Source organism: Dipodomys merriami, unplaced genomic scaffold (assembly GCF_024711535.1).
Source record: "Dipodomys merriami isolate MVZ:Mamm:240054 unplaced genomic scaffold, mDipMer1.0.p SCAF_19, whole genome shotgun sequence".
Lineage (NCBI taxonomy): Eukaryota > Metazoa > Chordata > Mammalia > Rodentia > Heteromyidae > Dipodomys > Dipodomys merriami.
Window position 1 is genome coordinate 24,540,281 of NW_027203270.1, and position 143,792 is coordinate 24,684,072.

The window sequence follows — 143,792 nt, forward strand, 5'->3', positions numbered from 1 at the left end:
TTCATTTTTCAACAGCACTTCTGAGAACACTGATCTTTACTATTTTATGAAAACAAGCAGTTATGAGTACTCAACTCAAGTTTAAGATGTGGGGAGAATCTAGGTTTATGGACAGAATACATCAGTATCAAGACAGTAGGAAATATAGACACTACACAAATCCTTCTTGAAAGGCTGACAATGAGAAAGGAAACTAACCTATTGCTGAAAACCTATGACAGCTTCCCATGCTAAACTTTCACTGTGATTTCCTGATGTGGATGAGAAGGACTTTTATTGTTTCAGTAACAATGGAGCTTATTTCCTTATGCCATGTAGAGGCAGGCTCTCCAACACTGTAGTGGAACTAAAGGGTTGAGGATAATATTCAAGCCTCGTTACACAGACTTCACCCGGAGGTTAAATGCCTCTTGCAATCCCAATGACTTTAAACTAATCCAAAAATCTCAAAACTTAAAGCTGGAGATTTTGAATCAAGTTAGTGAACACTTACATGCTATATATTCTACTATATACCTTATTGATCCAAAAAAGACAAATGTAAGAAAATCCTGTGGCAAAGACGGAGTGGAAATAATATCATTTCAAGTCATCTAATGGAGACCAAGAAAAAATTGACTAGTCTTTCCCACAACCATCTTTCCCTTCTCCTTGGGGCCTGAGCTTCAAAAAACATAATCCCAAACATCTCAATCTGGTTTATAAGCAGCATCTATTCCTTGGCCACTTCTAACAAGATGTTACTTGTAACACACAACTCCAATCTTTCCCAACTTGAGTGGATAGGGCATCAATCACGACAGACTCTGCTAAGTTTCCACAAATCATTGGTTTATTAGAAAGTTCCTTTCCCTCATTTTACAGCATATATATCTCTATCATACGTGATAAAGTTAAATACAATCTGTTATGCTTGTAAGTAAGGATAGGTTATCTTGTTTTTTGTTTTGTTTTTTCTAAGTTTTAAAATTACTGTTTTGGAAGTTGAAGAAAACTGCCCCCGGGAAGGCAGAGAGGCAGCGAGAGTATGGCTCAATCTACAAGCTAATGGGAAGCAGCACAAAAATGTTAATACTGTGTTCTTTTAATATTTACATGGGCTGAAAGCAAAGAAAAATGAATCCCTTCACTTTATACAGATGATTTCATTTTTCCAGTGCTAGTCATTACTTCTAGTCAGACGAGCACTGAACAGGTTAAGAGGGGGACTTAGCCAAGAGCTTTTCCAGAACTTGCTTCTCATGAACTCAACCCCTTTTTCTTTTGGAAATTTGAGAAGGCATGAAAACAAAACCTTGGCCCAGCTTAGTAATGGGGTTTCCTGTCAGTTGACAACCAATTTTAGCCGTAAGAACAGGTAGGCATGTGCCAAAGACAAAACCACTAACTACAAGAAGGAGATGGGTCCTGCAATACAGCACCTTTGGGTCAGTATGTTAACTAGGACAGAGAGCCTGGGTGAAAGATGAACAGGAGAAAGAGGGGCTGGGGGTGGTAATTTCTCTGGTCAGTGTCATGCAAGGAAAAAGGAACCTCTACTGCTGAAACTGAACTGGATAGATAGCATGGACCAATGAAACAAGAGAATTTGAAGTATCTATAAATATGCTCACCTCCCAACAGGAGGAGGAAAAAACTGTACCAACTCTATTTTCCTCTGGTTTACTTCTACTTCAGTTTCTAGCTGACCCAAAAGGCACATTAAAAAAAATTGTCAGAGGGGACTGAATACTAGGAAGGCAAATCAATGCCTGGAACAAAGTACCCAGGGAACCTGGGGATCTCCCCTGCAGACAATCACTGAATCTTACTGCTTCCAGAGAATAAAGATGTTGAATCTCTCCCTCCTTTGTGGAATTTACTTGTTTCTCTATATAAAACAACAAAGCATGCAAGGGAGATGGTCACAACTGAGCATTCCTCTGACACCTGCAGCAGACTGCTGCCCATTTTCTCAAAAATCCCAGTGCTGGGGCACTAATTACTGCAAATTACTTAACATTTTGTCCCAGAGGAAAAAAAAGTTTTTAAAAAACATTTTTATAGTTCATAACTTCAAAAAATACATGAGCTTGATAAAATATACATGCGAAGTCATTTTTGCATCTAGCAGAAAACAAATACTTTTATTTTTTTTTGTTTTCATTTTATAACCTTTAAAGTTTCTTAATTCAACTAGGGCAAACATATTTACACAAAGCCACCAGAACAAGGATCACTTAAAGAGCTGGATGTAAAAAATATTATTGCAGTATACTACAAATATGGAACCTTTTTATTATGAGCTACAAAAAGCAGCATTTATGTTTATAGAGTTCAGTGCAATTTTTACATTAAAAAATCCTATAAATTAAGAAGGAAACATAACACAACAGAAGAAAATATACCCTTCAGACACATGAGCTCCTCTCTGGGGAAGCACATGGGAGACTATGTTCCACATAGCTTCTATTCATGATAGGATCTTCTTTTCTGGGATATACGCAGGTGTCTCTTCTGGGATGAGGGATCTTGAGGACAACAGTACCAAATGTGTGACTCTGTTTCTATGGGAAATGGACAAATTGCAGCCTGAGTTGCTCTGGTTCCAGGTCAAGACTCCCTTTCTACCTCACCTAGGATAACATGTCACCAAGGGATGGTCAAGGACACTGCCCAAAAGCGGTGGAGTTTTTGCCACTGGAAAGAGAGCTTGGGCTTCCATGTGGCACTGAGAAGGCAGGACCAGACTGGGTCCATGGCAAATGCTTTGGTGACAATTAGGCCAGAGAGGAGGAAAATGTTTAAATTTATAGATGGGAAGAGCAGAGGTCAAAAAGTAGAAGAAGAGAGGAACTATCTAAATTTGACAGTTTGGAGATGTTGCTGCAGAGGGGTGGGTAGCACTTACTGGTGTTCTCCTAGCTTAGGAACACAGGACTGGAAAGACAAATAGAGGGGGGAAAATCCCTGATAGTAAACCCAAAGCAAACCTCAAAAAACCATTTCTGTAAGCCAAAACACAATTCTTTGGCTGTCAGACACTGCCCATCCCAGCTTTTACTTGCTGGTATTAAAGGCTCAACACCCCAAGGAAAGACTTATGGATTCTCTTCCCTGACCCTATCTAGGTTCCATCCCCCAACTCATGTGCCATGGCTGGGGGGGTGCTGCAGGTCCTGACCTGAGAAGATGGGGTGAAGTAATGGGTGAAGGTGGAGGGCAGTGGCAGCTGCTGCAGCAGGCCGTGGAGCAAGAAGGGTAGGGTAAAGGGCAGCATGTGGGACAGGGTGGAAAGTGAAAGGCCCAGGATGGATGGCTGAAGCAGGAATTATGTGGATGGGATGGCTGGCAAGGAAGGTGGCAGGGTGGCCAGGGATGATAGAATGAGTGAGGTGGGACAAAGAAATGGGTGTTAGATGGGGCTGGGGAATATGATGCACTTGTGCAAGAGGCTGGGGATGAGGATGGGGGTGAATGCCAATGGCAGCAGCAGCAGCTGCAGCATGATGTTGTAGGATAGCATGCTGAACAGTTGTGATGGAGGTGGCAGAGGCTGTGGCTGGCTGCTGAATGTGGATGGGCTGCAGGGCTGGTGTGGCTGGGGCTAGGGCTGCTGAAGCTGGAAAGGCCTTTACTTGCTTGGCCAGAAGCTGCTGCTGGATGTGTTGCTGCGCGGCCTGCTGGAGCTTGCTATACTTCTCCATCTCCTCAGGGGTGAATGTAATGGGTTGACTCTCCAGGGGAGCCAGTGAAGCATCCTCAGCCCCATCTGTTGATTCAATACTAGGTTCCCCACTAGGAGGCGCATAACCAGGGAAGTGCTCGAGATCTGGTGCGATAGGAAGCAAGCTGGACTCCACAGGGCCTGGGTGACTGCTGCTATCCAGGGATTCTAGGGTGTCCCCATCACTGGGGTCAGGGAGGTAGTTATGGGAGATGGTTGGATCCCCAGGGTAGCAGTCAGTATGTGCCGGGGTACCTAGTGGAGCCACAGAGTGATCAGCAGTAGCTTCTTCAGACTTTGGATCTTCTGGGGGTGGATCTGATAAGGGGCCAGCTGTTTCCTCTGAAGGGAACTGGTGCCCAAATGGGGCATCACTACTCCCTGGGGGCCCTTCTTCTGTCTCTGACTGTTCTTGCTCTTCCCCCCTTTCCAAGCCAGACTCTTCACATTTTTTGTTGTTGGGCTTTCGGGTAGCTGGGAGCTTCCCTATCAGTGGAAGCACAGGCTTATTGCCAAGAGAGGGAGGCAGCTTGGGCCCAAAATAACCTTGGGGAGGGTCCTTGAGCTTGAGCCCAGCTTTATTAGGGGTGACCAGCACCTCTTCACTCATACTGGGTTTCCTCTCCACTTTTCTGGCCTGGATTTTCTCTAGTAGCAGTCTGGCAGTAACAGAGTTCTTGTCTTCAGGGCTGCAGTCACTTTCTGACCCCCTCCCTGTGCCAGTGCTGCTGTTCTGGGAGGGTGGGCCTATCTCCTTACAGTCATCTCTACCATCATTTTTCTTCCCAGGACCTTCGCCTCGGCCTGCTCGAAAATAGTGTGGGGACTGAGAGCGATAGATCTTTGAACGAATAAAATCTCGACGGCCAGAACGCCTCTCCTCAGGGCTCTCATGACCCCATGATCCCTTCCTAGAGCCTGATCTCTGGGAAGGACTCCTGGTGCTGCGGCTGCGATCACGGCTATAGCTCCTGCTTCGCTGCCAGCTGTGAGCTGTGGTACTACGGCTTCTCCTCTTGCTCCGACTGCGACTACAACTGCTGCTTCGGCTCCGGCCTCGGGATCTTGAGCGCTCCCTGGTATGACTCCTAGATCGGCTTCGGGACTGGCTGCAACTGAGGCTATAGTCATCATCAGATGATGAGTATTTGTGTCGTTTAGATCGGTGCTTGGAGCTGGCATAGTCTGAATCATCTGAGTCATGTGAGCGCTTAGAGTGCCTTCTTGATCGGTCACTATAGTCACTATAGCTGTCATCAGAGTAACTATGCTTTCTACTGTAGCAGCTTTGGTCTGAAGAACCATCTGAGCTACTTGAGTAAGAACGCCGGGAAGAGCGATGTGAGGAATGGCGCCGGCCAGACCGGGAGCGGCTTCGGGAATGCTCACTGCCAGTGTCTTCCTCCTCCTCCTCCTCTTCTTCCTCCTCCTCCTCTTCACTGTACTGGGATGGAGACTTCTGGTGGAGCCGACGTGATGAAGCATCATCACTATCCTCCTCTCCACTACTGGGTCGGCTCCGATGGCTAGACCGGCTATTCTGTTTGGTGCCAGCCCTTCGTTGACAGGATGAAATCGGAGGTTCACCTTTGTGTTTCCTTCCACCATGGTCTTGGGAACTGCTACCACCTCCACCTTCTTCCTTCTTGCCACTGCTCCCTTCTTCAGCAGGGAGGGATTTCCGCTGGGAGTCATCTTGGGCTCGTCGTCTTCTTCTGGGTGGTGCAGGACTGCCACTCCCAGGGGGTTCTGGTTTGGGTCCTCGTTCAGAATCTGCTGGGGCTGATGACTTATTCTTCTTTCGCTTCCGTTTCTTGCGCTTCTTAGACTTCTCCCCAGACTCTGCCTTACAGCTTTTCTCTTCTGTATCAGCCTTGTGTTTTCGTTTGTGTTTGCTGGACTTTTTGTGTTTCTTTTTCTTCTTGTGTCGGTGGGACTTCCCAGATCGTTCTTTCTTGCTAGGAAGGCTTCGCCCTGTGTCTTCAGTCTCTGACCCATGACTACCTCCAGCCTCTTGCTTGTTACAGGCAGACCCTGAAGCGGGTGCATCCATTCTGCCTTCTGAGGAATGTAGTACATTCTCTTCCTCTTCGTGGCTTTTATTAGGCTCACTATGATCAAGGAGATAATCCTTTGAGGAACTTCCTTTATCTTTTGGTTTTTCTGTCCCTTTAGCTCTGGCATCCTTGTTCCTTGAAAGTTTAAAGTCAAAGTATAAAGGGTTACAACTGTACGAAATGGAGGGCTCTGCCTTGGTGAAAACTAAGAGTTCTGATGGCCACTGGAGGGCAGTGCTCTCATCTTTGCTCAAAACTGGGAAGAAGGGGCCAGTAGGATGTTTGGGACCTTCCTGGTTTGCTTTTCCTGCTGAGGTGGGCTGAGAGGTTTCTTTAGAAAGATGAGACTCACACATTTGGATTTCTGAAGTCTTCTGACACTGACTTTCTAAACTGGGCTCAGTTACATCCCTTCCCGAGGCCTTCTTTATCTCAGTTTTGTTTCCAGGTTCTGAGGGCTCAGACACAGTGTTTTCCTTCTGCTGCTCAGAAACTTCACTAACTGTCTTTTCTGCTCCTTGGCTTGCTGCTGCCTTAGCACAGCCTTTAGGCTTAGGAGAACTGCTTTTTTTGCTCTCTGGGGCATTCTTAGTATGTGCACAATTATCACCTTCCATTTGTTCACTGGCTCTCATAAAAAGTAAAAAGGGGAAATTAGGTTTTACTTTACAATGTGCTGGGGGGATGTAGTGGTAATACTCTGGCTCTGTAACTCCAGTTGCTTCTTCTCGCTTCATCCTTTTTAACTTAGATAATGTTGAGGCAAGGGATCCTCCATCCTGAGGCTCTTCATCTTCTTTTTTACCATCAAGATTACCACTACCATCACCATCTCCCACCTTCTGCAGTCCTTGTTCAGAACTTTTGTCATCAGGTTTTGTTCCATCTTCAGAGGTCCCCTCCTCTGCATGATCTTTGAAAACTGATGCTATTGATTCAAGTTTGACAGGAGCCTTCTTGGCAAAGGAAAATGATACTCCCAATTTTTGCAGTGGGGTCCCCAGATTATTCTTAATGCCAAAGCTGATGCCTTGGGAGGCTAACCCAGAAGCCTGTGCCGGTCCAGTAGTGTTAGTGATTTGTACTGCAGTGAAGGGGCCTCCTTTATCTGTTGAGAATTCAGATCCAAGGCCACAAGTGGTAGTGGCACCCGTGCCACTGTTTGTAGTTGATTCATCCTTATCCTCATCTCCACCTTCTTCATCTACTGCCACTGTGGTTGGTCTGAACATGGGACCACTTCCAGGTGCACTACATAATGGTTTAGAAAAGTAAAACAAACAAAAAACAGGTTTAGGGGTACATTTCACCTATCTTATTAAATACTCATTATTCAGCAGTGGAATGCTCCCTCCCATCCCCCAGTGCTTAAAACTGAATCCTGGGCCTTGGCCATGCTAGACAATTGCTTTGACATTAGCTACACTCTCAAGTAAAGAACCCAACTTTATGTCCTATCATTCCTCATGGGTAGGTGTCAGGCATTGAATGGTGGCCCTTCCCAAGCCCTATACTAACAAACAAAACTTGCTCAGTGGAAGTTAGGCAATGTTTCATTTAATTAACCTACCAAGCTAAATTCCTAGGGTCCACAGGTTAATGTTGTTACTTGCTTGCTTTTTCTTTTCTTTTCTTTCTTTCTTTCCCTCCCTTTCTTCGTTCCTTCCTTCTCCTGCCTCCCTCCCCCCTTCCTGTCTGTCTGTGTCAGTCTGTCTGTCCTAGGGCTTGAATTCAGGGCCTGGGAACTGTCCCTGAGCTCTTTTGCTCAAGGCTAGTGCTCTACCACTTGAGCCACAGCCCCACTTCCAGTTTTTGAATTGTTAATTGAAGATAAAGAGTCTCAGAGACTTTTCTGCCTGGGTTGGCCTTGAACCACAATCCTCAGATCTCAGCCTCCTGAGTAGTTAGGATTACAGGCATAAGCCACCACCCTGTTATTGCTCCTTAAGCTGCTTTTTAAGTTGCCTAAACGACTTTAGCAAGGCTTAGCTCACAAATCAAACATTTTCCATTGCCACCATCTCATATAGTCTACTTCCACTTGTTAAGTTTCATTTTATACTGTATCATTCTTCCATTGGTATGCTATCAGATATATGTCTATATAGTCACATCTATATAATCTTCACAAAGACTATTTCATTTAGCTAAATTAAAACATCTAATTTTCCTCTATGTATTACTTTTTTTTTTTTTTTTTTTTTTGTCGGTCGTGGGGCTTGAACTCTGGGCCTGGGCGCTGTCCCTCAGCTCTTCAGCTCAAGGCGAGCACTCTACCACTTGAGCTACAGCGCCACTTCCGGTTTTCTGGTTATTTATTGGAGATAGGAGTCTCATGGTCTCTCCTGCCCGGGCTGGCTTTGAACCGCAATCCTCAGATCTCAGCCTCCTGAGTAGCTAGGATTACAGGCGTGAGCCACCAGCGCCCGGCACATTTTAATTTCTTTAAAAAGTATACATTCTAAATTAAACATAATCCAGAAACCTCTATTAAGCTACTCTATGGCAGTTTGTAACTAATAAAACTGTTTTAGAAACCAGACTGTTGCCTATCTCTTGGGCACTATGTCAAAACATTTGCTTTGTTTTTGTGATAGAGTCCTTTTCCCTGAGCCATACGAGATGTTTCTGACCTCCATCAACAACTACACCATTAAAAAAAAAAAAAAATCAACAACGAAACAAAACTAAACACTTTTATATATTCATATATGGTGTTTATACTTAAAACTCCCTCTCTGTCTTCCACTATCCGCTAAAGTTTAACTTGTAGAGTAGGTAGAGTTTAACAACAACAACAAAAAAGATCATTTGTAACAATACAAAGTACTCTTTCTCCAATGGGCAGTAACATGGATATACTGGACAAAGGGATGATTCATGTAAGACAACTCAAGATTTCATTATGCTACTTAGAATGGCACACAATTCAAAACTAGTAAATTCTTTTTTTTTTTTTTTTGGGGGGAGGTGGTCTGGTCGTGGGGCCTGAACTCTGGGCCTGGGCGCTGTCCCTCAGCTCTTCAGCTCAAGGCTAGCGCTCTACCACTTGAGCCACAGCGCTACTTCCGGCTTTTTTCTTTTTTGCTTATGTGGTGCTGAGGAATCGAACCCAGAGCCTCAGGCATGCAAGGCAAGCACTCTACCACTGAGCCACCTTCCCAGCCCACTTGTAAATTCTTTATTTCTGGAATTTTCCTTTTAATATTTTTAGACTAATGGTTAAACTGAAACAGAAACCACAGGGACTATTAGTTTCTGGAAAGGCAGAACAATGACCATAATCCTTTCAGCTTTGACACTGGGAACACTGAAGAGCCTTAATGCCAGTTATAAACTGCCTATCTTGCCTGAAAATTTCAGTGTGTATGGGTATCCCTTGAGTATCAAACTCAAGAATGAAATAAATGTAGATACTCATTTGAATAAAGCTTCTGTTAATTGACTCTTATCTCCTAACTCTTCTTAATTCTGAAACCCAAATCATTCCAATCTATATCTTGCTATATGAGCTGCTGCGTTTGGCAAATGGGCACTCAACAGACTGGATAGATGTTTACAGTATGTTATGAAACCTACCCCAAAGAAACGAATAAGTAAAACTCCTAAACACAAAACTCTTAAATTGAACAAAAAGGAGATTCATTTTGATCTTTTACTTTATTTTTGTCTTGTTACGGTAGTATCGTGGACTCACACACTAGTTCTAAGATGAAGAAATACTGGATGATGGATCTAAACCTTTTATTTGAGATTAAAGTAGTCATTTTTTTTTTTTTTCAGTGCTAGGTATAGAACTCCAGAAACTAAGCAAGTCGTCTACTACCACTAAGCCTACACCCTTAGCCCTACTTGGTAATCTTTTAATTATTCACTTATAAAACTGAGAACTGAAACTTACCAGTGAAGAAAAACACTTATTAGAATATGAACTAGAAAAATGGCCTAGTCTTGCTCAAACTAGGGCCTCGGGGTTGTCCTTGCTCAATGCTGGCATTCTACCACTTAAGCCACAGCTCTACGTGTATGTGTGTGTGTGTCCTTGCTCAATATTGGCATTCTACCACTTAAGCCACAGCTGTGTGTGTGTGTGTGTGTGTTCGTTCTGGCAGAGGCTGGTTTCTAACTATGCTCCTCAGATCTCAGCCTCCTGAGTAGCTAGGATAACAAATATGACACACCAGTTCCTGACACCTCAGAAGAAAAAATTTTTTTTGACCAGTCTTGGGGGCTTGAACTCAAGACATGAACACTGTCCCTGAGCTTCTTTTGCTCAAGGCTAGCACTCTACCACTTGAGCCATTGTGCCACTTCCAGCTTTTTCTATTTATGTGGTAATGAGGAATTGAACCCAGGGCTTCATGCATACTAGGCAAGCACTCGACCACTAAGCCACATTCCCAGCCCTTAGCAATTTTTTTTAAAGCCACAATCATAGTCTTTCTGTCTAGTCTCTCCCTCTTCACCTCTATCCCCCGCCCCCCCTCCTTTCCTTTCTCTCTTTCTCTCAGATAGGGCCTAGCTATGTAGCCTAGGCTGGCTTTGAAGTCTCCATCCTCCTGAGTGCTGAGATTACAGGTATGCCACTTATACATGTCTTCATAGTTTCTCTTTGTACTAAATCTAGTGTCCTCTTGGGTCTTGGTGGCCACTGAAAAACCAGGAACCTCACTTTTTTTTTTCCTTTCTGATTGAAGCACATATCACATAAAACTTGTAGTGAGCTTCAAAGGCGCAAAGATTTAGTGCCTTAGGTTAGGTAAATTTGTCTAAGACTAAATATCAGTTAAAAATGTGGTAATCAGAGCCGGGCGCTGGTGGCTCACGCCTGTAATCCTAGCTACTCAGGAGGCTGAGATCTGAGGATCGCGGTTCAAAGCCAGCCCGGGCAGGAGAGACTGTGAGACTCCTATCTCCAATAAACCACCAGAAAACCGGAAGTGGCGCTGTAGCTCAAGTGGTAGAGCGCTCGTCTTGAGCTGAAGAGCTGAGGGACAGCACCCAGGCCCAGAGTTCAAGCCCCACGACCGACAAAAAAAAAAAAAAAAAAAAAAAAGTGGTAATCAGTAATAACTATGAAAGAACATTAAGAACATTCAAGAAGGCAGGAAACTATGAGAAATAAATGGATAGAATTTGGTTTTAGAGTATTTAGTACTAAGTGTATAGTGTATAACCCAGAACTTTCTGGATAGAATACTGCACTTTTCTACAAATGAAGTGTTAGAGAGTAGTGACATAACATCTTTCTTGCTTTTTTTTTTTTTTTAAATGCCAGGCTTTAACTGAGAGCCTTTGAATCTCAACTCAGTTTTTTTTTCTGTTCATTTTTGGCACTTTACCAACTGAGCCATGCCTCAACTTCTAGTTTTTTTGTTAACTGGAGATAAAGAGCTTCTCAGATTTATCTGCCTGGACTGGTTGGAACTATGATTCTCAAATAGACATCAACTTCTTGAGAAGCTAGTAGTATAGGTAAACACTGGCAGGCCAGTTGTGATATGATTTTTTAATCTTGTCTGATATACTAGGTATTCTTTTTTTTTTTTTTTGGGTCCGGTCGTGGGGCTTAAACTCTGGGCCTGGGCTCTATCCCTTAGCTCTTCAACTCAAGGCTAGCGCTCTACCACTTGAGCCACAGCGCCACTTCTGGCTTTTTTCTTTTTGGTTATGTGGTGCTGAGGAATCGAACCCAGGGCCTCATGCATGCAAGGCAAGCGCTCTACCACTGAGCCACCTTCCTAGCCCCTATGCTAGGTATTCTTTTGAATACTTTTTTTTTTGTTGGTTGTGGGGCTTGAACTCAGGGCCTGGGCTTTTTTGCTCAAAGCTAGCATTCTACCACTTGAGCCATAGCTCCATTTCTGGTTTCTAGTGGCTAATGAAAGATAAGGAGTTTTATGGACTTTTCTATCCAGCCTGGTTCTGAATCATGACCCCTAGATCTGTTTCCAGATTAGCTAGGATTATATGCATGAGCCACCAATGCCCAGCTTTGAGTACTTCTGATATAATAACTCAGTCACTTTTTATGACAACTATAAGTAAATCTTTATTAGTCTTTTTTTTTTCCCTGTTGATTGTGAGACTTGAACTATGGGCTGTATACTGTCCCTCAGCAGTTCAGCTCAAGGCAAGGGCTCTACCACTTGAGCCACAGCGCCACTTTCAGTTTCCTGGTGTTTTATTGGAAATAAGAGTCTCACGGGCTTTCCTGCTTAGGCTGGCTTTGAACTGTGATCCTCAGATTAGCATCCTGAGCAGCTAGGATTACAGGCCTGAGCCACCGGCGCCTGGCCCTTATTAGTCTTTTTTTTTTTTAAATCAGTCATGAGACCTGAACTCTGGGCCTGGGCACTGTCCCTCAGCTCTTCAGCTCAAGGCTAGCACTCTACCACTTGAGCTACAGCACCACTTCTGGCTTTTTCTGTTTATGTGGTGCTGAGGAATCAAACCCAGGGCCTCATGCATGTGATGCAAGTACTCTACCACTGAGCCACCTTCCCAGATCCTCTTACTATTCTTATAGATAAGGAAACTAAGGTAGAGGCTTACCTGTAATTTGACCATGTCACCTAGACATGTCCTCAAAGGGCACACAACAGTATCTTATATTCCAAATATGAATATACTTTTAGTTTGAAAGAAGAATCTACTAAAAGACTGAATGGTAGGTCTTATACTAACAAATCATGCCTCTAGACCTTGTGCATTCTAAGTTAAGGTCTTGCTAAGTTTGTGTAGGCTGACCTACAATTCAAAATTCTCAATGCCTCTGCTTCCTGAATAGCTAGAATTACAGGTGAGTGTTACCACATGCAGCTTAAAAATTTTAAGGCTTAAAAATATATTAAGACTTATGTTTTTAAACCTCAATTTAAATGTTAAATCATCATCTTAAATCTAAGCATTATAATTATCTTTAGAACACCCTAGAAGAAACTTTCCTTACCATTCAGCTTGTTTTCTCTGCTCTGCCAACTCATGGAGCCGCCGAAGGGCTTTTTCTTGTTTCTTTTCATCTTTGCGAGATCTTGAAGAAACATTTCGGGCAAACTCCCTCTGCTTGAGATCTTTTAATCTCTGGGTAACGGAAAGAAAGGAAAACAGGGTAGGTGATTTAGATTATCTTGGGGATTTTAAAGACAAAGCCTTTAAACTATTTACTCTCAACCAATGGTTATGGTACTAGTGTAGAACACATTATCATACTCTCTTATGGTAACTGAAAACACAATGGCTAATTACTCTGGGTACACACGTGTAATATCTGCATTTCTAATTAGGACAGAAGTCATCTGCCTTATTGGACAAAATAAAATGTTTTCAGAAGCAAAAAGCAAATTTTAGAACATTGGGAAGAAAGAAAAGGGACTATTTAATCACCTGTTCTTCCAAGATGCAAAACTAGACAAACAGAGCATGAGATAAATTGTAGTAACACAGGCCAAAGAGAACAGAAAGGGGTTAGGCTAGCACAGAAAATTATTTGCAATGTAAGATCTTAAAAAGCAATGTACAGCTTTCATGGGGGAGGTTATATAAATCAAAACAAGTAGACAACATACTTTCATTTTACCATAAAAGGTGTTGTTTCTTTTCAGCATGTTTCCTGTCATATTTAACAAACCCTAGAGGTCTTCCAATACTAGCACATTCAGAGTTCATCAGTTTGACCACTTTCATCTGGTCAGTCTACCGAAATTAGAGTACAATATTAATAGCTTTTATTCCTTCATGGTTCTGAGAGAAATACCCAGAGGATAAAGAGGGAAAATAGAGATAAAGCTGAAGATTTGAAAATTCAGATAATAGGTCTTTTATTCTCAAAAGCTACTGTATACGTTTCCTTAAGATAAAAGAAACAATCAAAAAAAGAACAGTGCCAGAATACACTGGTGACAAAGTCCAGACATACCTATCTGCAATGAAGACAGGATTAAAATTATTTAACACAATAGGTAATATTAAAAAAAAACACACACACATTAGTTTATGTTTTTACATCAGCTTGGGAAAAGGACTTTGACCCAATATAAAGTGGACATTGCTTTGTAAAAAGGTATGATGTTCAACAGACAGAGGAATTTTTGTACCTAATATTTATGAAGCCTGTTTTGAAACTCTTTTGAATTGGGAAGGGGAAAGAAAGGGTAGAAAGACACACGCACGCACACACAAAAAAAAGAGATACAGCTAAAGACACTAGTAGAAAAACTCACTCTTGTGATCAGGGCTTCCAAATTAGAAGGATTTGCTTTCAATACATCAGCTGAAAATGTCATATCACAAAGGAAAAAAAGTAAAAAATAAAACAAGAATGGAAGAGAAAAAAAATAAAGCAAGCATTACTACATAAGCTCTCTTAGTGAATCTGCAAACTATTATACTGAACAATCAAGGACAAAGCCATCAACTTTAAAAGTGCTGGGAGAAGGGAAGCACATCTGTGTACACACAGACTGACACACTGCTACCTAGGTATGTGAAACCATTCCTATTGCTTATTAATAAAAATGACTACATAAGTTTGGAAAGGACTGCTGCTGTCTAAAAGCAGTTAGCCTTGTATTCACTTATCTTTGTTTTAGGGAAATTCAAGTAACCAACAGCTGGTTAAATTGTTACTGAGACAGGCTGCTCTCACAGTAGACTATAAAAAGACTTCAAACAGAGAACTATTCTAAGTAAATATGATCTATTTTTCTTCTTCCAAAAGAAATAGGGGAGAAAGAGTCTCCATCGTGCCTATATTATTACTTTAAGGCTATCAACCTAGATTTTTCTTCTCTTTACAATAAGCTCTTTACTCAAAATTTAAATAGAATGTGTTTTTCTTATATATGCCATCTTCTTTCTAGTCCTTCATTAGTTTCCCCACGCTTAATCATCTCCTTCCTTTTTATAAATATTTCATCTTATTTAGGAAGCAGTTATGTTTTATATATATTTTGTATGCTAGCACTGGGGCTTGAACTCAGGGTATGGGCACTGTCTCTGAGCTTTTTTTCTCAAAGCTGCCACTGTACCACTTGAGCCACAGCTCCATTTCTGGCCTTTTTGTCTGGAAGAGGACTCTCTGACATTCCTGCCCAAGCTGGATTTGAACCATGATCCTCAGATCTCAGTTTCCTGAGTAGCTAGGTTATAGATATGAGCCACTGGCACCTGTATAAGGAGGCATTTATTGAACAATAGGACATTTTGTCCCAAAGAATGTTCTTCCACCAATGTCTAGAGCCTCCAGAATGATTTCCAATCATTTAGCAGCTACTTGAAAGAATCCTTGAAGTAGAACTGTGTTCAACTTATTTTGAAAGATACCCTACCACTTCAGGCTAGCATATATGTGCGCACACATGTGTATGTAATGTAGAGGGATAGAAGACAAATGAGATGATGCTAATACACCGAAATTATAAATCTTGGTACTTTATGAAGTATAGCACATGCTCTCTCTCCCTCTCCCTTTCTCTCCCTTTTTCTCCCTCCTCCCGCCCCCCCACTCTGTCTCACACACACACACTTTGTTTTGCTTGACTGAGCTTGAACCCAGGGCTAGCTATGTTCTTGATAGGCAGGTGCTTTAAAAAAATTTTTTTTTAGGTGCTTTAATGTTTGGGCCACAGTTTTCTGCTCTGTGTTTTTTGTTGTTGTTTTATTTTTTGAGAGTCCTGAGAACTTTTTTGTCTAAGCTGTTCTGGATCACAACCCCCTATTTATGCTTCCTGACATATCTAGGATGACAGGAGTGTATCACTGTATCTGGACTTGCCTGGACTATTATATTCCCAATGTCAGACTCCCACACAGCTGGTACGATAGACATATACCACTATGCACAGCGTTTTTTTTGTTTTTGTTTTGTTGGTCATGGGGCTTGAACTCTGGGCCTGGACACTATTCTCAGGTCTTCAGTTCAAGGCAAGCACTCTACCACTTGAGCCACAGCGCCACTTCCAGTTTTCTGAGTGGTTGATTAGAGATAAAGAGTCTCATGGACTTTCCTGCCTGGGCTAGCTTTGAACTGTGATCCTCAGATCTCAGCCTCCTGAATAGCTAGGATTAGAGGTGTGAGCCACCGGCTCCCGGCTATGCACAGCTTTTTATTGGCTGAGGTGAGATTTCTTCAAATTTTTGCCTGAGCTGGCTTCCTTGGCCCCTAGGAGCTAGAATTATAGGAGTGAGCCATCACTGCCTGGCTCCATATCATCTTTACAAACTTGAGTCAAACCTATACTCTCAAAGGTAGAAACGAGAAACTCAAAATTTTAGCTTCAACTTGAGACAGGGCTCAGCAAACTCTCAAACCACTATGTACATTTGTGGTCTTGCTCATGTGATAGCATTCTGGTAATAAAAATGGCAAGACATGATTTAGCTTCTATTTTTCCTTTACCTAACTTAAAGACTTTCCTTCCAATTCAAAAGCAAACTAAATCCTCCTCACAAAATCTCTCCTGATCCTTCGTAAGGCATATCTTTTTCTGAACTGCCAGTACTTTTGCCATAGTTCTTATCTAGCAGCAGTCATATTCTGTTCTCTGATTACAGTTAGTAATCAATTTTGTCTTTCAGAAAGGCAGTATGTATAAGCTTCATAGTCTAAAGGACCTATGTTTAAATCACAGTTAAATCACTATGTGATTTTTATCCATCACAGCTTCAGTTCCCTCAGTGTAAAAACAGGGCTATTAGTGGATTTATGATACTAATGTCAAAATAAATGTAAATCACTTAGTAAGTCACAACTGTTCAATACTCTTTTCCTTTAAGTTTATCTTTATAATCAAACCCCCAAAACATGAAATAGAGCAAAGTCTACAGAAGAGATCTACTTAATAATTTGGTTTAAATAGTAGATCTTTTGGGCTGGGAAGGTGGCTCAGTGGTAGAGCGCTTGCCTTGCATGCCTGAGGCCCTGGGTTCGATTCCTCAGCACCACATAAGCAAAAAATAAAAAGCCGGAAGTGGCACTGTGGCTCAAGTGGTAGAGTGCTAGCCTTGAGCTGAAGAGCTGAGGGACAGTGCCCAGGCCCAGAGTTCAGACCCCACGACCGGACCCAAAAAAAAAAAAAAAAAAAAAAAATAGTAGATCTTTTGATTTTTTTCCCCAAATAAAAATTTCTAATATTTGTAGGAAAGGCTAATACAAAATATTTGCACATCTCTAATAGGGACATATTTTAAGCAATATGTATGTATTCCAGCTATTATTCAGAGAGCAAAAGAGCCTCTTATTTGCAGAAACAACAAGTCTAAAAATGTATACCCCGGGGCTGGGGGTTTAGCCCAGCGGAAGGGCACCTGCCCAGCGCGCGCCAGGCCCTGGGTTCAGTCCTTACCCCGGGGGGGAAAAATGTATATCCCGTGTTCCTAGATAAAACTAAGTAAAATGACAAGATAGATACTGATCAGAAACTTAATTCCCTATATGCAAAAAGTAATTTTTTTGGGAGATGATAGGGATTGAACTCAGGGCCTGGAGCAAATTGAGCACGACCTCTACTACTATCTGAGCTACATTCCCAACCTAAAAACTAATTTTTATAAAGGTACAAGGACCTAGCCAGTATTTCAAAACTGCCTATTTCATTCAACAGGTAGCAGTCCTGGCTCATTTGCCACTGGAATGTTCATATGAAATTCTGTACACTGTATTCAATTCGTTCTCTGAAACTCTTAGAAAAGGACAGCTTCAGATAACTTCTTTAAGTAAAAATAAAAGGCCAGCATGATTGTTTATCAGAGAAGAATCAGAAAACAGAAAAAGGAAAGAAGAGGGTAAAAAGATGCCAAAAACTAGCCAGGCATTGGTGCCTCATGTCTGTAGTCCTAGATACTCAGGAGACAGATCTGAGGCTCACAGTTCAAAGCCAGCCAGGGCAGGAAAGTCCGTTAGACTCTTATCTCCAATTAACCACTAGAAAACTGGAAGTGGAGCTGTGGCTCAAAGTGGTAGAGTGCTAGCCTAGCACTGAAGGAGTTCAAGGATAGTACCTAGGCTCTGAGTTCAAGTCCCACAACCACCATCACCAACAACAAAAAGTATACATTTGTGGTATAAGAATGACACTTTCTACTGCTCCTCAAGGTAGCTAAGTTCTTCCTTAAACTTTCTAAATGTCTAACAGAGAGGAAAAACCTTAACAAATGATGAAGTACTTGAAGAATCAACCAAATTAATTGGGGCTCCTCTGGGTTGGTTAAAGATAACACAGCTTAGCAGAGAGAGAGAGAGTGGCTCACTCCTGTAATCCTAGCTACTCAAGAAGGTGAGATCTGAGGATCGTCACTCTAAGCCAGCCTGGCCAGAAAAGTCCCCCAGAGACTCTTATCTCCAATTAACCACCCCAAAACCGGAAGTGTACTGTGACTCAAGTTGCAGAGTGCTAGCCTTGAGCACAAAGAAGCTCAAGGTCAAGTGCCCAGGCCCTTGAGTTCAAGCTCTACAACCAACCAAAAAAAAAAAAAAAGAAGAAGAAAAGAAAAGAAAAGAGAAGGAAAAGAAACACAGCTTAAGGGCTGATGCTGTAGCTTAACAGAAAAGTGTTTGCCCATAAAAACAGAACAAAAATTCCACAGCTTACAGAGAGTTATCAGGCTGGCAGACAAATATCTTAACTCTGGACACTAATTTCTACTTGACTAGCTGAACAAATTATGCTAAAAAAATAGAAAATGGAAAATCTTAATGTAGCAATAGCAAACATGTAGAAAAGGATCACCAAGCAGTCATGTATTCTTGTTTAATTGCGGACTTCATGAGCACAAGCATGCTGTCTCCTAAAATGTCTACCTTAGTAGTTACTAAAGTTACTAAAGTAACTTTCTACTGTCTACTAAATGTAATGTCTATGTAAATTCTAATGTCTACTAAAGTTAACATTCAGGCTCTGTAGCAGATAATTAAATTTATTTTTTATGCTGGTCTGAGCATTAAACTCAGGGCTTGGGCACTGTCCCTGAGTTTTTGTGCTCAATGTGTTCTACTACTTTGAGCCACAGCTCCATTCTGGCTTTTTAGTGGTTAATTGGTGATAAGAGTCCCATTATTGGACTTTCCTGCCTGGGCTGGCTTTGAACTTTGATTCTCAGATCTCAGCTTCCTGAATACCTTGGGTTATAGGCGTGAGCCATCAGTGCCTAGCACAGATTAAATTACTTTACACTATATGGCTTTTTTTTTGACAATGTTAGTGGATTAATAACAAGTAGAACCATTATTACAGTATTATTATGTTTAAGCTGGGAATTAAAGTGTAAGAATACTCTGTCCATAGTTTTTTCTTTTCTTCTTCTTCTTTTGTTGGTTTATGGGGCTTGAACCCTGGGCCTGGGCACTGTCCCTCAACTCTTCAGCTAACTTGAGCCACAGTGCCACTTCCGGTTTTCTGGTGGCTTATTGGAGATAAGAGTCTCACAGACTTTCCTGCCCGGGCTGGCTTTGAACCTTTATTCTCAGATCTCAGCCTCCTGAGTAGCTAGGATTACAGGCTTGAGCTACCGGCACCTGGCTTTCAAATTTATTTTCTAATGGAAAAAACAAAAAACAAAAAACGATTCCCATGCAAAGGAAATTTTAGACATCAAAAAACAAGTACTTACTACCACTAAGACAATTTTCATTCCTTAACAATACACATTACTAAAAGAATTTCATCTTCTACTAACTTAGATTTCCTTCACTATTATCATCTTGACTATAATCTTCCTTCCTTGAATAGTTAAATGTGAGGTTTTCTTCAGTTTCCTAGCCTTTTCTTTCAATCACCAAGTGGTGATGTGTGAGACGATCTTATCTCACTAAACTGATACCTATTACCACTAAAATAATTATGTTCTATATTTACTCAGTTCTCAAGAAAAACACCTGATTTTATCTTCTTAGACTCAAAGTAGTTCTCTTTTTCTAATCAGATTAATGACAGCACTCATCCAGAACCAAGACTGAATTTCCCTAATATGCAATGTTCATACATGGCATAAACAGATGCTCAATAAACATTTACTACACTGGTTTTATTTTTTTAAATGAGATGTAGGGAGAACACATGCACTTTTACATAGTACTTCTTGTTTATGAAGACACAGGATGAATAAAGAAAGGGTTGTTGGCCTCTTTTTCTGCTTACACATCATCTGCCCTTCTTCAAACTGCAATCTCATCTTTCATATCAACAATCCTAAATACCCCAAAATCCATGGCCTCTTCAGCCCAGTTTTTTCTTTGTTTTGTGCCTTTCCTGGGATTTGAGCTCAGGACATGGATGGGGTCCCAGAGCAAAAGCTGGTATTTGACCACAGCTCCACCTCTGGATCTTTTTTGGGTTGCTAAATAGAGATTAAGTGTTTCACAGACTTTCTTCCCAAGGTGGCTTCAAACCTTGATCCCCAGTCTCCTAAGTAGCTAGGAATTCAGATGTGAGCCACCAGCATCCAACAGCTTATGGGTTTTTGCTCTCTTTTTCTCTCTCAGTAATCTCTCAGAAGTAATCACATTGTAGCTATTGCTTGGACACCTGATTCAAGTCCGCAATGTCTGATGCTAATCTTGCACATCACCACTTGGTGATTGGGAGAAAAGGCCAGAAAGGAATGCAGAAAGTATCACATTTAACTACTCAGGGAAGGAAGATTATAGTCAAGATTATAATAGTGAAGGAAATCTTAGTAGACAAAAGATAAAATTCTTTTAGTAATGTGTATCAATAAGGAATGAAAATTTCATTTGGAAAGAGTACCTAGAATAATACTAATACCAATTACTATGGAACAATGAGAAAGAAAGAAAAACAAATTCTTTATGGTAAGAACAATATTAATTACAGTCATGCAGGAAAATACTTACCATCTATTATTACCTTTTACTTTGCAACAGACTATTAATGTAATTAGGTAGATATTAAGTAAGTTTGTCACATAATTACTGTGTAATATTTGTTTTGCTATGTTGACAAATTCAGCAAAATGTCTTAGAAATATGGTATTTAAAAAAATAGCTGCCTATTTTAAGGTATTTTCATATATATGTTTAAAAATATCCAAACACACACACATGCACGCACACACACGTGTGCTCATTCATATACATACATGTATATATTCATTCATATATATTCATTTCTACTACCATAAAAATTTAACATGGACAAGTTTTAAGATAACTTGAGATAATTTTATATTGTAACATCCATTTAAAGTGTCCAGCTTAGGGGATTTTGAAGCAATCATCCACCAACTTTTATTTAGACTGCTTTATCCTTTCAGACTAAAATAGAACATAGGGCCTAATCTTAGAATCTCTGTAGTACATCACTGTGATAAATTTAAGTTTATGGGGCAGAGAACAAGTTTAAATGGAAGAATGTGAATAAAGTAAAATAATTTTTATTTATGTTAGGATTACATGCTGAATTGAAAAACAATTCAAATTACATAAAAGAATTTCTGGTGTACTTGCAACATTCTCCTCAAGGGTCTATTTAAACATACAACTCCTCCATGGAAACACAAGTTTTTCCAAGGTATAGATTATAAGTGCTAGATCTAAGCTGCTCTTCCCAAGACAAGACAGGAATGAACACATAAGGCTAAGCAGCTAACAAGGCTCCAAAGATGTTCAAGTTTTAGAGACTGACTAAATGATTTAATTCTCTATTAAATAGTTCCAATAGTTATTGTACCCATAGAAACAGAAAGAAAATACTACTAAATTTGAAGTTTCCCTTCTGCTACACTTTATTAAACTACAAGCCAGGCACTGATACCACACGCCTATAATCCTAGCTACTCGAGGCTGAGATCTGAGGATAATGGTTCAAAGCCTACCAGGGCAAGAAAGTCCTTGAATGACATTTTTTTTTTTTGGTCAGTCATGGGGCTTGAACTCTGGGCCTGGACACTATCCTTAGCTCTTCAGCTCAAGGCAAGCGCTCTACCACTTGAGCCACAGTGCCAGTTCTGGCTTTCTGAGTGGTTTATTGGAGATGAAAGTCTCAAGGAGTTTCCTGCCTGGGCTGGCTTGGGTAGCTAGGATTATAGGCATGAGCCACTGAGAGCCCCTTGAGACTCTTACATCCAATTAACCACCAAAAAGCTAGAAACAGAGCAGTGGCTCAAATGGTAGAGCACTACCCTTGAGCAAAAAAGCTCAAGGACAGCACCCAGGCCCTTGGTAAAGGTCCTTAGGACCAGTGTATAAGCATGTGTGTGCCTATACATATGTGCACAGGTGCCTGCGTGCACGCACACACACACATTCTATTTTAAGCAGAGTGCGGGTGATTTCATGTCTGAAACCCTATCTAATCAAGGGGCTGAGATAACAAGATCCAGATTTGAAGCCAGCCTGAGCAAGAAAGTCATCAACACTCTTATCTCCAATTAGCCTCCATAAAGGCACTTGAGTTCCTTAGCAAAAAAGCTAAGGAACATGTTTGTGCCCAGGCTTAGGTTCAAGTTCCAATACTGCAACCAAAAAATAAAAAATCTATTCCGTACAATTTAGTGCTCACTGCTTTGGGTTCATCCATTTTTTTTTGGGGGGGGGGGTCCCGTCGTGGGGCCTGAACTCTGGGTCTGAGCGCTGTCCCTCAGCTCTTCAGCTCAAGGCTAGCGCTCTACCACTTGAGCCACAGCGCCACTTTCAGCTTTTTTCTTTTTGCTTATGTGGTGCTGAGGAATCCAACCCAGGGCCTCAGGCATGCAAGGCAAGCGCTCTACCACTGAGCCAACTTCCCAGCCCTATTTTAGTTATTTCAAATAAAAGAAACTAAAGCTGGGTTTTGTAGGCATGCCTGTAATACCAGCTACGTAGGAGGTAGAGACAAGAGGATCTTGAGTTTGAGTCTGGAAAAGCAAAATCATGGACAAGTCTAACTTACAAATAACCAAGGGTCACTCCCCCTCTCTTCTCTCAGTGTCTTGCTTGCAGGTTTCTAGACTGTCTAGGTGATGTTCAGTGGATGAAGTAGAGGCAGCTGTATTATCAAATCCAAAATTCTGGAATGATTATGTCCTCCACACTAAGGATCTGGAAGGGGTGAATGGTAATAATTGGGAGTAGAAGCCCAGCTGTACTGGTACTTGGTGGTAACATGTAGAGATCTCTTTTTAATGAACCAAGTCATAACTTCCATATGGGTGGGGAATTTGTGTTTGGAAAGGAGAGATCCTTATAGCTCATCAAGTTCTGAAGATTCGTAAAAAAGCAATTTATCATTCTGACTGAAGGAGATAATAATGCTGCTGACGATCAAGGCCTCTATAAATAAGGACCACATTGGCTAGAGAAAAAAGATGTAGAAAGTTCCTTATGTTGGAACTGTTGACAACCCTTATGAACGACTACCTTAAAGTAGGTAGTAATGTATTTTCTGGGTTTGTGTTGGTCCAAGTCAGCCTCAATATTCTGGCAAGATGTGTATTTTTGTTACTGAATGTCCCGAGTAGATGTTGGTTTGAGTTGGTGGCGTGCAGAACACACACTGAGGGCCATTCCTGGGAGCATGGGTGTACATACTTGTAAGCATTAGTTTATGTTCCCACACCAGAACTATGCATGAATGGATGTGTGTGCACCAAGGAGTCCACTTCATGGGACTCCCAATCACAAGATTTCATACTTTGTGATGGTCACCCTTTCACATTTTGATATATCAGTGAATTTTTTTATATTAAAAGTTTAAGAAGAGCTAGGAATGTGGTTTAATGGTAGATTGCTTCCTAGCATGCATGAGGCCCTAGGTTCAATTCCTCAGTACCACATAAACAGAAAAAAACAGAAATGGTGCTGTGGCTCAAGTGGTAGAGTGCTAGCCTTGAGCAAAAGTTCAGGGACAGTGCCCAGATCCTGAGTTCAAGCCCAAGGACTGGCCAAAAGAAAAAAAAAAAAAAAAGGTTAAGAAAAAAAAATTCAAGGGAAGGCTAGCACTTGTGGTTCACATCTACAATCCTACCTACTCAGAAACTTGCGATCTGGAGGACCGATGTCAGTCTGAGCATAAAAGTTTACCAAATGCAGGCCTGGAAAATTGCTCAGGTTCTGGAGTGCTAGGGTAGTAAATAGTAAGGCCAAAACTCCAGTACCAAAATACAAAACAAATAAAAGACAATTGAGGAAACTACTTTTATTATCTGCTATTTATCACCAAGTAAGATTAGTCTTGTGATTTATGTTAAAGAAAAAAAAAAAGCGAAGAGGTTTTTATATTAAAGTTATTTTTTCAGAAAAAGAGGGAGACTAGAGCAAATTTCAGAAGCTGATTTACAGTGCCAGATTTTGACAAATGGATTGATGTACTGAAATTCTAAGTAAGCTGATAAGGAGGCAGACTTCAATTTTCTATTTTCCCAATATCAGTCAGAACTCACAGAAACTTGTGAGGAGAGGAAGGAGAGGAACAGCCCTGGGTCACAAACAAACACAAGTGTTTTTAGAAGACTAGTAACATTAAATCACATAGCTGTTAAGAGAAAAGAGATGCAAAAGGTAAGTTGAAATCAAAACTAGAACTGACTACACAGAAGTAAAGAGGTAATAATGACTCAGCTCTATTCAAGGGTTATATCAAAATGTAGGCCCAATATCACTGGATATTTATTAATTTTTCAAGGTAAGTCAAAGCTGAATTATATAAAAGTGAATCTGCTGTTCCTCAGCTCTTCAGCTCAAAGCTAGTACTCTACCACTTGAGCCGTAGCGCCACTTCCAGCTTTTTCTGATGTGATGCTGAGGAATCGAACCAAGGCCACATGCATGCAAGGCAAGCACTCTACCACTGAGCCATCTTCCCAGCCCTGCTCTTCTTGTTTAAGAGATGGGCATGCCTTTAATTTCAGCAGTTGGGAGACTGAGGTAGGAAGACAGAATTCAAGGCTAGTTTGTGCTACATAGAGCTACAAGGTCTTGCTGCATAGCAACAGAAAGTAACAACAAAAAAAATCAAGAACAGTAACACCAATAAAACAAAAATCAGGAAGTGGTGCTGTGGCTCAAGCCATAGAGCGCTGGCCTTGAGCTGAAGAGGGCAGGGATAGCGCCCAGGCCCAGAGTTCAAGCCCCACGACCGACCAAAAACAAAAACAAAAACAAAAACAAAACAAAAATCAAGAACAGTAAAACAGTAACAACAATAACAAATAAGAGATGGATTCTCAAGACTGGCCCTGAAACCCTGGTCTCTCAAATAATTCCACCTTGGAATCCAGAGTATCTGAAATTATATATGTGCACCATTAGGTTCAGCTTTCATTTTTTAACAAGTTCGAATAAATGAAAATTAAAAGTAGAATGGTTAACACCATGAAGACCAGACTAAATATATCTGCTAAGACAATTTGTGATCTCTGGCTCATAATTAGAAGTTCTTAGTAGCATAAACACAAGAGAAAAAGACTGGAAGAATCTTGAGTGAGTTTTGAAATTGCTAGGGCACTGACTATTATTATCCCCATTATTATTATTTATTTACTTTTTGTATGTACATTGCTGGGGATTGTACCCTGGACTTTGCACATTCAAGGCAAATACTATACCACAGAACTATTCCTTTAGCCTTTCTATTATTCTAATACTACTAACAGTGTGCTGCTACATTTGTTTTGGGAAAAAGAATATTATGCCAGACCTATAATCCCATCCTTGGAAGGTAAAGCAGGAAGATGGAGAATTCAAGGCTATCTGGGACAAAGCTAATGAAACCCTATCTCAAAAACAAAATAAGAAGCTGGGCACCAGTGACTCACACTTGTAATCCTAGCTACTCAGGGAGCTGAGTTCTAAGGATCATGGTTTGAAGCCAACTGTAGCAGCAAAGTCCATGAAACTCTTATCTACAATTAACCACCAGAAGGCTAGAAGTGGAGCTATGGCTCAAATAGTAGAGTGCTACCTAACCTTGAGCACAAAAGCTCAGGGGCAGCACACAGGCCCAGAGTTCAAGCTCCAGAACAGGCACTAAATAAATATTAAATAAATAAAAATTAAATTAAAAGGGCTGGAAGCATAGCCTGAGAGCTTGCCTAGCAAGTGTGAAACTCTAGGTCTAATCCCCAGTACTGCCAAGTAACAATAATAGTATCATTTGAAGTTTGAATTTTAAGGCTTTCTATAAAATTAAAGAAATATCCATTTAGCTGATGAGCATTTTCAGATATCTGAGATAAACTTTAGTTTCAGCTAGGTGCCAGTGGTTCACGCCTGTAATCTTAGCTACTTAGGAGGCTGATATCTGAGGACTGAGGTTTGAAGCCAGCCAGAGCAAAGGAATCCAAAGGGCAATCATTTCCAATTAACCACTAAAAAGTCAGAAGTGGAGGTGTGGCTGAAGTAACAGCATTAGCTTTGAGCAAAAAAAAAGCCAAATGAGAGCAAAATGATGAGTTCAACCAGTACTGACAGATACACACACAGACACACACAAAACCAACAAATACTAGTTTTCAATTTAAGTGTAGGTTACAACTAAGTCAACAAAAGTAGGAGATGATTAGTATTAGTGTTTATGGAGCACTCAGAAACCTCAGAACATATAGAATCAAATAACAGATTTTTATATTTACTGAGGAATGATATGGCTTATCTTTTGGAGATTCCAAAATATAATAAAACTAGTGTGTGTGTGTGTGTGTGTGTGTGCGCGCGCGCGCACATGTGCATGCACTTGCACATGTGCTGGTTCTTGAGCTTGAACTCAGGGCCTGCACACTGTCCCTGAGCTCTTTTGTTCAAGGATAGTGCTCTACCACTTGAACCACAGCTCCACTTCTGGCTTTTTTGGTGATTAATCGGAGATAAAGAGTCATGAAATTTGAATAGTAGTTCTCAGTTCTCAGGTTCCTGAGTAGCTAGGATTATAGGTATGAACAACTATATATAAACCAAAGCTTATATATAGCCACAGTATTATTATGTCTTGTAGTAAGGTCTTCACAAAATCTTTTTTTTTTTTTTTGGTCAGTCATGGGGCTTGAACTCTGGGCCTGGGTGCTGTCCCTCAGCTCTTCAGCTCAAGGCTAGTGCTCTACCACTTGAGCCACAGTGCCACTTACAGTTTTCTAGTGGTTTACTGGAGATCTGGAGGTAAAGAGTCTCATGGACTTTCCTGCCTGAACTGGCTTTGAACTGTGATCCTAAGATCTCAGCCTCCTCAGTAGTTAGGATTACAAGCGTGAGCCACCAGCGCCCAGCTTTACAAAAACTTATAAAACTGGAAGAAAACTAGTAAATAGGGAAAGACATGAAACACCCTTCTTCATATACAGAAAAAAAAAATCATTTACGAGTTACCACACAGCTCTTTGGGGTGGGGGGGGGGGGAGAGGGGGGAGTGAGGAATCTGTCCTTTAAATAAAGGTAAGGGTATGTTTAAGATCCTGTGTATATTAGTAGTTTACTATTAACAAATTGTTTTTCTGACAATTTTTAATGGTGAAAACTTGATGGGAAGATGCAAACTAGGGATTACTAACACAGAGTAAAGTACTTACCTATAGTCTCAGATTCATAATAATCCTGTGTGCCTTCCTGGAAGACAAGACGGGTGTCTTTATGATTTTAGAGCACCAATTTGGAAAAATGGTAGGCCCATTTGTATGGTCAGTTCATGTCCATTGAAGAGGAATAAAAAATATACTCAATCTCCTCTTAGGGGTTATTTAGCTGTGTTGTACCAAGGACAACTAAATGGTCTTTAGAAATTCTAAGTGCAGGCTGAAGACATGGCTTAAGTGGTAGAGCACCTGCCTAACAAGCGAATCCTTATCCTACCAAATAAATAACCAAATAAACAAAATATAATTCTAAGTGCAGAGAAGAGTTAAACTATAAAACTTAGCACTTTTATTTTGGTTGACATGTAACATGCTGATTTGAGATTCTAACACAATAAGACAAAAGTAACAGGAAGGGGCTGGGAAGGTGGCTCAGTGGTAGAGTGCTTGCCTTGCATGCATGAGGCCCTGGGTTCGATTCCTCAGCACCACATAAGCAAAAAGCAAAAGGCCGGAAGTGGCACTGTGGCTCAAGTGGTAGAGCACTACCTTGAGCTGAAGACCTGAGGGACAGCACCCAGACCCAGAGTTCAGGCCCCACGACCGGACCCCATAAACAAACAAACAAAACAAAACAAAAGTAACAGGAAAAGTAAGAAGGTTTACTTTTCAATCAATAAGAACAGAAGACAAACTCACCCTACATCTGTTTTGTGATTGTATTGCTGATACTGAGGCTCGAATTCAGAGTCTCATGCTTGGCATTTTCACTTGAGCCCTGTCTCCACTTCAGGATTTTGCTGGTTAACTGTTCCTCAGAGATCAGCCTCCAAAGAAGCTAAGATTATATGCTTGAGCTGGTATGACATCATTTCTTAAACATCTCTGATGTGCTAGACATTCTTTTAAGTACTTTTAATATAAAACTCAATCACTTCTCACAACAACTATTATCTATAACTTTATTTTATACATAAATTGCGGAAGAGAGCTTTACATCTGGTCTTTTTTTTTTTTTTTTTTGGGGGGGGGGGTCCAGTCGTGGGCCTGAACTCTGGGCCTGGGCACTGTCTCTCAGCTCTTCAGCTCAAGGCTAGTGCTCTACCAGTTGAGCCACAGCGCCACTTCTGGCTTTTTTTCTTTTTGCTTACATGGTGCTGGGGAATCGAACCCAGGGCCTCAGGCATGCAAGACAAGCACTCTACGACACTGAGCCACCTTCCCAGCCCCAAATCTGATTTCTTTTAAATTTCTCTTTAAACAGAATAAATTCATTCATTAAACATTTTCCCCAGACACACATATAGTCCATATTAGTAGCTCATGAGCTCTCTGTGAGAAATTTTTAATTTTGTATTTTAATTTAAAAATTATTTAAAAATAAGTGAATATATTAGATCATATAGACAAGTACTTTACAAATGTTTATAGCTAGTAAAGTAAAATAATTCATTTGTCTGTACTAAGCAAAGGCCATGATTTCATAATGCCATATATATTTAAAGGTTTTCAGTAGTTCTAATACTATAAAGGTTTTCAACCTCAGCTCTATGCACCTTTTGTCATTTTGGGCCAAGAATTTCCTTTTCAGAGGCTTTCCTACATTGTAGGATGTTTAGCAGCATCTTTGACCTCTACCCACTGATGGTTCTTGGTTCAACAACCAAAAACGTCTCCTGATATTGATTGGTAAGTCTCTCTTGAGGGAAAAGTCCCTCTAAAGTAAGAACTTTGAGGCAACATAAGCCGTGTAGGAGTATAAACATGTCAAATTTAATAAAGCAAAAGTGACATTTCTACTTTATACAGGTTGAGAGCAATATCACTAAAACAGTATCATACACAATAACTAATGTCAATATGAATTTCATATTGACAAATATGTTCAGAGTTTGCTTTGATAGAATTTTTACCCCTTAAAATATCCTTTTTCCCCATACTACTCAAGTTTGAATTAAATTTTGCTTGGTTTACTCTTTTCTAGAAGAAACTTCTAATCTTAAGTAGACTTACTAACTGAAACTGTTGATTCTTACATGTCTTTTTTTTTTTTTCCGTCTGAAGTATCTCCTGGGGAATTACAAAATGGTCAATGTGTGTGTACTAGTTCCGGGGCTTGAATTCAGGGCCTGTACAATGTCTCTGAGATTTTGTGACCAACGCTAGTACTCTATAACTTCAGCCACAGTTCCATTTCCCTCTTTCTGGTGGAGTTAAGAGTCTCACAGACTTTCCTGTCTAGGCTGGCTTCAAACTATGATCCTCAGCTCTCAGCCTCCTTAATAGCTAGGATTACAGACACCCAGGTAGGTTTTTTTGGGGGATGGGGGCAATCCTGGGGTTTTAACTCAGGGCCTGGGCACTGTCCCTGAGCTTCTTTTGCTCAAGGCTAGCACTCTACCATTTGAGCCACAGTGCCACTTCTGGCTTTTTCTGTTTATGTGGTACTGAGGAACAAAACCCAGTGCTTTATGCATGGTAGTGCTAGGCAAGCAGTCTACCACTAAGCCACATTCCCAATCCCTAGATGGGATCAATGTCATCACTACCATTGTTTTCTCTTCTGAGGAATTTTGATGTGTTCACTTCTTTTTGTCTTTTTTTATAAACATTTTTCCCCAATTAGCTTATATTAGTTATATGTGCATTTCACTGTTACATTTCTACATGTTTACAGTGTATTCCAGTCAATTTCATTCCTTCTTTCATTCTTCTTGTCCCTTTTTTTTTACTTTTGGGACAAAGGTTCTCTAGTACCCCACGTAGGCCATGAATTTGTTTGTATAATCCAGACTAGCCTTGAACTTTCAATCTTCCTGGCTAGGTCTTCCAAGTGCTGGGATTAAGTGTATGCCATTATGCTTAGCTCCATAAACACAACATTCTCAAGAGCCTAAAAGGATGAGTAAGTATTTAGATGCCGTCTTTGTTAATTCCATTAAAAAGAGAAAAAACTTTGCCGATGCTGGTGGCTCATACCTGTAATCCTAGCTACTCAGGAGGCTGAGATCTGAGGATCTGCTGAAATCTGAGGATTGGTGGTTCGGGCATGTGGCAGGAAAGTCTGTGAGACTCTTATCCCTAATTAACCCCTAGAAAACCAGAAGTAACACTATGGCTTAAAGTGGTGGAGCACTAACATTGAGAAATAAAGCTCAGGCACAGCAGCCAGGCCCTGACTGAGGTCAAGCCCCACAACTGGGAAGGGGGAGAGGATGGGGGAGCAGATGGGGGGCAGGGGGAGAGGGCTTGAAAACTGGAAAAATTTTAAAAGTGGAAAAGTTATGAGATAAACAGCACTCACTATAACATTTTCTTTCCTGAAAGCTGATTTTTGTTGTTTTGATGGCAGTACTGGAGTTTGAATGGGTGTTGCACTTGCTAAGCAAGGGTACATCACAAGCCCCTTTGAGCATTATTCATTCTGGAGATGAGTTCTTACTTTATGCCTAGGCTTCAATCCTTCTATTTGTGCTTTCCTTTGTCACTGGAATGATAGAGGAGTGTCAGTGTGCCCAGTCATTGGTTGAGATGGAGTCTCAACAATTTTCAGGTCTGGACTCGCCTTAAATGTTGTGAAATCCAGATTGCTGCCTTCTAAGTAGCTAAGACCTCAGCTTGAGCCATTCCTGGATGGAAGATGTTTCTTTTGGTGCCAATATGGGGTTCAGTTTGAACAAGAGCTTCAAGTTCTCATTCAGCTTTTGCACTCACGGCTAGCATTCTACTATCTGAGCCATGCCTCTACTTCCATCTTATTGCTGATTAGTTGGATAAGAGTTGCTCAGATTTGTCTGCCTGGGCTGGCTTCAAACCATGATCCTCAGATCCCAGCCTCCTGAGTAACATGAGCTACTGGTGCCCAGCTGAAAAAAAAAAAGATTCTCTGCAGAAGTAACTAACAATGTACTTTGCCTATCTATATGCTTTTTAAATTTCTCTTATTTGAATCAAGCAGGGTATAAAATATATTAAAACAGGGGCTGGGAAGGTGGCTCAGTGGTAGAGCACTTGCCTTGCATGCTCAAGGCCCTGGGTTCAATTCCTCAGTACCACATAAGAAAAAAGCCGGAAGTGGTGTTGTGGCTCAAGTGGTAGAGTGCTAGCCTTGAGCTGAAGAGCTAAGGGACAACGCCCAGGCCCTGAGTTCAGGCCCCATGACCGGACCCCCCCCCCCAAAAAAAAAAGAATATATTAAAACAATTTTCATGGGGCTGAGAAGGTGGCTCAGTGGTAGAGTGCTTGCCTTGCATGCATGAGGCCCTGAGTTCTATTCCTCAGCACCACATAAGCAGAAAAAAAAGAAGCCGGAAGTGGTGCTATGGCTTAAGTGGTAGCATGCTAGCCGTGAGCTGAAGAGCTGAGGGACAGCGCCCAGGCCCACAGTTCAGGCCCCACGATCGGACCCCCCCAAAAAAAAAAAAAACAATTTTCAAAGGTATGTAGTAAGTAAAAAAGCTGTCTTGAATGTGTAACAATCCGCAGTAACAATCAGCAGAAGAATTTAACTTGGTTATGTGTAGATAAATGTGGAAGGTATTGTTGCAAAGAAGTGTAGTATCACAACTACATATAAAACTTCATACAAAGACGAGATGGAAAATAATGCTTTAAGAACAAGATACTGCCAGGTTCAACAAGTCCAGCTTAACAGAGAAGTTAGAGCAATACAACTTTATAAGTCTAACAAATACAACTACTACACCCTAGATAGACTCTTTTTTTGTGTATGTGTGCATGTGGTACTAGACATTTGAACTCAAGGTCTCAGTCTTACTAGGCAAGAAGCATTCTACCATTTGAGTTCTTTACCATAGCCCTTTTTCCTCCCCATTCTGCAGCTTGAAGTAAGGGCCTGGTCACCGTTAGTAAGCTTTTTGCTCATGGCTAGTTATCTACCACTTTAGCCACAGCTTTTTGGGTTTTTTTGGTGGTTTTTGGTGGTTAACTGAAGATAAAGGGTTCTTTGGACTTTCCTGCCTGGAGTGGCTTGGAACAGTGGACCCTCAGATCTCAGCCTCCTGAGTAGCTAGGATTATAGGCATGAGCCACTGGTGCCTGGCTTTAGTCATTTTTTCAGAGAGGGTTTCATGGTTTCACTTAGGGCAGACTACAGACTGGGATTTACTACCCATGGCCTGCCAGGAAGCTGGAATTTCAGAAGTGGACTAGCAAACCTGGCTTACACAGGGTCTCAATAACTTTTTGCCTATGCTGGCTTTTGAGCTGTGATTCTCTCAATTTCTTCTTCCCAAGTTGCAGAGATGAAAGACATGAGCTATAGAATCTAGCCTTGGAATTTCTTAACAAGCTAAAACTGTCCAATTTATCCTAAATATTCATTTCTCTGTGGGCAATCAATGTGATAAACTAGCTGCATATGAGTTTCTTTTCCAACTCAACAAAAAGAAAAATTTCTCAGTTCTTGAATATTCAGCATAACAGTTTTTTGTTAGTAAGATAGCATTTAATTTTATTTTGTTTTCAAGATTTATCTACCTTCCAAGGTATACTGAATAGCAAAATGATTTACTGATCAAACAAAACTGCAACCAAGAATATGTGAACTATGAAATTCAGGGGTTAAAAAGACAATAGTCTAGGATAACTGTTTAAAGTCTAACATATTCAGAAAAAGGGAGAAATGGAAACAAAGTTCCAAGCAGTCCACAGCTTAATTTCCAAATTAAGTAAAATTCAGAAACTTTTCAGAGCCACAAGTATTATATAAGGTTTATAAAACAATCCATTTTATAAAAATATTGGGAGAGTGGAAAAGAAAATAAATGTCAGAGGAGTTTTACCACAGGAAAATAAACCAAGTGAGAAGACCTTAAAGATTGGCGCATGCGCGCACGCATATACACGCACACACACACCAGTCAAATTATTTGTCATACTCATAAAATTCAACAGTTGTAACAATAGCTAAACTATATTTTTCTTTCTTAGCAAATAATGAATCCTCACCTGCTTGTGTGCATGATCATAGGAGTTGATATGATTATCAAATTCCTGATGCTTCTGGTACTGTTTATCACAGAGTTCACAATAAAAGTTGGCTCTGAGGTCTTCCAACGCTTTGGCAATTGCCTTTTCTTTATCAACATAATCCTATAAGAATCATAAAATAAAAACAAATGAACAAACATTTTAAAATGTAATTGTTAAAGTTGGGTACAGGTAACTTATGCCTGTAATCCTAGCCACACAACAAGCTGAGGTCTGGAGGATTCAGTTCAAAACCAGCTCAGGGAGAAAAGTCTGCAAGATAACATCACCATAATTTTAACCAGCAAAAAGCTTAGCTAAAGTTATGGCTCATGTGGTGGAACATCAGTAAAGATTTTAAAACCCAAGAGAAAACGAGGTCCTACTACTGTCAAAGCCCTACTACTGTCAAAAAAAAAAAAAAAAAGGAAAAAACAAGGGAGGTGCAGAAATGGATGGACAAAGGGTAAACAAATGTAGCAATGGTACTCACTGGACACTATGTTGAAAATGAATCATACAATTTGCAGGTAGGGATGGGAGGGAAAAATTAGAAGAGAGCTAGAGAAGGGTAACATTGTCCAAAAAGAAACATACTCTTTACCTGACTTATGAAACTGTAACCCCTCTGTACATCAACTTTATAATAACAGCAGAAAAAAATTTAAAGACAAAACAAAAAGGGAAGTGGAGGTATGTCTCAAGTGCCAGCTTTGACTGAAAAAGCCAATCAAGAGGGTGAGACCCTGAGTTCAAGCTCCACCGTCACACAAATTATTCCCTCTCCTTTGACAATATGATAGACAAGATACAAAGGCATCCTTTCTCCTAAAAAAATAACCAAATTCAATATAAAATGCAGTATTTATTGCATTGTTGGATCCATAGGAAGAAAAATATTTCCCCAAGAAGGCAAGATAAAAAAAAACAAAACTCAAGCCGGGTGCTGGTGGCTCACGCCTGTACTACTCAGGAGGCTGAGATCTGAGGATCGCGGTTCAAAGCCAGCCCGGGCAGGAAAGACCGTGAGACTCCTATCTCCAATAAACCACCAGAAAACCGGAAGTGGCGCTGTAGCTCAAGTGGTAGAGCGCTCGCCTTGAGCTGAAGAGCTGAGGGACAGCGCCCAGGCCCAGAGTTCAAGCCCCACGGCCGACAAAAAAAAAAAAACAAAAAAACTCAAAGACTGAAAACAGAGCTAAGAAGAGCAATATACAAAAATCAGTTGTAGTTTCTTTGTGTGTGTGTGCCAGTCCAGGGCTTGAATTCAGTCCTGGGAGCTGTCCTTAAGCTTTTTGTTTTTGTTTTTGTTTTTTACTTCAAGGTTAGTGTTCCACTACTTGAGCCGTGGTACTACTTTCCAGCTTTTTGATGGTTAGCTGTAGATAAGGAATTATGGACTTTCCTGCTTGGGCTTGCTTCAAACCATGATCCTCAAGTTTCAGCCTACTGAGCAGCTAAGATTACAGCTGTGAGCCACTCATGTCAGCCAGTTGTATTTTTTACATACTAATAATGAGCAATTAGGGGAAAAAAGTTAATAAAAACATTTCTATTCATACACAGAAAAACACTGAAGACAAAACTCCGAAGACAACAAAGCATTATTGAATAAAATTAAAAATCCAAATGAATAGTGAAACATGAAGCTCATCGACTGTAAGATTTTATATTAAAACAAATATTTCCCAAACTAATTTACAAATCCATTGTAATCATAGTCAGAATCTCAGTGGACAGTCTTAACATCTTTGTGATGATGAGGTATTTTAACAGTATTTTCAACAAATGGTGCTGGGACAGCTGGAAAGCAACATGTATAAGAATCTTATAACAGGGCTGGGAAGGTGGCTCAGTGGTAGAGCGCTTGCCTTGCATGCTCAAGGCCCTGGGTTCGATTCCTCAGCACCACATAAGCAAAAAGAAAAAAGCCGGAAGTGGCGCTGTGGCTCAAGTGGTAGAGCGCTAGCCTTGAGCTGAAGAGTTGAGGGACAGCGCTCAGGCCCAGAGTTCAGGCCCCACGTCCGGACCCAAAAAAAAAAAAAAAAAAAAAAGAATCTTATAACATTAAAAACTAACTCAAAATGAATCAAAATTCTAAAACTAAGAGCCAAGCTATGAAACTCTTAGGAGAAAACAGGTGCAGATCTCCATGTTCTTGGGCTGGGAAGTTGGCTCAGTGGTTAGAGCACATGCCTTATATGCCTGAGGCCCTGGGTTCATTCCTCAGCACCACATAAACAAAAAGAAAAAAAGCCAGAAGTGGCGCTGTGGCTCAAGTGGTAGAGCACTAGCCTTGAGCTGAAGAGTTGAGGGACAGCGCTCAGGCCCAGAGTTCAGGCCCCACGACCGGACCAAAAAAAAAAAAAAAAAAAAGATCTCCATGTTCTTGAAACAACAAGTTCTTAAATAGGCCATCAAAAACACAAGCAGCAACTCAGGTTCCAGTGGTTTACACCTATAATCACAGATATTCAGGAGGCTGAGATCTGAGAATCAGAGTTTAAAACCAGCCAGGAAGGAAAGTCCAAGACATTCTTATCTTCAATAAACTACTCAGAGAAAGCTGGAAGTGGTGGCTCAAGTGGTAGAGTGCTGTTCTTGAACAAAAGAAACTCAGTGACAGTGCCCAGGCCTGAGTTCAAGCCCTAGGACTGGCATAAAAAATTTAAAAATTTTTGGGCTGGGAAGATGGCTCAGTGGTAGAGCGCTTGCCTTGAATGCCTGAGGCCCTGGGTTTGATTCCTTAGCACCACATAAGCAAAATGAAAAAAGCAGGAAGTGGCGCTGTGGCTCAAGTGGTAGAGCTCTAGCCTTGAGCTGAAAAGCTGAGGGACAGTGCCCAGGCCCAGAGTTCAGGCCCCACAACTGGACCCCAAAAAAAAATTTAAAAATTTTAATTAAGTTAAAATTAAAGAACAGAGCTAAAGGTACTTCTTCTAATCCTAGTACTTGGGAGATGGAAAGACTGAGTTTGAGGCCAGCCTAAAGTTCATGCTAAGGTTCTGACACACCCCCACACACCCCCAGGAAGAAAAAAAAAGAAAAGAAATGTTATCTATAGGATCAATGAGAGAACGTCAATAGAGCTTGGTTCTGTGTTGCTTCCCTCCCTCAAAAAATGTTCAGTGGGCTGGTGGTGTAGCATAAGTGGTAGAGCACCATTTGAGCAAGCAAGTTGAGCATGAGGCCCTAAGAACAAACCCCAGTACCACAAAAAGTATTCAAACATGTTTACTTGTTACAGAAAAAGAAAAAATAAAGAGAAGGTGATAATATAGGAAAGAAATGGAAGGTCCTAGTTAAGAAAGGGAGGGGTAGCAAGGCACCAGTGGCGCCTAGCTACTCAGTACACTGAGATCTGAGGACCATAGTTTGAAGCCAGCCCAGGCAGAAAAGTCCCTGGTAAGACTCTTATCTCCAATAAAATACTCAGGAAAAAAAAAAAGTAGTGGAGCTGTGGCTCAAGTGGCAGAGTGTTAGGCTTTAGCTCGGGGACAGCACTCAGGCCTTGAGTTCATGCCCTAGGATTAGCACAAAAGACAAAACAAGAATTACTTGACAGTTCTGAAGGCCCACACCATAAAATTGGCATAAAATATTTAAAAATTATTGCAAGTACTGTATTTTGTACTGATTGAGGATAGGCTTTTGATGAGTAGGTATGACAGAAGGATTGGAAGGGGAACCAAAATGCCTTGATAGGTAAAAATGAGCATCCTGTGCTACTAAGGAAAGGAAGTACAAATTAAGGAGGGATTGTGTTAGTAATAATGTTTAGGTTGCAAAGTTTCATGAAACTGAAGAAAAAAATACAGTCAGAAAAGGCTGAAGGTGTAACTTAGTGGTAGAGCACTCAACTAATATGTTCAAGGCTCTGGTTTCCATCCTCAGCACCAGAAAAAAAAAAATGTTTGCCTAGCGTGCTGCTCAACCCTGAGCATGATCTTCAGCACAGAAATAAAAGAAAAAGGAAAAAAAAGCCGACTTATAACATCTGCTCTTGCTTAAGGATGGTGTTAATTTTTTTTCTACTAGTCCTTCTGCAGGAAAATGGAAGTGGGGTATATTAGCTTGTGGACATGCTTATTAGCAATGACAAGAAAATTGTCAATTCCATTCTGAGAAAAAAAACAGGGAAGCCTCTAAGGACTCTTAACCATTTATTTTTTGCTGTTACTATTACTTGGCTACCTGTATACTAGACTGTGTTTTCAAATACTAATACAATCTTTCCAACAGATTTATGTAATAGGCATTATTTTGTTTTTACAAAGGAAATAGGAAAGTAATTAAAACAATAAATGAGATCTACTACTATTAAACACCAAATTTAAACCAATGGTATCATTTAAGAGATCCTTTTCACCAAAAGGATCATCTCTTTTTCAATGTGCAAATCCTCCACAGAAGAATGAGTTTATGTACCTTGTACTTTTGTCTCAACTCTTCTGTATCTTCTTTTTCTACTTCTAGGACACGGCGTCGTTCGGTAGCATCTTCAGCATAATCAAGCTTGGTTAAAAACAGATAATTTAGTTTATTTCCTAGAGTACCCAAAATTAACAATGTAAAAGTCATTTGCATGAATGCAATATTATTTTAAAACAAAAAACTTAGCTGGGCACCAGTGGCTCACACCTGTAATCCTAGCTCCTCAGGAGGCTGAGATCTGAGGATCATGGTTTGAAGCCAGCCTGGGCAAGAAAGTCTGAGACTCTTATCTCCAAAAAAACCACCAGAAAAACAGAAGTAGCGCTGTGGCTCAAGTGGTAGAGCAGTAGCCTTAAGCAGATGAACTCAGGGGCAGCGCCCAGACCCAGAGATCAAGCCCTATAACCAAAAAACAAAAAACAAAAAAACAAAAAAACACTTGCATTTTGCTCAGCTACTTCTTGCTTTATCTTCATCTCAGAAGATAACAGCAAATAAAATAGTTTCTAATCCTTTCTTGCTGATAGTTCAGAAAAGGACTCATTTTTTGACAATAGACTTCAGTTGAAGGTTCAATATCAAAAGAATTAAGAATGAAGTATTATAAGTAATAAAAAATAGGTATTAGAGATGATGCTACACAACTTTACACGAACAAAGCTTCTACCACAGAAAGCATTTTAAGCATTGAACAACACTGCCTGCTTTACTGTATAACCCTAGGCAAACCATTCAACTTTGTGTCATTTAAAACAGGGCCATTATTTACATCCTAAATGAAAATGTAGTCTATGTGGATACAGCACACATTTGTAGTATGTGGGGGTTTCATTTTATTTCCATACATACACACAGTGCATTTAGAACAAAATCACCTCTTCTATTTTATCATTCCTTCCCTTTGTTTCAAACAGCATTTGATGGGTTTACTCTGTTGTTGGAAAATACATTTTTAACTAAAAATACTTAAATTCTATCTCATAAGTGTATTCTTGTATTGACATCTGAATTTCAAGTTAATATTTTAAAAGAGTCCATAAAATGAGTTACTAGATCCATTTACCTCCATTTCCATGCGACCCATGCCCATGACATCATACTTGACAACAATTGGAATGGGATCTGTTCTCCCTGTAATAGGAACACAGATTCAAGGTAAGACACAAAGCTAAGCCAACAGCTCACTTTATACATTAGGTTTGGGTGGTTAGAGATCTTGCCTTGGAGTGCAGAGACCAGAAAGCTACAGTGAACCAAACACAAGCCATTCTCACAGCTTACATCCAATCCTTCCTTTCCTAGGTTAAACCCAGCTAGCCACTTTGACCTTCTAGTTGGAGAGAACTTCACAAAATTAAATAAGTAATAAGAAGCATTCTAAGGAATGGCACCAGGAGTATGAAATTAAAAATTTTAGAAGTTCTTTTTTAAAAGGATAGTCAAATAACTTCCCACCAAGAATTACTTATCTGTCCACTGATAACCTCCCTCCCTCAAACACTTAAAATATAGGAAATATCTCAGCCGACACGATTAAAAAGTATACTGTTAAATATGAGTAGGAAAACTATAATTACAAATTAGTCAATTTTTTTTTCAAAAGATGCTTCATAATTAAATGGATCTAAGAACTTTTAAAATAAAAGGCTAGTTAGTTGCCCTCAGGGACAAGTAGTTTTAATTTGGTGCCACGGTCTCATGTAACAGAGTGGATTTAACATGGGCAGTAGTAATCGGTAAGCTGTGAAAAGGACTAGTTGCGAAGAAAATTGACTTTAAACTAATTGATCTATGCTGGAGATTTTTTAAATAAATATATTTTTATCCACTCATAACCAGCCAAACAAAGCAAAATGGGGCAGACAAGCACTTTACTACCACAGCTGTTTTACATCACAACTTGCGCTGTTCATTGTGATGTAAGCCCACTGAAAAGAGGACTTACCTTATCTGCTGTACACCTTTAGTGAAAAAGCACAATGTTTACTTCCCTCATCATTTCACTCAGGCTGGTGTAAACAATTGTTTTTGTTGTTGTTGTTATACACACATATATATTATACCTTTGGGCTAAAACTGAGCTTTATCTGGCTAATTCCCAAATCTGAGAAAGTTTTTTGATGGTTCTAGGGTTTTAATTCAGGGTCTTGTGCATTCTATGCAGATGCTTGACCACTTAAGACAAGCCCTGACATTCCCCCACAGTTGAAATTTTAAAGATAACAAATGCCAGGATTTTGACTTGTATGAGCCCTGCATGAAAAAAGAAACCCTTTTCAAAATGATCAGCAACCACTTATATCCAGTTGCCTTATATTTGTGAGATTAATTCTTGTCTTTAAAATATAATGACAAACAAATTCAAAAGTTTATCATCAATACCCCTTATTGCTTTCATATAGTAGAGGGGTAGGAATTATCATACTTTTTTTGAAAAAAAAAAAAAAACTTTAATACACAATATCTTAGGCCAGAAAGAAAAGGGGGTAAAAACTTTTAGAATACAGCCTTCTTTTAGACACTATCAAAGACCGCTAGCAAAACAAACACAATGCATTTCTACTTTATGCCCAATGGTATAATAAATAAGCAGTGACTGCAATCTTTAGCAAAAGGACCAAATTAAAGACAAGTTATAAAAATGACTTCCTAAGTGCAATATCACTTTCATAACGTCTCAATCAGGGATTTACTGGCAAAAAAACAAATAGTCTAATGAAAGAATTGAAAAGAAACATCAAAACAATTTTTTGGAATCTTTTTTATCTGTGAGAATTTATTTTGTAAGAATTAAGAACGTTTTGGCACAATTTCATTACCTCTGTAAACCCCTGTTTATAAACTCTGCATTAGTACTTTTGCCTTCTAAGGCAGTCAAAGTTTGTTTTAATTTACTTATAAATTGCAGTAGCAAGTGCTAGTGCCCATTACATTGGGGAGGGAAAATCAAGTTTTGACAGTATTAGAATATTTAACTGATTTTTTGGCAGTTTTAACATGAACAGATATGTCCCTTCTTAACATTATCCTTTAATGAACAAGGATCAGACAAGTTGCATAAGGAAAGGAAAGGAAAATGAAAAAGACCAAGCAGAAGGATGAAGGCTACAACAGAGAAAGTAAGCCTAACATATTGGTGCACTGATGACAAAAGGAGTAATTCAGTCTGAAAATAAAAATTACCACTGCTAAGTTTACCATCACCACAACAAGTCCAGGATCATAATGCTGTAAAAAAGAAACACCATTTGTTAGGCAGAAACCATCAGGGTAGGAAATAGGCCTTCTAGCAGGCAGACAGGATAGTGTAAAGTATCAATTGGGCTTTGCCCCTCCCCCAATTTCAGCTGAGGACACAGAAAGGACATTTTGTTCTGCAACAGCTGTTTTCATACTGGTCAGACCAGGGTGTGAGATTTTTCTACTGCTACTTGAGAACATGACCAATCTCTCCAATAATGCAGGGGTTGTGGTGTCAATTTAAAGGGAGCAAACTATCCTAGCTTATCAGAATATTAGAATTATGTAATATTCATTCTAGTAAATTAGTATTCAAAAGGCCCAAGATGGGACTTTCCCTTAAAGAAATCACATCAAAGATTGGATAGAATCAATTGGAAATTTGAATCACTGAAAGAACTACAGGGGGATTGGGAGGATAAGGTTTCAAAGACCTCTCTAAAAATATCTAACAATTAAAAGATCTAGAAAACAACCTTAGATTCAATGCTTAAAGAATGTGCATTTGACTTCTGTCAGGAATAAATAAAACTTGTTAAGCTGTTCTCCTCAGATCTTTCTTTTAAGTTGCTCCCTACTAAATGATGATTACTCAGGCCCATCTACATCTAACTTTCTGCATATTAACAAAGCCAATCTTCAAAGGAGCGCTCCAGAAAAATTCCAGGGAAAAAATGAAATCAAAAGAACTATCACAGAAGAGCTCTGGTGGCTCACCCCTATAACCCCAGCTACTCCGGAGGCTGAGATCTGAGGATCACAGTTCAAAGCCAACTGGGGCATCTTATCTCCAATAAACCACTCAGAAAAAGCCAGAAGTGGCACTGTAGCTCAAGTGGTAGAGCACTAGTCTTGAGCACAAAGAGGTTCAGTGACAGTGTCCCAGCCCTGAGTTCAAGCCCCAAGACTACCACTTAAAAAAAAAAAAAAAAAGAAAGAAAAAACAAAGAACTATCACATTAGTGAGTTCTCCACTTAAGAATTAACTCATGGCCAGGTACTGGAGGCTCCTGCCTATAATCCTAACTACTCAGAGGGCCTAAGATCTAAGGCCTCCAGTTCAAAACCAGCTTAGGCAGACAAATCCAAGAGACTCTTATTGTCAATTAGCCAGCAAAAAGCCAGAGTGGAAGTAAAAATGGGACTCAAGTGGTAGAGTACCAAGGTAAAGGAGAAGTCAAGTCTCAGTACTAGCGCCAAATAAATTTAACCCCCCAAAATCCCCAAGGCCCCCCCAATTTAAAAATTTAGCTTTCAAGGCAATATGAAGTTGACAAGTAATTTTTTAACATTATTAAAGGAGCTTCACTGTGTACACCACCTTTATAATCCCAATTAAAATATGATTGGGAGGAAAAATATGGGGCTACAGAACAAGGAAAAAAATCAGACACCAGACAACTCATACATGAAGTAGTTGCATCACGCTTTTTAAAAATCTTAATTATTTGTTTACAATGAATGATAAATTCTATCATAAAGAACATTATTTAGAATATTAAGTGGCAGTGGCTCATGCCTGTTATCCTTGCTACTTGGGAAGCTGAAATTGGGTGGATCACATCTGAGACTACTAGGGACACAAAAGTTCAAGAGATCCTTTTTCAACAGAGATTAGATAATGCACGCATATTATCTGCAATGATGGGAAGCCTAAAATGGGTGGACTGAGGCCAAGCATAGACACGTGTCAGGAAGGTAATGAGACTGTCTTGAATATAGCACGAAAAAGGGCAAGGTATGGCTCAGTAGTAAGATCATCTTCCTGACAAGCGAGAGGCCCTGAGTTCAAACCCCAGTACTACTAAAATAAATAATAACCAATTTGGAGCAATGAGGTTTTTTTTTTTAAGCAAAGTAGAAACAGAGTATTTTACAATATGAATTCTCTAGAAAATTCTCTTAAATAATGAACTAAATCCAGATTCTTTCTATATTTCTTGGTTTAAAGTGATAGATATCATTTAAAATATTACATTATTAAGAACATTTTTATTTTCATTTTACCACAGAAGCAACTTCAAAACACAAAATTCTTCTTAAAAGAGATTAGACTTCTTAGCAAAAGAGCTATACATGCTATGACTATACTCTAGCCAATAGAGGAAGGAAAAGTTTTTTAAAAAGAACCAGAAAGAACACATACAAAAATCAAGAATATGCCTGATATATTCATCTAATTGAAAAAACTGTATTTCCTAAATCAAAACTAAATGCTACAATTTAACTGGAATTTGGTAGTTTCTATTTTAACATTTATTTATTTGTTTGTTTGTTTTTGCAGTGCTAAGGACTGAACCCAGGACCTCTGCCATTGAGCTATAACCCTTAGCTATAATATAATTGTATTTTAACAAGTAGTTTATTTTTACTATGATCATAGTTCTTAAAAGCTCTAATGTTACCAGAGTCTTGCTTAAATACAAAGGAATGACTTGTAATAAATGTTAAGTGCCCTTTGATCATCTGTAGCCAGGTGCCAGTGGCTCTTGTCTGTAATCCTAGCTATTCAGGAGGCTGAGATCTAAGGATCTCAGTTCTAAGCCACCCCAGGCAAGAAAGTCCATGAGACTCTTATCTCCAATGAATGGTAAAAAGACTGAAAGTGGAGTTGTGGCTCAAATGCTAGTGCCAGCCTTAGGCAAAAAATCTGAGGGACAGCACCAATTAAAAATCACACACACATATATGTACATATACATATATGTATATATAATTGATACCTAAGGAGATAAAACTGGCCCAAAATTGCCTCTATTTTCCTTTCTGTAAAAACACTGTATTGGGGCTGGGAAGGTGGCTCAGTGGTATAGTGCTTGCCTTGCATGTATGAGGCCCTGGGTTCGATTCCTCAGCACCATGTAAGCAGGAGAAGAAAAAAGCTGGAAGTGGTGCTGTGGCTCAAGTGGTAGAGCACTAGCCTTGAGCTGAAGAGCTGAGGGACAGTGCCCAGGCCCAGAGTTCAGGCCCCACGACCAGCAAAACAAACAAATAAATAAATAAATACACTGTACTTGAAGAAATAGGAAATATAATTTAGTAATCAGCCAAAGAATCTTCTAAAGAGATTACAACACTGACTGAATGGTTAAAACAGGTAGAAGAATGCATGCTATAATTTATCTCTGGTGGGGGAGGGGGGAGGCGGGGAAGGGAGGTGAAGGGTAAACAAAGGAGGAGGCTGCAATGCTTGGTAAGAAATGTATGCATTATCCTGCCCATGTAATTGTAGCCCCTCTGTACAGTATGTTCTCAAATAAAATAAAATAAAATTAAAAAAAAAATTTATCTCTGGTGCTTTCCCCTACAGAGATTCATTCAACACAAATGTACATTAGAAATACTTACTAGTTCCTAACACACACCAGGCACTCTTCTAGAAACTGAACATAGCAGGGATAAGGGAAAAGTGTTGTACCTTCTGAATTACATATAATTCAGGAAAGTAATCTAATCATCTTGAACTTCTGCTATGACAAGGGAAGTAAGCAGTTAAAAAAAACTTTAGCCGGGCGCTGGTGGCTCACGCCTGTAATCCTAGCTACTCAGGAGGCTGAGATCTGAGGATCGCGGTTCAAAGCCAGCCCGGGCAGGAGAGACCGTGAGACTCCTATCTCCAATAAACCACCAGAAAACCGGAAGTGGCGCTGTAGTTCAAGTGGTAGAGCGCTCGCTTTGAGCTGAAGAGCTGAGGGACAGCGCCCAGGCCCAGAGTTCAAGCCCCACGACCGACAAAAAAAAAAAAACTTTAAAATACCTTAAGTTGTTTCTAAAGATCAACCCTAATACAGCAGGAGTGAATATAAAAGCCACCAAAAAATACAAAACCTACTGCTAAAAGACCTAAACTCATAAAGACTAAGATCTTGGCTCAACATATTTCTTATTTTAAGGAATTCAAATACATATGTGAAAATGAAAAATACTACAAAATCAAGAAGGCAAAGAATTCAAAATATAACTTTAAAGTAAGCTATATTTGTGCATTTATATCTAATTTCCTTTATTTCATGCAAACTAGGAAACACCAAAAAGAAACACATCTCTTTCTAAACCAAAGTTTCACTTCTCAACTATTTCCTGAAAATTAATCTTCAGTGAAATAAAAACAATCAGAACCAGTTTTCTTATTAACTATTAGCATATGATATATTCTACTCAGTAAACACTAACTAGATACATAGAATACATGAATTAGTCCCTTTAGAGAATAATTAGGTCTAAAGAAATACTTTATATAGTTGGGCACTGGTGGCTCAGGCATGTAATTCTATCTATTCAGAAGGCTGAGATCAGAGGATGGAGGCTGGAAGCCAGCCTGGGCAGGAAAGTCCTTGGGACTCATATTCAGTTAACCACCAAAAAGTTCGATGTGGAAATATAGCTCAAGCATTAAAGCATCAACTTTGAGTGAAAAAGCTAAAACCCAGGCCTTGAGTTCAACCATCATACATACACAAAAATAGTTGCAGGGTTCAGGTCCCCTCCTTTACTTCATGAACAGAGGGATATCAGGATCATCTCTTTCATGCAGAATTACATGAGTCATCAAACTGTCTATGTTTTCTTCCAGCCGTGTATGGCACAATGTACCGTGCCTCCTATGCAAATGGACCTGGCTTCACTTCAGGGACCCAGGCAGCTGTCACTTAGGGCTATAGCTGCAAGTATGGGGGGCATGCTGGATGTCAGCCTGCCCTGGACTTGTGCTATGGAGGCCTCCACATAGACTACTTTGAACAGGACATGGAACTTGGTAACCTAAGATGAAGGCCTAGATGAAGCAGGCCAACCAAAATCTGAGTAAGCAGCAGGGCCAAGAAGATTGGCTGAGCACTGGATGGCACAGTCCTAAGAACTAGGACATTAAAATCTGAACCTCTGCAGACACCAGCAGCTCACGCCTGTAATCTGAGCTACTCAGGAGGCTGAGATCTGAGGATCACAGTTCAAAGCCAGCTGGGGCAGGAAAGTCCATGAAACTATTGTCTCCAATAAAACACTTAGAAAACCAGAAATGGTGCTGTGGCTCAAGTGGCAGGGTGCTAGCCTTGAGCTAAAGAGCTCAGAGTTCAAGCCCCATGACCAAAAAAAAAAATCTGAACCTTTGCCCACTCCAAACAAAAACAAAAACAAAAGCTCTAAGTAAAAATTGCTTCCTGGTACATGTAGTACATTCATATGCACAATCTGTGTGTGAATGTACATGTACATCTCTCCCTCCCCCTCTTTTTCTCTCCATATTGGTGTTTGAAATCAGGAACTCATGTTTACTAGGCAGGAGCTCTTCTACTGAGCCATGCCTCCAGCCCTGTTTTGTACTGGTAGGGTCTTTTGATAGGGTCTTGCCTTTTGTCCGGGTCCTTGCCTCAATAGCAATCCACACATTTTAGCTTTCCACAGCAACTTTAGCAAATACTACTTTCTTACCTTGGGTGGCTTAGAACTGTGATTCCTTCAACCTCAGTCTGCCATATAGCTAGGATACAGGTACATACCACTGTGTCCAGCTATGGGTTCAGAATTGTCCTGCAAAATTTTTTTACCCAAGCTGGCCTAAAACCTTGATCCTTCCATTCTCAGCCTCTCAAGTAGCTAGGATTATAGGAGTAAAACTACAGGCACCTGGTATGGATCTCTCTCTTTTGTCTGTGTTTGTATGTATGTGTGTACAAATGTATGCATGAATATCTTCAAATTACAGCATTCCAAAAGAAAATGTAGTGACAATCTGGAACTCAATTTATCATTAACTGAGCATGTGACAAATTAGTAGCTATATTAGTTTCATGATCCAAAAATGAAAGAACAAGATAGGCTTAGTTGATAATCTATAATTTTCTTCAAGTTTGAAGTATGAAGGATAGAAAACACTCTTGTTCTCTGCATGCTGGCCAGTCCTGTGGCATTATAATAATCCAATATTCCAGCGTCTTTCTAAAAGTTGTATGTATTAGTAGTAAGTGTTCTGTAACTACATTTAGAATTTACTATTTCAAGATCACTCTAACTCCAAAAGACTTTTCCAGCTTCATTTTAACTGCTCCATTTTAACATAATACAGTAACCTTTACGTACTTCTCTTTGATTAGTTCCATTCTACATTTTTCTAGGACTGTCCATAAAACAATTGGCTACAAAATCTTAGTTCTCCAATACATATAATAACTAAATATCTATGTGACTTTTTAACCAGAGTGTGAGTCTTAGCTCTGTTAAGTGAAGATATCCCTATTTTCAGGATTGTCATACAGATAACAAATGAATTAACAAATATAAATCCTTATTCAAAATACTAGTGAATAATAGTAATTCCAAGATTACAGACTTTTTACTTTTAATTTTTAGGTGGTACTGGGTTTTGAACTCAAATCTTCATGCTTGATAGGTATACTACTGTTTGAGCCAGGCCTTTAGCCTAAAATTTTCTTTAAAGCCATCCTTTTATGTCCAATTTGGGCATTAAAAATAAATACCATAAAATGAAACACAGTTGTAACAAATTTTAATGTTTTATGTACCATTTGCTATTAATAAAACCCATTTCCAGATGGAGATTATCTAAGATCAGTAAAAGTATTATCCAAAAGTTCTTCTCATGTATCATCATCCATCAATCAAATTGACAATATAAACCAAAAGAATGAATTTAAAGTAAAATTTTTAGCAAGACCTTCTTCAAATTAAACATATGGTACAGATTATCTAACAAAAATAAAAGACTGAAGCAGAAGAATCACTTGTTAAAGATGTTCAAGGCCAGCACAACTGGACATGGTTCTTCCATTATTTAAGATACTGCTAGAGAAGTTGTACAAATGATGAAGAGGCTGAGATCTGAGGATTGTGGTTCCAAGCCAGCCTGAGCAGGAAAGTCTGTGAGACTCATCTCCAATTAAGCACCAAAAAACCACTAGTAAAGCTGTGGCTCAGGAATAGCAACTGGACCTGAGTTCAAGCCCCCAATACTAGCAATAACAAATAAGTATAATTTATTCCCACAGAAAGTACTATGCCTCTGTTGTAACACCTGAACTATAAGGAATATTCTTTTGACACATTTATTTAGCCAATAGTTTTATACAGTAAAGTCTGTTGTTGCTTTTTTGTTGTTGTTGTTTCAAGGGCTAGAGGTATGCCTCATAACTATGCCCTGCAATCACAGGACAAACTCCAGTACTGGCCCCCCAAAAAACAAAAACTCTTTTGTTTCAAACAGGTGTGTGTGTGTGTGTGTGTGTGTGTGTGTGTGTGTGCGCGCGCGCGCGCGTCCATCATGGGGCTGCCTGGGCACTAGCCCTGAGCTCTTTAGTTCAAGGCTAGTGCTCTACCACTTGAGCCACAGCACCATTTCTAGTTTTCTGGTGGTTAATTGGAGATAAGAGTCTCACAGACTTTCCTGCCCAGGCTGGCTATGAATCACAATCCTCAGATCTCAGCCTCTTGAGTAGCTAGGATTACAGGTGAGAGCCATGGGCACCTGGCTTCAAAACAATATTGTTAACAAAACTACATGAGAAGTCAGGCAAAACATTCCAAATAAAATACACAAAATATTACTACACAGTAATCAACTGTGGCCAGGTACTGATGACTCATGCCTGTAATCCTAGTTACTCAGGAGGCTGAAATCTGAGGATCATAGTTCAAAGCTAGCCAGAGTAGGAAGACTTTTTTTTGTTTTGTTTTTTGTTTTTGTCAGTCATTGGGGCTTGAACTCTGGGCCTGGGCGCTGTCCCTCAGCAATTCAGCTCAAGGCAAGCGCTCTACCAGTTGAGCCACTGTGCCACTTTTGGTTTTCTGAGTGGTTTATTAGAGATAAGAGTCTCATGGACTTTCCTGCCAGGACTGGCTTTGAACTGCAATCCTTAGATCTCAGCCTCCTGAGCAGCTAGGTTTACAGGTGTAAGCCACCAGCACCTGGCTGGAAGACCCCCCCCCCACCCCCCTAAAAAAAAGGAAGTAGAGCTGTGTCTCAAAGTGTCACAGTACTAGCTGTGAATGAAAAATTTCAGGGACAGCATCCAGGCCCAGGATTTAGGTCCCATGACAAAGTAAAGAAAGGAAAGAAGGGGAAAGAAGGAGGGGAGGAGGGGAAGGAGAAGGGAAGAGAGGGGAGGGGAGGGAGAAAGATCAATTGTGTATTTAATGCCATCGTGGAACAATAAAGCTAAGGGATAGTGATCAGGCTCTGAATTCTAGCCTCACTACTAGCACAGAACACACATACACACACAAACACACATACAGGCAACTACATGCACACATACACAAATATGTACGAATGTAACCCCCAAATTTAAGAGGCAGAGGCAGGAAGATCATCAGTTTGACAAGCTAAACTGGGCTAGATAGTGACACCCTATTTAAAGTAATTTTTAAAAATTATTTAGTAATCAGGAAAAAATACTGAAGCCTAAGCTACCAATTTTTTTTCTACTTTTTAAACTTTTACCTTTTTTTTTTGTCAGTCGTGGGGCTTCAACTCTGGGTCTGGGCACTGACCCTGAGCTCTTCAGTTCAAGGTGAGCCTATACCACTGGAGCCACAGTACCACTTCAAATAAAGAGCTTTTTTCTTTTCTTTTCTTTCTTTTTTTTTAACCCTCTTTTTAGAGATGAGGTCCACAATGTTGAACTTAAGCTGGGTTCAAGTAATCCCCTTCCTCAACTTCCCAAATAACTATAGGTAAATATCATAAACCTTGCTGGGTGTTTTGTTGTTTTATTTATTTTTTGATTGTTGGTCGTGGGGCTTGAACTCAGGACCTGGATGCTGTCCCTCAGCTCTTTGTTCAAGGATAGTACTCTACCACTTTGAGCCAGTAGCTTCACTATCAGTTTTTCAGTGGTTAATTGGAGATAGGAGTCTCACAGGGAATGATCCTCAAATCTCAGCCACCTGCGTAGCTAGGATTACAAGTGTGAGCCACTGGAACCCAGTTCCTTGCTAGGTTTTAAACCCAATTCTCTTTTCTAGTTAGTGCTAGGCTAAAAACTTGATTTGCTGAACACTGGGCCTGGGCTCTGTCCCTTTTTTCTCAAAGCCTAGTGCTTTACAACTTTGAGCCACAGTACCATTTATGGTTTTCTGGTGATTAACTGGAGGTAAGGGCCTCACAGACTTTCCTGCTTACCAAATCAGGAGGCTGAGATCTGAGCAGCATAACCATAGTTCAAAGGCAGCCCAGGCATGAAAAGTCTGTGAGGCTAGCATCTCCAATTAAAGACCAAAAAATCAGAAGTGGAGCTGTAGATCAAGTGGTAACCTTAGGCAAAAATAAGCTCCAGGAGCCTAATTCTGATCACTCACACCTGTAATCCTAGCTACTCAGGAGTCTGAGATCTGGGATTGCAATTTGAAGCCAGCCTGAGCAGGAAAAATCTAAGAGACTCTGATCTTCAATTAGCCACCAAAAGCCAGAAGGGAAACTGTGGGTCTAAGTGGTAAAATGCTAGCCTTGAGCACTAAATCTTGGGGACAATACCCAGGACCAGTACAAAATAAATACAAAACAATACAATAATGGGTAATCAATTCCCACATAAGTTTTCACACAGAAAGCCTGATTTCTCTATTTTAGAAAAGGAAGTACAGGGCTGGGAATGTGGCTCAGTGTTAGAGCGCTTGCCTTGCACGCATGAAGCCCTGGGTTCAATTCCTCAGCACCACATAAGCAAAAAGAAAAAAGCCGGAAGTGGCACTGTGGCTCAAGTGGTAGAGCACTGGCCTTGAGCTGAAGAGCTAAGGGACAGCGCCCAGGCCCAGAGTTCAGGCCCCACGACCTGAACACCCCCCCCCCCAAAAAAAAGGTATCTTGGTTTTAGTTTTATTAAAATATGAAAACTCTAAATGAGCCGGGTGCCGGTGGCTTACGCCTGTAATCCTAGCTACTCAGGAGGCTGAGATCTGAGAATTGCGGTTCAAAGCCAGCCCGGGCAGGAAAGACCGTGAGACTCCTATCTCCAATAAACCACTAGAAAACCGGAAGTGACGCTGTAGCTCAAGTGGTAGAGCGCTCGCCTTGAGCTGAAGAGCTGAGGGACAGCGCCCAGGCCCAGAGTTCAAGCCCCATGACCGACAAAAAAAAAAAAAAAAAGAAAACTCTAAATGAAATATAATTCCCAATTTATTGCTACAAATAGTGATAAAATAAATTAACATAAATCATACATTATTTTGCAAAATACAAGAGGTAAGTTCAGGATAATTATAAATAGAATTACTAAAAAAAGTTGTTTTGGTTTTTTTCTTTCTTTTTCTGCTAGTCATGAGGCTGAAACTCAGGGCCTCGGTACTGAGCATTTTGTTTTTTGGGTGTTTTTTTTTTTTTGCTGGTCCTGCGGTTTGAACTCAGTATTAGTATTAAGCTCACCTTTAAGTCCTCCACCCAGACCTAAGCCCCTCCCATCCCTGGAGTTCCCACCATACAGATGGTCCCTCTCTCTCTCCACCCAGATACACCTGGGCTTCCATCCACCTCAGACCCCCTCCTGCTACCTGGATGGTGATGGAGGCCATGTGCTCCCTCTTGGGGGAAATATGGCTCCCCTAATAAACCTTATAATAATCTTTCTTCTCTGCCTGCCTGCCTGCCTGCCTCTGGGTGGACCCCTGGGTTAGATGTGTGAGACCCTTCACTCAGGACCTGGTGCTGTCCCTGAGCCTCTCTGTGCTCAAGGCTAGTGTTCTACCACTTGCGCCACGGCACTATTTCCAACTTCTTCAAAGTAGTTTATTGGATATAAGAGTCTCACAGTCTTTCCTGCCTGAGCTGGCTTCAAACCCAATCCTCAAATCTCAGCCTTCTAAGTAACTAGGATTACAAGTCACCAGAACCAGGCAATCACTGAGCATATTTGCTCAAGGCTAGAGCTTTACCACCTAGTTTACAGCTCCACTTTAGGCTTTTGGGGGGGTTAACTGGAGATGAGGGTTGTCACAGACTTTCTTATCTAGGCTGGCTTTGAACCAAGATCCTCAGATCTTAGCCTCCTGAGTAGCTAGGATTACAGGTACAAGTCACAGGCACTGGGCAAGAAATAGGCTTAAGCCGGGCGCTGGTGGCTCACGCCTGTAATCCTAGCTACTCAGGAGGCTGAGATCTGAGGATCGCGGTTCAAAGCCAGCCCGGGCAGGAGAGACCATGAGACTCCTATCTCCAATAAACCACCAGAAAACCGGAAGTGGCGCTGTAGCTCAAGTGGTAGAGCGCTCGCCTTGAGCTGAAGAGCTGAGGGACAGCGCCCAGGCCCAGAGTTCAAGCCCCACGACCGACAAAAAAAAAAAGAAAAAGAAAAAGAAATAGGCTTAAAACAAAAACAAAAACATCAACAAAAACTCATATACTACTTTACAAGGGAGATTTCATTGTTATTTTTCTACCCTTGTTTACAATGTATTCCAATTAACAAAAATATATACATTTTAATCTCCAAGCAATTTTCTCAGTGTAGTGTTTTTCCCTACTTATATATTCTCACTGTTTTGATGTAAGTAACTGTTTATCTATATGTATGTGGTAGTGCTGGGGCTGGAACTCAGGGGCTTGCACTTTCTGACTCTACTATTTGAGACATGCCTCCATCCTGGCTTTCTGCTGGGGCTTGTACTCAGGGCCTCATTCTCTCACTAGGCTTTCTTTGCTTATAGCTGGTGTTTGTTCACTTGATCTACAACTTCACTTCTGATTTTTTTGGGGGGAGGGGAGGCTAATTGGAGACAAAAGTCTTGGTTAGTCTGACTGGACTGGCTTCAAACATCAGTCCTCAAGATCTCAACCTAAGTAGCTTGGATTAGAAGAATGAGCCAAAAGCCCCTGACTTTTTGCTGGTTATTTTGGAGATGGGAATCTAGCAGATTTTTCTTCTTGGGCTGGCTTCAAACAATAATCCTCTTGCTCTTAGCCACCTGAGTAATTAGAACTATAGGTGTGGATTATCAACATCTGACTAATTACTTTTTAACATTTCCCAATCCAAGTCAAAAGTGGCATCTCATAGTTTAACAGCCACAGCTCTTATTATGACAGGGTTAAGAATATTTTCATAGACGGAAGTGGAGTGTGGCTGAAGTGGTAGAGTGCGAGTCTTTGAGCACCAAGAGGCTCAGGGACAGTGCCCAGAACCAGAGTTCAAGCCCCACAACCAACTAATAATAATAATAATAATCTTTTAAGCTAGAGATGTAGCTCAAAGGTAGAATAGCAAAGTAGCAAGGTATAGTGCTTGTATAAGTACCTAGATTTAATCCTTGGCCCTAGAAAAAAATAATAATTCTCCTATTGTTCAGTCTAATAATTTATGACTTCATTTTTTCCATTTAGTCTATTTTATGTATTTATTTATTTTTGTCACTCTTCAGCTCAAGGCTAGTGCTCTACCACTTGAGCCACAGCACCACTTCCAGCTTTCTCTGTTTATGTGGTGCTAAGGAATCGAACCCAGGACCTCATGCATGCAAGGCAAGCACTCTACCACTGAGCCACCTTCCCAGCCCCTCCATTTAGTCTTTTATTCTTCTGGCTCTTTTAAGGGATCAAATTCCTTTTATCCACAGGTTGTTACCCAGTTGTCATCAACAGCATTGTTGCCGTACTGAGGCTCTCCTCCCACCCTCAGTCTTAAAAGGAGTGAACTCTGAACCTCATGCTTGTTATGCAAGCTCTCTACCACTTCTTTTTCACTTTTTAGTTTGTTTCCCAGATATGGTCTCACTAACATTGGCCTGAGTTGGCTTAGAACTTTAATCTTACTCTCCACCTCAGCTTTCAAAGTAGCTGGAATTTCAGGCATATACAACCAATCTGGCTCTTATTGAGGTTCTTTTTAAACACTGAAAGACTCAGAAGTAGATATAACTCAGTATGTTCACAAAAAAATAAAATAAAATAAAATGAAAAAAAAAAGTAGATATAACTAATGAGCTCAAAACTGGTGTAACTGACACCAAAATTGGAGATTTAGAAGCCCCAAAACAGAAGCCAGATGTGATGGTTCATGTCTATAATCCCAGTTATTCAATATGTGGAAGCAGGAAGATCCTGAGTTTGAAGCCAAACTAGACAAAGGTATCAAGATTTTGTCTCAAAAATAAAAAGTTGGGTGCCAGTGACTTAAGCCTGCAATCCTAGCTCTTCAGGAGCTGAGATCTAAGGATCACAGTTCAAAGCCAGCCTGGGCAGGAAAGTCTATGAGAGTCTTTTTTTTGGGGGGGGGGGGGAGGTGGGGGGTCCAGTCGTGGGGCCTGAACTTTGGGCCTGGGCACTGTCCCTCAGCTCTTCAGCTCAAGGCTAGTGCTCTACCACTTGAGCTATAGCGCCACTTCTGGCTTTTTTTCTTATGTGGTGCTGGGGAATCGAACCCAGGAACTCATGCATGGAAGGCAAGCGCTTTACCACTGAGCCATCTTCCCAGACCCTATGAGACTCTTATAATAAACCACTAGAAAACCATAAGTGGTGCTGAGGCTCAAGTGGTAAGAGCTCTAGCCTTGAGATGAAGAGCTGAGGGACAGCACCCAGGCCCAGAGTTCAAGCCCCATGACCGATGATGATGATAATAACAATAATAATAATAAATAAAAATAAAAACAGGATGACTGGCTAGGGGCATATTGTAAGTGGTAGAGCATCTGACTAGATGTAAAAGACTCTGAGTTGAATCTCCCAACGTGGGAAACAAACACAAAAACTAAAAATACATAAAATATTAACAGCATAAATCTTAACATCCACAATCTAAAACATGTAACATGTATTAGCTACTACTGTTGTCAATTCTGAGAAATAAGACAGTAATAAGAAAGAAGCGCCGGGCACTGGTGGCTCACGCCTGTAATCCTAGCTCCTCAGGAGGCTGAGATCTGAGGATCATGGTTCAAAGCCAGCCCGGGCAGGAAAGTTCGTGAGATTCTTATCTCCAATAAACCACTAGAAAATCAGAAGTGGCGCTGTGGCTCAAGCAGTAGAGTGCTCGCCTTGAGCTGAAGAGCTGAGGGACAGCGCCCAGACCCAGAGTTCAGGCCCCACGTCCGGACCCCCCCCAAAAAAAAAAAAAAAAAGCCGGACTCAGCACCACATAACAAAAAGAAAAAAGCCGGAGTGGCGCTGTGGCTCAAGTGGTAGAGTGCTAGCCTTCAGCTGAAGAGCTGAGGGACAGCGCCCAGGCCCAGAGTTCAGGCCCCATGACCGGACCCCAAAAACCAACCCAGGAGAGAAAATCCTTTAGACTCTTACCTCTAATTAACCACTAAAAAGCCCAAAGTAGAGCTGTGGCTCAACTGATAGAGCCTTGAGCAAATAAAGCTCAGGGACATCACCAAGGCCTTGTGTTGAAGCCCCAGGACCAGCACCAAGAAAATAAATAAAAATAAACAGAAGCATTCCTGTTTATGGTTTTTACAACACAGAGACCTAAAAATGGGGAGGGAAGGGGAAGAGAGGGGGGAGGGGGAGGGAGAAGGGGGAAGAGGGATGGGGGAGAGGGGAGAGGGGAGGAGAGGGAAATCTTCATTCTAGAATCTACATGCCCTATTCACCAACTTATCCAATGACAAGAAATCTGCATTAAGCCTGGTGCCTGTGGCTCATATGCCTGTAATTCTAGCTACTCAGAAGACTGAGATCTGAGAATTACAGTTCAAAACCAGCCTGGGCAGGAAAGTCCACGAGACTCATATTCCCAATTAACCACCAGAAAACCAGAAGTAGCATGTGGCTCACATGATAGAGTGCTTGCCTTGAGCTGAAGAGCTCAGTGACAGTGTCCAGGCCCAGAGTTCAAGCCCCACAACCCAACAAAAACAAACAAAAACTTATGTGATTTGGGGGGGAAAAATGTTTTTTTGAGATACATTTTCACTGCATAGTTTATGCTGGCCTGGACCATCGAAGCAAGCCCAAACTGGCCTGGTCACAATTCTTCCTACCTCCATAGGGAGTGTTGGGATATAGGTAGGCTAAAAAAAAAAAAATTTAATGTTTGGGGCTGGGAAGGTGGCTCAGTGATAGAACGCTTGCCTTGCATGCATGAGACCCTGGGTTCAATTCCTCAGCACCACATAAGCAAAAAGAAAAAAGCCGGAAGTGGCGCTATGGCTCAAGTGGTAGAGCACTAGCCTTGAGCTGAAGAGTTGAGGGACAGCGCCCAGGCCCAGAGTTCAGGCCCCACGACCGGACCCAAAAAAAAAAAAAATTTTTTTTTTTAATGTTTACAAAAATACCTGAAGAGACTAGAATTAAATATTAGTGAAATGTTAAAAAAAAAAAAAAGAATAACTGAGGGGCTGGGAAGGTGGCTCAGTGGTAGAGAGCTTGCCTTGCATGCATGAGGCCCTGGGTTCGATTCCTCAGCACCACATAAGCAAAAAGAAAAAAGCCGGAAGTGGCGCTGTGGCTCAAGTGGTAGAGCGCTAGCCTTGAGCTGAAGAGCTGAGGGACAGCGCCCAGGCCCAGAGTTCAGGCCCCATGAACGGACCCAAAAAAAAAAAAAAAAAAGATAACTGAAAATTGACAAAAAACTAGTAAAAGTATATACAAACATACAAAGTATAAGACTAGTAATTACATCCAATAGCCAATCAGTCTATAAACACAGATGAGGCCTTATCATTTTCCCTAGAATAACAATGTTTATAGCAAAGGTTTGGTGCTGTGAAAAATATGTTACAAATAATTTCATTGTGCCTTAAATATAGTTACATTCTAGATCAAATCAGGTCTGATTACAGAAATAGCTATGTGTTTGGGGCTGGGAAGGTGGCTCAGTGGTAGAGCACTTGCCTTGCATGTCTGAGGCCCTGGGTTTGATTCCTAAGCACCACATAAGCAAAAAGAAAAAAGCCAGAAGTGGCGCTGTGGCTCAAGTGATAGAGCTGAAGAGCTGAGGGACAGCGCCCAAGCCCAGAGTTCAGGCCCCATGACCAGACCCAAAAAAAAAAATTTTTTTTTTTGGTCGGTCATTTTTTTTTGGGGTCCGGTCATGGGGCCTGAACTCTGGGCTTGGGCGCTGTCCCTCAGCTCTTCAGTTCAAGGCAAACACTCTACCACTTGAGCTACAGTGCCACTTCCGGTTTTCTGGTGGTTTATTGGAGATAGGAGTCTCACGGTCTCTCCTGCCCGGGCTGGCTTTGAACCGCGATCCTCAGATCTCAGCCTCCTGAGTAGCTAGGCCAAAAAAAATTTTTTTTTAATTAAAAAAAAATAGCTATGTGAGAGAGACCAGCAAAATATCTGCACAATATTGAGTCTGACACATCAAAAAAAAATATTAATTTTTTTTCATGGGGCTTTAACTCAGGTCCTGTATGCTGTCCCTGAGCTCTTTTTGCTCAAGGCACTCAACCATTTTGAGCCACAGCTCCACTTCTAGTTTTCTGTTGGTTAATTGGAGATAAGAGTCTCACAAACTTTCCTGCCCCGGCTGGCTTTGAACTATGATCCTCAGATCTCAGCCTCCTAAGTAATTAGGATTACAGGTGTGAGCCCTCAGTGCCCAGCAGATAAAATTACTTACAAAGGAAACTTTATCATTAATGTGTTTTTGAAAATACATCTTTTAATGAGGGAAAAAGGCACTGTAGTATTTAAAACAGGACAACAAATTGGTGGCTCATGCCTGTAATCTTAGCTATTCATAAGGCTGAGATCCAGAGGATGGCTCAAAGTTCAAAGTCAACAATATAAAAAGCAAAGGTTTGTTGTTTGTTTGTTGAAACAGGTCTTGCCAAGTAGTCCAGGCTAGCTTTTTTTGTTGTTGTTAGCCATGGGGCTTGAATTCTGGGCCTGAGCGCTGTCCCTCAGTTCTTCAGCTCAAGACGAGCACTATACTGCTTGAGCCACTGCACCGCTTCTGGTTTTCTGGTGGTTTTTATTAGAAAGAAGAGTCTCATGGCCTTTCTGGCCTGGACTGGCTTTGACTTGCTATCCTCAGATCTCACCCTCCTGAGTAGCTAGGATTACAGGTGTGATCCACCGGTGCCCAACCGGGCTAGCTTGAAATTCACAATCTTCTACCTCCCAAGTGCTGAGATTATAGACATACACCACCATGACTGGCAAAAATAAAACTTTTTTTTTTTCGATTGTGGGGCTTAAACTCTGGGCCTGGTGCTGTCCCTCAGCTCTTCAGTTCAAGGCTAGTGCTCTACTACTTGAGCCACAGCACCACTTCCAGTTTTTCTGATGGTTTATTGGAGATTAGAGTCTCACGGACTTTCTTGCCTGGCCTGGCTTTGCACTGAAATCCTCAGATCTCAGCCTCTTGAGTAGCATGAGCCACTGGCGGCCAGCAAAAATAAAACTATTAATGATTGAAACATCTATTTCATTTCCTATCATCTTGTTCTTCTTAATACTTGATTAGACTTTTACATTAAAACCGAAAATCTATTTCCAAAATTAAAATAATTGGGCTGGGAAGGTGGCTCAGTGGTAAAGTGCTTGCCTTGCATGCATAAGCTCCTGTGTTCGATTCCTCAGCACCACATAAGCAGAAAAAGCTGGAAGTGGCACTGTGGCTCAAGTGGTAGAGCACTAGCCTTGAGCTAAAGAGCTGAGGGAGAGTGCCCAGGCCCAGAGTTCCAGGTCCCACGACTGACAAAAAAAAAAAAGAAGAAGAAATTAAAAGAATTGTTCAGGGGCTGGGAAGGTGGCTTAGTGGTAGAGTGCTTGCCTTGCAAGCATGAGGCCCTGGGTTCGATTCCTCAGCACCATATAAGCAAAAAGAAAAAAGCCAGGGCTGGGAAGGTGGCTCAGTGGTAGAGCGCTTGCCTTGCATGCCTGAGGCCCTGGGTTCAATTCCTCAGCACCACATAAGCAACAAGAAAAAAGCTGGAAGTGGCGCTGTGGCTCAAGTGGTAGAGCTGAAGAGCTGAGGGACAGCTGAGGGACAGGCCCAGAGTTCAGGCCCCACGACCGGACCCAAAAAGAAAAAGAAAAAGAAAAAAGGCAGAAGTGGTGCTGTGGCTCAAGCAGTAGAGCGCTAGCCTTGAGCTGAAGAGCTGAGGGAGAGAGCCCACGCCCAGAGTTCAGGCCCCACAACCAGACCAAAAAAAAAAAAAAAGAATTGGTCAAGATTAGCACATCTATCTCTAACATCCCTTTATATAGGGAGCACCTACATAAAGTACAACGACTCCCTTCGTTTCTGAGATAGGATTTGCATTATTTCTACAACAAATAGTTCTTGAATTTGATGTCTAAAAAGTAAATGCCATTTATTGGTTTCTAGGAACTCAGAATCAAGACACAATGTCATAGTGTACACCTCCAATCCCAGCTACTTGGGAAGGAAATATAGGGAGAATCTTAGTTCTAGGCTAGCCAGGGTAAAGTTGGCAAGACCCCCATTCTCAACACCCAGGCATGGTGGTTCATAAACTGTAAGTCTTGCTATGTAAGAGGCATAGGTAGGAGGATCATTGTCTGATGCTGTCCCAGGCAAAAAGCACAAGATCTTACCTAAAAAATAACTAAAACAGGCTGGGAAGGTGGCTCAGTGGTAGAGTGCTTGCCTTGCATGCATGGGGCCATGGGTTCGATTCCTCAGCACCACATAAGCAGAAAAGGCCAGAAGTGGCGCTGTGGTTCAAATGGTAGAGCACTAGCCTTGAGCTGAAGACCTGAGGGACAGTGCTCAGGCCCAGAGTTCAGGTCTCACAACTGACAAAAACAAAACAAAACTAAAGCTAGAAGAGTAAGGGGTTGTGACTCAGTAGTAGAACACTTGACTAGCAAAGTGCAAGGCCCCAAGTACAAATCACAGTACCACAAGAAACAAAAAACAACAACAACAAACCCAAAAGTGTTAGTATTTTGCTTTTATCCAAATAGTTTAAGTAAAAGAAAAAAAAACAGAAGTTGGGTGTCCTTGGTTCACTCCTGTAATACTAGTCACCCAGGAGGCTGAGATCAGAGGAGATTCTTGTCTCCAATTAACCACCCAAAACCCAGAAGTAGAAATGTGGCTCAAGTAGTAGAGTGCTTGAGGTCAAGTCTCAGGGCAAGCACAAAATAAAGATTGGTCCTGGGAGAAAATTTGTGAGACTGCCCTTCTCAACCCATAGATGAGCACACCTATCATCCAGCTATGTGAGAAGCTGAGATTGGTAAGATCTCTTCCAGACCAGACTGGGCAAAAAAAGGAAGGGGAAGGGAAAAGTGAAAGGAGAAAGGGAAAGGGGGAAAGGGGGAAGGGGAAAGGGGGAAAGGGAAAGGGGAAAAGGGGGAAGTGGGGAAAGGGGGAAGGGAAAAGGGAGAAGGAGGAAGGGAAAAGAGAAGGGGAAAGGGAAAAGGGGAAGGGGAAAGGGGGAAGGGGAAAAGGGGAAAGGGGAAAGGGAAAAGGGAAAAGGGAAGGAAAGTAAAAAGGAAAAGGGTAAGAGAGAGAAAGAATGAGAGGAGGGAAGGAAGGGAGGGGAAGGGAGGGAGGGAGGGAGGGAGGGAGGGGAAAAGGAAAAGAGAAAAATAAAATGAGTACAATATAAAGTTTAAGTCATGGAAGTGGCACTATGGCTTAAGTGGTAGAGCACTAGTCTTGAGGCAAAAGGAGCTCAGGGACAATGCTCAGACCCAGAGTTCAAGACCCAGGCCTGGCCCAAAAAGGAAGGAAGGAAGGAAGGAAGGAAGGAGGAGAGAGAGGGAGAGAGGGAGGGAGGGAGGGAGGGAGGGAATTTAGAGATGAGATTATCCTGGATGATATTGGGTCCTAAATTACCCACCAGCTTTTTTTCCTGGGTCAGCATAGTTTAAAATCATCACCAACAAAATAACTACTCTAAAAGTCTGAAAGTGGTGCTGTAACTCAAGCGGTAGAGTGCTCGCTCGCCTTGAGCTGAAGAGCTGAGGGACAGCGCTTAGGCCTAGAGTTCAAGCCCCACAACTGACCAAAAAAAAAAAAAAGTATACTAGTATTTGGGCTGGGAAGGTTGCTCAGTGGTAGAGCGCTTGCCTTGCATGCATGAGGCCCTGGGTTTAATTCCTCAGCCCCACATAAGCAACAAGAAAAAAGCTGGAAGTGGTGCTGTGGCTCAAGTGGTAGAGCGCTAGCCTTGAGCTGAAGAGCTGAGGGACAGCACCCAGGCCCAGAGTTCAGGCCCCATGACTGGACCCAAAAAAAAAAAAAAAAAAGTCTGGAATATTACTCCAGGGGAAGATGCTAGGCACCAGTGGATCAGACCTGTAATCCTAGCTACTCAGGAAGCTGAGATCTGAGGATCACAGTTCAAAGCCAGCCTGGGGAAGAAAAGTCTGTGAGACTCTTGTCTCTAATAAACAACCAGAAAACTGGAAGTGGCACTGTAGCTCAAGTGGTACAGCGCTAGCCTTGAGCTGAAGAGCTGAGGGACAGCACCCAGGCCCAGAGTTCAAGCCCCACGACCAACCAACAACAACAACAAAAAAAGATGGTTTCACAAACTTTTACACCTAAGCTAGTCTTGAACCACAATCCACACTCTTCACTTCCCCAGTAGGTAGGAAATACAAGATTGCCACTGTCCCTGACTTTTATAAATAACACGTCACAATGCATAAAGAATATACCCTGATAATGCACTTAACTTTACTCAATCATCACTCACTACAGCACACACAAATTCAAACAAGTAGAGCTACACACAGTATGTTGACCTGCAGGTTTTAATGACACAGCAGCTTACGGTTGCAAATTATTGGCAAATATGGAGGCTAAACAGCAATCTAAAACTGTTACAAGTAGAAGGGGGGGAGGGAGAAGAGGGATAAACCCAAATAATTTTTATAAACAAAACAAATTCATGTACAAGATTTACATCAGAAACATTTTCTTTTCTTTTCTTTTTTTGGTAAATTTAAAAAACTTACCCTGAAGAGATTTTCCCAATCCCTGGCCCAGCTTCCACCCATGTTTCTGGAGTAACCGGTGTCCAATATTATCCTGACAGACAGAACAGAGAGACAAACCAAAAATATTCCAATAATATATTCTTCCCTTCCTAGTGACATTTAAACAGGTGATGAGCAAGAGATAATTCTACGTATATGCATGCAAAGAGTGCTAATAATAGGGTAAATGTGCCCCCAATAAAAAGGCCATTAATGTAAAAAGAAATGCTAGTATTTTATATGAGAAGAACATATGGGATAAGGGTCCTTTCTGATAGTGTGCTGGGCAACTTTTCTATATAACACTTTAAAAAGGAGCAAATTAGGATAGGAAAAGGGGGAAGAATACATTCATGAAATTTAACACTAACATTAAAAAGCATAAAATCAAGGTACTTATACAATCATATCCACCACCTAGACAGCACCACTTTAAGTTTAAAAAAAAAAAAAAAGGAAAATCTACATTGTGTTTTGTTATTTTATGTGTCAGGCTTTCAGGATACAAAGTAGTAAGTGCAAGACTGCCCCACCACTAGAAATGAGAAAACAATCAGCAAAATCCAGGCTAGACTTGATTGGGTTTTTAAATAAATAAATATATATGTAATATAAATATTTAACTAGCATGCAGCCAATATTAAACTGAAAAAACAGTGAGGTTAGTAAACAAGAAATTAAATTGATTAAACATAAAAATAAAATGAGCTCAAGCACAGACTGAGTGATGCATTTCAACATGTAGTCTAACAAAAATGCTAAGATGTTAGAATGAAACAGGCCTAGCAATAAGTTAACAGTAAAGAACCATTAGTGCATGTAGGGGGGAAAATCAACATACATAATGTCTCATCTTCCTAGAAGCATACTAAAAAAGTTATATCAATGTAGAACAACACCAGAAATAACAATTAAATGTCAGCTTTTGTATAAAGGATCAAGAAATTTAAAAAATTTCTGCAGCCCTTTGTTCAATTCTCTACTTTTTACAATTATTGTGAAGTAGCAAGTCAAAGCTAAAATAACCATTAAATGTACAAAAAAAAAAATTAAGTACTAGCGTAACACCCATGACTTAAGCCTATAATCCTAGCTACTCAGGAAGCTAAGATCTGAGGATCCTGATTTGAAGCCAGCCAGGGCAGAAAAAGCCTGAGAAACTCATCTTCAATTAGCCAGTAAAAAGCCAGCAGTGGAGATAGGACTCAAGGGGTAGAGTGTCAGCCTTGAGCAAAAAAAAGCATGCAAGAGTTTTAAGTCCTTGAGTTCATGCTCCAGTACTGGTAATAAATTATTAATTCATTTAAAAATGATACTAATCCAAAGAAAAACACTGAAGGCTGAGTGGTAAATGCTTAGTATGTACAAGGCCTTATCTACAACTGTAGCATTAATCTAGTATCACCATCTGGAAATAACCTCATATCTAAAATCAATTTATAAAGCTAAAAACACCATAAATGTCCCATTGAAACCAAGTATCTCAGATTAAAATAATTTTCATTCAGCTTCATAGTTGATGATAAAATGTTCATAGAAGTGGTAGACAAAAAATAATTACTGTTATCTTCTATGACAGCAAATGAAATGCTCTGTTTATTTTGTTTTGTTAAGGGACAATTTCCTTCTTCAAGTGTAAGATGGTGTGTAAACTATAAAACTGAGCTGAGTCTCATGCTTATAATCTTACTCAGGAGGCTGAGGATCACAGTTTAAACCTGGCCAATCCAAACAAATTGAGACTCTTAATTCCAATTAACTACCAAAAAAGCAAATATGGAGCTATGGTAAGTGGTAAGATGCCACCCTTGATCAAAAAAGCTGAGAGAGGGCTGGGAAGATGGATCAGTGGTAGCGTACTTGCCTCACATGCTGAGGCCCTGGGTTCCATTCCTCAGCACCACACAAACAGAAAAAGCTCGAAGTGGCGCTGTGTCTCAAGTGGTAGAGTGCTAACCTTGAGCTGAAGAGCTGAGGGACAGTGCTCAGGCCCAGAGTTCAAGCCCATGACTGACAAAAAAAAGGCTGAGAGAACATAAAGCCCTGAGTTCAAGCCCCAGTACTGGCACAAAAAATGAATAAAAAAGTAATAAAAACTGGGCTGAATAACTGGCTGTATAGTCAATAAAAGAGGAAGATACTCCATTTTTTTTGGAGACAGAGTTCAGGCTGGCTTGAAACATTCTATCCTCTTGCCTTCAGTTCTTTATGCTTCTTGTTTATTTATTTACCAGGTCTTGTTATCTTGCTCAGATTGGGTGGAGCTACTATTATAGGTCAGTACCACCATATCTGGCTCTCAGAATACCTTTTAAAAACAAAAAGTAGAGGCAAGCCAGATACATATGGCTCACACTTATATTCCTAGTTACTTCAAGACTTAGAGGTTGGGAATATGACTTAGTGGAAAGTGCTTATCTAGCCTGCATGATGCCCTGGCTCAATTCCTCACTACTACATAAAACAGAAAAAGCTGCAGCTCAAGTGGTAGAGTACTAGCCTTGAGCAAAAGATGCTCAGGCCTCAGAACTGGCAAAAAAAAAAAAAAAAAAGTTAAATTAGGAGCACCAAATTCAAGGCCAATCAGGGCAGAAAAAGTCTGTAAACTTAATCTCAATGAAACAAGCTGGAGGTACAGCTAGGACAAAAGCCTAAATTAGATGGATATGGTCTGGGCACCAACTGGGCAGAAAGCAAGACCCTATCTCAAAAACAGCCAGCTCATTTTACTTAAGGCTAGTGCTCTACCACTTGAACCATTCCTCCACTCAGCTTGTTGGTAGTTAATTGGAGATAAAAGTCTCACAGATTTCCCTACCTTGGCTTGGCTTTGAACTGTGATCCTCAGATTTCAGCCTCCTGAGTAGCTACAATTACAGACATGAGCCACTGAAGCCCAGCTATTTTATCATTTCAAGTTTATTTTGTATATGCCCAATTTCTAACTGACAGGAACATTCTGTACTTTGTCTATGTATGTGTTATATCAGTGCCATACTGTATTGGTTATTATAGCTTTGCAGTAACATTGTAAATCAAGAAGTAAAATATATGTGATTTTTTTTCTTTCTCAAAATTACTTTGGTTATTTGGAGGATTTGGTGGATCTCTATAAATTTTACCATTGTATTTTTCAATTTATGTAAAAAAATTCCATGGGGGCTTTGATACTGTGTTGAGTCTGTCTATACTCTTGAATAATGTGCATATTTTAACAATATGAAAAAAAAAACAGCCAGCTCAAAAACAGGCTGCCTAGCAAGTAGGTGGCCCTGAGTTCAGATCTCAGTACTACTGGATGAAGGCAGAAGAGAGGCAAATGATAATAAAAATTTTATTTCTAAAACAAAAATGCCACATGAAGTGGCTTATTCCTTTAATCCTAGCTACTTAGGAGGGCTCTGCCTCCCAAGGAATGTTGGTAGTTTGACACTGGCCAAGACAAAAGTTAGCAAGACCCAATTTCAACAAAACAAGTATGGTGGCATTATCCTAGCTACATGGGGTGTATAACTAGAAGGATCATTCTGATGTCAGGTTTGCTCAAGTAAATAGCTAGAGAGTCTGTCTGAAAAATAACAAAAAGCAAAAAGGGCTGGAGGAGTATATCAAATTGTAGAGTGCCTGGCACTGAGTTCAAACCACAGTGCCACATATAAACAAAAGATACTACTATATTACCATATAATGCACAAAAGATCACTAGAAATTAATTTTTCTAATAATTGAAACAACTATAAAACACTAGGCTATGTGCAATCCATCAAAAATTTAATTCAGCAGTACTGTTGATTCCCTTCTTCCCTGTATTGCCAGGGAAAATATCTTTTAAACTAGTATTAACATGTCTATTTTTTTTTTTTGTCGGTCGTGGGGCTTGAACTCTGGGCCTGGGAGCTGTCCCTCAGCTCTTCAGCTCAAGGCGAGCGCTCTACCACTTGAGCTACAGCGCCACTTCCGGTTTTCTGGTGGTTTATTGGAGATAGGAGTCTCACGGTCTCTCCTGCCCGGGCTGGCTTTGAACCGCGATCCTCAGATCTCAGCCTCCTGAGTAGCTAGGATTACAGGCGTGAGCCACCAGCGCCGGGCTTTAACATGTCTATTTATAAATACCTATTAAAAAAAAAAAAAAAAGCCAGGCACTGGTGGCTCACACCTGTAATCTTAGGTACTCAGGAGGCTGAGAGCTAAGGAGCACAGTCTGAAGCTAGCCAGGGTAGTAAAGTCCATAAGACTCTTACACTTCAATAAACTACTCAAAAAAAAAAAAAACAAAAAAACGGAAGTGGTGCTGTGACTCAAGTGGTAGGGCACTAGCATTGAGCAAAAGAAGCACAGGAACAACACTCAGGCCCTGAGTTTGAGCCCCAGGACCAGTACAAAAGAAAAAAAAAGGCGGAGGGAGGTGTCAGAGGGTGGGTACTAGCAGAACACTAACAAGAAGGATGTAAGTGGATGAATATGGTGGAAATAAGATTATCTGCAGCTATGGCAATGAAACCTGATGAAATTTATCTAGGAAGAAGGGAGAGGAAAGGGAGAATAATTAGAAGAGGTAAGATTGATTGGAATATGCTATAAACATGTGTGGAAATGTAACAATGAAAGCTCCCCCTCAATAACTAATGTAAGAATTAAAAAAAAGACTTTTAGCCGGGTGCTGGTAGCTCATACCTAATTCTACCTCTACTCAGGAGGCTGAGCTCTGAGGATCGAAGTTCAAATCTAGCTCAGGGCAGAAAAGTCCATGAAACTCTTATCTCCAATTAATTACCAGAAAACAACAAGTGGTGCTGTGGCTCAAAGTGGTAGAGCACTAACTTTGAGCCAAAGAGCTCAGGGACAGTGCACAGTCCCTAAGTTCAAGCCCATGACCTTCATAAAACAACAACAACAAAAAAAAAAAAAAAACACCTTAGTCAGGTGCTGGTGGCTTGTGCCTGCAATCCCAGTTACTCAGAAAGTGAGATCTGAGAATCTCAGTTCCAAGTCAGCCTGGGCTGCAAAGTTGATGAGACTCTTTTCCCTAATTAAACACCAAAAAAAAAAAAAAAAAGAAGTGGAGCTATGGCTCAAGAGGTAGAGAGCGAGCCTTAAGAGCAAAAACTCAGGGACAGTGCCAAGGCCTTGAGTTCAAGACCCAGGACCAGCACAAAAATAAACAACAAATACTTCTTAAAGGCTGGCTCAGTGATAAAACACTTCCCTTAGTATGGCAAGACCTTGGGTTTGATCCTTAGCACTGTAAAATAAAATACAATAAAACATATTAAGTCTTAATATAAGTAATGTTAGCAGAAAATGTAAAAGAACCTATTATTTTCTTACTATGAAAACAAACTTATTCATATATAAAATCATTATTTTGAATCATAATTTCTACAGCTAAACATACCTCTAGAAAAGACAAGGATAACTTCTAAAGAGTATGTAGCTGATTAGTGTTTAATCTTACTATATGCTAGTGCTGTCAATTATCTGGCACAAAGTTTTAGATATTAAGCAATGCTGACAAAAATTGTTCCCACCCTCCCCTCATTTTGTTATGGTTTTTCTTTTTTAAAGAAAACTCAATCTTTAGCTAAGTGGAGATGAGACATTATGCTGACTGTGTTATATTATGAATGCACTAAAATAAACAGACAGATGAAGCAGTATGCTATTTCCAAAAGCAGTGCAAGTGGAGTGAAAGCATTTCCATACGAACCTGGCTTTAAAAACTGGGCTGTCAAAAGAACAGTTAAATGTAACACAAAGTAAGAAACTGTCCAATCACTAATGGTTGTTTATTTATTTTTTGGTTTTTTTGTCTTGTTTTCAATTCACTGCTTGCAAGTAATGTACTTATTAAAGAAGAGTAAAAGCATAAGTAAATTCACAAGTCAAGACCAGCTGAGAGATTCAAGAGCAGCGTGTTGTGACTGACAACAGTGAAAGGAAAAGCAAATGTTAAAGGAAGAAAAAAGAAAAATTTAGGGTATACACATTAGCACCACTTTTACAAAACCACTCAAGAGAATGACTGTCACCTCAGTGAGGAAAAAGCTATGAAACAAAATTACAGTGGCATATCTCTTCTAAAATTTCAGATTTAAACATTTTAAGAAATCAAATTTACTTCCTCTAATACAAACAAGAAATGAAATATTGGAGGTGCTATTAGAATATTTAATATACTTTTTTATTTTTGTTAGTTGTGGGGCTTGAACTTGGGGCCTAGGCGCTGTCCCTGAGCTCTTTTGCTCAAAGATGGTGCCTACCAGGCTATCACTTTGAGCTTAAGGTTTTCTGGTGGATAACTGGAGATAAGAGTCTCACAGACTTTCTTGCTTGGGCTGGCTTTAAACTGTGATCCTCATGGCAGCCTCCTAAGTAGCTAGAATTACAGACGTGAGCCACCAGCGCTCAGCCTAATACTCTTTTAACTCCTCTTTCTGAATAAAACAAATACAACAGAAACAATAGACAAATCTCCTAGAATATGCTCTCCTCACCAAAAGAAAATCTGGACCTCTCTTATCATTTCAAACTACCTGTTTCTGTAGAAAAGAGCTCCTCAGAAAGGTCTAATGTTCTTCTATAAAGGAAAAAAAACAAGGTTTGATAAACTCCTATCAAAAACACAATGGGCGGGGTTGGGAAGGTGGCTCAGTGGTAGAGCATTTGCCTTGCATGCATGAGGCCCTGGGTTCGATTCCTCAGCACCACATAAGCAAAAAGAAAAAAGCCGGAAGTGGCGCTGTGGCTCAAGTGGTAGAGCGCTAGCCTTGAGCTGAAGAGCTGAGGGACAGCGCCCAGGCCCAGAGTTCAGGCCCCACGACTGGACAAAAAAAAAACAAAAAAACAAAAAAAAACAATGGGCAGCCAGGCATCAGTGTCTCACCCCTATAATCCCAGCTACTTGGGAGGCTGAGATCTGAGGATCACGAGTTCAAAGCCAGCTTGGGCAATAAAGTCTATGAGACTTTTTTTTTGGGGGTGGGGGGAGTCAGTCATGGGACTTGGACACTGACCCTGAGCTCTTTTGCTCAAGGTGAGTGCACTACCACTTGAATCACAACGCTACTTCCGGTTTTCTGGTGGTTAACTGGAGATAAAGAGTCTCACAGGCTTTCCTGCCTGGACTGGCTTTGAATGGGGATCCTCAGATCTCAACATCCTTAGTAGCTAGAATTACAGGTGTGAGGCACCAGCCCTTGGCCTGTGAGACTCTTATCTCCAATTAACCACCAAAAAGCCAGAAGTGGAACTATGGTTCAAATGGTAGAGTATCAGCTTTGAGCAAAAAAACCTCAGGGACAGCATGCAGGCTCTAATTTCAAACCCAGGACTATATACAAACAACAACAACAAATGGGCAAAACATGATAAATAGTAACAAAAGGAAGACAAACCAAAATATCTTACAATAAAAGGCAGTCATGTCTACCTCTTGAAAAGACCAAAACTTTGTCAAAAACAAGAGGGTGCCAGTGGCTCATGCCTGCAATCCTAGCTACTCAGGAGGCTGAGATTTGAGGACTGCGGTTCAAAGCCAGCCCAGGCAAGAAAATCTATGAGACCAATATTTCCAATTAACTACCAAAAAAGCTGGAAGTGAAGCTGTGGCTCAAGTGTTAAGAGCATTAGCCCTCAGCAAAAAACTCAGGGACAGTGCCCAAGCCCTGAGTTCAAGTCCTAGGACAGGCATAAAATAAAATAAAGTAATAAATAAATAAAATACACAAGGGATTAGCAGGGTGCCAGGGGCTCATGTTTATTGAATCTTAGCTACTCAAGAGGCTGAGATTTGAGGACAATGGTCCAAAGCCCTCCCCAAGCAAGAAAGTTCATGAGATTATCTACAATTAACTACCAAAAAGCTGGAATTGGAGCTGTGCTCAAGTGGTGAGCATAAAAGCAGAGTGAGGGCTGGGAAGGTGGCTCAGTGGTAGAGTGCTTGCGTCACATGCATGAGGCCCTGGGTTCAATTCCTCAGCACCACATAAGCAGAAAAAGCAGGAAGTGATGCTATGGCTCAAGTAGTAGAGTGCTAGCCTTGAGCTGAGGAGCTCAGGGACAGTGTCCAAGCCCAGAGTTCAGGCCCCACGACTGACAAAAAAAAAAAAGAAAAAGAAATTAAAAGAATTGTTCAAAATTAGCACATCTATCTCTAACATCCCTTTACATAGTGAGCACCTACATAAAGTATATAAATCCTCATTTCTGAGATAGGATTTGCACCATTTCTACAACAAATAGTTCTTGAATTTGATATCTAAAAAGTAAATGCAGTTGACTGGTTTCTAGGAACTCAGAATCAGGACAGACACACACACACCAAAAAAAAAAAAAAAAAAAGCAGGTTGAGACCCAGTGTTCAAGTCCCAGTATAAGCAAAAAAGGGAGTGGGGAACTTGGTTACCAGTTTTTCAGAATTTTGATTTTGCCAATAATTCCTATGGATGTTATTTGTAACAGTAAATTGGCACAAGTAACTTACAGCTCCAATTAGTAAATTTTTCTGTCATAGAAAAGAGCAATAAGCACTAAAAGTAATTCTAAATTTTTAACTATTAGGAAAAAAAAAATAATCCAGGCACCAGTAGCTCATGCCTATAATCCGACTTAAAGCAGTTTCTTTGGAGGCTGAGAACTAAGGATAAAGGTTCCAAGTCAGACCAGACAGAAAAATCCCAGAAAGTCTACCTCCATTAAAAAGTAAAAACGCAGGGCTAGAAAGGTAGCTCAGTCAGTGGTAGAGTGCTTGCCTTGCATGCATGAGGCCCTGGGTTCAATTCCTCAGCACCACATAAGCAGAAAAAGCCAGAAGTCGCATTGTGGCTCAAGTGGTAGAGCACTAGCCTTGAGCTGAAGAGCTGAGGGACAGTGTCCAGGTCCAGAGTAAATGGCCCCATGACCAGCACAAAAAAAAGAAAGAAAGGAAGAAAGGAAGGAAGAAAGAAAGAAAGAAAGAAAGAAAGAAGGAAGGAAGGAAGGAAGGAAGGAAGGAAGGAAGGAAGGAAGGAAAGAAAGAAAAAGAAAAGAAAAAGAAAAGAAAAAGAAAAGAAAAAGAAAAGAAAAAAGCTAGAGGTGTGGCTCGAGTGATAAAAAAAAAGTAGGTCATAAATAAGCCAGGAGAGAGTACAAGGCCTAGAGTTCAAGTCCTGGTACCAGTGTGCACAAATACAATATATAAACACACCAAGAAAAAATATGTTTTTAATAAAACAGTAACTACTTACTATTTTAGTCACTATAACAGAAAGTAAAAATCTGTTTTTTTTCTAGAGTAAAATATATAGTTGGGATTTGAGTTTTTAAAGTATAACCTCACAACAAAAATACATTTTTCTCTTTTAAAAGTCTACAATTAACAAAATTGTGATAGTGGTAAGCTGTTTATAATTTAAATGTACAAGTAAAAATTGCAAGAAAAATTTAACTTTAACCAATGAGTAAGATAAATGAGTTTCACTCAATGAAGTTATTCATACATGCAACAATTAACTTATTTTCCACATTTATAGGATTTCAACAAACTACTCAAATGTTAGGCTTTGTGCATAAGATTCAAAATGGTCACTAGCATTTTGTTTGAAAATAAAATTCTTACCAGGTGCTGGTGACTCACATCTATAATCCTAGCTACTTAGGAGGCTGAGATACATGAGTCACTATTCACAACCAGGTAGGGCAAGGAAAGTCTGTGAGATTCCTATCTCCCATTAACCACTAAAAAAGATGGAAATGGAGCTGTGACCTCTCATAGTAGAGCACTATTCTTGGGCACAGAAGCTCAGGGACAGTGCCCAGGCCCTGAGTTCAAGCCCCACAGCACAGGAAAGGAAATGGAAAAGGGAAGGGGAAGGGGAAAGGAAAAAGAAAGGAGAAGAAGAAGGGAAAGGAAAGGAGGGAGAGAGGGGGAGGGAGGGAGGAAAAAAATTCTTAAACTTGGGTTAATCCATGAAGCTAAAAAAAAATGTAATTTGTTTTTACTAATCACCTCAGTTGGCCTTTTCAACCTGCTTCTCTGTCATATGAGAAAGAAATAGAGCTTTTAAATGGGACAATCTTTAAAGCAATTATCAATATGCTGAAAGAACAGGCAACTTTTTAAATTCATTGTTACTGTTTCACCCCTTTCTCAGCATTTTTACTTTATTAAATATTAAGTAGAGAATATTCCCAGAAATTTCTCTCTGCTCTGTATAGCTACATACTCCCACAGTAACAAGGATCATTTTGGCAACAGCACCAATGTGTATGGTGAGTGCCTGCCAAAACAAAGATAAAAATTCACTGCATGGGGCTGACTCTCAATTTCTATACTAGGAAATAGGATATTATATCTCAGAGAAAACTATACTACAAATATACCAGTGATTCCATCAGTACTAATTCTGCATGATTTTTTTTAGTTGACAGCCACATTTAATTTATATATATATAATTTATCCCATTTTCAACAGTGACAAAAATGGTAAGTCTCTTGAGTGGATTGTAAGTTTTGCTGATTGTGTATTAGAGACTCTATAAGCAAGAACCAAAAGCTACTAGGTGAACCCATGCAACAATTGTAAAACTTCCCAAAAAAAATCTATAGCTCACTACAGATGACACAATGAAGACTAGAGAGAAAAGCCATATAGTAATGCTACACCATTCAGCTCCAAGAAGCACATTGTTTATTGTGCAGTCCACATTAAGGTCACTGCTAAATGTCAATCAGCAGTCTTATAGAGTTACAGTTTGGAACTAGTGGAGTCCACAGATCTAAACAGATATACAACATTACAAAAATCCATTTATATATTTTTATATATATATATATATGCTTCTAAATACCTATAAAAGCAAACTAAACATCAGCAACTAGAGTTTGAAAACTCATACTAAATTTTAAAACCTATTCAATCAACCTGACAATGATTATGCCAGGATTTTAATCAGTCAAGCAGACCAAAAACAAACTAATGGCTGATGGGTAATTGCATTTCCAATTACTATAATAACATATTTTAAATCTATGATAGAGGCATTTTGCTTTTGTGTGTAACTTAACATCATTTTCCCATCTGGCTTCTCATTTTCAAGCTATGATAAAGGTCATGAAAGGATCATTTATCCTAAATCGCACAAGCCAATCCTGGTAACTATGACAGAAACTAGAATGAGCTATGGCTTTAGATAAAGTTTTGTTTTTCAAGTATTCTAATACACAAAGGTTATAATTATAATGGTTTGTACTTTAAAGTATCATTAAGTACCCATGGCTTAAAATTCAAGTTCAATTTGTTGTAATTAGGATACTTTACATTTTCACTTTAATTCAGACAACCGTGTAATCTAGCAATTCTTGCATAATTTTCTTAAAAAAATAAAACATTTTTTTTGGTCAGTCCTGAGGCTTGAACTCAGGACCTGGGCACTGTCCCTGAACCAATTTGTGCCCAAGGCTGGCGCTCTACCATTTGAGCTGTAGCACCACTGAGATAAGAGTCTCATGGACTTTCCTCCCCAGGCTGGCTTTGAAGCGTGATCCTCAGATCTCAGCCTCCTGAGTAACTAGGATTACATGCAGGAGCCACCGGCACCCAGCACATTTTATTCTTGACCAGAAAATTCATTGAATGGTATTTGGTTGATTGAAATAAAGGAAAATAAAACTTTTTCATTGTTAAATACTTTCTGAATGCAGGATTTTGACTATTTTCAACAATTGTCTATAGAAATTAAAATGCCTGTTACCATTTCACTAACAAATCTGGATTTCAGAAGTTCACTAAAAGCATAATGCATTGTTTTACCTTTTGCATCTCATTTCCCATCTTCCTGGTTTTCATCAAATTTACTACAAAATTAAAGACCTTAATCCTCTACTCACAATAACCCTTCATATAGGCATATTCTTGGCACAAACCTGTGCAGACTTCCATGGTTATCAGCTGCTGCAGAATACCTTTGTTTAAAAAAAATGACTAGACCTTTAGCTCCTGCAATGATCTGTAGACTCCCAAAGCTGCATATTTCCAGCCATTTTGAGTTGCATGCTGTAGCAAAACAGTCAGCACCTCTCAATAGATATTGCTGCAGAGAAAGATTTTAATTCAGCAGAGACACACTCTCTGTGATAGAAGCAACATTTCCCTCTAAGAACAAAACAGCTCAATACAGCCAGCCAGCCACATAACTTAATATATACTATTATTTCCTAAGCATTCTTCATGTGATAAAAGACTTTTCCTTTGGGAAAGGAAAAGAGGGTACATAGGCTACCTACTTTGGTGCCAATCACATAGGAGTTTCTTTTAAAACTTTAAATTTTATTCCTGAATGATTAGGTAGCAGAAATAAGATTCTGCTTTATCTTGTGATTCTATTTAACATAAACTACCAAATCACAAATAATGCATATATTTGTGTTTCAGAAAGAAATTTTTATTACTACTTGTAAAAATTGAGTAATATAGCCTTTGGCCATACATTATTAAAGAATTAAATATATAGGCTCAGTACTATACCATTTGCTTTTCTTAAATGAGGAAGATAACATTATTTAGCACCTAATATCAGTATTCTACCATTACTTATTGAGATAACTCAATAGTGACTTTCCAATCAGACTGTCTTCTCAAGTACTGTCCCTATGACATTTGGTAGAAAATCTTGCACATAGTAAGGGCAATATAGCATTACCCTCATATGCCACAGAAATTAGTTTTCAAAAATTTCTTACAATGTGGCCCTAAAAAGAGACTTTAAAAATGTTAATTATCATTTAGAGAGTATAAAAAGTCTTTGTTCAATATAGCAATAATAAATAGTAGGTTGCAAGTTCATATTAAAAAATTCCTACTACTGGCAATCAGAGTATTCAACAGAATTCTAACTTATATAGGAATATTAAGCAACTATGTACCTTGTATAATATGGTACTGGGGACTTGATATTGACAGTTTGTTCTTAAGCTCTGATCCAAAAAGAAACATACTTAAAATGGGAAAATTTAATTATTTCAAGTACAAGATACTGGCTCATGCCTATGGGTTTCATTATAAAGTTCAGCCTGGTAATAATAACCCCCAAAATGGAAAAAGGCACAAACTTCAATAAATTTTAACTTAGCAAAGTGGGCTTGGCATTTTAAACTTATGTCAAAACACAAGACTGACTTTCAGCACCATATTAGATTTGAATTCTCCCTCTGCAGCATTATCACATGCGTCATCAAATACTGCCATGCCTAAGTCTAGCACCATGCCAGCACATTAAGACAGAAGGTACTATATGCAGTGTTCACTGGACCAGAGGACAGAAATAAGAAGGGGAGGTGGGGAGAAAGAAACCCTTGAGAAGAAATTTAAATAAAAAAAAAAAAAAAAAAGGCAGACCGTGCAATACAAACCAGATCATGGCTGCTTAGCTAATATGGGCCAACTGCTGTGGAAGAAAAATGTCGAACACCCCAAGTTGTGTAAATTTCTGTAAACATCTAAACACACACACAAACATACACAACACCAACCTAATTAGGAACATAAATATATGTTGATCCTTTACTATATTAGTTTAAAAAATAAAAGCTAAAATATCTGTGCACTCTACATCTCTACATTGCCGTATTTCCCACAGGAAAAAAAAGCTAACGCTTCTTAAAGGAAAAGGGGGGCTTGTCTTGACTGATACAAAGATTTGACTTCTTGACTCTTTTCCTCATTTAAGTTTTACCAGTGCTTCAATAAAACCCTTATAAAGTAGGTACACTTAAGCACAAATATTAAATGCTGACAATTATAACAAACTTAAAGACATTTTGACAAAGAACTAAGCTATTTAAAAACAATGGGTTTTTCAAAACAAAGTATTTCAAAATTAAAAACTTAAGGGGGCTTTTTTTTAAATTAACAGATAGGGAAAAGATCTCTTTGTTTTACTGCTTGACATCATTAACGTCCCAAATTATGCACTATGATAAGATAAAAATAACTTTTGACAACAACAAAAAAAAAAAAAACACAAAAAACAGACTGTTTTGTTTGTGGTGCTGGGATCAAACCCATGGCCTTTTACATGGGTAGGCAAGCACTCTACCACTAAGCTACATCCCCAGCTCATACACCAGAGACCAAAATTTACCATGTTACACAGGGGTCTGGTAAAGAAAATTGGTAACTGTTTTTATACATATTTCTATACATGATTATATTTATTGCCCAGAAAAAGTATTAAAGGATCAAAATACATTTTACTCCTTTATTCAATTTACAAAATACTAAACTTGAACTTACTATCTTAATCAAAGTATTAGTATAAGCCATAATTACACTTGCAAAAAAATTTTAATCTTTTCTGTTTTAGGCTGATTTTCCAATGTATTAAATATTAGATTCCATTATAAACTCTGATTACTGTTGGACATGCAAGAAAATAGTTCTAAACTATTCTATCAGTTACTAATAAATTTAGCTTCATCCACATCAGTGTCACTCAATCACTACCTAACTAACTGACTAAGACCTAAAATAAAGCGCTGATCATCTTACCGATTCTATAGGCTTGTCGAGGGACGCTTGTTCAATTTCTAAGTGTCCTTCTTCATATTGATCAAAGTGATTACCCTAGAAAAAGCAGACCACAAGTTACTTTTCAAAATCAATAAAATAATTAAAAGCCTACCAAAGTAAGAAATATTTCCACCTTTTTATTCCTTTTCAGCAGACAACCAAAACTATTCACTAATCCAGACTTTTAATTTTTGGTGCTGGTCTGGGTCTTGAACTCAGAGACTGAATTTTTCTTTTTTTCTTTCTTTCTTTTTTTTTTTTTTTTTGCCAGTCCTAGAGCTTGAATTCAGGGGCTGGGCACTGTTCCTGAGCTTCTTTTTGTTCAAGGTTAGTGCTCTACTCCTTGAGCCACAGCACTACTTCTGGCTTTTTCTGTTTATATGGTACGGTAGAATTGAATCCAGAGGGCTTCATGAATGAGAGGCAAGAGGCAAGAACTCTACCACTAAGCCACATTCACAGCTCTCTGTGTGTGTGTGTGTATGTGTGTGTGTCAGAGAGAGAGAAAGAGAGCGTGCACATGCGTGTGTCTGTTTGTTTAACTAGATATAAAAGTTTAATCAACTTGGCTGGGAAGGTGGCTCAGTGGTAGAGTGCTTGCTTTGCATGCACAAGGCCCTGGGTTCTATTCCTCAGCACCACTTAAACAGAAAAAGTCAGAAGTGGTGCTGTGGCTCAAGTGGTAGAGTGCTAGCCTTGAGCCGAAGAGCTGAGGGACAGCGTCCAGGCCCCACAACCGACCAAAAAAAAACAAACCTTTCCTGCCCTGTGTGTGTATGTGTGTGTGTGTCTATGTATGTGTGTGTGAAACTAGATATAAAAGTTTTACCAACTTTCCTGCCCTGTGTGTGCGTGTATGCGTGTGTGCATGTGTTTGTGTGTGTGTGTTTAACTAGATATAAAAATTTTACCAATTTTCCTGCCCAGCCCTGCTTCAAACTGTAATCCTCAAATCCCAGCCTCCTGAGTAGCTAGAATTACAGGTGTGAGCCACTGGCACTCAGGTAATTCAGACTGTGTGTGTATAAAGCCTGGTGCTTGAATTCAAGGCCTTGATACTGTCCCTGAGCTTTTTTGCTCCAGGCTAGTACTCTATCACTTGAGCCGCAGCTCCACTCATGGCTTTTTTTAGTAGTTAATTGGAGTAAGAGTTTCACGAACTTTCCTGCCTGGGCTGGCTTTGAACTTTCTGCAATCCTCAGATCTCAGCTAGATTGGTAAGTGTGAGCCACTGGCACACTGCAGACTTTAAATAAAAAAATTATAAAAACAATTAGGAACTAAGAGTATACAACTTCACAGTAGAGCACTTGCCTAAGCATGTACAAGGCCCTGGGTTCAATTCCTGGGGGTAGGGAAAAATAGACATGTAAAAACACTTAGTAAGAGTTTAAGCCTAAAGGGGTTATTCTAATTAAACTACAGTCTATGCACATAAAATAAAGTTTAAACCTAAGTATATTTTTCTTCTCCTCCATACTAAGCAACCATTTGAGACATCAGCTTTTTCTTACATTGACTATTGCAGAGTCTAAAAACAAAGAGCCATGTTTATAAACAATATTACTATTTTGTATGTGCTAGGTATTAGAGCTTGACCTCTGAGGCATTCCACTCTTGCTTGGCTTTCTTGCTCATGGATAGCTCTCTATCACCTGAGCCATGACTTTTAATTCACCATTTTGTTAGCTAATGGGAATCAGAGTCTCAGACTTCTACCCAGGCTGGTTTCAAACCTTGATCTTCCAGCTCGTGGCCTCCTAAGTACCTAGGATTATAGGTATAAGCCACCAGCATCCAGGTTTAATATTGCCTTTTTTATACTAGAGAAAGTTAAGTCATATCGAGGTATGGTGGTACATACCTATAATCTCCAACATATAGCAGAGATAGGACACACTAGGCTACACAGCAAGACCCTGATCTTAAGGAGGCAAAGGAGGAAGGGAAGGAGGGAGGCAGGCTATATTATTTATATTTTCTTTTATGGTACTAGGGATCAAATCCAGGGCTTTGAGCATGCTAGTATACTCCCAGTTGAAGAATCATTAAAAGACCAGAAAACATGATCAATTACTTATACCTATTAAAACTTTTAACAACTATTACTCTGTATTGCAATTCCATAAACACTAAAATAATTTGTTTGATGGTTACTGGGGTTTGAACTCTGGGCCTCAGCACTTGGCCACTTAAGCCATACTCCCAGCCCTAAAATAAAATTATAATTCCTCTTTGAAATCAAAGTAATTGCAACAAATAACAAGAATGACAACTAATAATTGGAACCTTATGATACCAAATGTAATATTACAAAGATACTGTCTAGTTGCCTGAGTTACACTTAATGCAGGATTTATCTTCCCTCAAAACTATCACAAAAATAAAAGGCAAATAATAGGAAAACCTTACTTTTCAAACAACTCTGGTTTCTTGTCATGTATAGCACTTATTAAAACATTATGTATCAGACGGGAGCCGGTGGCTCACACCTGTAATCCTAGCTACTCAGGAAGCTGAGATCTGAAGATCACAATTCAAAGCCAGCCAGGGCAGGAAACTCCATGAGACTCTTATCTCCAATAAACCACTAGAAAACCAGAAGTGGTGCTATGGCTCAAGCAGTAGAGCGCTCACCTTGAGTTGAAGAGCACAGGGACAGCGCCCAAGCCTAGAGTTCAAGCCCCACAACTAACAAAAATAAAAATAAAAAATAAAAAAAAATATGTGCCCAAGTTCAAGCCCCATAATTGACCAAAACAAAAAATTATTTTTGGGAGGCTACTAGCTCAGGGCCCCCAAGTTCAAAACAGTACCAAAAAAGGCACACACACAAAAAAAACTATATATCCACTAATGTTTAGCTACTTTGTTGTACATTCATTCCTAAATTAGATATAAAATATAAAATACAGAAAACATTTGCTCAACACTCAAAGAAACCATTTAATAAGTCAAAACAGTATATTCTTTCTTTCAGCCTGGACATACTTAACTTTCTACATTGACTAATAACAATGTATTAATTATTAATGTATTGATTGTATTCAGTGTTAAGATTACCACAGTTAAATGGACAATTCAATTCACTTTTTAAATTTTTTTTTGTCAGTCTTGGGGCTTGAACTCAGGGCTTGAGCGCTGTCCCTCAGTTCTTCAGCTCAAGGCTAGCACTCTACCACCTGAGTCACAGTGCCACTTCCGTTTTTCTAGTGGTTTATTGGAGATAAGGGTCTCATGAACATTCTTGCCCTGCTGGCTTTGAACCGCAATCCTCAGATCCCATCCTCCTGAGTAGCCAGGATTACAGGCGTGAGTCACTAGCCGGCAACAATTCACTTTTTATAAGTGAAAAATCATTACCACATTTTATAGTATGTGCTCCAATATCAAAATAATGGCTTCTTTCAGAATCTGTGGTGGTCATTTGTAATTCCTTTGGTAATTACCATGAATGTGCTTTCACTTAATGTTAAATCATCATGCCATTATGAAAAGGAAATTAATGGCAGATATACAAGCAAAAGTAGGGAACTGTTTCAGGGAATCCCAGAAACTCAAGAACTAGATATCTGACTCAAGCTATAATCGTTTCATTAAGAAAATACTAAAACTGAGTAAGTTAGGTAGGGTGCCAGTAGCTCACGCCAGTAATCCTAACTATTCAAGAGATCTGAGGATCACCATACAAAGCCAGTTCAGGCAGGAAAGTCCGTGAGACTTATCTCCAATTAATTACCAGAAAACCAGAAGTTGTGCTATGGCTCAAAGTAGTAGAGTGCTGGCTTTAAGCAAAAGAGCTCAGGAACAGTGCCCTGGCCCAGAGTTCAAGCCCCATGAAAGACAAAAAAATAAATAAATAAAAATGAAATGAAGCCAGGCGCTGGTGGCTCATGCCTGTAATCCTAGCTACTCAGGAGGCTGAGATCTGAGGATCGCGGTTCAAAGCCAGCCCGGGCAGGAGAGACCGTGAGACTCCTATCTCCAATAAACCACCAGAAAACGGGAAGTGGCGCTGTAGCTCAAGTGGTAGAGCGCTCGCCTTGAGCTGAAGAGCTGAGGGACAGTGCCCAGGCCCAGAGTTCAGGCCCCACGACCAACCAAAAAAAAAAAAAAAACAAAATGAAATGAATCCATGATTCAAGATCTCATAAACTTTTGCTGCTCCTTTTCAGATATAATAAACATTTTTTAAATTGCTGAGTTTTGAACCTGAGGTTTTGAACATGCATGAGAATTTTATAGCAAAAAGAAAATAAAAAAAGAAAGGAAGGAATGAAGGATCCAATAAGGACATCTGTTTTTCTATAATACTGAATTAATAAAATGGGCCTGAAATAATAATCAGTTAAAGAATATTCATCCATGCTGGGTGCCAGTGGCTTATACCTGTAGTCCCAGCTACTCAGGAGGCAGAGATCTGAAGACAATGAGGGCAGGAAAGCCTGTGACTCTTATTTCCAACTTACTACCAAAGGTGGGAAAGCAGGGCTGTGGCTCAAGTAATAGAGCACTAGCCTTAAGCAAAAACAGATCAGAAGAACCCAGGCTCTGAGTTCAAGCCCTAGGACCAGCACCAAAAAAAGGAAAGAAAGAATATTCATCCAGATCTATTTCTTCTTGGACTTCCTGCCGACTTCAAAAGAAAACAAGTTAGCCGGGCGCTGGTGGCTCACGCCTGTAATCCTAGCTACTCAGGAGGCTGAGATCTGAGGATCGCGGTTCAAAGCCAGCCCGGGCAGGAGAGACCGTGAGACTCCTATCTCCAATAAACCACCAGAAAAACCAGAAGTGGCGCTGTAGCTCAAGTGGTAGAGTGCTTGCCTTGAGCTGAAGAGCTGAGGGACAGCGTCCAGGCCCAGAGTTTAAGCCCCATGACCGACCAAAAAAAAACAAACAAAAAAAAAAAAGAAAAAAGTAATGGGCTAGGAAGGTGGCTCAGTGGTAGAGCGCTTGCCTTGCATGCATGAGGCCCTGGGTTCCACTCCTCCGTACCACATAAGCAGAAAAAAAAGCCGGAAATGGCGCTATGGCTCAAGTGGTAGAGCACTAGCCTTGAGCTGAAGAGCTGAGGGACAGCGCCCAAGCCCCAGAGTTCAGGCCCATGACCGAACAAAAAAAAAAAAAGTCTTACAGACTTTCCTGCCCCGGCTGGCTTTGAACCTTGATCCTCAGATCTCAGCCTCCTCAGTAGCTAGGATTATAGGTGTGAGCCACCAGCTCCCAGCTAGATGTGAACCCTCTTATACTGATCTTTAGTCATTCAATCCTCTGAGAATATAGTAATGAATAACATATATCATTTTGCATTTGCTAGTAATTATATTAATTCTTTTTTGTCAGTCCAGGGACTTGAACTCAGGGCCTGAGTGCTGTCCTTGAGCTTCTTTTGCTCAAAGTTAGACCTCTACCACTTAAGCCACCGTGCCACTTCCAGCTTTTTCTGTTTATGTGATACTGAGGAATCGAACCCAAGGCTTCATGCATGCTAGGCAAGCACTCTACCACTAAGCCATATTCCCACCCTCTTCGAGCTTTTTCCCAGTGAAACAAAAGTCTCAAGGACTTAACTGCCCAGGCTGGCTTTGACCCATGATCCTCTAAGTAGCTAGGGTTATGGGCATGAGCTACTGGAACCTGGCTGGAGGGGAGGAGGAGGTTAAGGTCAGATTCTTAAGTTAAAACTGAGAAAAACATTTTTTTTATTTTTATTTATTTTTTTTTTGGTCCGGTCGTGGGGCCTGAACTCTGGGCCTGGGCGCTGTCCCTCAGCTCTTCAGCTCAAGGCTAGCGCTCTACCACTTGAGCCACAGCGCCACTTCCGGCTTTTTTTCTTTTTGCTTATGTGGTGCTGAGGAATCGAACCCAGGGCCTCATACATGCAAGGCAAGCGCTCTACCACTGAGCCACCTTCCCAGCAAAAACATTTTTTTTTTTTAATCCTCATCTTGGGGCTGGGAAGGTGGCTCAGTGGTAGAGCGCTTGCCTCACATGCATGAGACCTTGGGTTCAATTCCTCAGCACCACATAAACAGAAAAAGCCAGAAATGGTGCTGTGGCTCAAGTGGTAGAGTACAAGCCTTGAGCTGAAGAGCTAAAGGACAGCACCCAGGCCCAGAGTTCAGGCCCCACGACCAACAAAAATAAAAAATAAAAGTAAAATAAAAACACTCATCTTCATTACACAGAGACTATGACATGCACAAATCTCTTTCTTGACTCAATCTCCAGCACTGCCAAGAAGGGGTGGGAGAGAAGCTAAACAAATGGATGGCTAAAAAGTTAACAGTATATCCTTTATGATATACTTGTAACTTATCACTGTCAGAAGCCTCCCTAGAAGTTTTTGGGAGACCAACAAACACAGACTTGGACAAAAGAACACAGAGTAAAAACTGCAATTGTATCATCTTACTAAAAGCTCCTTTATTCTTTGTGACTTGTTAGTTTATCTTCCACATCTGATGACTCAATTAGAACTGTATAAAATATATAGCTGCCAGCAGGGATAATAATCTTGAACACAAATTTAGGAGTCAAATCGTTAATCTAAATCCAAGCCCTGTCATTTAACAGATATATATACTTAATTTCTGTGTCATATCTACTTCATTTGAAAATGGCAATAACACCTTTAACACCCCCTACTTCACAGGTTTACTATAATGATTATGAGATAATAAAGCATGTTAAGTCACACTTGTTTACTATTATAAAGATACCAGGGCTGGGAAGGTGGCTCAGTGGTGGTAGGGTGCTTGCCTTATATACATGAGGCCCTGGGTTCGATTTTTCAGCACCAAATAAACAGAAATAGCCAGAAGTGGCGCTGTGGCTCAAGTGGTACAGCACTAGCCTTCAGCTGAAGAGCTGAGAGACAGTACCCAGGCCCAGAGTTCAAAACCCATGACTGACCAAAATAAATAAAAATACAGAGACCAAATTCCTGGGAAAAAAAAGTTTCCGATAATGATTATCTTTTATATATTCCTAAATGCTTCAAGTGGCATACCAGTTAAGCTTTTTGGATGTACACAAAACCTAATATTGAGTCCAACTCTCTGATGCCATACTAAGTTCAACAGAACATCAAAATTCTCTAATTTGTACTTGATAATAAACTGATAAAAAGTGAAACTGTTAAGTTGGGCACTCACACCAAGATACTCAGGAGGCTGAGATCTGCCTAGGACCCGCATATCTGCATACATGCATACATATACACACACACATCTTGATTTTTTCTTTTTTTGTCTGTCATTGGGCTTGAACTCTGGGTCTGGGCGCTGTCCATCCACTCTCAAGGGGAGCACTCTACCACTTGAGCCACAGAACCACTTCTGGTTTTCTGGTGGTTAACTGAAGATAAGTCTCATGGACTTTCTAGCCCAGGCTGGCTTTGAACCTCAATCCTCAGATTTCAGCCTCCTGAATAGCTAGGATTACAAGTGTGAAACACCAGCGCCCAGTACACATACACACACATTTTAAAAGGAGATGACCTTTATTTTTTAGTAACAAACTTGAAAAAAATGTTTCAGATACATTATTACTAGGAGATCTTATTACATTTCATTCTCTCTCCAATAACTTTAACTCACAGGACATTAAGACAACCTATATTGTCTATACCACATTAAGCATCATCATTATAGAGATGATATCAAACCCAGCACCTCACACATAGTTGGCAAGCACACTCTCAATTATACCCCTAACCTGTATGTTTTTTAAATAAATCTTTTTAGACATAGTAGAAAATAATTTACAAAACGAACAAGGAATGTAGCTCAGTAATAACCTATTTACCATCTTATAATTTCCAGAATGTTTCCATCATTAATATCCTAGTCAAGCAAAATGCTAGGACATCTAATTTTTTTTAAACAATGGTGGAAGTGACTTATTTTAATATAAGAGCAGAAAAGTAGTACAAAGTATCTAAGATCAAGCTGTTAGCCCAACTAACTGAATAGTAAAAGGAACAAGATAATTTCAATTCTGGGAGTGACAGCACTCACCCAGTTACCTATAATTTTCAAATTTTTCACTCAATGTACTGTATTTTTGTTGGTGGTTAAACCTGCTGACATAGTTGGGAGCCATTTTTCCCCAAAAATTTAATTGCCCATATTACTATCTTTTCAAATTATATTAGGTCACCTTGAATTTCTCCTCTGAAAAGCATTTGAGCTTCCACAACTTAAACCTACTCATGTTTTATAGTGCTTGTTATTTAAACAAAATAATAATAAAACCTCAAGGATCAAATTGCTTCAAACTTTACTGGCCCCGAGTTACATCCTTAAAACACCTTGAGGTTCTGTGTAGTGCTGCAGCATATACAGCAGGCACATGATCACAAGGCTTTTCAACAGCCCCCAGATCCCTCACTGCTGCAAAACTTCTCATAGCGTTCTATGTACTAGACTGTTAACAGTGCTGGTTTAAAACTGTTAAACTGCTTTACCTGTTCATTTACCAATCCAATCATCTCAGGTAATTCAAACCCTTCAAACTGCCTTCTGAAACACATTTAGAGCATTATCGGGTTGCTTTGGGAAAGATCTTACGGCGGGATAAAAACTTGAGTTCTGAGGATTCATCCCCTGACCCAAATTACTGTTGCCAGGATATGCGGTAGTAATGCAGTGGTTTCTCTGAGACTCTAGAAATTGGCATCTCTACTAAATCCCTTTTAGTCTCCGATATTTCCGCGGCAACTGCTCAACATAAAGTATTTAAAACAGCCAAAAGATGACTTATTCTAATTTGGCCGCTACCTTTCCTTCGATAATGTTTGCCATCCCAAGGGCATTTTTCCATATCAACATTTGCAGATAATAAAAACAATAATCTTTCGCCACTAGTTATCACACGCTTGAAAAGGCCATTATTCCTCTCGATGCTTACAAATCTTTCGGGGGGTTAAAGTTTACATCGATCCATACATAGCCCCATCATTGTTTTCCCGATCTCAATTAACGACTTTATAACAACAGCCGTATTTGTGCGGGGAAATCTGAATATTCGATTCAACAAGAAGGCGTCTGACTGAGAGAACCTTTTTCCTGGGTGAGGAAAGGGGGGGAGGGAGACATAGACAATGAAGGCACTTGTTTATTAAAGTAAGAGAAAAAAGGGGATAAGCACCCCAGGAAGATGCGTGAGAGCAGGATCCAGGGATCTGGAAGCCCCGATCGCCCCAACACTCGCTCCAAGCCCTCCCCAATTCAACCCTCGGTTCCCCGGGGAGCCACCCCTGCGCCGCCGGCACAGGCCTCCGGACCGGCCACCACACAGCCGCCCACCAGCAGCCCAGCTGGGGCTCCGGGACCAACAGCCAAATAGGCCGAAAGCTGAGTTGAAGGGGAAAGAGAAAGACGCGAGAAGACGCGGCCTCGCCTCTAGCTAGGAGGCCCCTTGAGGAACCGGAGACACAAGAGCGAGCCGGGTCGCGAGCGGCAGCAGGGTCCCCAAGGAAAGCGAGCCGGGAGGCCGGGATGACCGAGGCTCCGGGCTCAGCCAGAGCCTTCCCCGGAGCCGCGGCGACGCCCGTGTTTACCTGAAAGTCTCGATCCTCGTTGAAGCGGGAGAAGCGGTCCGCCATTTTGCCGCCTTCACTCTTCTCAGGACGACGCTCTCCGGTTCGCTCTCTCCCTCCCGCGACACCCGCCCCCTCCCGCGTTCCCCGCCTCCTCCCACGCCCACCGGGCACGCGCGCGCAGACGCGAGAGGGAGCGCGCGGGAACGCGCCTTCTGACGGGAGCCCCCTTGGCGCAGGCGCCCTCAAATCTTTGCTCTACGCGCGGCCCCAAGCGACCCTGTTCCGGCGGCTGCGCAAGCGCAATTGAGCCCGAGAGCCGCAAGCACTTCCGGAGGAAAGGTCAGAGGGCTTGGTACGGATGGATCTGGGGAGTTTCCACTTGATCACAATCCAGTTTTCGTTTCTCACAGCTTTTTTTTTTTTTTTTTTTTTTTTGGTCGGTTGTGGGGCTTGAACTCTGGGCTTGGGCGCTGTCCCTGCACTCTTCAGCTCAAGGCGAGCGCTCTACCGCTTGAGCCACAGTGCAACTTCCGGTTTTCGAGTGGTTTGTTGGAGATAAGAGTCTCACGGACTTTCCTGCCCGGGCTGGCTTTGAACCGTTATCCTCAGATCTCAGCCTGCTGAGTAGCTAGGATTACAGGCGGAGCCATAGGCGCCCAGCCTCTCACAGCTCTCACGGAAGCCTATCCTCTTCTTTATCTACTAAGTAGCATAATATGTAATAGTTAGAAGTGTTGACTTTGGAGCCAGACTAGCTTTGTATATACAGATATAGGTACACACACACACACATATAAGACATAAAATTGGTGCAGGCTGAGTCCAGTAACTCCCACCTATAATCCTAGCTATTCAGTAGTCTGACATCGAGAGGATTATAATTGAAGCCAACCAGGTTAGATGTCTGCAAAACTCTTGCCTCACGTGCATGAGGCCCTGGGTTGGATTCCTCAGCACCACATAAACAGAAAAGGCCTGAATTGGCACTGCGGCTCAAGTGGTAGAGCGCTAGCCTTGAGCTAAAGAGCTGAAGAACAGCACCCAGACCCAGAGTTTAAGCCCCATGATGGACCAAAAAAAAAAAAGCCCTTTCACCTGAAAGTCAGAGCAACTATCAGTCCTTTGCGTCCAGCCAGAATATTGAATTCAGGCAAGACGACTCACATGACTCTTAGTGAAAATGACAATAGCTGGGGGCTAGTGAAAGTGACATTAGCTGAAAGCTGGTGGTTTAGCATTTAATCCTATCTATTCCAGAGGCTGAGATCTGAGAATTCCCATACAAATCCAGCCCAGGAAGAAAGCTGTGAGATTCTTATCTCCAATTAACCACCAGAAAACAGCTGTGCCTCAAAGTGGTTGAGTGCTAGCCTTGAGCATAAAAGCTCAGAGACAGTGCCCAGGCCCTAAGTTCAAGTCCCACACCCAACAACAACAACAAATGACAAGAAAGTATAACAGGAAAGAAGTATGGCAAAGAATGCGAATTATTGGGGCTGGGAAGGTGGCTCAGTGGTAGAGCACTTGCCTTGCATGCATGAGGCCCTGGGTTCATTCCTCAGCACCACATAAGCAAAAAGAAAAAAAGCCAGAAGTGCCGCTGTGGCTCAAGTGGTAGAGCGCTAGCCTTGAGCTGAAGAGCTGAGGGACAGCGCCCAGGCCCAGAGTTCAGGCCCCATGACCGGACCCAAAAAAAAAAAGAAATTGAGCTTCTCTCAGGATCTGGATTCTAGATTCCCTTGGTCCAAAGGATCAGGACAAAGACAGGTAGCAGTGAAGGATAGGAAATGGAAGTGTGTCCAGCAGGAAATGCATCAATAGGCTAGGTTGTAATGCTTGAGTCCTGAGAGCAGCATTCCTACCTGTCTTTATGGGGTGGGGGAGGGGGGCACCATGGGAGTCAAGAAAGTTAGGTGGAGCTTATTTATATAAGAGATATGCCTAGGCCAGTGCTCAGTTTCTACAGGATGGCTGTGCTCCCAGGAATTTTATCAGAACTTTTTTTTTTTTTTTTTTTTTTTTTTGGTCATGGGGCTTGAACTCAGCCTGGGCACTGTCCCTCAGCTTTTTAGCTCAAGGCTAGTGCTCTACCACTTGAGCCACAGCGCCACTTCCAGTTTTCTGGTGGTTAATTGGAGATAAGAATCTCATGGACTTTCCTGCCTGTGCTGGCTTTGAACTGTGATCCTCAGATCTCAGCTTTCTGAGTAGCTAGGATTACAGGTGTGAGCAACTAGTGCCCAGCTTTTATCAGGACTTTTATGGTACTCTTGGGGAGATCCTTTGGGGGTCCTGGGTTAGTCTTTATACAAGGGGGTCTATGGGCAGATAAATGGGCCAGCCTTTGCAGGTGGCCTTGGTAACCACTGAAACTGGTTTCACCTGCTGGCAACCATGGACCCTGTACTATCTGCGTGTCTCACATTCACACAAATAAGGGGGCTGAGGGTGTAGCTCAGTGGTAGAGCACTGGCCTAGCATGCATAGGACCCTAGGTTCAATCCCCAACATTACAGGGAAAAAGAGAAGAGAGAAGGTAGAAGAAAAGAGGAAGGGGAAGCTAAGTGACAGTGCCTAAGCCCTGAATTCAAGGCCCTGTACCAGCACAAAACAATAATAATAACCAGAGCAAAAAAGAGCTGGAGGTGTGGCTCAAGTTATAGATTATAAAGCATGAAGCTCTGAATTCAAACAACATTAAAATAAAGGGAAGAAAGGAAAAATGATGATACCAAAGATGATTTTATTTGAGGAGGTAGCAGGGCTGAAGTAGAAAGTACCACTTTGAGAACATTTAAGTATCTTATTTTTCAAGCTCCTTTCATTACTTGATCACTCAGTTACCACTAGAGCCACACTTCTGTCTGTCCTGGGGATTGAACTAATTGCCTTGGTATTGTCCCTGAGCTTTTTCATTCAAGGCTGGCACACTACCATTTGAACCACAGCTCCACTTCCAGATTTCTAGTGGTTAGTTAGAAATAAGAGCCTCATGGATTTTTCTGTCTGGGCTGGCTCCCATGTCCAGCCATGTTTTTTTTTGTTGTTGTTTTTTGTTTTTTCTTTTTTTGGTCCAGTTGTGGGGCCTGAACTCTGGGCCTGGCCTCTGTCCCTCAGCTCTTCAGCTCAAGGCTAGCGCTCTACCACTTGAGCCACAGCGCCACTTCCGGCTTTTTTTCTTTTTGCTTATGTGGTGCTGAGGAATCAAACCCAGGGCCTCATGCATGCAAGGCAAGCGCTCTACCACTGAGCCACCTTCCCAGCCCTCCAGCCATGTTTGAAAGGAAGTTCCAGAACTTTGGGCCCATACTGGCCCCCAACTAGATCCTTCTGATCTCCATCTCCTAAATAGCTAGGATTACAGGTGGGAGCCACCACAGTCTGCTTCATTATTCTTTATTTTAGTTATTTACTTGCTTATTTAAGGCAGAACAGGGTTTGAACTCAGAGCCTTCCAGTTGCAAGAAGATACTCTACCACTTGAGCCACATTCCTAGCCATTGTTTTTTGAATAGGGTCTTATTTTTTAGCCCAGCCAACAATCCTGCTCCCATATAGCTGGGAGCCACATCCAACTTTGTATTATTTGCAATACTGTCTCATGTACTTTTTGCCCAGGCTGGCCTTGAAATGTGATTCTCCGAATCTTAGCCTACCCAGTAGCTAGGATTACAGGCATGAACCACCATGCCCAGCTTCATTCACTTTGTTGTACTCATTGTTCCATGTTTAACCAGGGAGAGCAATTGCTAAATATTTTTAAAGCTCATCCTTCTGCCAGGCACTGGTGGCTCAAGCCTCTAATGATAGCTACTTAGGAGGCTGAGATTTGAGGACTGAGATGTGAAGCCAGCCTGGGCAGGAAAGTCTGTGAGTCTTTCACCTTTAATTAATCAGCAAAAAGTCAGAAATGGTGATGTAGTTCAAGTGGTAGAGTGCTGGCCTTAAGGAAAAAAACTAAAGAGCAGTATCTAGGCCCTCAGTTCAAGTGCTAGTACTGGCACACACACACACACACACACACACACACACACACACACACAAACATGCATACATACATACACACAAAGGCCCTATACCAGCACACACACAAAAAGAAAAAGGAAAGAAGGGAGGGAGGGAAAGAAGGAAGGAAGGAAGGAAGGAAATAGGTCCTGGATTAAAACGGAATCACATGGGGCTGAGAAGGTGGCTCAGTGGTAGAGTGCTTGCCTTGCATGCATGAGTTCCTGGGTTCGATTCCTCAGTACCACATAAGCAGAAAAAGCCAGAAGTGGCGCAGTGGCTCAAGTGGTAGAGCTCTAGCCTTGAGCTGAGTAGCTGAGGGACAGGGCCCAGGCCCAGAGTTCAGGCCCCACAACCAACCAAAAAAAAAAAAAAAAAAAAATAGAATCATGTCTCCAGAGTCTATCATCTAAACCTGTGCTTCCTATCATTAGACTAGAAGTTTGTTCAGCAGGAAGTAGCAACAGAGTAGAACTATAAGAGCAGAAGCTAAGCCGGCACCAGTAGCTCACACCTGTAATCCCTGTTACTAAGGAGGCTAAGATCTGACCATCATAGTTCAAAGCCATCCTGAGCAGGAAAGCCCTTGAGACTCTTATCTCCAATTAACCACCAGAAAACTGGAAGTGGCACTGTGGCTCACAGTAGTAGAGCAATAGCCTTGAACTAAAGAGCTCAGGGGACAGTACTGAGGCCCAGAGTTCAAGCCCCCACAACCGACAAAAATTAAAGAGTAGAAGTTAGTTACTCATGGGAGCACACAGCCAGACTGCTGTGTCTTCTAAAGAGAAGAAGCTGGGACATACTTAAATGACCCTCCCTCACTCCAGAGCTGCCCCTCCCATGCTCAGTCCCAGTGAGGAATTGGGGTTGGCTCAGAATCAGCAGCTTGCAGGAGCCTAGGGGCAACAAGTATGGAGAAAGGGCTAGAACATGTGGGTGTTGAAAAACACCAGGAGTTGCTCTTTTATGAGGCAGAAAATGTCTTGCTTTCCTATGGAATCAAACTTCTATTCCTGTCTCATGGTGGAGAGAGCCGGCAGAGCTGGTGAAAACAAGGGCTGTGCTTGGGGTGTATGAATCCAGATGTGTCCCCAGGGGGTCCTCTAACACAACTGCAGGGAAATGAAGCACTGCTGATGGCTATAAGAGGGACTCTTCCCTGGTACCACGTATGTGCCCTACTCCAGGAAGAGGCAAGAACATCACACACCTTCATCCAGAACTTCCTTTTACAATGCCAACCCATACTATGGTGGCTTTCACTGTCACCAGTATAGAAGAGGATGTGAAGTCTTCGACAGCTGGAGTTACTTGGTCATGATCACACAGAAAGTGAACAACTAGAGGCTGGGAATGTGGCTTAGTGGTAGAGTGCTTGCCTAGCATGCATCAAGCCCTGGGTTTGATTCCTCAGTACTACATAAACAGAAAAAGCCAGAAATGACACTGTGGCTTAAGTGGTAGAGTGCTAGCCTTGAGCAAAAAGAAGCTCAGGGATAATGCCCAGGCCCTGAGTTCAAGCCTCAGGACTGTCCAAAAAAAAAAAAAATTTCAAGTTCTAGATAGTGAACAACTAGAAACAGAAACACAGAATTTTGTGTCCCACCTACTTTCTCTCTTTCCCTCCCTTCCTTTCTTCCTTTCTTTCTTCTTCTTCTTCTTTTTTTTTTTTTTTTTTGCTATGATGCTATCACTCTCATTTTTGCTCTTGAACATTAGGTTTTCCATTTTGAGGCAGGCTCTATTTTGTTCAGGCTCATTGGCACAAATGATCCTCCCACTTGATTCTGCACAGTAGCTGGGACTAGAGGCATGTACTACCAATAACAGCACTCATTAAAAAATAATAAAATTGCTAGGTGCTGGCAGCTTGCACCTCTAATCTTAGCTACTTAAAAGGCTGAGATTAGAAGGATCATGGTGTGAAGCCAGGATGGGCAGGAAAACTTAAGAGAATTCACAACCCATTGCTGGGCACAGTTGCACATACCTTGTCATTACCACTATGACAAGAAGCCTGAAATAGACATCAAATTCCAGGCATATGCCTAGGGACAATCAAGATGTTAATGTAAAAGTAGCCAGCACAAAAAAGGGGGAGACTGGAGACATGAATCAGCAGCAGAGTACCTGCTAGCAAGTATGAGACTCTGAGTTCAAAACCCCAGTACCACCAAAACCAAACAGACACCTTTTACATGCATCTTATGACATGCCTATCATTGCATTTTGTTCCAAAAAGGATGAAAGGAGCTAGTAGTATCATTACCCTCAGCCAGGCTCAGAGGGCATACTGAGGAGAAAGGTGAGAAACGTAAATGTAAGAATTGGGATAGTGCCGGGCGCTGGTGGCTCACGCCTATAATCCTAGCTACTCAGGAGGCTGAGATCTGAGGATCGCAGTTCAAAGCCATCCCGGGCAGGAGAGACCGTGAGACTCCTATCTCCAATAAACCACCAGAAAACCGGAAGTGGCGCTGTAGCTCAAGTGGTAGAGCACTCACCTTGAGCTGAAGAGCTGAGGGACAGCGCCCAGGCCCAGAGTTCAAGCCCCACGACCGACAAAGAAAAAAAAAATTGGGATGGTATGAGAGCTGTGTTCATTTTAATCAGCAGAAAGAACAGTTATTGTTGTTGTTTTGTTTTTGTTTTGTTTTTAAAGGAAAAAGAAGAATACATTGCTTGCTCCCATGGGACCTCCTGTGGAAGGAGGCCAGGATGCAGACTAATTCCCCAGAGTGTGTTCTTCGTTGTCTCTTTGCCTGTATTCATCAAATATTTATCATGACCTGATCTGACTCAGCCCTGTCCTGGGTGCTGGAGGCACTGAGGTGAGCATGGTAGACAGCAAAGTGCTTGTGCCTATCCAGTTCCTGTTCTTGCCAAGGGGGAGGGGGGGTGAGAGAGAGAGAGAGAGAGAGAGAGAGAGAGAGAGAGAGATTATTATACAAGGAAACAAACCAGACTGGTTCAGGCTGGCAAGGTGATAAGAAGATGATAACACAGGCAATGTGACAGAGGTAAAGTAGATGTGAAAGTAGGTAAAGTAGTCAGGTAAGACCTCTGGAGGTGACATTTGAGATGGGAGCTGGGAGTTAGAAACTGGGGCAGAGCACTTTGTGTCAGGAGGAGACACAGCCAGAGGTAGAGACAAAGCAGGTGGCTCCGAGCTTCGCATCTGAAGAGCCCATACACAGAAGGGCCACGTGGCATTGAATGCTCTGTTCTCACCATCTGGAAATTCTTCATTTCTTGTAGAGCCACTGGGGGAAAAATTGACACGAGGGAAGTGGATTTTGAAATGATGTGGAAAAGGAGATTGAAGCCCCCATCACTGAGGAAGGCCTTCAAGTGCCAGTTAGGAAGTATTCCACGGTTGTGGGAAGTCCAAAAGATTTATGGAGAAAGTAGTGTGATCCTAGAGCTCCATCACTGCCTCCGTTTGGAGTATAGTTGGTAAGAGAGTAAGAAGGAGAGTAGAAGCTGGGCATCAAGTGGCTCATGCCTGTAATCTTAGCTACTCAGGAGACTGAGATCTAAGAACTGACGTTCAAAGCCAGATCTAACAGACAAATCCATGAACTCTTACTTCCAATTAACCAACAAAAAGCCAGAAGTGGGGATATGGCTTACGCTTGAGCTGAAAAAGCTAAGCAAGAATATGAAGCCCTGAGTTCAAGCTGGCACACACACACACACACACACACACACACACACACACACACACACACACACACACACACACACACACATACACACACACACACACACACACAAGGATGAGGGTAAGATGTCAGATAAATAGTATAGTAATTTCTATAAGCAATGATAGATGCTATTGCTCCCAACAAAACTAAGATGAGGGCTAGGAAGGTGGCTCAGTGGTAGAGTGCTTGCCTTGCATGCCTGAGGCCCTGGGTTAGATTCCTCAGCACCACATAAGCAAAAAGAAAAAATCCAGAAGTGGCGCTGTGGCTCAAGTGGTAGAGCCCTAGCCTTGAGCTGAAGAGCTGAGGGACAGTGCCCAGGCCCAGAGTTCAGGCCCCATGACCAGACCCAAAAAAAAAAAAAAAACTAAGAGAGGCTAATAGCCCAGTCATGAAGTCCAAATAGTAATTCTACCACTTAGGAGGCTGAAGGAGAAGGATTTACAAAACTCTAAGCCAGCCTGGGCTACACAGCAAGACCCTGTCACAGTTTTAGCCAAAGCTATAAGTTCATTTTTTTCCCAAAAATTACATTAAGAAAATTGTATTCTCAGCCACTCACACCTGTAATCCTAGCTACACAGGAGGCTGAGATCTGAGGATCACAGTTCAAAGCCAGCCTGGGCAGGAAAGTCTGTGAGACTCTCATCTTCAATAAACAACTAGAAAACCGGAAGTAGTGCTATGGCTCAAGTGGTAGAGCACTTGCCTTGAGTTCAAGAGCAGGGACAGCGCCCAAGCCCAGAGTTCAAGCCCCATGACCAACCAAAAAAAAAAAATTGTATTCTCTCAATGTATAATTTTCTTATGGATGGAGGTTCTGCTAATAACTTAGCAAGAAGATAATGAATTAGATGTTGGCAAAGAAGACAAAAAGGATTAAGAATAGCCTTGAGAGCCAGATATACTGGCACATGCTTATAATACCAGAATTTAGGATGTTGAGACAGGAGGATCAAGAATTCAAGGTTACATTTGAAGACCCTGATATGAAAGAAAGGAAGGAAAAAAGGAAGTGAAGGAGGGAGGGAGGGAGGGAGGAAGGAAAGAAGGAAGGAAGGAAGGAAGGGAAAAGGAAGGAAGGAAGGAGAAAAAGGGTTTTCCTCTTTAAAATGAAAAATCTTAGCTTTCACAATAAACCAGTCACTAAATGGACACTAAAGGAGAGACTTCTCAGAAGAAGTAAGAATGGCAAAGAAATATATGAGAAAATACTCAACATCCCTGGCCATAAAGATAAAGGCAAATCAAAACAACTCTGAGATTCTCTCCCATCCCAGTTAGATCAGCTAACATCATGAATTTGAACAACAAATGCTGGTGGGGATGTGGGGGAAAAGGAACCTCATTGCACTGTTGGTGGGAATGTAAACTAGTGTAACCTTTCTATACATCAGTATGGAGGTTCCTCAAAAAACTAAACATAGGCCAGTGCTGGTAGTTCACACCTATAATCCTAGCTACTCAGAAAGAGGCTGAGACCTGAGTATTGTGGTTGAAAGCCACCCAGGGCAGAACAATCCTGAGACTCTTATCTCCAATTAACCACCAAAAGACCAGAAGTGTTGCTGTAGCACGAAGTGGTAGACAGCTAGCCTTGAGCAAAAGAACTCAGGAGTCTTCCCTACTATCCAGCCTTATCACTCCTGGGCATCTATCCAGAACATCACAAGCCAGGGTACCATAAAGACACTTGCACATCCATGTTCATTGCTGCACTATTCACAAAAACCAAGTTATGGAAACAGCCAGATGTCTACAATAGATGAGTGGATCAAAAAATGTACCTATACACAATGGAATTTTTTTTTTTTTTGGTCCAGTTGTGGGGCCTGAACTCTGGGCCTGAGCACTGTCCCTCAGCTCTTCAGCTCAAGGCTAGTGCCCTACCACTTGAGCCACAGCGCTACTTCCAGCTTTTTTTTTTCTTTTTGCTTATGTGGTGCTGAGGAATCGAACTCAGGGCCTCAGGCATGCAAGGCAAGCGCTCTACCACTGAGCCACCTTCCCAGCCCCACACAATGGAATTTTACACAGCCAACAGAAAGAATAATGTTATGTCATTTGCAGGGAAATGGATGGACCTAGAACAAATCATGTTAAATGAGGTATACCAAGCACAGAGAGGCAACACATGCATGTTTCCTCTCCTATGTGGAAGCTAGTTCTAAAATACATGGTAAATTATACAAGACTCTAGGAATTTACACACGGGGAAATCAGAGGAGGATACTCATAGTGGAGGAACACAAAGGCACAATGCCTATGTGCCTCTTATCATACAAAATAATATTTATTGAAGCCAGATGCCTGTAAGCTCATACCGTGATCCTAGCTACTCAGAAGGCTGAGATCTGAAGATCGCAGTTTGAAGCCAATTCCTAGCAGTAAAGTCTGTGAGACTCTTATCTCCAATTAACCACCAGAAAACCAGAATTGGTACTGTGGCTCAAAGTGATAGAGTGCTAGCCTTGAACACAAAAGAGGTCCAGGGAACAGCACCCAAGCTCTGGGTTCAAGCCCCAGGACCTGGAAAAATAAAAATAAAAAGCACACTCCTTCTTTTCTTTCTTAGAACCTTAATCCTTAGATCTCAGCCTCTTAAATAGCTAGGATTACAGGTGTGAGCCACCAGCACCTGACCCTAAGAGTACATTTCTTTTTGAACCCTTTGCTTTTCCCCAGTTCCTCCACCTCCACAACCACCTCCTGCTGTCCCTGCCCAAAAGTGCAATTGTTTGTTTTCAACATAGCATCTACTGAGTGCAATGATGAAGCCTGAATTTTTTTTTTTTTTTTTGGGTCCGGTCATGGGGCCTGAACTCTGGGCCTGAGCACTGTCCCTCAGCTCTTCAGCTCAAGGCTAGTGCTCTAACACTTGAGCCACAGTACCACTTCCAGCTTTTTTCTTTTTGCTTATGTGGTGCTGAGGAATCGAACCCAGGGCCTCAGGCATGCAAGGCAAGTGCTCTACCACTGAGCCAACTTCCCAGCCCATGAAGCCTGAATTCTAAAAGACAATTTTAACCAATTAAAATGATTTTATTTTTATCTTTTATTTATTTTTCTGCCACTATTGGGAAATCAGGGCGCAGGTGTTGCCCCTTAATTTTTTCTGCTTAAGGCTAGTGCTCTACCACTTGTGCACTTGGAGATATATCACAGATATACCTGTCTGGACTGGCTTTGAACCATGATCCTCAGATCTCAGCCTCCTGAGTAGCTAGGATTGCAGGTGTGAGCCATTGGTGCCTGGCTATTTTATTTTATAATTGATTTAATTTTACTTTCATTTCCTTGAGCTAAGAATGGATAGGAGAGACGATTGAAGGGCTAATCAGAAAGTGGTTGAGCAGGAGTGAAGATAAGCAGCCAAGTAATTGGATGGACAGGGAAACTGGAATTTGGTGGGGTGCGGCCATAGCAGAGCATGGAGAGAGAGTTGGACAGGAAGTCATTCAAATTATCCCGGTGAGAGATCGACATTGGGTGGTGAAATTCCATCATTCCTTGTTACATTCTGAAGGGACTCCAAAGTGCACAGATTAGGTCCCAGAGCTGCAGTGGGAATGTGCTGCCACCTACCGTTGGGCTGATAGAATGCAGTACCCTTAACCCCTTAGCTCCAGAAAGAGGCCTGAACAAGAGTTTCCAGATACAAGCTCTTTTCTTCACTCTCTAGCTTTGGAGAAGAGGTCCCTAAGAGCAATAAAAGATAAATGCAATGGTGTAGACATGGACATCATATAAATGTCTGGTCAGACCACAAAAGCTTCTTGGCACCTACTGAGCCCAAATCTCTCCCATCCCAACCACATCCTCTGATTTGCCAGGTTTTTTGTTGTTGTTGTTTTTGTTCTGTGTGTGAGTGTGTATGCCAGTAGTTGAATTTAGGGCCTGGGTGCTAGCCCTTACCTTTTCATTCAAGGCTGGCACTCTATCACTTGAGTCACAGCTCTACTTCTAGTTTTTTTTATTAATTAGAGATAAGAGTCTCATCAACTTTATTGTTCAGGCTAGCTTGGAACCACAATTCTCAGAGATCTCAGCCTTCTGAGTAGCTAAGATTTCAAATGTGAGCCACTGGCACCCAGCTCAGCCAGGGTTTTGAGCTATGGGTCAGAGTATTTGTGCCTTTCCTAGGTTGATTATCTACTGCAGAAGGCAACAAATCAACTTTCTTTTTTTCTTTTTTCTTTTTTTTTTTTTTGTCAGTGGTGGGGCCTGAGCTCTGGGCCTGGGCGCTCTCCCTCAGCTCTTCAGCTCATAGCTAGCACTCTACCACTTGAGCCACAATATCACTTCTGGCTTTTTTCTGCTTATGTGGTGCTGAGGAATCACACCCAGGGCCTCATGCATGCAAGGCAAGCACTCTACCACTGAGCCACCTTCCCAGCCCTCAACTTTCTTATAAATGATGCAAGAGAAATCACCACATGCTGATGTTGAATGGGAAACCATCGGCTCCTGTAGGAAAGATCCAGGGTAAGTGCACTCTTGTATTCAGCAAGAGATGGAAGACAAGGTCTAACTGGGGGGCAGTCCTAGGCTTCAATTTGCATGATTAAGGGAAAGAGGAGGACAAAGGACTTCCATTTTTAGTAACTGATAGGTCAGGGTTTTTTTGGTTTTTTTTTTTTTGGTTGGTTGTGGGGCTTGAACTCTGGGCCTGGGCGCTGTCCCTCAGCTCTTCAGCTCAAGGAGAGCACTCTACCACTTGAGCTACAGCGCCACTTCTGGTTCTGGTGGTTTATTGGAGATAGGAGTCTCACAGTCTTTCCTGCCCGGGCTGGCTTTGAACCGTGATCCTCAGATCTCAGCCTCCTGAGTAGCTAGGATTACAGGTGTGAGCCACCAGCGCCCGGCTAGGTCAGGTTATTGAGACCAGCCCTCCAAATGGAAACAGTGATATGCTGGATAAAGGATGTTATACAAATCTCCTTAACAATATTGTGACTTTTGAAAAAAGAAATGAATTTCTGGATCAAAAACTAAGGGAAAGAAGGATGGGGAGTAGAGGGAGAGGGCGAGAAAGAAAGCTCAGAAAGTAGAGCAGAAATTATCCAGAATTCAGAAAAGAGTTTGGGATCTTTACAGGAGAGGCCAAACAAAGACATTAAGACCTCATTCCTGTGATATCCTCACATCAGATCTTTCTTGCTAGGTAGCTTACTCCAGCGACTCCCCTGGCTGGCGTGGTGAAGCAAGCAGCTATGCTGGGCATGTAGTTTCATTTTCTGGACAGCTTGGGCTAGGTACTAGGAGCCAGATGGTCAAGGTAGTATTGTTGGAGGTATTTGTAGATGTAGTTAATATCTTCAGTAGGTTGACTTTAATATGAAGTATCCTCAATAATGTAGATAAGGCCTCATCAATCAGTTGAAAGCTTTTAAGAACAAAATTAAAGGTTCCCCACTCCATGCCCAAGGAGGGAAAGATGTGATACAGAGACACAGGGAAGAACTTGGAAAAACAGGCCTTGAACATGGTAGCATATTCCTGTAATCCCAGCAATCCAAAGGCAGAAAGAAACTGGAGAAAGAGAGTTTGAGGCAATTCTGGACCATGTAGAAAGACAGTGTTAACAAAACAAAAACAAATTTAAATTAAACTTAAAAACAAAAAATAATTTTGCTGTCTAGTGGTTCATACCTATAATCTTGGCTACTCAGGAGGCTGAGATCTGAGGCTAGCAGTTTGCAGCCAGCCTGGGCAGTAAAGTCTTTGAGACTCTTATCGCCAATTAACCACCAAAAAGCTAGAAGTAGAGCTGTGGCTCAAATGGTAAAGCACTAGCCTTGAGGGGAAAAAAAAAGCCCAGAGACAGTGCCCAGGCCCTCAGTTCAAGGCCCAGACCCAGCACACACATAAAAAGTTTTCCCTGAGGCTGAAAATATAGTTTAGTGGTAGAATGCTTGCCTCCCATGCATGAAGCCCTGAGTTTGATTCCTCATTACCACATACACAGAAAAAGCCAGAAGTGGCACTGGGGCTCAAATGGTAGAGTGCTGGCCTTGAGCAAAAGAAGCACAGGGACAGTGCCCAGGCCCTGAGTACAAGCCCAGGACTGGCAAAAAAAATAAAAATAAAAAGTTTTCCTAAGTCTTCAGGTTTTGATTTCTGAATTCTCTCATATCATATAAAACTTGCTGTGACATGTTTATAAGCTTCCCTATGTTGATGCCTTTTGTCACAGACTTGTCATCCATCAACCCTCCAATAAGTGAAGAAAAGATGATTGCTTTTCCCTCCACTGTATGCACAACATTTAAAAACATTATTTAGTTGTAGTTTCAGAAACAGAAACAGAAGTAGGGAGGCCTAGATCTGTGGGACTCCCAAACTCCTTATCTATGTAAGAAAGAATGGTCTTGAACATGTTTTTTGAAGATACATTTATTTTTAATAAAGGAGTTAATTTCCTTTGGTCTTGAACATTTTTTGAGAAATAGTGAGGGCTTGGTGGTTTGGGGTACCCACTCTGGGGCCAGACTGCCCTATTAGTCCATCTCATCCAGCTTGTATCACATTAGATAAGTAACAAATCCTTCTGGGCCTGTTTTCTCATCTGTAAAATAATATAAAAAGAACACCTGGTACATGGTAAGGCTCTATAAAATTCACCTGCTATTGTTGTTTCTAATGTGCAACGCTCTAACACCAAAGAATTATGAGGTAGGATAAATTTAGTATAGTATACATTTGTCTACACCAACTGTGGGCAATTAAAGAGCTCGTCGCTGATCAGATTTCAGAGGTTGCTTGTTCTGCATGCAGGACCAAATCACACAGCATTACTAGTTTTTGTTGTTGCTGCTGCTGCCGCCGCCGCCGCCGCCCCAAGCCTTCAAGACCAGCAGAGGGCACTGTGGATTCAAAATGCACCTTTCAGCCGCTTTCTCCATGGAGGCCAACTGCCGGGGAGGGAAAGTACTTGCCAAAGCCATTGGGCTGCACTCCCATCAGTCACTTTGTCCCAACTAGTCTTTCGCTCCCCCTTCCTCCCCCCTCCCCGCCCCGCCCCCCCACCTCGGCACTCAACAAACAGCCCAGTGCTCGCTGGTGTTCCAAACTTTACCCAGTTCCTTGAAGGGTTTGTTGGAAATTCCCAGCCATAGATTTTGAAGAAACTTCCTTTCAGCAGTGAATTATCCTGGCCTTATCATGCACTACAAGGAAGTTCTCAAGGTTAGTGAGCAACTGCCGAGGGGGTGGGGGTCGGGAGAGGAAACAAAGGTGAAGAAGTGACACAGTCTAAGGCAGGGAAGGTGGCTCCGTGGTAGAGTGCTTGCTTGCCTTGCATGCATGAGGCCCTGGGTTCCATTAAGCAGAAAAAGCCGTCAGTGGCGCTGTGGCTCAAGTGGTAGAGCGCTAGCCTTGAGCTGAAGAGCTGAGGGACAGCACCCAGGCCCAGAGTTCAGGCCCCATGACCAAAAAAACCCCCAAAATTATGAATCCAATATGAAGGACCCAATATGAAGGACCTCAGCCCTTTCTGTCCCTTCACGTGGGTGTGTACACATGCTGCTCCCCCAACACACACACACACACACACACACACACGGGGGACTCTTTCCAAACTGAAAGAAAGGAAAAGAAATTTGTTAAGTCCCATGAGGATTCATCTGAGCCATTCCTTCTGTCCCTAAAACCACCTGAGGCTTGCTAAGCCTCTTCTCTGAGAGGAGAGGCACAGCATTTCTCCCTTGCTGAGGGAAATGAGACCCTGCAGGGAGGCTGAGGTTCTGAGAGTTAATCAGAGGTTTACTTCCTAAACCTAAGCCATACCCACTATTTGCATGGGTAGTATACTAAACAAGAGGAGAGGACTACCCCCAAACAAACCAGCACAGCTCAGCTCCTCATGGGCTTTCCACTGGGCCTGGAAGTCAGCCCTGCCCTGCTCAGGTACTATGTCATCTGAAGGCCTGGCTGTTGCTGCTCAAGACCCCCATCCAAACAAAAAGCCTCTGATTCCTCCAATGGAGCTCACCCCAAGAGAGACATAGTTCCTCCATCTTGTCTAGTCACCTGAAGAGACCACAGCGTGCCTGGCATTTTTCTTCCCTACCTTCAAACAACCTCTCTCACCAACACCCCCCCACCCCCCCCAACCAACTTTTAATGGCCAGAGCAGAATTCCCTAAGGGGATGGGAATCTCCTTTTCAGGTGTGCTGAATCCCCATCAATGGTAGAAAGAAGGCCCTGTGGGTGTAGGCAATGTAGATCTAACTGGACAGCTGTCCCCTAGTTATCTCCTTTCAACTTCTACTCCTATCTCAGCCTCCCCTCCCTCCCAAGCTCCAGAATTCCCATTGTACCAAGGGCTCCCCCTGGTGGCCATTGGAAAAGCCTACCAAAGACTTGGAGAGAAGGGATAAAGTAGCCTGGAGGAAAGCAATGTGGGTCAGACTGACCTCCTCCCCACTTGCTGCCCCCCGGCACTGAGGAGTAGATTCCTGAGAGCCAAATAGGAGCCTTGGGATTCTAACTCCTTTTCATTCTCCAAACTTGCCCCACTGAGTCACTTGCCTGGCTGGTAGTGACTGGGTGGCCACCTCTAAATGAAAGACAATCCAGTATCCAAGCTCTGGCCCACCAGGGTGGACAGGAGTCCCTGATTTATCCCAGCCACAGCATCCTCCTTCCCCAACCTCCCTGAGCCCTGACCACCAGCTGACCCTCAGGTGTCTTTCTTTTCTTTTCTTCTTTTGGTCAGTCATGGGGCTTAAAGTCAGAGCCTGGGTGCTGTCCCTGACCTTTTTTACTCAAGACTAGTGCTCTACCACTTTGAGCCACAGCTTTACTTCCAAGTTTTAGGTGGTTAGTTGGAGCTAAGAGTCTCATGAACTTTCCTGCTCAGGCTCGCTTTGATTTGTGATTCTCAGATCTCAGCCTCTTGGGTAGCTAGGATTCCAGGCATAGGGTTTCTTAAAAATACCTCCTCCTTGCCATCTAAAAGCAAATGAAAGCTAAGCCTGGTTTGGAGAATGGAGTGGCAAGCTTAGGAGGGGGTCCCCTTGCAAACTTACCCCCTATGCCCACCCTCAATGCCCTGGGCTTGGCCCCTGGGGATGCCTCTTTGGACAGCCCCCAGAAGCAGTGAGGGGGTTGGGAAGGGAAGGGGAGAGACCTGGAGGCTTTGGAAGGTTGAAGGCTGGGTTTGAGAGGTGAGGCCAGGCATCCCTCTCAGCCTTGTGGTGAGTTATGCAAAGAATTGCTAATTGCAACTAAACGAGAGGCCTAGAGAGGCGTGTAGTAGCGTGGGGGAAGGGGCAGCCCCGGCTGTCAGGGGCTACCACCTCTTTGAGTGCCCGGGTGAGGCCAGCCCAGCCTGCTCTTCTCATGTAAAGCAGCTTTTTTGTCTGGGGGAGACCGATCTGGGGCCAGGGGCAGGGGAAGGGGGCCCAAGCCATTAGCAAGTTTCTTGTTCCCCAGAAAGTAAGAAGGGTGCTGAGGCCTCCTTGGAGTGTGATCATAACCCCCACCCCCACCCCCATCCTCTCTCTCAAGCTTTTTATGTTGATGGGGTGCTGCCCAGCAAGAGGGGGTGGGTCTGGGATCCCAGCACCCCCCTAGCCAGGCTGTGGGAAAAAACTGAGCACAAAGAAGGGGGCTGGCCCAGTGAGTTAGGAGACTGGGCAGCCCTAATGCTGGGATATCCTGAGGATGGAGGGCCTAGTGCTGGAACCCTTTCCCCCCAGAGAATGTCCCCAGCAGCCACCAACATCTCATTTGGTCATCTGGGCCCATTTCAGACTTTCTCTTCTATTTTGCAAACCCTTCTTAAACTCTGTGTGTGTGCGTGTGTGCGTGTGTGTGTGCGTGTGTGCGTGTGTGTGTGTGTGTGTGTGTGTCTGTGCTCACTAGTATTGGGTTTGAAGTCAGTGCCTCCTGTATTTTCTGATTTTTTTTTTCTCTCCAGGTAGACACTCAACCACTTGAGCCACATTTCCCCTTCCATGATTATTTTGTTTATTTTATTTTATTTATTTATTTTTTTGTTGTTGTTGTTGTTTTTTTTTTGGGTCCAGTAGTGGGGCCTGAACTCTGGGCCTGGGCGCTGTCCTTCAGCTCTTCAGCTCAAGGCGAGCGCTCTACCACTTGAGCTACAGCGCCACTTCCGGTTTTCTGGTGGTTTATTGGAGATAGGAGTCTCACGGTCTCTCCTGCCCGGGCTGGCTTTGAACCTTGATCCTCAGATCTCAGCCTCCTGAGTAGCTAGGATTACAGGCGTGAGCCACCAGCGCCCGGCTTATTTTGTTTATTTTTTATTTTTTGGTGGCGGTGGTGGTGGTAGTAGTTAATTGGAGATTAGAATCTGAGGTTTGTCTGAGTAGCTATGATTTAAGTATGAGGCACCAAAGCCCAACTTCTAAACTTTTGTCCTATGGGTTGGTGTGAGAATGAAACTTGATTCCTAATTGAGCCTACCAAAGTTAGGAGAAGGAATAAAGTCTTTGGAGCAATTCTTGCTCTAAACATAAACCTAATAACAACCTTCCTGCTGGATGCTGTAGCATCTATCTGCAGTCCCAGATATTTCAGAGGCTGAAGTCTAGGAGTTAGAGGTTAGCTTTAGCAATGTAGTGAGACCCAGCCTCAAAAAAGTAATAAGAATATTTCTGGGACCGCTGGGCACTTGTGGTTCACACCTGTAATCCTAGCTACTCAGGAGCCTGAGATCTGAGGATCATGGTTCAAAGCCATGTCGAGCATGACATGAAAGTCCATGAGACTCTTTTTTTTTTTTTTTAAATTGTGAAAATACCCTACAGAGGGGTTACAATTACATGAGCAAGGTAATGAATACATTTCTTTCTCTTTTTTTGGGGGGGTGGGATCCGGTCGTGGGGCCTGAAATCTGGGCCTGAGCACTGTCCCTCAGCTCTTCAGCTCAAGGCTAGCACTCTACCACTTGAGCCACAGCGCCACTTACAGCTTTTTCTTTTTGCGTATGTGGTGCTGAGGAATCAAATCCAGGTCCTCATGCATGCAAGGCAAGCGGTCTACCACTGAGCCACCTTCCCAGCCCCAATGAGTACATTTCTTATCAAGCATTGTTGCTGCCTCCTTTGTTTCCCCTTCCCATCCCTTCCCATCTCCCCACCTTACCCTCCCCCCCCCCACACACACACACGTGAGACTCTTTTTTTTTTTTTTTGGGGTCCAGTTGTGGGGCCTCAACTCTGGGCCTGGGCACTGTCCCTCAGCTCTTCAGCTCAAGGCTAACGCTCTACCACTTGAGCCACAGTGCCACTTCCGGCTTTTTTCTTTATGTGGTGCTGAGGAATCGAACCCAGGGCCTCAGGCATGCAAGGCAAGTGCTCTGCCACTGAGCCACCTTTCCAGCCCACACGTGAGACTCTTATCTCCAATAAACCACCAGAAAACCAGAAATGGTGCTGTGGCTCAAGTGATAGAGCACTTGCTTTGAGCTGAAGAGCTCAGTGTCAGCGCACTGGCCCAGAATTCAAGACCCATGATCAACAAAAAGAGAGAGAGAGAGAGAGAGAGAGAGAGAGAGAGAGATTCCAACAGGGCAGTCCCTGGTTATCAATGCTATCCTTCCTTCCTAAGGGCAATCATGGAAAGGATTGAACACAAATGTACCCCAGACATAATGATATCAATCTCTTAACAATGTATCTATAATCACCCACCCCCCCATTCTATATTTGGTGACAAAACTGAGAGTCCAAGATTCTGGTGCTGTCCAACTCCCAGTGTGGCCCTCAGAGGTCACATCTCACAGACCAGACAAGTAGAGCTCAGAGAAAATAAAACCTAGAGGTCCAAGGCATCTGGGGACCCAGATAAATGGGAGAGGAAGTCATTCCTTTTCTTGCTAGATGTCCACTAAATTCATCAGTCTCTTCTTTTTCCTTCTCCCCTCTATTCTGGGGACTCCAGGATCTATTTCACCTTCCCTGTGTGTCACACTGCTGGGCCCCTCCTTCTCAGTCAGGTGGAGGATGCTGATACACAGCCTGCCAGACACCCAGGGGCTCCTGGTCCCAGAGGGCCTTTGGCCAAGGGGCTCTGGCAGAAGTCCAGAGTCTTTCTCACTGTCCAACTCCCTCCGCCCAGGCCCCTAATCCATCTCACCCAGCAGGAAGCCCTTAAGCTGTCTTTTCAACTCCTTCCCCAGCCCGCTGTGGGCTCAGTGCCTTTCTATACCACCCTTGGCAGGAGCTGTGTAATACAAGCTGGGGAGAGCCACCCCCGCCAAGAGGTCATCCTGCTTCAGGCGGCTTCCAGCTCCTGGCTGGCAGCCTCTTCTCCCTTATCCCCTCCCCAGGAAAGTTCTCCTTCTAATAAGCTCCCTGGGAATCCCTGGGTACTGTCAACCCTTGGCTAGAGCACATCAAAGCTTCAGACTGAGTCCAGGTGGAGTAGAGAGACTAGTAGATGGTGGGCTAGGAGAGCAGAGTCTAGAGAAATGTGGCAGGCAGGAGAGAGGGTCCCTCTGGCTCGGTGCCCTCTCTCCTTTGGCTGCTTTCTTCATCTTTCTAGATTCCAGCCTCTGCCTCCTACTCCTCCATAGCCCATTCATATCCTTCTCAGACTAAGTTATATAGCTCACTCTGAGAACTGGGAGAACTTGGTTCTGAAGGGAAAAGAGGCCAAGCAGACAGAAGCAGGGAAATGAGGATGGGTTATTTCTTTGTTTCCCTAGGTTATATTTGGGTGACTTCTTGTCACTCCTAGGGAAGAGATGTCACAGCTTGGATCATTCTAGGATAGGCTTGATTTCAAGCCTTCAATATTATGGCTGTAGCAAATCCATTTGGGTTGTAATTATTTGTTATTTATTTATTTTACTGGCACTGAGATTTGTACTCAGGGCCTCATGCTTGCTAGATGAGTGCTCTACCATTAAAGCCACACCCCCAAGTAATGTTTTTGTAGTTGTTTTTTTTTTTTTTTTGTCGGTCGTGGGGCTTGAACTCTGGGCCTGGGCGTTGTCCCTTAGCTCTTCAGCTCAAGGCGAGCGCTCTACCACTTGAGCTACAGCGCCACTTCCGGTTTTATTGGAGATAGGAGTCTCACGGTCTCTCCTGCCCGGGCTGGCTTTGAACCGAGATCCTCAGATCTCAGCCTCCTCAGTAGCTAGGATTACAGGCGTGAGCCACCAGCGCCCGGCTGTCAATGGATCTTGAACTCAGGGCCTGGGCACTGTCCCTGAGCTCCTTTGCTCAAGGCTAGTGCTCTACCACTTTGAGCCATAGTGTCACTTCTGGTTCTCTGGTAGTTAATTGGAGATAAGAGTCTCAGGGACTTTTTTTTGCCAGAGCTGGCCTGGAACTGCAATTCTCAGATCTCAGCCTCCTGAGTAGCTAGGACTACAGATATGAGCCACTGGTACTGGCTGCTGGTTCAGATCTTCATCCTCTTACCTTATAGCCATCTGATCAGCTGATATGACTGGTGTACCACTTCACCCAGCTTATTTAATGAGATACGCTCTCTATTTCACTCTCACTTTTTATTTTTCTTGGTTGGTCATGGGGCTTGAATTCAGAAGAGTCTCACAGATTTCCTAGATCAGGCTGACTTCAACAGTAATCCTCATATCTCAGCCTCTCAAGTAGCTAGGATTACACACATGAGCCACTAGCACCCAGTTTCACTGTGTGTGTGTGTGTGTGTGTGTGTGCATGTGCTGGTCCTGGGTCTTGACCTTTGACCTCAGCTTGGGTGCTACCCCTAAGCTTTTGTTCAAAGCTTATGCTCTACCACTTCAGCCACAGCTCTACTTCCAGCTTTTTGGTGGCTAATTAGCAATAAGAGTCTCAAGGAGCCGGGCGCTGGTGGCTCACGCCTGTAATCCTAGCTACTCAGGAGGCTGAGATCTGAGGATCTCGGTTCAAAGCCAGCCCGAGCAGGAGAGACCATGAGACTCCTATCTCCAATAAACCACCAGAAAACCGGAAGTGGCGCTGTAGCTCAAGTGGTAGAGCACTCGCCTTGAGCTGAAGAGCTGAGGGACAGTGCCCAGGCCCAGAGTTCAAGCACCATGACCGACCAAAAAAAAAAAAAAAAGAGTCTCAAGGACTTTCCTGCCTTGGAATAGCTTTGAACTGCTATCTTCAGATTTCAGCCTCCTGGGTGGCTAGGATTATAGGTATGAGCCACGTGTACCCCGCTTTCAAAATGTGTGTGTGTGTGTGTGTGTGTGTGTGTGTGTGTGTGTGTGTGTGTGTGTGTGTGCGCGCCAGTCCCGGAGCTTATACTCAGGGCCTGGGCTCTGTCCCTAAACTTTTTAGCTAATTGGAGATAAGAGTCCCATGGACTTTCCTGCTTGGACTGACTAAATTAGTCCTCATATCTCTGTCTCCAGAGTAGCTAGGATTATAGATATGAGCCACTGGCCTAAGGCTTCACTAACTTTTATTTTTTCAGTCATGGGCTTGAACTCTGGGCCTGGGCACTTTCCCTCAGCTGTCAGCTCAAGGCCAGTGCTCTACCACTTGAGCCATTGCTCCACTTTCGGTTTTCTGGTGATTGATTGGAGATGAGTCTCATATAGCCGACTCCACTCTCCTCACAGCAAAGTCTCCACCCAGTACCTGCGTTACCTAGGCAACTGGGATACCTGGAAGAGGTCACATCTGCATCCTCTGAGGTCACATCTGAATTTGATGTGGCCACACCTTTCTCCACCCATACTCTAGATAAGGCTTAGCCCAGGCCCAGACTCTCTTTCTGCTCTCTCTGCTCTCTCTCTGCTCTTTTCTAGCTCTCTCTGCTCTCTGCTCTTTTCTAGCTCTTTCTGAGCTCTTTCCTTCTCTTCTTCCCAGTTCCCTTCTCTTTCCTAGCTCTCTCTTTCCCACCTTTCCCAGACGCTCTCTTTTCTAGCTCTCTTCTCCCTCTTTCCCAGCTCTCCCAGCTCTTTTTCCCAGGTCTTTCCCCACCGCATGGAGGACCAAGATGGCCTGGTGCCAGCCGGAACGATGAATAAACCTACCCCTTACCTGAATACCACGTGCGTGGTGCTGTTCTTACTCCGCCACCTCTTTTTAAAAAACCTAACACTTTCCTGCCCAGGCTGGCTTTGACTCGTGATCTCAGTCTCCTGAGTAGCTAGGATTACAGGCGTGAGCCACTGGCACCTGACCTCACTAACTTTTTCATCCCGAACTCCTGTCTATCCAGGACTATGGGAGTATGCTATGGTCCTTCCCAGAAACATTTTTTTTTCTTTTTCTTTCTTTCTGGTCGTGGGGCTTGAACTCTAGGCTTGGGCGCTGTCCCTGCGCTCTTCAGCTCAAGGCTAGTGCTCTACCGCTTGAGCCACAGCGCCACTTCCAGTTTTCTAGTGGTTTATTGGAGATAGTCTCATGGACTTTCCTGCCCCAGCTGGCTTTGATCTGGGATCCTCAGATCTCAGCCTCCTGAGTAGCTAGGATTACAGGCGTGAGCCACCGGCGCCCGGCTTTTTTTTTTTTTTTTCTTTTACAGTACTGGGCCTTGAACTCGGGACCTGGCTTGAGCCATGCCCCCAAGTCTACATCTTCTGTTTCACTGATTTTGATTTTCAGTTTCAAAACGATGGTTCTTATACCACCTAGTTCCAGGCTTCAGTCATCCTTTCCTTCCCCTCTTCCAGGAAAAAGAAAAAGAAAAGAAAGTCTCTTCTCCTAGGCCAGCCAGGCTCTAAGTCTACCACAGGAAGGCTGCTTTTTGCTGGCTGGGAGCGGTGAAGTCGTTGGGGGTGCTGCTGGGAGGTCTGTTTGTAGTTCAGATTCTTCTCATTCCAGGCTCAGCAGGCTCTCTGTTAGGGATGGGCCTGGGACGGGGAAAGGGCGGGAGTCCTTGGGGCACCAGCTGCAGGGAAGGGAAACTTCCTGGTGCGAGGAGGGAAGTGTTTTCTCCTGCTCCTAATCACCCAGGCCCTCAAGGTAGAACCCTAAGGCCTGCTCCTCCCAAATCCAGCCCCCAGAAACATCAGAACTTGAAGGCCCCCAATACAAGGAGTTGTAATGTGCTGTGGCCCTGATCTTTCTTAGCCTCCCTAATAATCTGTTTCTCTCCTGGGGATATCCTCAGATCTCAGCCTCCTGAGTAGCTGACTCTACCAATTTCTGAACCTACTTGGGACTTTTGACTGCTTTCTGCATACCTTCTCACAGACCTCTGATTCTCCCTATTTCATTTAAGGCAATCTGTACCCTTAAAAAGGGTTGGAGTACTGAAGGGCTGCCACATAATAAATTTTTCTCTGCCCTTCGCCATGTCCCTTTATTTAGCTTGTCATGATGAGTGGCCCCAGTTGGCATTCAGAACTCCTCCTAGAGTTCAGGACTCCAGTTTCTTTTCTTCCTTTCTCTCTCTCTCTCTCTCTCTCTCTCTCTCTCTCTCTCTCTCTCTCTCTCTCTCTCTCTCTCTCTCTCTCTCTCTCTCTCTCTCTTTCTTTCTTTCTTTCTTTCTTTCTGCCAGTCATGGGGCATGAACTCTAGGCCTGGGTGCTGTCCCTCAGCTCTTCAGCTCAAGGCTAGCACTCTACCACTTGAGCCACAGTGCCACTTCTGGCTTTTTCTGCTTATCTGGTGCTGAGGAATTGAACCCAGGGCCTCGTGCATGCAAGGCAAGCGCTCTACCACTGAGCCACCTTCCCAGCCCCCAAGACTCCAGTTTCAAGACTACAACTGAGTTGTATTTAATCGTGGCTTCAAGGAACCAGATTGTCTTGTTAAAACTAGAAGCTGGGAATCTGGACTCTGGAAAGGTTAACTGCTCATTCCTCCTCTCCAGAGCAGAGGTTCTCGTCTCTCTGTTGGTGTGAGGTATGTATGGCACCACCTCACACAGTAAAGGAGTCAGGGTGGCTGCCTGCATCTCTCAAGTACCAGCCCAGGGAGCTCTTTGGACCCTGCCTACTGATAGATAATGTGGATTTCTTAAACAAATGTTTATTGAATACCTACTATATTCCAAGAATTGGAGTGTACATAAAGTGTGCAGGGCCCTGGTGGCTCATGCCTGGAATCCTAGCTACTCAGAAGGCTGAGATCTGAGGACAGGGTTTGAAGCCAGCCTGGCAGATGGATCTGTGAGAATCTTATCTCCAACAAACCAGCAAAAAGCTAAAAGTGGAGTCATGGCTCAAGTGGTAGAGTGCCACTCTTGAATGGAAAAAGCTAAGCAAGAGCAGGAGCCTGAAGGGAAGGCAGGGCTTACCCAGAGGTGCCCAATATCCTTCATAGCTCACACTGAACAGTGAGCTTCAACAAGCCCCCGTACTGGCCCAAAAACCCAAAATACTAAAAACTAGGACAGAGCCTCCGTCCTTTAGAGGACAATGCTGGGAATGGAATGATGGTAACCCATGCCAACATTAAATGCCACAAATACACAGAAACCTAGATGCAATGCAGGAGGGCCGCTCAGGATTTACAGTGGTAACAGGTGATTCTAGAAAGGACCCAGTGAGGCAAAGACAAGGAGTATCAAAATGCCCAATGTTCCTATCGCTCTAGCTCATGAATAAATTATAATTCTGAAGAACCTGAAACCATCTAGGTGTTTTATGCAAGAGATTTAAAACATGTGCTTTGAAATGAATTATGTTCCCACAAACTGTACATGTTGAGGCCCTAACTTCCAATGGGATTGTATTTGGAGGTCGAACTTTCAGAAGGTAATGAAGAATAAATGAATAGAGCCCTGCGAGGTGCTCATGCCTATAATCCTAACTACTCAGGAGGTTGAGATCTAAGGATCACGGTTCAAAGCCAGCCTGGGCAGGAAAATCTGTGACACTCTTATCTCCAAAAAACCACCAGAAAACCAGAAGTGGCGCTGTGGCTCAAGTGATAGAGCACTAGTCTTGAGCTGAAGAGGGCAGGGACAGCGTCCAGGCCTAGAGTTCAAGCCCCAGGACCGACAAAATTAAAAAAAAAAAAAAAGAAGGAAAGAAAGTAAGAAAGGAAGGAAGGAAGGAAGGAATAGAGTCCTAATATCTAATAGAACTGGTGAGCTTATTATGAGCTAGCTCTCTCTTTATCTCTTTCTGACTCTGTCTCTCTCTCACCTTGCATGCAGTAAGGAATAAGTATACAATGAGAAAGTGAGATTCCTCACTAGGACCTGGTCACTATAGCACCCGGAGCTGGGACTTCCAGCCTACAGAACTATGAGAAAAAAAAAATTTTTCTTTTCTTCTTCTTTTTTTTTCTTTTTTTTTGGGGGGTCCGGTCGTGGGGCCTGAACTCTGGGCCTGGGCGCTGTCCCTCAGCTCTACAGCTCAAGGCTAGCGCTCTACCACTTGAGCCACAGCGCCACTTCCGGCTTTTATCTTTTTGCTTATGTGGTGCTGAGAAATCGAACCCAGGGCCTCAGGCATGCAAGGCAAGCGCTCTACCACTGAGCCACCTTCCCAGCTCCATTCCTTCTTTTTTTTCTATGCCAGACTAGTGAAAGAAAAAAAAAATCCTAGCCTTAAACTTTTGCGCTCAAGGCTAATATTCTTTTTTTTTATTTTATTGTGAAAATACTGTACAAAGGGATTACAATTACATGGGCAAGATAATGAGTATATTTCTTTTTTTTTGGTCATGGGTCTTGAACTCTGGGCCTGAGCTCTGTCTCTCAGTTCTTCAGCTCAAGGCGAGCGCTCTACCACTTGAGCTACAGCGCCACTTCCGGTTTTCTAGTGGTTTATTGGAGATAAGAGTTTCACGGACTTTCCTGCCCGGGCTGGCTTTGAACCGAGATCTTCAGATCTCAGCCTCCTGAGTAGCTAGGATTACAGGCGTGAGCCACTGGCACCCGGCATGAGTACATTTCTTATTAAGCATTGTGGCCTCCTCCTTTGCTAATATTCTACCGCTTGAGCCACAGCTCCACTTTCAGCTTTTTTGGTAGTTAACTGGAGATAAGAGAGTCTTATCGGCATCTTGGGAAGGTGGCTCAGTGGTAGAGTGCTTGCCTTACATGCATGAGGCCCTGGGTTCAATTCCTTAGTACCATATAAGCAGAAAAAGCAAGAAGTGGCACTGTGGCTCAAGTGGTAGAGTGCTAGCCTTGAGCTGAAGAGCTGAGGCATAGCACCCAGGCCCAGAGTTCAGGCCCCATGACTGACCAAAAAAAAAAAAAAGAGAGAGAATCTTAGTGGCTTTCCTGCTTGGGCTCGCATCAAACCATGATCCTAGCCTTCTGAGTAGCTAAGATTATAATCATGAAACACCAATGCAGTGCTCGGCACGTTATTTTTCTTTAAGCCACCTAGCCTGTGGTATTTAGTTACAGCAATCCAAACTAAGACAGTGGGAAACTGTGTACTTGCAAACCATTACAAGTTCAAATTTTATAATGAAGTCACAGAAGTTATCTTCTAATAGTGGTGACTACCTGTACTACAAGCAGGTAGGGAGACCAGGAGACTGTCTTTGGCACAAAGTCAAGGATATAGTCCCATAGCTGGTCTCAGGCATCAGTGCCACTGCTTTTATTGCAGTCACAAACACAGAATACAGGCCTGGAGGAAAGCCCACCTCTAGCACCTTGTTTGCCAGTGGAAACAACCAGAGTACAGAGAACATGGCCTCCTTCCCTATTCATATTCCAAAGACCAAAGGAGTGTTTTTTTGTAGCTGCAAGGGAAGCTGGGAGATAAGATTTGTAGCTCTCAACCTCTGCAGTATAGGATGTAAGAATGGATGCCTAGGGCTAATCCATCTCTTCCCACCACCACAATAGAGAGAGTGGTAGCCCTTAATGCCAGAAAGATACATTGGGGTAGGGCTGGGAAGGTGGCTCAGTGGTAGAGCGCTTGCCTTGCATGCCTGAGGCCCTGGGTTCGATTCCTCAGCACCACATAAGCAAAATGAAAAAAGCTGGAAGTGGCACTGTGGCTCAAGTGGTAGAGCTCTAGCCTTGAGCTGAAGAGCTGAGGGACAGTGCCCAGGCCCAGAGTTCAGGCCCCATTTAACTTGGATGCTGAATTCTAAGAAAATACTGTTGAGGTAGAAATCCAGGAGAATTCTCCTGCTTAGAATTTAGGAGGTAAATTCTCTGCTTAGAATTTAGGAGTACAGGGCTGGGAAGGTGTCTCAGTGGTAGAGCGCTTGCCTTGCATGCCTGAGGCCCTGGGTTCGATTTCTCAGCACCACATAAGCAAAAAGAAAAAAAGCCGGAAGTGGCGCTGTGGCTCAAGTGGTAGAGCGCTAGCCTTGAGCTGAAGAGCTGAGGGACAGCGCCCAGGCCCAGAGTTCAGGCCCCACAACCGGACCCAAAAAAAAAAAAAAGAATTTAGGAGTACAGAGATTGAAAGCCCTCTTCCCCATCCCACTGAGGAGGACTAGGGCAGCCAGGCAATGACTGACAGAAAGAAGCGTTTCTTTGAGTTGTGACTTTCTGTGTCCTTCAGTTCTGCACTCTGATCCAGGGGTTGAAAATCTTTAGGATCCTATTTCACTGGTAGAGTTTTGTTAGAGAGCTTCTTGAAACATGAGGGGCGGCTAGGTACCAGTGGTTCATGTCTGTAATCCCAGCTATTCAGGAGGCTAAGATTTGAAAATTATGGTTCACGCCGGGCGCTGGTGGCTCACGCCTGTAATCCTAGCTACTCAGGAGGCTGAGATCTGAGGATCATGGTTCAAAGCCAGCCCGGGCAGGAGAGACCGTGAGACTCCTATCTCCAATAAACCACCAGAAAACCGGAAGTGGCGCTGTAGCTCAAGTGGTAGAGTGCTCGCCTTGAGCTGAAGAGCTGAGGGACAGCGCCCAGGCCCAAAGTTCAAGCCCCACGGCCGACCAAAAAAAAAAAAAGAAAATTATGGTTCAAAGCCAGCGTGGGCAGGAAAATCTGAGACTCTTATCTCCAGTGAACCACCAAAAAGCCAGAAGTGGAGCTGTGGCTCCAATGGTAGAGTGCTAGCCTTGAGCACAAAAACTCAGGGACAGCACCTCAGACTTTAGTGCAAGCCCCAGGACTGGCATTAAAAAAAAAAAAAGCGAGGAGTTGAAGGATTGGACAAAGAAAGGAATAAAGGAAGAAGAAGAGAAAGTAAAAGGATGAAGAGAGGAGGAAGTGAAAGGGTTCACCCAAAGGAACCCCAGAGCTTTCCATAGCTTGCACTGAACTTCAGCACAAAAGAATCATTTCATATAGTTTTTCTTTTCTTGGTTCTTCCCATCAGTTTGAAGGGCAGAAAAGCTATAGATCTCAGAAAACTCCCTGGCCTTCCTTCCCTCCTGCCCAGGGGTTCCTGCCACCCAGTTTGGGAGTCCCAGAGCCTCTTTCAGAAGGAAGAAGCCTCTTTCCCTTAGCCAACATCCTCCAGGCCTGGTCCTCCCAGAACAAGAGCAGGTTTTCAGGTTGGGGAAAAAGCAGTAATACCACCCCACCCCAGCCTCCCAGAAAGCAAAGCAAAGTCAGGGGAAGATGAGGGAGGAGTGGGTGAGGCGGGGTGGGGGGGGTGGGGGGGATGGGGGGGGTGGGGGGGGTGGAGATCCAGGTCCTTGCTAGTAAATCAAAGTTGCCCCAGATGGAGCTGAAGCCTCTTTGATTTCTCAAGACGCCCCTCCCCCTCTTGCTGCCTCCCTGCACGCCCAGCTCCCTGGTTTCAATTCCACCCTGAAAAGCAGTGGGGCCTCCTTTCAAACCAGCCCATCTCCTCCAACTCCCAACAACAGCTTAAGTTACAGGAAAAAGAAAAAGGAAGGGGGTGAGGTGACCCAGCCTAGAGGGAAAGGAGAGAAATTCTGGAGAAGGGGGAGGGGAGGGGAGGAGAGTCTTAAAACCCAGTTAGGAGATGGGGTCAGACGCCCAAGGAAGTATGCTAACTGGATAGGAGGGGAGTCCTAGCTGAAGAGAGAATCTGTTTCTGTCCTCTCTCCCTAGTGGGTACCCCACCTTGCTCCCTGAGGACCCCTTCCCATCTACAAATCTATGATTCCCCTTTTCCCTTTTCCTCTTGGTGTTAGCTTCTAGGAAAATACTATCAGATCTATTTATTTCTTGTTTCCTAAAAGGTACCCCAAGAATCTCAGGACTCAAAGTCAGCACTGATTTCTCAGCCTCCTTTTCTCCAATCTGCCCTGAGAAGCCCCTACTTGCTCTTGCTCAGTCTATCTAAAGCATGGTCTAATTAAAGTGCTTAATTAATAGATCATCTGGCATATTTGTTTAATCCTTTTATAACCCATTTTGTCTTCCAGGGACACTGGAGAAGGTGCCAGAGAGAAAAGAGGAGATAGAAAAGAGCTAACAGGGGCTGGGAAGGTGACTCAGTGGTAGATTGCCTTGCATGCATGAGGCCCTGGGTTCGATTCTCACCACCACATAAACAGAAGAAGTGGTGCTGTGGCTCAAGTGGTAGAGTGCTAGCCTTGAGCTGAAGAGCTCAGGGACAGTGCCCAGGCCTGGAGTTCAAGCCCTACAACCGACCAAAAAAAAAAAGGGCTGGGAAGGTGGCTCAGTGGTAGAGTGCTTGCCTTGCATTCATGAGGCCCTGGGTTCGATTCCTCAGCACCACATAAGCAAAAAAAAAAAAAAGCCGGAAGTGGTGCTGTCGCTCAAGTGGTAGAGCACTAGCCCTGAGCTGAAGACCTGAGGGACAGCACCCAGGCCCAGAGTTCAGACCCCATGACCGGACCCAAAAGAAAAGAGCTAACAGCTATACTCTGCCAAGTCTCCCTGGCCCTCTAGTCCCCAAACCAGGGCAACCTTGAATTTCAGCAGGGCCTGAGGTAAGGCAGCACTGAAGGAACCTAGATGACAGAAGGCAGTGGAGATATAATAGTCCTGGGACTTCAGATTAGTCTGTGGCCAGTTTCTGCCAGCAATGGGGCTTGAACCCAGGGCTGGGGCTAGGGCCCAGACTTTCTGAGCACCTGTCCAGGTCTCTTTCCTCTCCACCAGCTATTTTGTCAGCAGTCAGATTTCTACTCTTGCAAAGCCCTTCTTCCCTACAGCCTGCCTGACGGAATGGAATGAGATTGACAGTGGATATCCAGAAATCACCACATGCCAGGCCAGACCAAACACACACACACACACACACACACACACACAATTACCACATGGATTGATAGTAGTACCTCAGAGTTTGGGGGGAAAAGTGACCCTTCTGTACACTGGCACACCTGGACTCCTAGCCGAGGGGGGGGCAGGGAGTGAAGCCATGTACCAGTGGCTCATGCTAGTAATCTTAGCTACTCAGGAGGCTAAGATCTAAATATCAAGCCTGGACAGGAAAGTCTGTAAGAATCTTATCCTCTTAGCCGGGCGCTGGTGGCTCACGCCTGTAATCCTAGCTACTCAGGAGGCTGAGATCTGAGGATCGCGGTTCAAAGCCAGCCGGGGCAGGAGAGACCGTGAGACTCCTATCTCCAATAAACCACCAGAAAACCGGAAGTGGCGCTGTAGCTCAAGTGGTAGAGCGCTCGCCTTGAACTGAAGAGCTGAGGGACAGCGCCCAGGCCCAGAGTTCAAGCCCCACGACCGACAAAAAAAAAAAAAAAAGAATCTTATCCTCTTATCCTCCAGTAAATCACCAAAAAAGCCAGAAGTAGAATTGTGGCTCAAGTGGTAGATCAGTATCCTTGAGCAAAGCTCAGGAACAGCACCAGGCCCTGAGTTCAAGCATGCAGGCACGCGTGCACACGCACACACACACACACACACACACACACACACACACACTCACACTATTCCTTAGGGAAGAATAGCATTTGATCTCCAGACTAAAAACATCCATCTAGTCCAAGTCTCTGCAGCCTTGCTGTCCTATATATAGTAGGTTCTCAATAATTTGTTAGATTAAAAAAAGTAACTATGAGGGGATGGTAGGGGGAAAACAATGGAGGGGGTAACAATGTTCAAGAGGAAGTGTACTCATTACCTCACTCATGTAACTGTAACCCTCTGTATAGTATCTTTACAATTAAAAAATTAAAAAAAAAAAAAGTAACTATGGACCAGGTGCCAGTGGCTCATATCTATAATTCTAGATACTCAGGAGGTTGAAACCTGGAGGATCTCACTTTGAAGCCAGCTGGGGCAGAAATGTCTACAAGACTCCATCTCCAATTAACTAGTGAAATGCCAGACCAGAGTTGTGACTCCAGTGGTAGAATACCAACTATGAGCAAGAAAGCCCTGGGAGAATATGGAAGTTCAAACCTCCAGTACTAACACAAATAAAAAAAAAAAAAAAAAAGGAAGACACAAGAAAAGAAAAAAGAAAAAATATATAAAAAAGAACCAGTGTCTCACACCTGTAATCCTAGCTACTTAGCAGGCTGAGATCTGAGGATCATAGTTTAAAGCCAGCCTTGTTAGGGAAGTCAATGAGACTTATCTCGAATAAACTACTAAAAAAAAAGCAAGAAGTGGAGCTGTGGCTCAAGTGGTAGAGCAGCTCTAGCAAAAAGTTCAGGGACATTGTCCAGTCCCTGAGTTCAAGCCCCATGACCAAAAACAAAACAAGCAAAAAACCTACTCAGGATGACACCTATTTCCAGCTTTTTGAGGGTTTATTGGAGAGAGAAGAGTTTTCTGCCTGGGCTGGCTTGGATCCTTAGGCTCACACTGCTTGGATAAACTCTTGATGGGCTGAGATATTGCCATTTTCCCCCCTCTATATTTTCAGTAGTGATTACTGTAGTGTGATAAAGGTCGAGGCATTGCTCAGCAGTAGTGTACCTTTAGCAAGGAAGAAGTCCTAAGGCCTTAAGTTTAAATGTCAGCACTGCAAAAAAATCAGACAGGATTGTTAAGTGTGTTGGAGAGGTGAGCTCAGTGGTAATGCTACTGCTTAACAGCTCTGATTTCCACCACCAAAGAAAGAAAAAAAGGAAAACAACAACACAGCAACAAAACCCACAAAAGTGTGTGGAAGGAAAGGCTGACTGAATGAAAGCTCTTTTCTTTCTATTTTCTAGCTTCTCTTCTGCCTGGAGGTAGTCAAGGCAGATAAATGTCACTCAGGACTGGCCCCAGGGCAACAAAACTAGTTTGTGTTGGAAGGAAATTGAAGATGTAGCATTTATATTGGAGATTTGTTCTCAATTTCCTATCAGACTGTGAGCTTCTTGTATGGGAGTCAGGAGTTTGTCTTTTGTTTCCAAAGCTCAGCTCTAAGGTTTGGTACTACCCTCTAAAGATGCCCAGGAGGTAGGAAAAGCCACAGCTAAAGGTTTGATTGAGCTCCAAGGAACAATTTCTCATCTTAAGACTGCTCTTGGAGATAGGCTTGTGAGTGGGATGCAAATAGATGAATAATATCGATCGATCAATCGATTGATAGATATAGACATAGGTATAGTACAGTATATATACCTATGTCTATATCTATTCTATCTATCCCTTGATCTTTGAAGGAAAACTTTTTTTTTTCTACAGAAGGAAAAAGTCAATCTCTCTAGGACTGGATAAAGGAGCACTTTCAAGTTGTAAAGAACCAGAAGTCTTTAGTCAGAACAATTTTAATCTTGTCAAATCCAGATCCCTTTTGTCTATCCCCTTACAGTTTTCTTTCTTTACACCTTTCTTCTTATTACATTTCTTTTTTCATTGTTTTTTAAAGGCAATCCTTTTCTAGATGGGAGCAGGACAAGGAAGAATTGGCTGTTCCTTACTGAAAAGCAAAAAGGCATTAAAAAAAATCTCAATTTTCTTTCTTCTTTTAATTCTCCCCTCTCCCTCAAGAGAAAACAGAAATAATTGATCCATCATCCTGTACCAAGCCCAGGAGATTTACATGCAAATTCCCCCCTCTACCCCAGACGCCTCACCCAACTTAAAATCCTAGAGGTGAGGGGGAAGGGGAGAAAATTTCTAAGCCAGCCACAGATGCTGAACATCTCCCACCCCACAGGTGAGAGATGGAAAGGGCGGATGTTTTGCCACAGCCTCCCAGCCTCCTTCCCCACCACACACCACCCCTTTCGGTGTGGAATCACTTAAGGTTCGGGCAAAATACCCGCTTTCTCCCAGGAGACAGTATCTGGAAGCGTTTAGAAGGCCGAGAAGGGATGGGGAGGGAGGAGGAAAATTCCCCCAAACGTTCAAGCAGGCGTAAGAGAGTCTTTTCTTTACTCAAAACTTTTTTTTTTTACCCATCGCCCCCACCCCCATTAACTTTCGATTAAGACCTCTCCTTAGTGGCCACTAAACTTTACTTTGCATAATTAAGATTTGTCTCAGAATTTGGAGGAGTTTGAAAGCAAAGCTTCGGCCCTTCTTCATCTTGCTCCCTCCCCGCCCCCCCCACCGCCCCCCCCCCAACTCTCCAGCTCTCGGCCTCTGGGTTCCTGAGTTTTCTCACTTTGAGGTGCCACCGAACACAAAGAACCATAATGGGCTCCTTTGTGCTCGCAACTGGGCAATTACGCCCCAGAATCCGGGCCCCTTTAAGAGCCTCTTAAAGAGACAGGCTCTGATTTTTCAGAGGGTTACTTGAGGGTAGGTGTAGGGGGAGGGGCGAGGCACACGCGGGGTGTGTGTGTGTGTGTGTGTGTGTGTGTGTGTGTGTGTGTGTGCGCGCGCGCGCGCACTACAAAGTAAAACTTTTGTCTGGGCTCCGTGAGAAGGGGCTGAAATAAAAATATTTATATATTGCGAATTTTGTCTTTAAAAGTAAAACAAAAAAAATTTTTTACTTTAGTTTTTTACTTGATTGGAAAAATTAGCCTGAAATAGGTGGAGTTCGAGGAGCAGGGGCGGGGGCCAAGATTTAAAGAGCCCCTAGACTACAAAGAACCTGGACTGCGGGAAGAAGACTGAGTCAGGCTTGAGTTTTCTGGGTCGTCCACAGCTCGGTGGAACGTGTGTCTCAGGATCTCGCCGCCGCAACTTCAGAGAAATCCCCGGGCGATTCCCGGGGAAATCTCGGACTGGGCAAACAGATCCTAATATAACGATAGCTTGTCTCTTTAAAAAGCGAAGGGGGCGGGGAGGAAAGTTTTGTTGGCGTCTGGTGTCGGGCCTCATTATGTTGTGGTTGACCAATCCAACCCTCGGGGCTGGTCCTCGGGTTTAAATCTGATTGGCTGAGAGCACATTTTGGGATGGTGCTTAGAGCTCGACGGGGCGGTTTCAAGGATCCCTTTTTTGGGGGGCTGAGGAGAGGGCGGGGCCGCCAGCGGGGGCCCCCTTGAAACCGACTAATTGGGATCGGAGAGGCCGAGGTGAGGGCTGGTGGAGGCACAAAGGAGTCGCTGGGTGGAGGAGGGAGGGGACCGGGGGATCCTGGAGGCTGGTGGAGGAGGAAGAGGAGCGAGGGCAGCGGCTCCCGGTGACTCCCGCGGCTCAGTCGGACGGTGGCGAGCTCGAGGGCGGACGCGCCGCCCCCTCCCCCGCCCGGCCTCCCCCAAAACTCTGCGGCCGCTCACAAAGTTTGCACAGGGGCGCGGGAGGCGGCGGCCGCAGCCAGGCGACAGCGGAGAAGGCGCGCGGGTCTCCGGGCTGGGGGCGGGGGCGGGGGGGCGCCCCGGAGCCGGGTTGGGGGGCGGCGGCCAGCATGCGGCCCCGTAGCGCCCTGCCCCGCCTGCTGCTGCCGCTGCTGCTGTTGCCCGCCGCGGGGCCGGCCCAGTTCCACGGGGAGAAGGGCATCTCCATCCCGGATCACGGCTTCTGCCAGCCCATCTCCATTCCGCTGTGCACGGACATCGCCTACAACCAGACCATCATGCCTAACCTCCTGGGTCACACGAACCAGGAGGACGCGGGTTTGGAAGTGCATCAGTTCTATCCGCTGGTGAAGGTGCAGTGCTCGCCCGAACTGCGTTTCTTCCTGTGCTCCATGTACGCGCCCGTGTGCACGGTGCTGGAGCAGGCCATCCCGCCGTGCCGCTCCATCTGCGAGCGCGCGCGCCAGGGCTGCGAGGCGCTCATGAACAAGTTCGGCTTCCAGTGGCCCGAGCGCCTGCGCTGCGAGCATTTCCCGCGCCACGGGGCCGAGCAGATCTGCGTGGGCCAGAATCACTCGGAGGACGGAGCGCCCGCGCTGCTCACCACCGCGCCTCCGCCGGGACTACACCCCGGCGCCGGGGGCACCCCGGGCGGCCCTGGCGGGGGCGGCGCCCCACCACGCTACGCCACGCTGGAGCACCCCTTCCACTGCCCGCGGGTCCTCAAGGTGCCTTCCTATCTCAGCTACAAGTTTCTGGGCGAGCGCGATTGTGCGGCGCCCTGCGAACCCTCCAGGCCCGATGGCTCCATGTTCTTCTCGCAGGAGGAGACGCGTTTCGCCCGTCTCTGGATCCTCACCTGGTCGGTGCTGTGCTGCGCCTCCACCTTCTTCACCGTCACCACGTATTTGGTGGACATGCAGCGCTTCCGATACCCGGAGCGGCCTATCATCTTCTTGTCTGGCTGCTACACCATGGTGTCGGTGGCCTACATCGCCGGCTTCGTGCTGCAGGAGCGCGTGGTTTGCAACGAGCGTTTCTCGGAGGACGGGTACCGCACCGTGGTGCAGGGCACCAAGAAGGAGGGCTGCACCATCCTCTTCATGATGCTCTATTTCTTCAGCATGGCCAGCTCCATCTGGTGGGTCATCCTGTCGCTCACCTGGTTCCTGGCAGCGGGCATGAAGTGGGGCCACGAGGCGATCGAGGCCAATTCGCAATACTTCCACCTAGCCGCCTGGGCCGTGCCGGCCGTCAAGACCATCACCATTTTGGCCATGGGCCAGATCGACGGCGACCTGCTGAGCGGCGTGTGCTTCGTGGGCCTCAACAGCCTGGACCCGCTGCGGGGCTTCGTGCTGGCGCCCCTCTTCGTGTACCTGTTCATCGGTACGTCCTTCCTCCTGGCGGGTTTCGTGTCTCTCTTCCGCATCCGCACCATCATGAAACACGACGGGACCAAGACGGAGAAGTTGGAGCGGCTCATGGTGCGCATCGGCGTTTTCTCGGTGCTCTACACGGTGCCGGCCACCATCGTCATAGCCTGCTACTTCTACGAGCAGGCCTTCCGCGAGCACTGGGAGCGCTCGTGGGTGAGCCAGCACTGTAAGAGCCTGGCCATTCCGTGCCCTGCGCATTACACACCGCGCATGTCGCCCGACTTCACCGTCTACATGATCAAATACCTCATGACCCTCATCGTGGGCATCACGTCGGGTTTCTGGATCTGGTCCGGCAAGACGCTGCACTCGTGGAGGAAGTTCTACACGCGTCTCACCAACAGCCGGCATGGCGAGACCACGGTGTGAAGAGGGACTCCGGGCGGGGCGCTCCCTGGCTAGGCTGGCACGGACTGGGCTTTCTTCTATCCGAGGGAGGGTTCTTGCGGACTCCTATTTTATTTTTTTAAAATAAAGAACAATCTAAACCATTTCTTTTTTTTTTTTAAGGTTTGCTTTTTTTTTTTTTAAGGAGAATTCTGCCCAACACTCCACCAGGTTTGTAATTAAAACTGTATATAGTCTTTGTAAATTTAATTATATATTTTCTATTTAAAAGGAAAACGGAAAAAAAAAAAAAAAAGCACTGAGGGCGCCTGGGCTACAGAATGGGTGGGTGTGGAGGAGGGGAAGGTCTCTCCTTTCCTAAGTACCCTTTTAGAAGCCGCCCTGTACTCTTGTTCCGTGTGTGTGTGTGTGTGTGTGTGTGTGTGATTTGGCAGGGCTGGGCCTGCGGGGAGAGGCACCTAGCCTGCACGATGTTTTTGTTGGCTGCAGGGAATTGGGAGTTAGTTCCATTCAACTTCTATGAAAGTCAAAATTTGCAAACATCCCTGCTGACGCTGGGCCTGTGGAAGCTGTTGAATATTTTTGAACAGGACTTGGACTCGTTTTGTTTCATTTTATGTCCCTTTCCTCCCTTCTCTCTTCATCTGACCTCGATATTTGGACACCTCCCAGCCAAGATGAAGACGTGGAATAACGCATACCCCAGAGAGGTGGGGGGAGAGAGCGGAGATGGATAAGGAATGCTATTCCCCACTCGCCCCCTCCCCCCCCCAAGCCAGGAAGAGCTGCCTTGGACTTTCTTCTTTTTCCCATCCGACCACCCCAACTGCTTAAGATAGGCATAAAAAGAAAAGCTTTGTGAAGTATGTTTTGTCCCCACCCCCACCTGAGTACCTCTCCTCTCTGCTGGAATTTGCAGGGAGGGGATCATTAGCATTTGAACATATATTTACAAATTCTGGGGTTTTGAGATCTTACATCTTACCGTGTCTCATTGTGGTAATGAGAAGTCGCTGGCACTCAGGTTATGGGCTTGCCAGTTTCTGTGTTATGTGTGGGTTTTTGTTATTTGGGTTTTCTTTTCTCCTCTCCCCCCCCCCCCAAAAAAAAAGCAATGGGCCAGGTTGGAGGGAGGGGAATGAATGGGCTGATGGATTCTTCTTTTTCTTTCGACAAAGACTAATTTCTTTTAAAAACTTGTGGGGGGGAGAGGGGAGAAAGAAAGAAAGAAAGAAAGGTGGTATCTTTGCTTTAGGAGGCTCTGGGCAGACTCTTTGTGGCTGTGGGGTGGGGTCGAGTGTTTAGAGGACATTCTATATCTCCAGACTGATAGAAGGTTTATAACAGATGTTTCTTATCTTTCCCCTCTCCCCCTCCCCGAATAAAAATTAAGATTTAAGTTAGCTGCCTGAGAGGTGATGTATAAAGTATCTTTGCTGGTATGAGAACTCCAGTTTCCAACAAACATCAGTTTCCTCTATTTGGAAAATTTTGGATTTTTAATTCCAACGGATTGATCTGAAGACAAGTGTGCCTCATAACTTGATTCTCACCATCTCCCGTGTCTTGATAATAGTGCAAATTAAAAGCTAATAATCATAATAAAGTGCATTTAATTACCTTCAAGAGATCTAGCCCTTTAATTGTATTTAATGGGGTTGTAACATTTTATTAGTTTAACCAAACCACACCTCCTCTTGCCCCTCACCTACTTGGTTGTGGGTGTGGAGAATGAGCTCCCAACCCAAGACCCTTAATAGAATGAATTAACATTTTTAGCATTTAACAAAATGATTCTGGGGAGAATGATGCCTTATTGTCCTTTGTTGGCTGACTTTGACAAGGGAGAAAGTAAGTTGGAACCCTACTTGGAAGTGTTTGTGTATGTTTATGTTGGGGGAGGGGAAGTGGAAATATTTGGTGGTAATTGAAGTCATATGTTGGGCTTTGTTTGGAGTTGTATGAAGTGTAGGCATTTCATCAGAGTCCCCCCCCAAAAATATATCATCTCCCTCTCCCCAAATCATTTGTACCAGTGGGTAGTTAACAATTCTGTCTCAACATGAAATTTCATTCCTATCAAAGCGAATTCAGAGGGAAATGTCACCATTCCCATAGCTCCATTTGTCTCCAGTCGTAAGGGAACCCCATAAGGGCTGCAAGAAAGAGTTAAATTACACACAAATTTTGAGTACTTTTCCAGTCAATAAAGGTAAAAATCTTGAGGGAATCAGGTGGGATTTTCCAATGCAGGGGATTGGGGTGGGGGTTGAGGGAATAGTGCTGGTCTCTTGAGGATTTTGGGAGATCCTCTCCCAGGATGTTGACTCTGGTTGGGGGACATTTATCCCTGCACCGGCACATGGATGTCTTTAAGAGATGATGGACTGGTGACAATTACCTTTTCCTTTCCTGAGCTGGGGTAGAAGAGAGGAAAAATTCCTACCTCTCCTACCACCTCAAGGTTTCCTGCCTATATGGGGGAACAGGGCCTGAGGAAGTGGACAAAATGGTTTTATGACTGGAGAAGAGAGATATGATAATTGCCTCATTGGAAACATCAGATCGTAGGATGACTTTCCCCTTGTGTAAGGAGTGACCTGCCCAGTGGCTGGATTACCTTACCGGAAGTAGTGGAGGAGTCCTCCTCCCATCCCACTCCCATTTCTTTGGAAATTACTCTTAGAGCAAGGAAGAGCTTTAGATCCTAGGACTTGAGGCTAGAGGGGAGAAAGGGCCTTGGTGGCAGCCCCGAAAGTTAAACCATCTAAACTCAGTGCTTAGGAGATTCCATCTCCATTCTATGATCTGGAAAACCCAGTTAAAATCCTGGGCCTGGAGATCTGCCCTTGCCGATTTCCATGTTGCAAGTGGATGGTCTTTCTAGAAGACTTTTGAGAATGTGTTTGGTGGTGGATAAGTGCAGAGAAGGAAATCCCCTCACCTAGAGCCACAGGTACCCTCTCCCAGTTCTAGGATGTCAGCATTCTATAGGTAGTGAGGATAAAGCTCTGAGCTGATTTGTTCTTGAGACTTGCTCTTCTTCCCCCAGCCCTGCAAACATTTCCATTATTACAAACTCTTTTATGAGGATCGTGTAATAGTGTCAAAAAGACCACTCAAGTTTTCCAAGACACAGATAGGTACTGGTAGCTCATGCCTGTGATCCTAGCTATTCAAGAGGCTGATGTCTGAAGATCACTGTTAAAAGCCAGCCCAGGCTGAAAGTCTATGAGGCTCTTAACTCCAATTAACCAGGAAAAAAAAAGTGGAGCTGTAGCTCAAATGGTAGAATGCCAGTCTTAAGCAGGAAAAAGCCAAATGAATTGCGGGAGGCCTAGAGTTCAAGCCCCAGTACTGGCACACACAAAGTTTTCCAAGATAGGTTCTTCTGAGTATCCCTAAAGAATGAGAATCTAGCCTGGTGCTGGTGACTCATGCTTGTAATCCTAGCTACTAAGAAGGCCGAAATCTCAAAAGTAGAGTAGAGGCTCAAGTGCTAGCCTTGAGCAAAAAAGCTCAGGGACAGCACCCAGGCCCTGAGTTCAAACTCCAGGACCAGCAAAAAAAAAAAAAAAAAAGAAAGGAAAGAAGGAAGGAAGGAAGAAAGAAAATCTACTTATGGGACTTGTAGCTGCTGACTCCTGGGTTATTCTAAAAATATCTCCAAGAAGGTGTTGGAGCCCTTGCTCTGAGTGGGGTTTTGGAGGATTTGCTTTCACCAGTGTGGATTATGTCTGGGAAGTCAGAACCTACCAGGCCCAAGCTCTTGCCACTTCAAGTCACTTCAGGTTTGCTGATTACTGGAGATGTATCCCTCTAGCTCTCCTTCCTCCCATCCCCCCGCCACCCCCCCTCCTCCCCCCCCCCCTAATCTTGAACTTCTTAGGAGTCACTGGCCTTCTGAAAATCTGAAGAATTTTTGGACCTCCTGGGAAAAATGGCCACACACAACACAATTTTGCATGTAAATTTAGGACGCTTCTGGACTATCTGGGTGAGCCCTCTCTACCACCATCTTACCTCTCCCCCTCACCACCCCCCCCCAGACTCCACCACTTCTGCTGCCCAAAGGGGAAACCATTGGACCAACAAAAACCAGCAGTGCACCAAAGCCTGATGAGCCACTTGATGGATTCTGCCCCTTTAGGGTAACATTATCAAGATGGAAGTGAATGTGCAATAGGTTATGTGACTGACCATATGAGAAGAGAGGCATGCCCAATCAGCTTGTAATCTTAAGAGCACTTGTGCAAGTGTCCTATTCTCAGCCCAGTGTCATCACAGATGACAAGTACCTGTTAGGTAAGACTGTCATGTGGGCTAAACTGGTGATGCAAAGACAGATCTAGCAGAGTAGACAATGAATAACATGGAGACCTTTTCCTATTCAGAATTCAGAAAAGTAGGGGCTGGGAAGGTGACTCTGGTAGTGTGCTTGCCTTGCATGCTTGAGGCCCTGGGTTCGATTCCTCAGCATCACATAAGCAGAAAAAGCCAGAAGTGGCACTGTGGCTCAAGTGGTAGAATACTAGCCTTGAGCTGAAGAGCTGAGGGACAGCGCCCAGGCCCACAGTTCAGGCCCCACAACTGACCAAAAAAAAAAAAAATTCAGAAAAGTAGAATTATTGGTAAAAGGATACACACTTTTGCCAATTCCAGGGCTTGAAGTCAGGGCCTGGGTGCCATCCCTTAGCCTGTTTGCTCAAGGCTGGTGCTCTACTACTTGCATCACAGTTTCTACTTGCAGCCTTTTGGTGATTAATTGGAGTGAAGAGTCTCATGGACTTTCCAGATTGGGCTGGCTTTGAACAGTGATCCTCAAATCTCAACATCCTGAGTAGCTAGGATTATAGGCATGAACCTTGGGTACCTGACCTGGTGTACTTCTTGAAGGCTTTGTAATTTTATTTTTTCCAGTCGTGGTGTAGGGCCTGAACTCTGGGCCTGGGCACTGTCCTTCAGCTTTCCAGCTCAAGGCTAGCGCTCTACCACTTGAGCCATAGCGCCAGTCTGGCTTTTTCTGCTTATGTGGTACTCAGGAATCGAACCCAGGGCCTCAAGCATGCAAGGCAATCACTTTACCACTGAGCCACTTTCCCAGCCTCATTGTAATCTATTGTTACTGGTGTTTTCATGGAACAAAACGATTTTTCTATGTCTCTTACTTTTCTCTCTAAGTCTGAGCACCCCAGCCCAGTATCTACAGGCTGCTCAAGCTGGTACTGAGCAGAATTTGTCTCTTTCTCTCTCTGATTAGGACAGAAATGTCTTACCCGCCTGAGTGAGCAGGGTCCACATGCTGCCTGCCTCTCCAGTGGCTTTTAAGACTGATAATTAGGGGTAGAGCTGTCACAGCTGGCTTCCCCTGTGTTTCCTCTGCCCTGTCCTGTTTGCAGCCTCACAGTCTGGGCACCCCCCAGCTGTCTAGCCTACCACAAAGACAATGTCTTCTCTAAACCCTCTCTCCGCAAAGGTCCCAGGATTTCAGTTCAGGAAGGGCTGAAGCAAAAGCCCCAAGATATACCATGAGACTTAGGACAGCGGAGGTGGGGGTGGGGGTCATCGTTGAGTTGATTACCAAGTGGCCCCAGGATATTGTTTCCTCAAACCCAGTGAAGCCTAGAAAGGAGCCAACCTGAGCTGGGGGCTAAGCCCTGGGCTCTTTGTTTGGAAGCCAAAGCTTTCTGAAGGCTCCAGCCTCCCAAGCTGGCCCTTATAATTAGCCCCAATCAGAGTGTTTATGTCGGGAGCCTAGTAAGGAACTCAGAGCCCCATGATTTCATTCCAAACCTTGGGGGGAGGAGAGGAGAAATGCAAGCAAAAAAAGAAGGTGGGGTAGAAAGTGATGAAAAGGAGAGCCACATGAGGGAGAGGCCAGGTGGTCGGGGTAGGGGAAGAAGTACTCCCCACTTTAGCCATATCAAGAGTCAGCACCCATCCCTCCCAGGGCCAAAGGACACCCCTGCATCCTATCCCAAAGCCAGGTCTGCCTCCTTCTGGGCAGCCTCTGTGGGTGGGTGGGTTCATGCCAATCGGAAATGGTTTGGATATAATTAACCCAACTAATCACCAGCCTCCACCCCATGGGAGGGGATGGTACAGGCCAGAGCAATGGCTCCTCTAAGAAGCTTGAGCTCTTCATTCTTCCTATCCCTGAGGCCTCCAGCTGCCCAAACTGGTGGAGTGAAGGGTGGGCAGGGAAAGGATGTGGGAAAGGAGATGAAGTCTGCTTATCTTGAGAATGTAGCAGAAGAGAGTGGCCTGAGGTGGCAAGCTGGAGGGGTGGAGACAGTGGGCATTATGAGTGAGAGAAGACTCCCAGCCATTGCTCCCAGGTGGCTCTGGGTGTGCCCCACAATTAGCATTTCCCTAGGCCTCCCAAGGAACTCCCGTGGGGGTGGATGTGGCTTATAGGGAATTCTATGGATAGGGTTGAGTGTCCTGGGCTTGTGTGCTTAGATCAATTCACTCCTTGGTTTTGTAACAAACTGTTCCTGTGGTCCACAGGCTTTCTCTTCCTCCAGTCCATATATTAACTTCCAGGACCTCACACTTGACCTCAGATCAGGTCTATTCTCCAAAGACAGCTTTATCCCTGTCCCCCTGTCCAGTCCTCTGACACCTTCTATCCTCAGCATTTGTTTTGTTTTGGGCTAGTACTAGGGCTTAAACTCAGGGCCTCACATTCTTTTTCTTTTTTCTTTTTTTCTTTTTTTTTGTCAGTCATGGGGCTTGATCCCTGGGCCTGGGTGCTGCCCCTCAGCTATTCAGCAAGTGCTCTACCACTTTGAGCCACAGCACCACTTCTAGTTTTCTGGTGGTTCATTGGAGATAAGAGTCTCACTAAGGTGGCTCAGTGGTAGAGCGCTTGCCTTGCATGCATGAGGCCCTGGGTTCGATTCCTCAGCACCACATAAGCAAAAAGAAAAAAAAGCCAGAAGTGGCACTGTGGCTCAAGTGGTAGAGTGCTAGCCTTGAGCTGAAGAGTTGAGGGACAGCACCCAGGCCCAGAGTTCAGGCCCCACAACCGGACCCCAAAAAAAAAAAGAGTCTCACAGACTTTCCTTCCTGGGCTGGCTTTGAACAGTGATCCTCAGATCTCAGCCTTCTGAGTAGCTAGGAGCCACCAGTGCCCAGGTGGGCCTTATATTCTGTTATTTGTTGGTCGTGGGGTCTGAATTCTGGGCCTGAGCACTATCCCTCAGCTCTGGAGCTCAAGGCTAGCACTCTTACCACTTGAGCCACAGCACTACTTCTGGCTTTTTCTGCTTATGTGGTGCTGAGAAATCGAATCCAGGGTCTCATGCATGCAAAGCAAGCACTCTACCACTGAGCCACCTTCCCAGCTCCGGGCCTTACATTCTTATTTGGCTTAGCACTCTACCACTTGAGCCACCTCTCCACTTTTGGATTTTTTGGTGGTAAATTAGAGAAAAGTGTCTCTTAGATTTGTGTGCTGGGGCTGGCTTTGAACTGAGGTGCTCAAATCTTCACTGGTAATGAGAAAATTAAGACATTGTTTTTCCTACAAGGCAGAATAATTACTCTATCAAGATATCCAAATACATAATAAACATGTCAGAGTTTCCATTTAGTTCATTAATTAATGAAGGCATCAGTAAGATTCTACAACCAGTTCAGAGGAGAATCCAAAGATCAGAGACATATCTAGACCATTAGTATGCTGAACACATTTGCTTAATAGATGCAAAACTGGGCAATATCCATGGGTAATAATCAAATGTATTGCCAGTAGACTATGTACATTTCTATGGAGAAGAATCACTTGCATTATTATCAGTTGTAAAATAGCTCAAGAACAATAAAACATGTAAGGACATGCAGAAACCTTTTTGATTATTTCTAAGTCTTTTGCAATTTTCCTTGGCAAGAATTTCTGGCTGGACGTAGTAGCTCATGTGTGTAATCCTTTGCTATTAGGAAGGCAGAGATCTGGGGGATTGAAGTACCAGGCAGCCTAAGCAAAATCACAAGATCCTATCTGAAAAATAACTGAAACAAAAAAAAGGGTTGGGGGCTGGGAAGGTGGCTCAGTGGTAGAGTGCTTGCCTTGCATGCATGAGGCCCTGGGTTCGATTCCTCAGCACCACATAAGCAGAAAAAGCCGGAAGTGGGACTGAGGCTCAAGTGGTAGAGCACTAGCCTTGAGCTGAAGATCTGAGGGACAGCGCCCAGGCCCAGAGTTCAGGCCTCATGACCGGATAAAAAAAAAAAAAAAGGGTTGGAGACCTGACTGTGCCTTAGCTTTCTTGCCCAAGGTTAGCACTCTATTTGCTTGAGCTAGGGCTTCACTTCTGGCTTTTTACTGATTACTTGGAGTTAAGAGCCTCCTACACTTTTCTGCCCAGGCTTTAAACCTTGATCCTTAAACCTCAGCCTCTTGAGTAGCTAGGACAATTAACAAGTGTGAACCACAGCACTCAGCTCAATTAGTGTTTGCTGAGAGACTCTGTGCAAGGCATTGGCGATATGGCAATGAATAAGTATAACACAAAAGGCAGCCAGGGGGTTGTCAGGAAAAAGGAGGAGGTAAGGTAGCATGCAGAAGCACAGTAGGCTCAGCCTCAAAAGAATGGGTGACATGTTGCAGAGAATGATGAAAGGAAGGCTCACACCTGTAATCTTAGCTACTCAGGAGACGGAGATCTGAGGATCACAGTTTGAAGCCAGCCTGGGCAGAAAAGCCCCTGAGATTCCTATCTCCAACAAACTAGTCAGAAAAAGCCAGAAGTGGTGCTGTGGCTCAAGTGGTGGACTGCTAACCTTGAGCACAAAGAGGCTCAAGGACATTGCCCAGACCCTGAGTTCAAGCCCTGGGACTGGCAAAAAAAAAAAAAAAAAGAAATGAAAGGAAGGTACCAGGGCTGGGAAGATGGCTCAGTGGTAGGGCGTTTGCCTTGCATATATGAGGCCCTGGGTTCGATTCCTCAGCACCACATAAGCAAAAAGAAAAAAGCCGGAAGTGGCACTGTGGTTCAAGTGGTAAAGTGCTAGCCTTGAGCTGAAGAGCTGAGGGACAGTGCCCAGGCCCAGATTTCAGGCCCCACAACCGGACCCCCCCCCCAAAAAAAAAGGGAAGGTACCTGAGATACAAGACAAGTATTCAGAAAAGCATGGCAGGGCTGATCTGAGTGAGGACTTTGGGCTGATCCCCAGCAAAATCCAAATCTCACTCTACCTTCCTTGGCCCTGCAGAACATATCTATGCCAACCTGCCCACTCTGCACACCAGACCCTATTTCCATACTGAATTGTGGTGGTCTGAATCAGAAAACAGTACATACATACCCCACAGGACAGGTCAAAGCCAAACACCAAGCTAGGTGCCTGCCATCCTAGCTACTCACAAGGCTAAGACCTGGAGGAGCAAAGTCAAAGCTACTTTGGGCAGAAAAGGCTGAGATATTCCATCTTAGTATCTAGTAAAAACCTGGCTGGAAGTGGTAGAAAGCTAGCTAAGCAAGCAAGCTCAATGCACAGCCCTGAGTTCAAGCACCTATATGGAGAAGAAAAAAAAATCTATCGTTGCCAGTAGCTCACACTTGTAATCCTAACTACTAAGGAGGCTGAGATTTGTGAATTGAGGTTCGAAGCTAGCTTGAGCAGGAATGACCGCAAGGTTCTTAATCTCCAATTATTTACCAAAAAGCTGGAAGTGGAGCTGTGATTCAAGTGACAGAGTGCTAAACTTGAGCAAAAAAGCTCAGGGACAACAGCACCCAGGCCCTGAGTTCAAACCCTAGGACCAGCATGCGTGCAGCAGATCACACACATATCACCAGCAGCAACAGCAGCATCAGATTTTATTTTTATTTTTTTATCTTTTATTTTTTTTTGTCAGTCGTGGGGCTTGAACTCTGGGCCTGGGCGCTGTCCCTCAGCTCTTCAGCTCAAGGGGAGCGCTCTACCACTTGAGCTACAGCGCCACTTCCGGTTTTCTGGTGGTTTATTGGAGATAGGAGTCTCACAGTCCTTCCTGCCCGGGCTGGCTTTGAACCGCGATCCTCAGATCTCAGCCTCCTGAGTAGCTAGGATTACAGGTGTGAGCCACCAGCACCTGGCTGCAGCAGCAGATTTTAAATCCATGCTCTCTCTCTCCTGGCCAGTGACTCACTGGACTTCTGCCTCACCATTCAGGTTCACATTAGTATAAGCAGTATTGATCAGCAAATTAAGTTCCTGGGGGCGGGGGGCACTCTAGGTCAAGAATTAGGGACATGTTATCAATGTTTGAACTCATGGTCTTGCCACTTGTTTGGCTTTTTTGCTCTACCATTTGAACTACCCCTCCAGCCAAGTTTTTGGTAAGTTATTTTGGAGATGGATTATTTGGAGTCTAACAAACTATTTTTGTTTTTCAGCCTTTCTTCCTCCCCCCCCCCCCCCCCCCCCCCCCCCGCCAATCCTGGGGCTTCGAACGTTGATACCAAGAAAACTTGCTATTGTTTTAAGATGCCACTCAGTTTTGGGGGTGGATTGTTACTCAATAAATAATTGGAAGAGGGAGGAGAATGGAAGGAAAGAGGGAAAGAGAGAAGAGGGAGGGAGGAGGGAGAGAAAGGGAAAGAGAGGTTTTACACCCACTATTTTGTAATCCAAAGTTTCCATCTGGCTAGGAGGTTCCCGGGGTCCTGTTCTTTTGTTCTCTGGAGCCCCCATAAACAATTGCACGGTGACTGCTGTTTGCCTGGGTCAGTCTAGGATTGTTTCTAATGCCCCTTCAGTTTTAGTGGACTTCATACAATGGAGAAAACTTTTTTTCTTTGTGTTTCCATTTCAAATACAGAATAAATACTAAGTATGTGTTCACTAAATGCCAGATGAGGCTCACTTGGACAGAGTCCAGCACTTGAGTGCTGGTCCATCAAGCCCTCGGCCTCTCCTCATATACGTGTGTGAGTGAGTGTGAGTGTGTGTGTGTGTGTGTGTGTGTGTGTGTTGACAGTCCTGGGGCTTGAATGCAGAGCCTGGGTGCTGTCTCTAAGCTTCTTTGTGCTCTAGGCTAGCACTCTACCATTTGAGCCACAGCACCACTTTCAGCTTTTTCTGTAATTAATTGGAGATAAAGAGTCTCCTGGACTTCCCTACCCAGGTTGGCTTTGAACCATGATCCTCAGATCTCAGCCTTCTAAGTAGCTAGGATTACAGGCATGAGCAACTGAGCCCAGCCAAAAGAGAAGTCTTACCTTACCCTTTCCCTCAGTAAATAGCAATATGAGTACCACTGAGTCCTCCTGTGCACTCACAGAGAAATGGTTGGAAACAGCAAGGAAGCAGATGATGTGGCAAGAGTGCTGTGATTGATGCAGATAAGACCTGGAGAGGTCTGTCTGCATTCCTTAGCGGGGCCTGAGGAGGAAGCCAGTGTGTGTTCTGTGGATGTAAAGGAGAGGGTGACAACCCTGTGCACTTTGACTCGGTGACCTCTCTCTCCCCTGATTCCAGGCTGCCCCAGCTCAGCTAAAGGGAAGAACTAGCCTTTTTCTGTCTGTGGCAGAGTTTGAAGCCTACCACAGCCTGAACCTCCTCAAGGCAGGGACCACACCCTTTCCTCTGAGGTCCCAGGGTGGAGAAGTGTGAGAATCCTCTGCAGACACCCTGTTGACTGCTCTTAGTGGCCTCTCCAGAGCTCTATTTTGAGAGAGAGTGTGTGTATTCTGGTACTAGGCCTTAAACTCAGAGCCTCACAATCTCCTTTAAATTTTTTGTTCTAGGATAGTGCTCTACCACTTGAGCCACAGTTCCACTTCTGGCTTTTTGCTGGTTAACTGGAGATAAAGAGTCTCATGAACTTTTCTGTTTAGGCTTTAAACCTTGATCCTCAGATCAAGTAGCTAGGATTATAGGAAGCAGTTACCAGCAGCTCTGCCAGAACCCTGCAGAGACAGTGTCTTCCCATGTTTCCAACCCAACTCTTTGCACAGTGGAGTCTTGTTGAACCTCTCAGAGTCAAGATAACAGAATTGGCATGTCCCAAGGCCCAGCTGACTCCTGGCCTACCTTCTTTTTTCTAAATTTCTAAATTTTATTAATTGATATTGTTTTTACTGTACTAGGGATTGAACCCAAAGTCTTGCATAGACGCAAGCTCTATCACTTGAGCCATACTTCCAGGCATTTTTGGTTTTGTAGGATTGTGTGTGTATATGTTTATTCAGTAGTGGGGTTCTGAACTCCAGGCCCTGCACTGGCTAGGCAGATGTTCTACCAACTGATCCAGGCCTCCAGACCTCTTTTGGGTGCCAGTCCTATGGCTTAAGCTCAGGGCCTGGGTGCTGTCCCTGAGCTTTTGTGCTCAAGGCTAAGGCTCTACCAGTTGAATCACAGCTCCAGCTTTTTGTGCTTAATTGGAGATGAGTATCATGGACTTTTCTGTAAAGATGGCTTTGAATGGTGGTCCTCAAACTGCAGCCTCCATAGTGCCTAGGATTACAGGCGTGAGCCATCAGCATTTGGCTCTCCAGCCTTTTTTTTTTTTTTTTCTTGTCAATCCTGGGGCTTGAACTCAGGGCCTTAGCACTGACCCTGAGCTTTTTTGCTCAAGGCTAGTGCTCTACCACTTTGAGCCAGGCTTTTTTTGGTAATTAATATAAGTTTCATGGAATGAGGGAACTAAAGACACTGTATGAAAGGAAATTACTTAATTCATGATGTAACTGTAATCCCTCTGTACATCCCCTTTAAAATAACAATGAATTAATTTTTTTAAAAAATGACAAGATTGAATAGGTGACAATTAAAAAAATAAAAAAGTCTCATGGATTTTCTTACCAAGGCTGGCTTAGCATCCTGAGTAGCTAGGAGTGTGAGCTACCAGCACCCAGTTGTTTTGTTTTGTTTTGATTTTGTAGTTGTGGGGCTTGAACTTGGGGCCTGGGCACTGGTCCCTGAGCTCTTCAGCTCAAGGCGGGTACTCTACCATTTTGAGCCACAGTGTCACTTCTAGTTTTCTGGTGGTTAATTGGGGATAAAAGTCACGCAGACTTTCCTGCTCAGGCTGGCTTTGAACCTCGATCCTCAGATCTCAGCTTTCTGAGTAGCTGGGATGACAGGCGTGAGCCATGGGTGCCTGGCTTGGTTGTTTTTTGAGATAGAGTCTCATGTATATTCCCAGGCAGGCCTCAACTGTGAATCTTCTCTTTATGCTTCCTGCATGCATATCTAGGGTGATTTAGTGTACTACACTGCACCCAGCTTTTTATTGTCTTGGGAATGCTTTGCCTAGGCTGATCTAGAATGGAGGTCTCCACTTCTTGACTAGCTAGGATTCTGGCATCTACTACTTGCTTTTGAGACAGGATCTATCTACCTTTGCCTGGGTTGGCCTTGAACTCTCAATCCTCCTGCCTCTACTTCCTGAGTAGCTGGGATTACAATCGTAAACCACCACACTGAGCTCCGGACCCACATTTCTATCCTCTAAAAGAGCACCATAGGCTGGGCGCCAGTGGTTCATACCTGTAATCCTAGCTACTCAGGAGGCTGAGATCTGAAGATCATGGTTCAAAGTCATCCTGGGCAGCAAAGTCTGTGACACTCCTATCTCCAATAAATCACCAGAAAATCAGAAGTGGCACTGTGGCTAAAGTGTAGAGTGCTAGCCTTGAGCTAAAGAGCTAAGAGACAGCACCTAGGCCCAGAGTTCAAGTCCCATGACCCACCAAAAATTAAAAAAAGGGGCTGGTTGGGAAGGTGGCTCAGTGGTAGAGTGTTTGCCTTGCATGCATGAAGCCCTGGGTTTGATTCCTCAGCACCATATACGCAGAAAGTGCTGGAAGTGGCTCTGTGACTTAAGTGGTAGAGTGCTAGCCTTGAGCTGAAGAGCTGGGGGACAGTAACCAGACCCAGAGTTCAAGGCCCATGACCAGCAAAAAAAAGGGGGGGGCACCTTCAAGGGCCTCAGTGCCCCCTCATTGACCTTCCTTGTCTTCTTACCTTTGGTCTCCTCTGCTTTCTAGCTTTGTTTAGAGGGCCGCCTCTACCTTCGGAGGAGTCGTAGTGGGCCCGCCTCTACCTTCGGAGGAGTCGTAGTGGGCAGACTTTCCAAGTGGGTGTACAGTCAGGTGCTCCCAATGTGTGAGGAGGACTCAACTCTCATTAAACACTGGGCAGATGTCAACAGATCCACCTAGCTGCTCTGGCCTGGGTCCCCAGACCATCGCACACCAAGCACAGCTACCCACTGAATTTTAGGGCCCCATGCTCTCCATCTCCCTATTCATGTGGACTCTAGCACAAATGTGGGGCCCTGGAGCTGCTGTATATCAGTCCTCAGCCCACAGCTGGCATAACTGGGGACAACAGGCAAAGGACAGCTGGGTGTCCCCTTCTGGCCTTGGAATCAGAGCTAAGAAAAAGAAGACAGTTTCAGAGCTATCATCAACATAGGCATACTTTTGTCCACTTGGATTACTTGCCACTGGACATCTAAATGTCCTTCCCTGGGTGAAGAAGGAGCCCACCTTCTTTCTCCTGGGCTCCAGGTGTCACCCTTCCCCCTTCTTGATAAGAGCATGTTTGAACAAGTTCCTGCCAGGCCAGAGGTTCTAAGGAAGCACAGCTGGATCTCTTAAAAAGCCTGGGCAGATGTTTATCTTTCCTTCTAGCCTGCCTGGTTACCTCCTCCTGGGCTGTGCCAGCCAAGGGCACTGCCTGGGGAGACAAATTAGGCAAGACACAGGGGCCTCTGGTACCTTCTGCTAAGAGTACAGGCAGCACTGGAGGCTGAGAGGCAGAGGGGGAAGGGCAGGTAGGCAGGACCTGAGCTTTTCCCTTAGAGTTTTTTCCCTCTTCCTTTCTGTCCTCACTACCCCACCCCCCCAGCCATTCCAATGCCCCCCCACCTCTGGAAAAGCTGAATTGGGATTCGATCCCCAGCCAGTTGCTGAGTTCCGGAGCAGCTGTCCTGAGCTTTGGGGGGAAGGGGAGCCAGGAATGCTGGGGCTGAGGCCTGGGCTGCCCCAGACAGAGCCGCTCTGAATTCTGGGAATGTTTGTGCAGCTGGAGCCCATTAGGGGAGGGAGCTGGGCGCTTATTAATCCCAGCCTTGTTCCCCGGGAGGGGCCAGGCCCTGCATAGGAGCTGAGGGGGAGGGAGCTCTGCTATGGGAGGGAGGCTGTCCCCCAGCCCTTAGCCCCTGCTTGCTTGAGTCTCAAACAGGAGCTTGGAGAGATGGGGCCCCGCCTCTCAGGCACATGGTGCACACTTGTGTGGGGGCATGTACCACATTTGTAGGGAGGTGGGAGTGTGGGCACATGTCAAGGGGCTCTTGGGTACATGGGGAGTTTTGACAGAAAGTGTCCCCGGGGGTCCTGAGAGGAGTGCTGGATATTTCTGTATATTTCTGGGATCCTCCAGGAGCTCCTGCTGGCTAGCACGCTGGCTAATAGGAGAACAGAAGGAGGAGGCCAAGAATTCTTGTTGCCCCAAGAGTTTCAAGGTATTCATATAAAACTTGAGGACTGAGTATGGAAACAGGACATCTGCATGGAGCCCTGAGGATCCCATCCTACAACAACTCTAAGAAGTACCATTTATGGAGACTCCAATATAAGAAGCATCTCCAAACAGGTTTGAGTAGTGTCCAACATACTCCAGCACACAGTGCTCCTGATTGTAGTTTTGGAATCTTGAAGGCTTGAGTTTGTTTCCAAGCTGGCTCTGCTATGGTGTAGTACAATGAGTGGTGGAGCTCAAACCAAAAGGCCTAACATATTTCTAGTTCTGCTGGAATCGTACAGCCATTCATTTCTCACCTGCTCTAAACTTTCTAATTTCTCCATCATTGGGGCAGTGTTTGTCCTGTGCATCTCATAACACTGTTGTATAGACTATGTCCACTGCCCATCTATGTATCCATTTGCCAACCCAATCAGTAAGCTGCTTGAGTGGCTACATCAGGCCACCAAAGTGAACAAGGCCCTGACTTCAGGAGCTTGTGCTTGGTGAGGTGGGCTCAGGCACACCCAGTGTGTAAATGTGGGCCACGTGCAAATTAGGCCATGCAGGCATACATGTTTGTAGGATGAAATCTGGGATTGCCCTGTGTGCTGAACGGCCCAGTGCAGTGCCAGAGGTGGTGAGGCCAATCCTGTAAGACAGAGCTGTGCATATTTCCAGCTTGGGTCCAGGGTTGCCAGATGCTCAGGAGAGAAGTATCAGAAAGTTCCCGAGGCTGTGCACCAGTGGCTAGCTACTCAGGAGGCTGAGATCTGAGGATCACAGTTCAAAGCCAGCCCGGGCAGAAAAAGCTGTGAAACTCTTATCTCCAATAAACCACTCAGAAAACCGGAAGTGGCATCGTGGCTCAAGGGGTAGAGTGCTAGGCTTGAGCTGAAGAGCTGAAGGACAGCACCCAGGCCCAGAGTTCAAGCCCCATAACCAACAAATAGAAAGAAAGAAAGAAAGAAAGAAAGAAAGAAAGAAAGAAAGAAAGAAAGAAAGAAAGAAAGAAAGAAAGAAAGAAAGAAAGAAAGTTAGTTCCAGAAGACTGTGGAGATGGCTCAGTGATAGAGTGCTTGCCTTGCATGCATGAGGCCCTTAACTCAGTACCACATAAACAGAAAAAGCCGGAAGTGGTCCTATGGCTCAAATGGTAGGGCGCTAGCCTTGAGCTGAAGAGCTGAGGGACAGCACCAAGGCCCAGAGTTCAATATCTATGACCAACAAAAAGAAAAAGAAAGTTCCAGAATGAACTCGCTGATAATTGGAGAAGTTTGAGGGCCAGGAAAAATATCCTTGCATCCTATTTCAGGAACAGAGAAGATGGCATCTGACTAGGGCCTTTAAAAAGGGACAAGCTTCAGTGGCCTTCAGTGAGCAACAATTTCCTGGAAGGAATAAGGAGAAGGGGGTAGCTGGGTAGAGGAGCACAAGACAGAAAAGGGGCAGTTTTACAAAAGGTCGTCTGCCTCAGTCATGCCAGAGACTTTGGACATGGAAGGAAGAAAGGCCCTCTTCTCCCTCCTCTCTGTTTCCATAGGACTCCACAGACTTCAAAACATCCATTCGATATATGGGCTAAAAGTCACTCAAAATTCAGAAGTCTACGTGCAATGTATCATGCCTATAATCTTAGCTACACAAGAGACTACCATCTGGGGGCTGGGAATGTGGCTTAGTGGTAGAATGCTTGCCTAACATGCACAAAGCCCTGGGTTCAATTATTCAGTACCACATCAACAGAAAAAGCTGGAAGTGGAGCTGTGGCTCAAGTGGTTGAGTGCTAGCCTTGAACAAAAGAAGCTCAGGGACCGTGCCCAGGCCCTGATTTCAAGGACTGGCAAAAAAAGAAAAAGAAAAAGAAAAAAGAGGCCATGATCTGGAAGATCAAGGCTCAAAATCCTTGAAAATTCATCTTCAAAATAACCAGCCCAAAGTTGGAATGGGGGTGTGCTTCAAGTTGTTTAGAGCCAACAGGGTAAACATGAGGCCTTGAATTCAAACTCCAGAACCGACAGGGAAAGGGGTAGGGGGGGTGGAGGGTTGGGGGCGTAGGACCATTTCAGAGAATTTCCCAGGGGGACTGGAAACCACAGAGTACCATGTTTGGCAATTATCGTGACCAAATCTTTAAATATTGGGGATACATGAGGAATGGGAATAGCAGTCTGAGAATTACCCAGTCATATTCCAAGTGGTCACCTCTGGATATAACCAGCCATTCATTTTAGGCCCAGATAGTTGGCTCTCCCTCTCCCCATCCTCCTCCTCCTCCCTCCCCTCCCCCTCCCCCTCCCCCCTCTCTCTCTGTTAGATGATATCCCTGAGCTTTTTCACTCAAGGTTAGCACTCTACCACTTTGAGCCACAGCTCTACTTCTGATAAGACTCACATGAACTTTCCTGCCAGGGCTGGCTTTGAACAGGGATTACAGGTGTGAGCTGAGTATAATGTTTCACATTAGAATTACAGGCACCTGGCCCAGGTTGTCTCTTTTTTTTTTTTTTTTTTTTTGTCGGCCGTGGGGCTTGAACTCTGGGCCTGGGCGCTGTCCCTCAGCTCTTCAGCTCAAGGCGAGTGCTCTACCACTTGAGCTACAGCGCCACTTCCGGTTTTCTGGTGGTTTATTGGAGATCGGAGTCTCACGGTCTCTCCTGCCCGGGCTGGCTTTGAACCGCGATCCTCAGATCTCAGCCTCCTGAGTTGCTAGGATTACAGGCGTGAGCCACCAGCGCCCGGCCCAGGTTGTCTCTTAACCAAGCACTCTTTCTCTACTCTTAGATCTCAGTGCACATGGGCAAGGGACTGGCACCAAGGCTGCCTGTTGAAGAGAATTAGGGGTGGAGGGGGAGGCAAAAATTCTGGAGTTCCTGCATTGAGGTCAAGTCCAACATGGAAAACAGCTTCCCTGGAGGAGCTATTCTTTTTCTTCTTCTTCTTGTATTGGTGCTTAAACTCAAGGCCTAGGTGCTTTTTTCAGTCAGGGCTGGCACCCTACTACTTGAGCCACACTTCCACTTCTGACTTTTTGCTAGTTAGCTAGAGATAAGAGTCTCACAAAAGTTTCTGTCTGGGATGGCTTCGAACTGGAATTCTCAAATCTCAGCCCCCTGAGTAGCTAGCATTACAGGCTTGAGACACTGGTGGCTGATGTAGCTCCGATTCTGATGGGAGAGGTCATTTGTTTTCTAGGAACATCTAGCATGCTAGTAGAGACATAGCCTCTGTCTTTGGGGATCCCCATGTCTGCCAGTGAAGGTAGGACAGACAGACAGACACACACACACCTCCTAAATCCACAAGAGTTATTAACATGGAGCAAATATATGAACTATGTGCCACATGCCCGTTATAAGCAATTAAGAGTTTCAAGATGATTGACAGGAGAAATAAGGTGTTAACTCAAGGAAGTTCCCTAAAGCAAGACCATGTGTCATTTCTCTGTATACAGGTATTCCCTGACTATTTGTATTCCTGGAGAGGGCCACCGGAAGAGCATTGGATCAGGTTCAGGGGGTGCTCAGGTTTGTGCTAGGCTCTGATACCAATTTGCTTTGTGACACTGGACAAGGTACAATCTCCCTGAACTTGTAAAATATAACCCTAATTGTACTGGCTGAGTCCTCAGATCCCTTCCAGCTCAAATGTGCTGGACTTCCTGGCCCCCGCCCTCTCACCCCTGCTTCCTCTCCCTCCGAGCCTCCCCTGTGGCTGACCTTCCATTTGGTCTCTCCTGAGGCAGGTGGTCCAGCCAGCTGCTTGGCCTGTGTGGAGAGATCCCACCCACAGTGTGGGGTGGTGCTCGGTGAGGGGGGGCTGACCCAAGTTGCTGGTGGCTGGGGTTTGGTATACAAGCTGGGGCACAGACATGACTTTAGACAGTTTCCCTAGCATCTTTCAGAAGGGGAGATGTGTGAGGAGAGACAGCGGGGCTCAGGAGGTGTCATGGTTCAGGCTGCGGTGGGTCTGCGTCCCTTGAGAAGGCCTGGGAGCAGCCGTCATGGAAGAACAGGTTGAACTCAGCTTCCCCTGAGCTTGGGGATATGGACGCAGGCTGGGCCAGGCTGGGTGGTTCCTGCAGCTGCTGGGTGGGTGTGCTTGTTCAGGAGAAGCTGGGGGTGTTGTGTGGACTGGAAGGGACAGCTGGGTCTGCCAGGAATCCTGGCCTGACGTCCCTCCTGGAAGGCCAGACTGCAGCTCAGAAGCAGAGAGGGGTTGAGCCCAGGGGAGCCAGGTCATCCCCTTCTCAGTACTTCTCTATCAGAAAGTCTTCATGAAAAGCACTTGGATGACACGGAGTAGGTGGCATCAGAGGGTGGCTGGATGGCTGAATGGGGATTCAATGCATCTGTTCATGGAGCCAGTCACTTCCCACCGACCTTTGCCCTTGTGCTAGTTCTCAAACTAGTAGTGCTGGAAAATCACCTGGGTGATTTGTTAAAACCTATAATGGTGGGCAGATGTGGTGGTGCATGCCTGTAATCCCAGCTTTTGGGGAGTCAAAGATTTGGATGAACACAGTGTGAGAACAGAGCAGGCAAATAGTGAGCTCCCCCCCCCCCCCCCCCCCCCCGCACAATCTCAACAAACAAGCTGGGCATAATGATTTACATTAGAATTCCAGGAGGCACAGACAAGGAGGATTGAGATCTGCGGCCAGTCCAGGTAAAACTTCAAGACCCTTTCTAGAAACACATGAACAAAATGAGAATACTATCTGTCATCAACCAGAGATTTGGATTCCCCAGTTCTGGGCTGGACTTGAGAGCCTGGATTTCCTACAGATTCCCAGGTGTTGCTGCTACCCTGCAGCACTCTGTCTGTCTCCTCCCAACTCAGCTGTCCCATCCCTCCCTGTCTTAGCCCCTGCCCTCAGCAAACAAGAGCCACCCCAGCTGTTGGGGGCCAAGCACATGGCTGGTGTGGCAGAGGGCCAGGGTCTGACCTTGCTGGAGCCAAGGAGGGAGGGTGTGGAACTGGTCTCAGCCTGGTTTTTCTGTCTGACCCTGGCTCAGGCAACACAATGGGGTGATTCTCCATGTCTCCTTTCCTCTCTTCCCCAGCACAATGACCCTTAACCTGTGAGAGCCCTAGGAATTCATAAATGGACCAAGCATCATCTGTGGACAGTTTTCCAGTGGATCCCAGAATTGTACATTTGTTCTTCAAATAGGTGTGGAGGATGTTGTGCGAAAAATAGAAGGGCATTAGTTTTTTCCTTCTCCCCCTGCCCCCAGCAATATTGAGGTTGGAACTCAGGAACTTGTGCTTGCCAAACAGGCACGCTCCAGCCCCTTTTGTTTTTGCCATGTTTCAAATAGGGTTTTGCTTTAATGCCTGGACTATGATCCACCTATTTACAGTTCCTGAGTAGCTGGAATGGCAAATGTGCAAATCCACCCTCAGCTTTATGGTTGAGATAGGGTCTCTGAAACTTGTCTGCCTAGGTTGGGGCCTCAAACAATGATCCTCCTAATTTTAGCCTTCCATGTAACTAGCATCATAGACAGGAGCCACCACCCTACAGAACACTTAGTTTTAATGAATTGATACTTTCTTAACTTTTAAAAAATGATAAAATATTT

General features: G+C 43.4%; 2 protein-coding genes and 1 pseudogene across 4 annotated transcripts; 2 read left to right on the forward strand and 1 right to left on the reverse strand.

The window, feature by feature from the left end:
- Nucleotides 1-794: 794 nt before the first annotated feature.
- Gpatch8 (G-patch domain containing 8) lies at nt 795-85,991 on the reverse strand. Of its 3 annotated transcripts, XM_070027870.1 has the most exons (9): nt 76,309-76,385; nt 67,491-67,508; nt 61,763-61,835; nt 40,867-40,911; nt 38,747-38,814; nt 37,678-37,764; nt 33,229-33,372; nt 12,716-12,846; nt 795-7,014 (listed from the first exon to the last, which is right to left on the reverse strand). In XM_070027870.1, exons 5-9 carry the CDS (start codon nt 38,771-38,773, stop codon nt 3,126-3,128), a joined length of 4,278 nt encoding a protein of 1,425 aa, XP_069883971.1. In that variant the 5' UTR covers nt 38,774-38,814; nt 40,867-40,911; nt 61,763-61,835; nt 67,491-67,508; nt 76,309-76,385; the 3' UTR covers nt 795-3,125. The 3 variants fall into 3 exon arrangements, with proteins under 3 accessions (XP_069883971.1, XP_069883969.1, XP_069883970.1); XM_070027868.1 differs by lacking the exons at nt 40,867-40,911; nt 67,491-67,508 and adding an exon at nt 85,895-85,991 and having other exon boundaries at nt 76,309-76,383; XM_070027869.1 differs by lacking the exon at nt 40,867-40,911.
- A 34,686-nt stretch (nt 85,992-120,677) lies between these two features.
- Fzd2 (frizzled class receptor 2) lies at nt 120,678-122,887 on the forward strand. Its single transcript, XM_070027873.1, has one exon. The coding sequence runs from the start codon at nt 121,066-121,068 to the stop codon at nt 122,761-122,763; it is 1,698 nt and encodes a 565-aa protein (XP_069883974.1). The 5' UTR covers nt 120,678-121,065; the 3' UTR covers nt 122,764-122,887.
- Nucleotides 122,888-131,235: 8,348 nt separating this feature from the next.
- Nucleotides 131,236-143,792, forward strand: part of LOC138830532 (large ribosomal subunit protein eL31-like) — an 18,256-nt pseudogene continuing 5,699 nt past the window's right edge.

Excerpts from the sequence above, each read along its gene's own strand:
- Gpatch8 (XM_070027868.1), bottom strand. The coding sequence starts at position 85,939 with ATGGCGGACCGCTTCTCCCGCTTCAACGAGGATCGAGACTTTCAG. Across the intron at positions 38,815-61,762 it reads ATTGGGAAAATCTCTTCAGG|GGAGAACAGATCCCATTCCA; the intron begins GTAAGTTTTTTA and ends TTCCTATTACAG. Across the intron at positions 33,373-37,677 it reads AGTTGAGACAAAAGTACAAG|GATTATGTTGATAAAGAAAA; the intron begins GTACATAAACTC and ends TGATTCTTATAG.
- Fzd2 (XM_070027873.1), top strand. The coding sequence starts at position 121,066 with ATGCGGCCCCGTAGCGCCCTGCCCCGCCTGCTGCTGCCGCTGCTGCTG.